A 141,912-nucleotide genomic window follows, 5' to 3' on the forward strand; every position below is an offset into this window, starting at 1 on the left:
AAAGGAAGATACCACTCTCTTCAAACTGCTATGGCAAACAAGTCAGACTGCTAAGAGGTCTCATCTACTGCTTTACATCCAACATGCCATAGCCAGAGTTTCAGTGCCCAAGTCCTTCAAAATCTAACAGCTATTGCATCACACTTTCCCACAGTTAGTCTGGAATCACCAAGGTATTTTCTTGATTATGACTTGATATGGAAGAGTACCTCCACTTCTTTGTTTAGACAATCCCTCTGAAATGTGTGTACCTGATCCTTAAGCAGCTTCTTGTGTCACTTACGAACTACGTTCATGGTCATTTAAATAAACCCAAGGCAATGCTCTCAGTTGAAACTTGAAAAAAAAATCAAGTTAAAAGTTACAATGGATTTTATTTCTACTCTGAGATGTCTTTCTTCCTTCTTTCCACCTCCAATCTATAACTTTTTTTTTACTGTCATTCTCTGTCCATAATTGCACTGAGAAACTCCCACTGCACCAAGGGAACCTTACTACACAAAGGGAAATAAACAGACTGCCAACAAAAACCAGAAGCAGCTCTAGAGTAATGAGATGGAAAAACAAGCCTCACCTTGCCACTCTTCCTCTTCCCAGCTTTCCCTAAAAGCCATGGTCAAGTAAACTCCCCTTGATGGAGCTCAGGATGATTTTTAAATTGGTGGACTCCCTGTGCCAAAATCAAATTAATCACTGGGGATACTGTGGAAGCATGAAACACGAATAAATACAAACATGTACTTCAGGGCAGATGGGAATAAAGAGTGGTGCCACTAATTTGTTAGCAGCTCTTTTTCTGGACAGAGGAAGTACTGTTCTGGCTTGGGTTTTCAGGGGCAGTGGAAAAGGAGCTGATAGGTACAGGGATAGCTTTAGTTAACTGTCTAGCTTAGTTTTCACAGGTGTTCGGTGAAATGTAACAACAAGATACAAAGCACAGAAAGAAGACACAAATACAAAAGCTGAAGTTACTTTTCTGCAAGAATTCAGAGAGATCTGAAACAACCAGCAAAATACACCTCAGAAGAGCAGAGAGAGCTGGGAACAGTGTGTCCAATCTCAGACAAGATAGAACACAGTGCAGGTTCTTCTCTCTGAGGAGTAACCTCTGCCCTTGCTGATAGTTATGATCACCCTTTTCTTCCCTACTTCTCTCCACTCAGTTCAAAAAAAAAAATCTCTCCTTGGATTTCCCCTTTGAACTCCCCTTGAACTTCCTCTGTCTCTTTTCCTTACTCACATGTATGTCAGTCCCTGAGCAAAGAAACACTGGCAGATCCCAAACCAGAGACAAGAAATGAAGGTGTAGGACAAGGCACATTCAGACAAAATGTCCAGCCTCATTGCCCTTGATGCCCTCCATTCAGCCAACTACTTGACATTTCTCCCTGCTCCCAACCATGACAAATGATCAGCTTTGTGGTAACACCTTTCTCTCCTCCAGTGTCACAGAAATGACATCATACGAATTTAGAGGAGCTACAGGGTTTTGGTTGTTTTTTGGGAGGAATTTTCCAGTCAGAGATGTGGGACTGGCATGGACAGTAACTATGATGAAGTAACAGGTGGCATTGTCCAAGCACAGGGAAGACATGGATATCCAGGGGGATGGAAGTGGGAGCAACCTCAGCACAACCCCATCACCATGTGTTCAGTATACCTGGGAGAAGATAGGGCCTAGTATCCAACAGATGGTTCTGGTGCTCTGAGGCTGCTCAGTTAAGGATTAGATGCTCCAGCTGTGAGTTCCCCAGAAAGAAAGGCCTCAGGCTGACAAAGCTTCAGTTCTCTACCTCTTGAAGAAGGTAGAGTTGCCTCCTTTGCACACTTCCAGTGTCTTTTGCCATCCCATGATATTCCTGCTGGCCACTTTGCAACAAACGTATCTGACCCAAGGGTTCAGTCCATGCAGCATTGCTTACTGGGCAAGTGAAGTAATCTCCATGCTCTCTGTGACGAAAGGGGACCATGCCTTCAAGGCAAGAAAGTTCCAACAAAGAGATAAGAGAGTGCCTCCTCAGCAAGTCTGCTGATGCTACCAAGCTGGGAGGAGTGGCTGATACACCAGAGAGCCATCCTGCTACTTAGAGGCTGGAGAGCTGGGCGGAGAGTAACCTCATGAGATTCAGCACGGACAAGTGCAGGATCCTGAATCTACGGAGGAATAACTCCATGCACCAATACAGGCTGCAGGCTGACCTGCTGGAAAGCAGCTCTGCAGAAAAGGACCTGCCAGTGCTGGTGGACAACAAGTTGACTATGAGCCAGTAATGTGCCCTTGGAAGGCCAGTGGTATCCTGGGGTGCATTAGGAAGAGCTTTGTTGGCAGGCTGAGTGAGGTGATCCTGCCCCTCTACTCAGCCCTGGGGAGGCCTCATCTGGAGTAGTCTCCAGTTCTGGGCTCCCCAGGACTAGAGAGACCTGGAGCTACTGGAGAGAGTCCAATGTAGGGCTACAAAGACGATCAGAGGGCTGGAGCATCTGCCCTGTGAGCAGGAAACAGCCCTGACCTTTCAAATTCTCAACACTGCATGGAGCAAATGGAGTCCCCAAAACACCCAGGACAAAACTAAAACCTGACCGCTCCTTGTGCCTCCCCGCAGTGGCTGCCCTGACACTGCCATGCAGACACCGGCTTTGCGCATGGCCCTCTCTCTCAGGCTATCCTCTAGACCGATTTTTTTGCAAATCTCCTTGCAATTCCCCACTCAACAGTGAAAGAAATCTCGAAAAGCCCTTCTTCACATGGCAGCTATTTTGTTCAGTGTTCTCACTACTTCTGGAGAAACAGAGGAAAGAGGGAGTGTATGAGGGAAGGGGGAGAGGGCTGATAGTCATATTCGGCCTGAATCCATGTCACTTACAGGAGTTAATTGAGGACGACGCGCATGTCACTTCTCCACTTGGCTCACCAGAGTAGAGGTGGGACTTAACTAGAGACAAGGCAGCTGGAGCACATTGCCGCGGGGTGCCGGTGTGGGCTGGTGCGGTGCGGCAGCGGGCGGCGCCAGGAGCCTGCCCCACCACCCTGCACTGTACCACCTGCTTTGCTGGAGTGCACCAGCAGGAGGGAGACCAGCATCAGATGTTGCTGCTGGCCAGCCGCCCACCTGCTCCCCCAGTGTGGATTCAACGTCGCATTACAGCTCCATGCAAGTATGGAGCAGTGGCTCCAGGGCACGGAAAGGGCCTAGCTCCAGCACGGCTCCAGGCCCCCTCAGCCACTGTCTGGCACATAACACTGGCTGCATAAGTTTTAAAAACAACAACAAAAACCCAGTGGCAAAATCAGCTCTAATGTTGGTGTGCAGAGCTCCACCCATTGCCTGCTGGGCCCAGGCTGTCTGAGCTGAAGAGAGCTTTGCTATGGGTTAGCAGATACCAGTATCTGTGCACTCCAGGACCAAGCATCCATGCTGAACGGCTCCTGCTGTTGCAGACACACCCTACGTACGTGGAGATGAGCAGCACAAAAGCAGGGTTCAGCAGTTCCTCCTCCCACCACGATCCAGCCCATGTACATCCTGGTCCACCTGAGAATTAGGACTCAGAACAGCATGGAAGGGAAGAGGCACTGAATGCTGGAGGACATTCATTCAGTCACCTTTACAAACAGCTGCAAAGACAGTGTGAACGTTGAGACACACACAGTCGGGGCAGAGAAGCTGTGTTTCCTTACACCTAAATATTCACCAAAAGGAAACATACAATCACAATTTAAATGAACAGGTTAACTCACTCCTGCTACAAGGGCTGAATGCTTGTGCTACACAACTCCACAATAAACTTGCCTAAACTACATGTACGAACACGCCCAGACTTTGGCTGGGAGGGACCTCAAGAGGTCTTCAGTCTAATCCCCTGCTCCAGGCAGGGCTCAGCCCAACGCTACCTCAGATTGCTGAAAGCCTTTTTCAGGTAAAAGTTGAATACATCCAAGGATGGAGATTTCCCTACCGCTCTAGACCTGGTCCCAGGGCTGGACCACTCTCATGTGGAAGCTTGTTTACTGCGAACTGAACAGTTATTTGTTCAAGTGACAGATAACTGCAGTAAGATCCCTTCACCTTCTCTCTTCCAGATTGATCAGATTCGGTGCTCTCAGCCTGTCCTTACATGCAGCTCCAGGATCCTGTCCATCTTAGTAACCTTGTAAAGAACTCCCTCCAAACTGGAGAGGTTTGTCAACCTCTCTCCTCCACTGGGAGAGCCAGAACCTTTTCAAACTCTCTGGTTAAGAAAGGATTTCGACAGTCTGGGACTCTCTCTTTTTCTGGATGACTTGTTTTTTTCTAAACCTCACTCCAGAAGGGGTTCTTGGCTCTTCCTAATTTCTAGTCTACTGAAGTGAGTGCTATTTACCAGGCAGCTTTTTATCTTAGCAGCTTTTACCCAAGATTATCTGCCCCTGTAAAGATGTAAGCTGTAAGCCAAAGAGCTGGCTGTAGTGAGGATACCCAAGAGGCGAGAAGAATGGAAATTTCCAGCAAAGATGGATACATGCCTGGCTGAACCAGAGATTTACTGTGTTAGATGTCAGTACAGGCCTCTAAGACTGGCTCAGAGAGGTTCAAGGCATCATTACAATCCAAATGGGAAAAACAAGCAAAGAAATGAAAGTGCTTTTGAACCGTGTTATGCAGGTGATTGTCCCAACTCTGGAGACACAAGTTCAGCATCACCTCTCCAAAAAGAACAGAGAGAGCTTCATCAATTTGAAGGTCTTGGCACTGGCTCTTCTGCAGATGATTCTCACAGTATCTGAGCAGGGACAGTAGCGGAACCCTTGCCTTCTAGCCATTACAAACTTCCTGAAAAATCCTTAGGACAGGGACACAAAACTTCAAGCTGGATATAGAACTGGAGCTGTTTTTCATCTGAGAGGCAGAGAGAAAACCATAGCCTAGGGTCAGTGAAGTCAGTTCCTAGGCAAGCCGGAAATTCTCCATCATCATCATCATGAGCTGAATCGTGACACTTCCAGCATCTTTGTTCCCTAGTTTGCCAGAATCCGAGGAAGGCAGCTGTGTGGGACCATGAGCTGAACAGCTGTGGAAAGGAGCGTGGCACAGGAACAGGGCCGAGCATCAGGCTCTGAAACACCCAGATGTGATGAGTCATGGAGGCAGTTCAGCAGCTTAGCGCTTTTACACTGATCTGTGACCTGATCTTTCACTTTTAGTTCCGAAATTTTGGTTTTCCCTCCATCAGCGTCTCTCTGAAACAGCTCTCCCCCGTTTCTCTGCTGGTCGTGGCAGACAAGCACGGAGTTGCTTCGCTTCCTTAGTTAAGCGCTGCCAAGCTAGATTTGCAGGCAGGGGGCAACAGCCTGGAGCGCCACAGAGCAGGAAGCAGATTCCCAGCCCTGCCAGCGGGCCGCAGGACGCAACGGCCCCGCAGGACGCAACGGCCCCGCAGCGCGCAACCGCCTCCCTCGCGAGACGGTTTCAAACCTCCCAGTGAGGGACAACGCGCCACTCTTCAGCTGAGGCCCCGCCCCGCCCGCCGTTGATTGGCCGAGCGCGAGGACGCTCCGCCAACCGCGCCGCCGCCTTTCCCGCGCGTCACGCGAAGCGACGGCCCGCGGCCGTCTCCGCGGCCCTCTCCCCCCCTCCCGCGACGTCACGCTGTGCGCGAGCCGGCGGGGTGCGTCATACGTCGGCGCGCGGGGCGGGCGGTGGCGGCGGCAGCCCCCGCCCCGGCAGGCGCCATGGCGGCCGCAGCAGGTGCGTCACGGAGGGGGGCGGGCGGCGGCGGCGGCCGGAAGCGACGGCAGGCGGGGCGGGGCGGGGCGGGTAGAGCTGGGAGCGCTTCCGGCGCGGGGCCGGGCCGGGCCGGGCCGAGGCGGGCCGCGCCGCGCCGGGCCGCGGCCGCTCTGTGCCGGCCCGTCTCCTCGGGAGGGCCCGCCCGGGGGCGGCTGCGGGGCGCGCAGGCCGCGCGGACGGCTGCTCGCGGGGCGGGGCCCTTCGGCAGCCGTCGCCGCGGGCTCCGTTAGGAACAGGAGCCGTCCGCCAGGTCAGCTGCGCTTCGCTGCGTCGTGCCTCGCCGTTCGCGGCTCCCTTCTGCTCGTACGCGCTGCTGCGCCGCCTCGTTTCTTACGTCAAAGCTGTTGTTACCTGTTCCGCGATGTCTTGCCTGTGTCTGCGGAGCATCGGTGTCTCTAACGGGCTTTGTGCAGCGGGTCTTCGGGAGCACGGAGAGCGCCTCCATTACGGTAAACTGGAAACATCGCCTGTGTGATTTTAAAACCTTGAGGAATGCTAGAGTTGTGGGAAGAATGCAGTAAGTAATGTGCGCATTAGGAACCAGGTTGTCTGTTACAACTTCGAAAAAAATGTGCAGTCTTTTCCTGTGTTTCGGGTAGGTTCACACTGGTGAGATATTGCTCATGAGTCTGGTGACTCCTGAGCTGCTGATCTGACACCTTTATAGTGGCAAGTAATCAAATTTGAAAAACGGTTAAACAAAACAGTAAACTTTCAACTAGGAGTTCCATTTGGCTTTAGAAAAAGTGTAAAGCGTAAATATTTAGGGCTGATATTTCCCATACTTGATGGTGAAAGAGTGCAAGCTTGCCACACTGCTCTTCTTGAGTGTTCCCAGGATAAGCTCTAGCTGGACCGTGAGGACTTCTTAGGTAGCATGTTAACCCCACAGTGCTATGTAGTTGCAGGCAGGATTGCAAACATCGTCATCTCTTGCCAGTATTCTAGATAAAAAGGAATACTGGGTACCAAACAACTCCCTTTATTCTCCCCCTTATGTTTCTGATCTAGTGGGTCATGCATGGTTATTTAGGCAGGTAAATTGGCTCACATCCTTCTTAGGTTTTTAAATCCTTCTCAGAAGATGGTGTAGATACTATATACCATAAGATGGTAAAAGTGGCAGGTGCATGAAAGTTTGGACCTTGGGTTAGGGAACATGCTATGAATAAGTTGTATGTATCCCCTTTTGGGATGCTCTGAAATTTACCTGTGGGGTGAGGGGGAATTCCTGTTAAAAAAAAAAAAAAAAAAAAAAAAAAAAAAATTATAACAGCTCCAGAGATTGTACTTATTGCTGTTAACCCAGAGCTTTTATTTTTTTTTTAAAGCACAGTTTTCTTGTAATAAATTTTAACTAGGAAGTGGCTTGTGTGCTCTAGTACTTGTAGGTAACATAGGCCTTACAAATTATGGCTGAAAGCAAAGGTTCTGTCATAAACACCTCTGGAAGAACTTGCTGTGCCTGTCACTTGCATGTTCCCAGATTGTAAGCATGAGAGCTAAGTTAAATTTCTCAAAGATTAATAGGGTATCTGCAGTTTTAAATACTCCTTACTTGACAAATCTAGCTGTTCCACCAAAGGGAACATGCAGCTTGTGAAATTAAACTAGGTGTCTCTCTGTTTTATTATGAGTGTATCCTGAGGAAAAAAAAAGGCTGGGCCTAGGTAGTAGTCACCAGTGTAACTGTGACTAGTCAAAAGCCTCTGTTTTGTTTCTGGTGATACTCTTTCCAACTACAGTAGCAAAACTAGCATATCCCACTCCCCTCCTCCTAGCACAGAAGTGGGTAAGACCAGCTTATCTTTAGATATGGCTATTCTAGTATATCCAGATAGACCTAAGTGGATATGAAGAATATTGTAAACTGGTGTGTGTGTGTGTATGTATATATATCTCCAAGGATTTTCAATGCCTCCCAGTAATATATGCCTATATATGCCTAGATGTGTACATATATATATATATATATATATATATATATATATACACACATATACACACACACGCAAATGATACAAGTCCTCTAATAGTCTTCTCAGTGGCATTATTCTTTGTATCAAGCTAAACACTTTGTTTTTATTAATCACTTATGTGAGGCTTTTCCTTGACAGAACTTAAGTAATTTAAGGAATTACTGAGACTAGAAGAGAAGTCTGGAGCAATGATGACTTGCCCTTGGTGGAATAGGATCAGGGTAAGGAATGCTTAAACAAATTGGACAGACACTGGGCCTCGTGGGATGCAGACATAAGGGCTCAGGAAGCTGGCTGGTGTCATTGCAAAGCTGCCCTTTGCCTTTAAAGGGTCTTGGCAATTGGGGAGTGTTTCTGAAGACTATCTCAAGGCATCGCTCCTGTCTTGAAAAGCAAAAAAGAGAACCTGGGGAATTACAGGCTACTGAGCCTCACTTCCCTGGAAAGGTGATGGAGTAACTAAACCCTGGATGCCATTTCCAGAAGGACAGGAAGGACAGTATGGCTTCATAAATAGGAAATCATGCTTAACCAACCTGAAAGCCTTCTATGATGAGATGACTGGCTTGGCAGATGAGGAGGAGAGCAATAGATGTTTACCTTAACTTTAGTGTTCCATAACATCCTCATAAGCAAGCTGATGAAGTGTGGGCTAGTTGAATGGACAGTTAATCGGACTGAAACTGAACTGCTGGGCTGAGAGCATTGTGATCATCAGCAGCATGAAGTCCAGCTGGAGGCCAGTTACCAGTCTTGTGCCCTAGGGTTCAATATGGGGCCAATACTGTTCGGTATCTTCATTAATGACTTGGATGCTGGGAACAAATGCATCTTCAACAAGTTTGCTAATAACACAAAAACTGGGTAGTGTGGCTGATGCACCAGATGATTGTCTTCCTGTTCAGAGGTATCTCAACAGGTTGGATACGTGGGCTGAGAGAAACCTCATAAAGTTCAGCACGGTGAAGTGTAAAGTCCTGCACTTGGGGAGGAATAAGCCCATGCACCTGTACAGGCTGGGGGTCAACTAACTGGAAAACAGCTTGACAGGAAAAGGTTGAACATGAGCCAGCAATGGGCCCTCATGGCAAAGGAGATATCAAGTATCCTGGGCTGTATTAGGCAGTCTTACGAGCATGTTGAGGGAGGTGATCCTTCTTCTCCTCTACTCAGCCGTGGTGAGGCCTCACCTGGAGTGCAGTGTCCCTGCTGGGCTCCCCAGTAAAAGACAAACATGGACCTGCTGGAGCGAGTCTGGTGAAGAGCCGTGAAGAGGATTAAGGGACTGTCATACAAGGAGAGGCTGAGAGAGCTGGGACTCTTCCTCCTGAAGAGGAGAAGGTGTGGGCAGGGAGGGGATTTCACATGTGTTTGTACATATCTCATGAGAAGGTGTATAGAGAACTGGAACAGACTCCTCCTGGTGGTGCCCAGTCACAGGATGACAGGCACTGAAACACAGGCAACTCCACTTGAATGCAAGAAAACAGTTTACAGTGAGGGTGGCTGAGCACTGGATCATTTTGCCTGAATAGGCTGTGGAGTCACTGTCCTTGGAGATACTCATAAGTTCTCTGGATGCAGTCCTGGGCAACCTTCTGCAGCTGACCCTGCTTTGAGCAAGAGAGTCAGATCAGATGATCTCCAGAGGTCCTGTCCAACCCAGACTGTTCTGTCATTCTGTGAATTAAACAGTGTGTGGTTTCTTTCAAAAATAAGTGTATACTTGGTCATAATAATCCCTCAGATTGCTTCAGGTAATGAAAGTTAAACAATTTTAGCTGTTTAAATGTTAGTGTTTAGCTTTTGCTAAACATGCTTCATAGCACAGCCTGTAGTGACTGCACATTGAGAAAGAGTTCTTCCTGCCAAGGAGGGCAGGTAGCCCAGAACACCTTAAAAAAAATTTTTTTTGAAAAACTGTTTTACTTTGGAGATAGGGACTATTTGAAGTTCACAAGAACTGCACCAGCCTTACCTGATTGCTAGTGACTTTACACCAAGCTGTGCTATAATGGAAGTTAGGATTCTGATCAGCTACAGAACCAGCTTTTAAATTTGTTGAATAAGTAATCCAGTTTTAAATGGAGATCATATATTGCCTGTTAATGGTTACTTCAGGATGTTTTTCTGCCTTACTGAATAGAACTGTTCCCCATGTCCTTCATAGTCTTAGACCTAGCCAAGCTGAATGTCTTCTCAGATGTTGCTACAGACAATTCAAATCAAGAGTGGGTTCAAGGTGCTGTCTCCCCTTGTAGATGAGGCTATAGGTCATTTAACTGGACCCAGAGGTCAAGGTGCTAAAATAGTGACTCAGTCTTCTTAGAAATTTCCTTAGAAATTTTCTTGTCACTTAAACATTTTAATCAAAGGATTATCTATTGTTTCCTCCTACAAGGCAGGTAGGAATAACCAAAATTTGTAATGCTACTGAGTGCTTTTTTGTGTTTAAATCTCTACCTTAAGGACTTCTCCCAGCCCCTCTGTGATTTATATTTTATTAGTGTGAAAGTAGGCCTTTCAGCATTTGAATTCCTGAATGGGAAATCTAATGTGTAAAATTCCTATTTATCTTGAGATTTTCAGCTGAAATGTGGTACTGGAAGAGGTTTGCATCTCAGTTTGCATCTCCATTTAATTTAGTTTTGCTTAACAAAACATACAGAGAGAAAAGATGCTGGTTATTCAGGTCCATGAGACTTGTGCAGAAAATAGTGTCTCTGACTGTCAGGTGTGGCATTTGTCACCTTCCTTCTTCAAATTTTATGGGCCTTGCTCATGTGTAAAGTACTGTATGAGTGATCTACTAGTGAGGGGGGGAAAGTTATAATTTTTTTCCATATTCTTTCTTTCTTTTATGTAGGAAAGGAGAACTGAGATACAATCCAAAGAAAAACAGTATGATGGATTCAGAAGGTTGTGCCCCAATGAATTCAAAGCAAGATCTAAGTCATCACATAAAGGCTACATCTGGTAAACATTATCTTTGTGGCTATTGTGCTGCCTTCACAAATATAGCAGTCACTTTTCCTATCCAGAAGGTCCTTTTTCGACAGCAATTGTATGGCTTGAAAACAAAGGATGCAGTACATCAGTTACAGAAGGATGGAATTCGAAATCTCTATCGTGGCATTCTTCCTCCGTTAATGCAGAAAACGACGACTCTGGCTCTGATGTTTGGGTTGTATGAAGATTTCTCCTCATTGCTTCATAGCCACACAAGTGCCCCTGAGCTCTTCACCCGTAGCATAGCAGCAGTGCTTGCAGGGACCACCGAAGCTGTTCTTACACCTTTTGAGCGAGTTCAGACTTTGCTTCAGGACTACAAATATCATGACAAATTTACAAACACTTACCAGGCTTTCAAGGTACTTAAAGACTATGGGATTAGAGAATACTATCGGGGTTTGGTACCTATTCTGCTTCGAAATGGACCCAGTAATGCACTCTTCTTTGGCCTGCGTGGACCCATCAAACAATGTCTGCCTGAAGCAACTTCTTACAGCACTCATTTGGTCAATGACTTCATTTGTGGAGGGCTGTTGGGTGCCATGCTGGGATTCTTATTTTTCCCAATGAATGTTGTAAAAGCCCGCATGCAGTCTCAAATTGGCGGTGAATTTCAGTCTTTCTCAACAGTTTTTGTGAAGATCTGGCTAGAACGTGATAGAAAATTGATTCATCTTTTCAGAGGAGCCCATCTAAATTACCATCGTTCTATCCTGTCCTGGGGCATAATCAATGCAACTTATGAATTCCTGCTAAAGCTGTTGTGAAAAATACTGTCTACCTTTGCAGTCCTTCTGTTCACTTGGGTATTGGCACTCTTGAGGTCCCTTAACCCTGGAGAACAGATTAGTTTATGGAACTTTTTATGAATGACATGGAGTATCATGGAACATGAGAGAATTCAAGGCAGCAGTTATTTCAGTAGGTAGATGAGTGCCTGCTTAGTTTGAAAAGTAATCTTGGCCTTCAGTATTTATGGGGTGAATGATGGTGCATCTAAACCTTGATGCAGTTAACTCTAAATATTTATGCACTGGCAGTTCAATTTGCCCATAATGGAATTATTAGACAAATGCAAGGTTTAAACAACAATAAAAAAACTTATTCCAGATCACTCCCACAATTTTTAACACTCCAGGAACTGAAAATGGTTCACAGTGTGCATTGTAGAATGTTAAAGTCAAGGAGGGCTTGATGAAAGTTATTTCTCTTGCTTGATAGACTTCAAAACCTTGATGTAAGAACTACATTCTGAAATGTTTGGGAATTCTAAGTTATCGTTATAGTTTAAAACTATATGGATGAATCCAAATGAGGATGACTGACTTATTGAACCTCAAACTTGAATTAAACCTACACAATCTATTCTGCAACTATCTTACATTGCTGAATGAACAGTTCATGTTAAAGCCAAGCAGTAAAAGCAGTTACCGAATGTTTAACTTCGGTGTGAGCTGACAGCAGTTCAGAGTGGGATTGTGTATGTGTGTGCCTTGATGTGAAAAGGGAGATGTGGAAAGAATGAAACAGCAATTTTACTTAAAGCTTTAAAGTGTCCTTCCTTGTTAAAAACCTACTTGTGAATACGGAGTACTTGATTTTTTTTTTTTTGTTTGTTTTTTTGCATTGCTTTGTTTCTATTGTAAACAGCTGTGGTGCCAGAAAGATGGCTGCTCTTTCTATAATGTTAATATAATAAATAGTTTAGCTTCTCCTTGTTGTGAAAGTAGTTTACGAACAGTTCTTTTGTACTGTGGTATCCTGTGTTTTGCATTTTGCAAATTATTTTGTTTCATTTGGGCTGTGGTATAATTGTAGCAGTTCTACCCACTTTATGCACGCTCTGTACAATTCTATCTTACAGATTGTTTATCAGCACTTATAAGGTGACATTTCTGGGTATAAACACTTATACAGAGATCTACAAGTACAGTGGAGATAATACTAGGAGACAGCTGATGAGGACCTTAGATGCAGCTAGATAGGAGAAATGCAGCATTTGGAGAAACCCTTAAGGAGTTTTGTAGGCTTGAGTGCCAGGAAACACTTGTGGAAATGTGAAGTTTTGTCTGCATTGAAGACTTGGGAGACAAGAGAGGTAAGATTTAAAGCATTAGAGAAGGGTACAGGACAGCAAGCGTGACCAACAACCAGATGTGATTGTCTTAAAAACAATTTGATTCTTTGTGGGAGATAGGAAGAATTCCCCAAATGTCACAAAATATTCTGTTTTGGGGGTGAACAGGGAAACTTTCAGAATCCGTTCCAAATTGGTCTTTTCCTAAGCTTTAGAGTGGCTATTACATTTATTATTTATTTGCTGTACTTGTCCCCAGAGATTGATTCTAAACAGTACATTATGGATATAATCATATAATAGTACCTAGCTTCACAGTAAAAATGACCAGGCACCAGTCAGCATTATTTCTATCTCAATGTTGTGATTATACACATTTAAATAAAATGTCTGTTGAATGTTTGTTACTCGCAGAATCTGAATACTAGTGTATTTTTTTTAATCACTCCTCGATGGAATAAAAAAAAAGTAAATCCTGTTTCTCTTGTGGAAAATGCTGTATGATTCTCTAATCAGGGGAGATCTGAGGAGTTAAACATCAGTTTAACATGAGTCTGCCACTAATTTGTAATGTGCATTATTGTAGCAAAAAGTAAGTACACGGCTTATCTGCACTTTCATGCTTAATATATCTCACACATTTAGAGTACAGTGAAGGTATTTCTTGATAGAACTATGTTTAAGTATAATCTTTGCTGTAAAATTCAGTTACGCAGTGAAGAAACTGCATGCTTAAATTATGCTTTATGTGTAAGAGGACAGATAATGATTATCGGTGAAGAAAAGGATGTTGTCACACAATAAGGCTAAACATAAATTGAAGGGATACAGCATATATAGTTTACTTAAGAGTGCATGTTGTCAGTCCTGGAAGATAACACAAAAGGAACTGCAGTGCTTTGGCCAGACAGAAGACAGCTTGGTTCAGGTGGGTTTCAAGATTGTTATAACCAAGCTCACTCTATTCAAAAAGTTGGAATATTAAGAGTACAGCTGGTATTCAGCATAAATTTAGATGGCTATTGTATGATTTCCAACCTAATCACCAGCCAGCACCATTTCTGTGTATTGTATAGTACATACAGCAGTTACTGCAGGTTAGTCTGAGGGAGTAATAGTTTTACATAGAAGCCTATGCGACCTCAGTTACCTTCTCTGGCAGGTTAACGCTTTCTTCCATAGCTCAGGCATGAGATCTTAAATCTTTCACTGGCTGTCTCATCACTGCATACGTTCAATGTATCAGATGCAAGCAAAATGAGCTTTGTTACCCGTATCAAAACAAAATCAGGACATTGTGAAACATCTGACGAGTTCAGGCACCAGTGCTGCCTTCTGTAAAAATATGCGGCCAGCAGGTATAGCCAAAGTTTACTGTAATCACTGGTGTCTCTTCTGCTGTTCCTGGGAGGGGCTACAACAATCATTTCCTGCTAAGGGAGAGAGGGGGAATTCCACCAATAAGACAAATACTGCAGTGATGAAGAAGAAGGGCTAGAATGTGTGTAATAACTACTTTAAGCAAAGGTCAGTAATACTAGAAAATACTGCTCTATCCATTTGAGGACTATTTCTGTTCTAAAGGTCTACCTCTTGAGCCAGTTGCGTCTGCAACTACTTTTTACGTTCAGTCAGTTCACAGTTGTTTAAACAGTTGTTTAAACAACTATTTATTTTCTCAATGTAATCTTTTACATTTTTGAATGCAAACTAATCTAAAGGAGATGCTGGTAGCTTTCAGCAGCTGTTAAATGACGGCATGCCTGGAAAAGATAAAGAGCTTCAGTACGCACTGTGGAAAATAAACATCATGTGCCAGTTATATGTTGTGATATGCTGGGAGGGTTTTCTCATAGAAACTAATGGTATTTATCTAATGATGAGGCAGACAGCTTTCCCCTTGTTTATTATGAAATGTTTAATGAAGGGACAGGAAAGCCCACGTATGCTTTCAAGATTGAAAAGTATTTTTCCAGAGTTAAGATAAAATAAACTGGATAGAGTATAGACAGGGTACAGCCTGTTTACCACTGCCTGCTTTTGATGTTTGTTTCAAGCACAACACTGTTCTACAGACAAAAGTCAAGTTTGACTCTTACCTCATTACATTTAAAGGGAACTCAGTGGAAAAATGCAACAGGGACTGCGCTGCATGACCTTGCGCCTTGTATCCATAGTTCAAAGATACTACTGCCTCTACAGAAACATCAGGGCAAGGACTGTGTGTGTTTCTCAGCTGCTTCTGCTTAGCTAGAGTTCCTTGGTTTCACCCTGCCCCAACCCTCTGATTTAAACTCGAAGTGTCATGTTGAGCAGAAGCAGCTCAGGAACACAATTGCTTCTGCTGGCACTGTGGCCTCATTTACTGTAAACACAACAGCAAACAGTTGTGACATGCAGAGTATGTCCTAAGTGTGCACTAATGCAAGTACATTATTGGCCCTTCCTGACACCCTGACTTTAGTCTGCTGTTCGGGTGATGTTGGGGAGGTAGCATTAACTTTTCCAGCTGCTGTTTTCACTATAGCTAGCGGTAAATAGCTTTACTAGAGCTCCAGCCTTTACAAGTGGAAGTATGATACTGCACAGAGCAAGTGGGAATGCTACATTTGCAGGAAAAGGAATTCTACTCAGATTTCAGAAAGAACAAGGTAGTTACAAGGCACTTGCAGTGCCTTCCTTCCATTCAGAGTCAGGGTAGCATTGCCTTTGAAACAAAGCAAAAATTGACATTGTTCCTAATGGGTTGTGTTCTTGCTGCCTGTTTTGGCAAGCAGAAGATCTGCAATTTAGTTAGTAACCCATTTAACAGTTCTGGGGTCTGCCAAAGCACAACCTGGAGAGAGAGCAGTGTCAGGCATACAGGCAGCTTTACTACAAAGATTCTTACGTTACACAGTTACACCTTCAGAAAAAGACAACTGTTTGAGGCTGTCTTTGTACACCGGACGAGTAAGTCACTGCCTCACACACACCTATCTCTGGTCTGTCACAGAATTTTCGTCTCCAGTTTTACACTGTTCCATTTGAGCCAACATGTGCCTGCTCACAGAAACTCGCTCAGCAAAATTTTAAGACCAGCAATGCCTTTCGTGTGCAGCTGTCAAGAGTTTTATGTTGGAATAAAAGGAGCTCTGTAAATCACAGCTAAGTTACCAGTCAATAGAATGATCAACTGCAGTCTTACTTTGTCATGCCTTCCAGGCTTCATGAGGCAGCTGTTTCTTCTCCCAGGTAAGGGTAAAGCCTGACGGTAAGGACTGCAGTAGACTGATGGAGGAATCAGACGTATTAGATGCTCCGGTTGTTTGTTCTAAGCGCTCTTTTAGCAGTAGGGAGTGGGCAAGAACCAGTTAGCTCTACAGAGGAGAGCTCAGTGTAAGATAACTGCAAGATATTTTAAAATCACTGAATTATTAAATGTTTAATTTACTGCGAGCAAGAGAAACTGTCTACAAACAGTAAATTAGTATATAGCTGTAAACACAATACATTCAGAACAATTCTGATACTTTCAGAATTGCATTAAAAGGTTAAAGACCTGACTATGAAATCTCAGGTATTTCAAAGCAGTCTACATGCACAATTTATTTTTGTGATTAAAAAAACAACTTACACTTGGTTGAGGATACTTAAAAAAAAAAAAAAAAAAAAAAAAAAAAAAAAAAAAAAAAAAGCACCATCAGCTGGTATCAGGAAATGAAGGGGTTTATTTTCCCTCCAGGACAGAAATATTACTGACACTGTCAACTTTTTCCTTCTATTCCAACTTGTTAATCTTGTTAAATAGATTTCTTTTTCTTAACTTTGATTTGGCAAGTGTATTTTTTGTGTCAACAGTCAAAATTTCAGAGCAACAGACTTTTTTCTGAGGACCCTTTTTTCACATCAGTATTACCTAAAATCCCTTTACAAGTGATGTCTACATTCTAACCCTGGTATTAGGCAATAAAAAAGTGCCCTTACCAAGACTCAAGACTACAAACAAACCCTGGAATGAGGGAGTTGTCTAAGTCACTGTGCTTTTTCCCTACCACCAACTGCTTTTTGGAGGCATACTAGCTACATTTTCCCCTGAACTAATGATATTTGACAAGCATACTGATTCTTCAAGGCTGTATATATGTATCGTGACATACACAAACATACCTAATACAGAGAAAGTACCTATACAGAAATGTCATTTTGTTATCCCATTAAGTTTTTTCTTTCCCACCCCCAAAACCTAGTAATGCTGTAATTATTTAAAGACTGACCTCTAATGGATTATTCAGAAAATGCATTTAATTCCAGCATTGAATGGTCCCTAGAATACTGTAAAAGGATAACTGCCTTCAAACATACTAGTATTGTTACAGAGATCTTACTGTGCTGCTTATCTGCTTCTGCTGATCAGACATGCTGAGAATGGAAGAACTAGTTTACCACAATACTTCATGAATGTGAAACCATGCATTTATAAAGCATTTTACATGCTTTACAGTCAAACTAAGAGTTCTATCTTCAATAGAAATACTGTGAATACAGTAGAAATAGAATGCAATTTAGCAAGTGGTGTAACACTTGAGTAATCTAAAACAGACCAGTGTAAAGAGAAACCGGTATAAACCACTACTGCATTTTGCTATTAATGCAAAGTTTGTAATTCAAGCTATCATTTGAAACATTTTCTTGTATACGACAGGTTTTGTTTTTTGTTTTTAAATAACGCCCCTTTGAAGTTTAAGGGTTGATGGTTAAGAATTTGCTTTCTGATATGTAGCAATAAGATATACATTTTTTTTTCCATCTAGAAACAATCCAAAGCTCAATCCAAATTACTTCATTAACTCAATAAGGCAAGATAATACGATTTATAAAGACAAAATACAAAAAAAATCATTCACTCCCTCAAGATGTAACTGCAAGGCATATCAGTTATAAATTACTAAATACAATTTCAAGATAACAGTTAGGTGAACTTCATAGGTAAAATGTACTAGCTTTCATTGAAGACTTCCACATATTGGTGCAGAGGAGTAATCACAATTTAACGTTATCTGCTCATTCTAATTCAAACTTACTGCAAATTTAATCAGAAGAGTTAGGCAACAGTCTTATAGTTTACATGAATAGAATCTGCCTCCTTTTCATACTGTACACACTACAAAAGCATCAATACATCATCAAAACCCTCAACCAGATCAGCTTCTACCACAAGTCTTGCACTTCTCAGTGATCTTTGTTTCCAAAGCTATGACTGAAGCTGGCAAAACTATCACTCTTGGTGCTCTGCATGGTGTGTAGTATTTAGATGCATTATGACATGTGCCACTTTATACTGTATAAAGAAATGTTATTATAGAAAAGTAAGTGCCCAGTATTTCACAACAATAACCTTATAAAAAACAGTGTGTCATGAGGTAGAATTAAAAAAGTAAAACTCAGTACATATTAACAAGCATAGTTTAAAGTCACAAAGAATTTACTAATTCAGGGAATTTTGGTAGTCTTACTAGGCAGAAAACAAAACCAAAACAAAATGAAAACCCCTACAGCCTCGAAAGAACTAAAAGCTGTTTTGACTTCACAGGTGCTTCTTAGCCTCCAAAATGAGCATGTTTCAGGTCTGTGAAAATAGTATTTAGGAGTTATTCAAAAGGTTTTCTATAGTTCCTTAAATGACACTTAGTAAAACATTGCTTAAGCTGAGAAAGCAGCAGCCTATAAGGAGAAGTAGTCTATGGAAAAAGTCCTCATGGTCCACAAAATGAGAGGGTGGAGGAAAACTTTTATTTTCTTTTTCTTTTTTTTAAAACTAGTAAGCCACCAATTTAATGGAGGAGAGTAGAGGAAAAAAAAAAAAAATCTATGTGTTTGTACAGCCACCTTCCATTCCAATTTCAACTTAGTTGACAATTTATTTACTTCTCCTGGGTTGATCACAGTAAATTTAACACTTCCATTGGATAAATTTCAAGAACGTACTATCCAGCATTTTTCCCCTCACATTTTTTTTTTTTTTTTTTTTTTTTTTTTGTAAACAGCCTGGCAGTTAAAAATACCTTGTAGTTAGGCTCATTCTTTGCATAAGAAAATTGCTTTCCAGCATTGTCATCGTTGTTTGCATATTTCACTTTCAATACTTTATGTCAAAGACCAGAAGTCTCTCTCTCAAATAACAAACCAACAAATCTAAGCTGCCTGCAATTTAATTTGGATTTGCAGGCTATTATACATACATTAAAGGAGGTGAATGCCAATGGAAGCAGTATGTAACTAACTGGTCTGGGTAGGCTGGCATATTTCTACGCTACTGTACAAATTTTCTTACGCAGTCAGTAGGCCTTATCTTTCATGACAAGGCCACTTTGCTTGGAGATGGGAAAGCACCTTTTTATGAACGGCTTCTTACATTCTTTTGAAAGCACTTACCTATTTATGTGTTTGAACTAAAGAGTCATGGTGCCCATTTTAAAAAACAGGGGCTATCCCTTACTTTACGACTTCCCATCAGTGTAATTTTGAGTTCAAGGCAATAGTTTCAGCAACAAAAGGCAACAGTTTCAGCAAAAAGAGAATTGCTCGAAAGATACATGCTATAGGACATTTTTTGATTTGAGCTGCTGAGAAGATCATGAGCATATCTCTGCATTTTAAGTTAACTCAGGACATTTACTTAAAGAAAAAATTTGCCTCCTCCAGCTGGGAAGACATTCTACTGAATTCTACAGAGAGTAATTCTGTTAAAAAACATCATAAGGCTATAAAATTTTTGACATTCATCTAAGAATAGGTTGTGTCTCAGGTGGAAATATTCACCTATTTCCATTTAGTCCTTTATTACTCAGTTGCTGGAGATGATGAAAACCTAAGGGAAAATAATTAACTAGCACAGTCCTCAGGTTACCAAATACCCAATATTAAAGGCTTATTACTAAAGAAGTTCCCCAGCAGAAATAGAAGTTTGAGTTTTTCTTAAACTGCAGAGAAGCCTTAAGTTTCAATGACACTTCCACCAGCACCACAGAGAACATTACCTACAGAAATCCAGAATCACATCAGAGGATTGTCCATTTTATGTATTTCCAGCTACTTCATCTTTACAAATGTCTTTCTCCCAAACAAAAACCAAAATTTTTGCAAAAAGACGTAACAGTCAGCCTTCAACAAGCATGTTCTGTCAAGCTGTAGATATTCAATCTACATACCAAAATATGATGGTCCTTTTTAGGCAAAGCTTCCTGTAGAGTTCAGTGTGTGTTTTGTCAGTAAAATCTTAGTGAAATACTCAAAAAAATTACCTTAGAACCTGTAAGTGGTGAGAATATTATAAACTGATATGGACATAAGAGACTGAAATTACATTTACAAGGTTAGCTGTATTAACTTAATGAGTAAAACTTAGCATTCATACTTAATATGTGAATTAATGCTAAACATTAACATTTTTCACATCTTGTAAAAAGTCCAGTTAAATCCAGGTAGACCTTACTTTATACAAAGTATGCTTTTAAACGGTTCCAAATTGACAATACATTTGAAGAAATGCTGAAGGAGTTACAGACAATTCCTAGGCTAATTCCTTTCATAACAATGGTTTATGCAAAGTACAGAAGAACATTATGTACTTCAGTTGGGATATGGCTTCAGCATCAGCTGAAAATTCTGTAGAGTGTCAAGTGTCAAATGTGTTATCAAGGTTTATATTATAAATACAGAAAGCTTCCCACAATAAAAGTGACAGAACCTCAATAGCTAGGGAATACAATTTGCTCAGTGTCAGCTAACCTTTCATTTTACAAGAAACATTCTGAAGAGTTAGTTTGCAGTGATGACATGGCAAGATTTTTACCAGTTCAGCTCTTGTCTCCCTGCCCCAGTCTTCTCCTACTAACTTCTCTTGAGGAAAACACAGCTACATCTCCAGCCAGAATCTTTTCTTTCTGGCAATAAACACTATATACACAATCAAGGAAAAACAGCCTAAAAATATTTTAACTACAGCAAAACGTTACAGTAAGTTTACTATTTTTTCTAGCCAATCACAAATAACCAAATTTGTATATAAATGAAAATTGTTTTTCTTTTTGTGGCAGTAATGGCAGTAACTAATCTAGTATGCGCAAAACCAGCTCCATTATCTAATAATCATTGTATAGTAGTTTCAGCAAGAGAAAAGGCCAAGCAAGCGTATGGCAGGAAGTCCAGTTCCTCTGGAACAAAGAAGTGTCGTACCAGTGGGACTTGAGGAAGTTTTGGCTGAACTATTATTACCCATGCTCCATCTACATTTCTTTCAGGCAGCCCACTTTAAGTCATGTAGAAATGAAAGATCAACAAGTATTACTGTGCAAACCAACCGGAAAGACAATGCAATGGCACAGAATCAGCAGGAGCAGAGGTCTGCATGGAAGGCTGAAAACGAAATGCACAGAGCCTTGCTTTTGTATGCAGTATCAGAATGCATACAGTGATGGACTGGGAATTTGTTCCATTGTTATGTTCAGACCATAGTAACTATGATCTTATCTGAATGTACACAATTTCAAGAACACACTTCAACTAAACTGAAGTAATAATTAACACAAACATCTGAAGTTCCTGTTGATGTAAAAATGTGCCTAGAACTTTGGCTGATACAAAGAAACACGTCCACTAAGGCACCCCGAGGCAATCTGACAGTGTGTTGGAGAAAACTTTGTTGTCAGTACCACATCATTGTGAGAGTAGAGGGAACGGATTTCCTGTAAGGGACTAGCTTCTTTGGGCAAACAGTCAACAAGTTCGCTGCACTGTGTGTCAAATCCCAACAAGCGGATCCCATAGCCATGCGGGGATGAAATCATCCGACCATCAGGACTGAAGCAAAGTTCTTTTATGTACCCTCGGCCTACATTGGCTTCTTCAATGCAATGAGTCAATCGCAGAGAACAGCGAGGTGAGACAGGACGCACAGGGGCTCCTTCCTGGAATTCATAGACACAGGTCCACTGAAGAGAGAGGTAGAGAAAAGAATATTGGAATAATGTTCAAATACTCATTTACTCTTATTAGAGATAAAGTAATATATGGCACGAAGTCCAGTTCCTCTGGAACAAAGAGGTGTTGTACCAGTGGGACTTGAGAAAGTTTTGGCTGAACTATTATTACCCATGCTCCATCTACATTTCTTTCAGGCAGCCCACTTTAAGTCATGTAGAAATGAAAGATCAACAAGTATTACTGTGCAAACCTACCAGAAAAATGACGCAATGGCACAGAATCAGCAGGAGCAGAGGTCTGCATGGAAGGCTGAAAACAAAACACACGGAGCCTTGCTTTTGGATGCAGTATCAGAATGCATACAGAAATGGACTGGGAATAAGGCCACAGGAATGGCCAGAGCTGCCATCTTTGATACCAATCTTCGATAAACATTTACTGTGAACCACTGAATATAAGCTTGTCCTTTGGCATCTTCTTCTCTTTGAACTGTCTACACGAAACAGTTACTTAGTGTCAAAGCTACTTTTTTTTTAAGTCAGGTATGTCTGTTAGATATAATCTTAACGGGAAACAGTAAAGCCTAATCCTTTTAAACAGGAGTTTACTCTAATTAGATAAACACTTAAAAGAAATGTAGAAGCTGTCTAACATGCTCTAAGTGCCCCTGCTTGAGCAGGGTGTTTGGACTAGACATCTCCAGAGGTCCCTCCCAACCTTACTGATTCTGTGAAAAAAGCAGAACTCCGTCTACAATAATTTACAGTTGTTTGCTAGTATTTTGTACCCTTAATTTAAAATGAGAAAAAAAAAAACATCTTGCAAAGGACAGATACAGATTTTGAACGAATGTTATGAACAGCTTTATAACCAATTTGTAACATGGGAGACAACTTGGAATTTTAATGCAGAATGTAATAATTTAATTTCAAACCAAATGCAAATCCGTTATTACAAACTAAATTTTCATCATTATGGAAGATTCAGACAGTGAAGATTTCCAGCTGTAAGACAGAAGAAATGTTCTCAGTTCCTTTGAATGTATTCTATTATAGTAAACACAAGGAAAACACACACTTTGTATAAATGCTCACAGAAAAGATTAAGGTAGACACTAGGACTGCAGGAAATTAGGTTATTTGTCAGTATTAACCCAATCTACTATTTGCGTTTTCAAAAAATTGTATAATGGTTTGATAATAAGTTGACAGAGTAAATGATGAAATTGACAGTAAATCTGCTAAGTTTCCACTCAGTTGTCTGTATCAGATTTTTTTTTTTAATAAAATCTCAATGTCTTTGCAGACTAAACAGAGATGTCTGAACAACTGTCAAAACAATGATTCTGAAATAACCTTAAGAGAACAAGATGGTCAGAGGAGGATCACGTGGTAAAATTCATGTCTTCTGAAGGCTCTGGCTTGGATTTAAGCTATAAATGAATTTGAGTTAACCTGGAAGCTACTTCTTCAAAAGCAGGTGTTTCCAAACCACAACCTTCAAGCTCTTGCTTTTCCTATATAGTCTATGGATTTTTTTTTTCATTATTTCTGAGTGTGACTGGTGTACTATATTCAAATCCGTAAAGGCAGCAGGTTTAATAAAATGCAAAAATATGCCGTTTTACTTTTCAAAGCAGTATAAAAACAGTCTCTAAAAATCATTCATCAGCATAGCAGGAATACTTTATCCTTGGAACACTGATGGACAAAAAAAATATTCTGAAGGCATTTGAGGAAAAACATTTCTGAAGGAACTTCAGAGGAGATGGTCTGCTCAACTTAAACCACATTCACCAATGCTCAGCTCTGTATTTTTGTGTCTCTTCCAAGTACCCTCCTTCCATTTTTTGATAGGTACATTTTTTAAAGTCACATAGCTGTCACAAGCACAAGTACTGTCTGAAACTTTCTAACAGAGCTTTATACGTTAAGAAGTATTCCTTGAAAGACGGTAGGCATCAAAAATGTAAATGCAAGATACAAAGTCCTACAAGGAAGCCATTAAAAAAAAAAAAAGCTTCATAACTTTAACCCTAGGATAAAATTGTTTCATTTAAAAGTGCATTAACTAATTTATTCAGATTCAGTGTTTAACTGAGAAGAAGGAATTTTCAACATAGTTGTATGATCGATACATCTTATTCCAAGTACCTTTTAAAAAATATTTTTGTTTTACCTCCTGGTCATCTGTATTACTTGAGCACCGCAGAAGTGTAGCCCACCCTTTTGGATGGAGCTGTAGTGATGTAATGCAGTTCCCACGGTCTCTTTCTCCGGGAACTTCTGGTGTTAAGACCTCCAGACTATTTCTAGGTGATCCACCTAGGAAGGGAAGCAGTCTTTAAGTGTAACATATTCTATAGATTTCTTTTTACCTCTTTGTTCAGTTTACTCTGAGACCAGTCAAGCATGTGAAGCTTGCATCCAACTTCTAGAAAGGACTGTTATTAGTTTTATGGAAATACAAACCAAAAATGAGGTTATACTAACAACTGAAGTAAATACTGAGGCCTCAGTTTTGATTACAAATAGCTTTTTAAAAAATCATCTTCAAAGACCAAATTTAAAATCATTTCATATTGTGAACTAAGTCAGGGATAAACATCCACAAAAACTTCACGTTACCATTAAAAAAAAAAAAAATTAAAGAATGGTATTCTTGTAAGGAACTGCTGGTTATCAAACCTGCATGATGTCCTTTCCAAAATCTAAGTCTACTCAGCTCTTTCCAGTTTGCCTCCTTTCTACAGTAACCCGTAAAGAGATTTGTGCAGATAAATCATGCCCTGGGGTCCAGATGGCCTTCCTCCTTTGGCAACTATGATTACCTTACAATTGAAGATAATTAAAGCTTAACACTACCTTTATTTTAAAGCAGCAAGTGAGTTATACAAACATTTGCCACTTCGTCCAAGTTCATATTAACTTTCTGAAGGGATATCCAAGACCAGACTCAGCCTGCTAAGCAGTTTCATCACTTCTACTAATTTTTATTTAGCTAGGATTTGCTTTGTAAATCAGAACTTCACAAATAATTCTGCCAATTGTTAAGAACCTAAGCAATTTATCTGCTCTTTTGTCATGCTATTGACTCTGCATGGAGAAACCACAGAAACCTACTTCCACTAGTAAGTCCAACAAATAGCAGAACACAGCTATGAGGGTTTAGTTCTGATGAGGTTTTTTTGTTTTTTAAATGCACATGGAATTTGTTAAAGGAAAGGAAAAAAAAGAAAGTACCTCTGCAAAACAAACATAATGTCCTAATACAAAGTAAGTATCTTTTTGCCTTTTTTCAGACTTCTTGGCAAAAAAAAAAAAAAAAAAAAAAAAAAAAAAAAAAAAAATTAGATCTCCAGACTTTGCTGTGCAGTGCTATTTACTGGTTTTACAAAAGCCATAGCCACACTTTTCTTTTAAAATTTCAAGAAACAAAAACACAGTTTTTCACTATTGCACTCTGGCCTCTTTTTGCTACAACTAATCAAAAGTCCATGATTTCTTTATCTTGACCCACCTTCTCGCTGTGAGGACCGTGACATATGTTTCTCAGACAATGGACCTGAATCATTTTGGTGACATGGTGAACCAACAGCCCGAGGACCAGATGAACTTGTAGACGTTGTATCTGCAAAGAGCATCAGCCACATGGATATTACATTAAGAATAGCCTTTTTAGCTGTATATGTCCCTCACTTAACCTTCCTTAGGAATGGTAAGTAAAGCCTTGGGAGGGGGAAAGGAGATGGGTAGATCTTCTCAAGAAAACATTTTTCAAAAAATTGCAGACAGCTCAATTTACAGCCTAAAAGTAGCGTTATGTTTGTGTCTCATACAAACGAACTACCAGCAGAACAAACTACTGCAAATAAGAGACAAATTCCATTTACTCTTATGTTACAGCTTTGGTAGTGACGACATAAGCTTCTCCCCAGGTCCCTCGTTTTATATTTAGACACCCCTAAATGGCAAAGATTCTAGTGACCACCCCTATTCTGCTTTGGCATTGCTACCCAGAAGGATGAAATAAGCAGTAAAATTTCAGAGTATGTGATTCTACCAGGTCTGCTATTAAGAATAATTATAGCACTATACAATGGTCTTTAGTAATTGCTGGAGAGTATACACATGCAGCTCACTTACATCCTTGGTCCTATAACAAAAGAAATGTAAAACAAATGAAACTAGAGATGACCAGCCTGAAGTGAAAGACTTGCACAGGCTCTGCCCTCTGTATTTCTGAAGCCGTGGTATCAAGGATCACTCTGGACACTTTCTACTCACTGACTCTGAATGTGCCATACAACAATACAGATGCGTGCAATCCTTGAACAGAACAGCTACCATTATCAGTGTTTCTCTTCAGAATCTGACTCCACCTCTATCTTCTTCTATTTTTCTAGGAGTATCACATAAACCGCTTCTATCACAAAAGACTTCTACAGATTCACAAGAGTATTCACCTGAGCTTGATGTAGTTCTCCTAGCTCTTAAAATTGGGTAGCTGCCAACCTCTAAAGACTTGTTCAAATCAAGATCATGCAAAATCAGAAGATATCCGGAGGAAGTAGAGATCAACATCTTGGAACAATCTGGTGTCAACCTCATTCTCATAAGAAAACGAGTGTGAAAAAACTTCTTGTGAGGACATCCATCTTCTGTGCACCTGGATAAAAGAGAGAAAAAAAAGTCTGCAATGAACTCCAACTCTAATCCCTAATGATGTTCAGAATCACTCACAATGTGCTAAGCATCTTTGTTCACCTCAAAACTCCTTTTGCGCATTACTTCCTATGTTACTTAAATCAGTTTTTAGTGACATGTAAGAAGTCACATTTTCATACTGCCATGACAATGAAGAAGCAACATTTTTAGAATGAAGAACTGAATTCTGGAGTCTCAGCAAATAAAGTCCCCTTCTCTTTCTACCTGCTGAACAACTGCTGTATCAAGGCAACACAAACTCTTTATATGGCCTATAAACTAATCAGTATTTCAAAATGCATTACGGCATTCTTCAATCAATAGCATTTCCATCTTCCGTAAAAGAATGCTATCTCTGAGTGTTCTAGAAATGTAACAGCACACATACACACATATATACACATACCTATTTGTGTCCCAGATGATCACATTTCCATCAAACCCTGATGTTACTAGTAGTCTTGTATTGGTATCATACTCAATGTTCTTAACCCAGCTGGTGTGACCATGTAAAGTACACACTTTTGTGTTCAGCTTTCTTAGATCCCAAAGTGCTATTGTAGTGTCATCAGAACAAGTTGCAAACAGTCGATTATCTAGAAACCTGCAAATTAAACAGAAATATAACTATGGCTGCTTAGAACCTTCTCTAATTTAAATGTTTATAAACTTGGATTTAAGTTAACTTGGAGAAAAAATAAGCACACAGATAACCAAAGAGATTAATTTATTTGAGAATGTTTGACAATAAAACTTAGAGTTCTGCTAAAACACAAAACTATACCACCACTTCATAGCCCAGCATTTCTAGGAATGAACAAGCAGAGCTACAGAAGTATAGCAGGGGACTTCTTTTTAAATAAATAATTTTAAAATTGGATATATTCTATTGCAGCCTAATAGCTCTTGATAAGTTAAAAATCATACTTTACTCCTCATTTTTATCCACGTATAATTTTTAACTTATCAAGAGCCATTAGGATCTTGTGTAGTCTAAAATGAAAGTACAGAATTACTGCATCTTTTGATGCTGCCTATCCAGAGTACCAAAGGGAACTGGCAAGTGTGAAACACTAAAGGTATAACTTAAGTATAGCCTAGCATATCAGACCTCTCTATTGCAGGGACTGCCAGACCAGTCAGTGGGAATATCTTGCCAGTCAGTGATCTAAAAAACTGACCAGTCTTAGGTTGGTTGTGCTTCATTCAGACATAGCAAATTTAACTAAAATCAAATACTCTTCAGCTCTGTAACTGGAAGCTGCTCCACACAGCACACATCCCACCAGCCCAACCAATACACTTTGTGTCCAAGCAGCCTTTAGTTAACTCTGGAAACCCTTAGCTTGAAAGTGTCTGCCTCTGTTTTGCACCACATTTATTACTTGGCATTTCATTTTGTCAGTTAGAAAAGCAAGCAGAGAAAGGTCTTACTGAATTTGGATCTCCCTTCAATAGGCAGAACATAGTGTTTGTCCCAAAGCTTGTGATGGTAATTGATTAACAAGAGTCCTACTTCAGCTTATGGCACAGAGAATTGGTGAAATCTTGCTGGAAGTACTCTAGACCTCACTTGACAGGGACCTGGATAAGGTAATCTAAGGCCCTGCTTTTAACAGGAGGTTGGAACAGATGATCTCCAAGGTCCCTCTGAATTTACACTTTCACTTACTCTGATTCCATAATCTGACCACAACTTTCCACACATACCCAAGATAAACTGCATTCCTGTATCCCGAAAACACCCCCAAAAGCCAGCCCCGTGCTTCTACTGCATCCAACACTGAATTAGGGATGTATAAAAATCCATCCTCCTCAAAAAAGTCCTGCTTGCCTTTAACTTCAAGGTATCTTGACAACATGGCTTTATTTGTTAACTTGTTTTATCTGTAAGCTAAGCACATTTAAATGAGAACCACTGACAAAACATTCAAAAAGTTTTCACAATAAAAAAGCAGTTCTCACTATCTTTTCCTCTGTGTCAGCTAGTTCCAAGTCTCCTCTTCTGAAAAGGACAGGCAGTTTGTGAAAAGCATCAGTTCATCTCAAGAATTCAGGAGGATGCTAATATACCACATTTTTATTCAGCTACTTTTTGGGGAAATGCTCAGAAAGCTTCTGTATAGCTCTTTTTGCTGAAGTGTGAAACTGGCAGCTGTCAGCAATTTCACTGCACATTACAGTGATTTAAAGAGAAATAGTCTAGAGTTGACTGATTGGATGCTTTCACCCAAATGTAGCTCAGAGAACCTAGGTGAAGAGAGGTTGCAACACTGTCCCTGAGGTTAAAAAAAAGTTTCAAGTTTTGACTATCTGTAGTCAGACCCAGAACAGGTAGGAAAAGCACAAATAAAAAGGAAAAAGATGACATGATAAAAACACTGATGATTTAGGCTCCTGGGTCTACCAGTTACCCTCTTCATTCTGGGAAGAGGCAAAAGGATTTAAACCATACAGGTTTGAGCTGAAATGCAAAAGCCATTTCACTTTCCTAGCTCTTCAGTTTAATACTTGCATTTCAGCTACTCAGTCTTTGGAAATTTCTATGCATCTATGACAATTACTCTCACAATCCAGCAATTTGACTGCTGCTGGCCAAACATCAACAGCCTTGAATAATCTTCCCCTCCTAAAAACTGCAACTCCTCCATCAAAAACAACACATGCGTTATATACTACCACTGGTATTATATTGGCTCCATTATATATTACCACTGTCAGATTCCTTCTTATTTTCCTTCCAGCCCTCTCCAACTGCAAGTGCACAGGAGAAGGAAATGGCACAAAGCAAACTGCAGCCTGATGGCTACACAAACCCACTCCCCAGCAAAAAAGTGCAGATAAAGTTTATCATCCTATCACAAAAAACCCTGCATCTAAAGTAAGGAAAAACAAGGCCTTCTATTCCCTCATGACTTACCTGATATTATTTACACAGTCTTCATGAGCTTCAGAGAGAGTTTTAATGTGCTTTGAAGATATTGGGTCAAAAAGCAGGACTTCAGTTTGTTCACAAGCAACAGTCAGCACTGATCTGCAGAAGAATAAAACAAAACGGAAGCATTTGCATTTAGTAAAACATGACATCTACAACTACCTAGATAAAACCTATTCCCTAACCTCATGGAAACACCACTTAGATTGTTAGTTACTTAGATTGTGAATGAAAAAAAAAAAAAGAAAAAGAAAAAAAAAACAGTGCACCAAGCCTACAACAGCATTTGTATTTTTTTTATTTGCCTTTTTCTAGATGACTTACTTCAAGCACCCCCTAATTCACAAAGAACATATGAGAAACTAGCTTGTTGTTTCATTCTTTTGGTTCAGTTAACTTCTCAGTCTCCTTTTCAAGAGAGATAATGACTCTTCTCCAGCCTTGTTGTTGCAATAAATTAATGTACAGCTATGCATTCACTGGACAGCTCATATGATCTTTTAGTTCACCGTTTTATATATAAGATGACTGTTTTATAACTGTTGTGTGCTGCATAAGATCCAATGACAACATTAGTCAATTAACACAGCTCAGTTTATTTCCTTCACTTTTTAAAAAATGTTATTGGGGGTAATCATCCTAACAACACAGCGTTTTGTGTTTTAACTCAGTTGCTCTTGTTGAGGAAAGGAAAAGACTCAAGTTCTGGCATAAAACCTGCCGCTTTGTTTATGAGTACACATTTCTTGACTGGTGAAGGAAGGAAAACAACAGATGAAGGTACTCGAGAATAAGAGGAAAGGAATTCTGTTCTACTGCGGATTTCCAATATGGACTGTGTTCACTGTGTATCTCCCTCTATCCATTCACTGGTAACAGTTTTTTGGGGGGACCTGTTATTACAGTAATTTGTTATTACTGTAATTCAGAGAGACAGTCAACCTATGAGACAGTCAACTGGCTCAATCTGCCTCCATGATCACCTATGACACTGTTCCCCTAAGGTCTTTACTTTTTTTTTTTTTTTTTTCCCCCCCCACCTAAGCTACCTGACTACTTCATATCAGGCACCTGCTGCTGAAAGTACAATGGTTTGGTTCTTCAGGCTAAACAGGAATGATTGCTCCTCTCTTTCCATAATATTGATTTGCATGGCTATTCACCTTGGCATCAACTCATAGTACAATGATACTCAGTCTGCACAATTTGAAGAAACTGAATTTTCAGACAAAATTGAAAAGGATTTATCAATAATCTGACTATTCAAGGTGCTTTGCTGATTGCATTTTTCTGAATCAGAATAGCATGAAGTCAGCACCTGCTCAAGTCAGAAATGCAATTCAAAGGTTTATTTAAAATATCCAGGCACTTGGCAACTTAGTCATTTCTTACTAAAACCACATGGAGTTTAGATGTAAAAGTTAATTTTTAAAATAACAAGAAGTCAGGAGGAGATTGCTATCAGATATTATTTGTTATTAACTACACAGAGAACTGAGTTCTTTCACAAAAGTTACTTTGTTTTCTAAATGTAGCAGTTGTTGCAGAACTAATGCTCAGAGGCAACAATAGCAAGGCATTGGCACCAGTCTAAATTTGGCATTAACAGAATCAGGCTGGCAGAGTGGCTAATTGTTGCCCATGCTTTTTAAGATTAATCTGGCAACAGCCACCAAAACAAGCCATCATTACTATTCTGAGGTCACAGAAGAAGGAAAGTCTGGAGCAAGACCTAACATTTTACTGCATCACCAGTTCATCTGCGAACAAACCAGCTTTTAGGAACTACAATTTGAAGGACATTAGCCACTGAAAATAGTGCCTTTTCTTCCCCGTATGAAGACAAGACCCTTTAGGTATCTATTCAAGTATCAACAACTATTGAAGACTTCTCACAGGAGAGGAAAAGAAAATACCTTTTCCAGAATATGCATTACTTGTGAATGAGAACAAAGGTAAGTTAGTAGAGTTCAGAGAGGTCCCTGTTAGGCACAGCAAACATCAACTGAAGACTGAAGGCAGTGCTTTAGGAAGCTTGTGTTGCAATCTTAGTACACACTGCTGGAGAGCTATAAAATAAATTACTTTTCTACAACGTAGTAATTGTCCAGGACTGTCTTTGATAGTTGCTGGAGCTTAACTTTACCCTTTGAAAAATGGAGGAACAGATTAGGATTTCAATACTGGCATTATGCTGCAACCAAGGCAAAACCTGCTGAGCTCTGGTGTACAGGGAAAGCGAAATCCTGTTCTGAAGAAAATTCACTGAAAGCACAAAAGCTGACTAGCTGTCATAGATAACATATATTTCAACTTTTCAACTTTCTGAAAATGCTGTTGGAGGCCACTCCAGGATGCACTGTTCTTCGGCCAAGAAAACTAGCAAGAAAGCATACGATACACAATTATCGTACAAGCATCTATGAGTTTAGTCTGCTCTGTTCCGAGCCGCTGTGCCAAGACATCTCACTATTTTAAATGTGTCCAATTCTCACTTGACAGTATGTTTAACTGCCATGTCCATGCACCTAACGCGCATGCTTCATTGCCAGTCTCGAGAAGTGCGCTTCTAATCTCACTTGCGGGGGCAAGCCCACAAATCTCACGTAATCCTAAAAAAAATAAAATAAAATATGATATATAGAGAGCCTCCTGTCAAAACCACCTCACAAAGCGGTAGCTGCTGAGCGCTCTGAGGACACCCACCGCGAACACTGTGGCCAGCCGGCTTACGGCGAGACTCCACCAAGCCGTCCTCGCCCTCACGCCCCTCGCGTCGCGGCTCGCTGCCTCCCCCGACCCCGCGGGGAGAAAGCCGAGGGGCCGGCGGGTAACAGCAGACCCTGCAGCTGCCCCAGCCTGTGCCCGCTCTCCTGCCTCAGCGCCGCCGCTCACAACCCCGGACGGGGGAGCGGCCTGGCGAGGCGACAGCCGCGCCGGCAGGCCCCGGCAGCGGCCGCGCCGGCCGGCAGCGCTCTGTCCCCAGCCCCGGGAGGTTTCGCGAGGAAGGAAAACCTTCCGCCTGCCTCGACCCCCGCCCCGGGGGACGCTCGCCCGGCCGCGGACCCCGAGCCCCGCGGGCGCGCACCGCCCTACCCGTCGGGCGAGTACTCGAGGTTGAAGACGGCGCCGTGCGTGCGGGTGCTGAGGTACACGGAGTCGGCGGGCTGGATGGAGCCGTACAGCGCGGTCATGGCGCGGAAGGTGTCGCGGGCCGGGTCCACCGCGGCGCTCCGGCCCGCGCAGCGCCCGCGCAGCCACCTGAACAGGCCGCCGTCGCCGCCGCCTGGCCCCGCCGCCGGGGCCGCCGCCTTCGGGGAGGCTGCGGGCGGCAGCGCCTCCATGCCGGCAGCCGGGGCGGCCTCCGCCTTCCCGCGCGGCGCGCTCATCCCGCGCCGGGCCTGCGCCCCGGCCTGCGCCTCAGCATGGCCGCGCCGGCGCCTGCGCGCCCGCCCGCCCGCCCGCGCCGGGCCTCAGCGCCGCCCCGCCCACAGGCCGCGCCACCGCCCCCCGCGGGACCGCCCCCCACCCCCCGCGTGACCGCCCCGCCCACGGGCCGCCCCCCGCGTGACCGCCGCCGCCCCGCGCACGGGCCGCGCCAGGCCGTGCTAGGCCGCACTAGGCCGCGCTAGGCCAGGCCAGGCCAGGCCGCACTAGGCCGCGCTAGGCCGCGCCGGACCCTCGCCCCACTAGTCCAGGCCGCGCTAGGCCAGGCCAGGCTGCACTAGGCCGCGCTAGGCCGCGCCGGACCCTCGCCCCGGTAGTCCAGGCCGCGCTAGGCCGCGCTAGGCCAGGCCGCGCCGGGCCCTCGCCCCGCTCGAGCAGAGCGGAGCTGCGAGCCCCCGGCGGGCCCTCGGCCCCCGGAGGAAGAGCGGGGCCCCGCGCGGAGCCCGGCGGGCAGGCGCTCCTGCTGCGCTGCGGGGGTGGGTGGGGGAGGGTTGTCACACTCCTTCTCCTGAGAGCCTTCCCCGGCGGGTTTGCCACCGAGCGCTGGCCCGGGAGCTCGCCGATCAGCCATCACGCGCTGAGCCCGGCCGTAATTGTACTCGGACAAGGGGGAGTGTAGGCACGGGCTTCTTGGCCGGCCTCGTGCAAGGGCGCTTCTCCAGGAGCTGGCAGAAAGCGTACGTTACCGGTGGGAATACATGCAGCAGTGAAGCATGTTAGCTCTAAAATTAGAGAGATGACAAAGTTGTTGAACACCTTGTTTATAACCCACATTGTTACCCAGGCAGTTTGTTACTCACTTAAAGGCTGCTGAGGCTAAGGTTACAATCTTGCAGGTAGCACTGGAATCACCAGCTGACTGAAAACCTCTCCAGACTTCTGCGTACTGGAAAAAAGCGAGACTCATCCCTCATCACTACAACCTGGCACTAGCTTCTTAGACTTTTAACACATTCAGACATTAGCTGCATGAATTTAAGAAATGAGATCTTGATCAACCTCTTGCAGATCTGTAGGCACCAAAATGTGAGGTTACGCGTGTTCAGCTTTCTCTTTCTCCTTCTCTTCCCGGGGCATCCTGCCCATGGTGTAGAACTCCTTGTTTGGGCGCAGGTCGATATAATGAGCTATGCGATTAGACATAGCAAAAAACGCAGAAATCATGCCTATGTCCCAGGCGTCTTCACGGTCAAAACCATGTGCCTCCAGCTTCTGGAAATGCTCTTCAGTGATGTTATCAGCTCGGCAGACTGCAAGGGCAAACTCCAGCATTGCCAGTTCCCGATCACTCAGGTCGGCCAGTTTCCAGTTCACAATGACCTGTGAAAAGGCAGAAACCGGAGAGCTGAAACAAGCACAGATGGAACCAACAGTCTGGGTGACTTACCACAGTCGTATCTCCATGAGGCAGAAAGGTGGCAGCATGCAGGCTCTTTAACTCACCAGCTGAACCAGACACCGTGAGACAAAAGATACATCTGTTTTACTCCCAGTCTCATACAAGGACAGGTGGAGGAGTTCTGGGAATGGGACCCAACACCATTAGGATGCTGCAGCTCCTCCTCCAGGAGCAGATTCCTCCACAAATGCAGGGTTGAAGCAGCAAAGGATGTGGGCTTTAGATTGAATATCCTGCAAAGTGACTGACCGTCCCTGCATATTTCTTGCAGAGCGGATGAGGATGCACAGACACCACCCAACCCCTTTTCCAGAGCTAACCCCTCATGCATGGCTGGCTTATGATCATACCTTCATTATCAAGCTGTGCATTTTGTGCCATTATGGTAACATAGCACCACAGTGAAGTACTTCTTCGTGGTGCAGGTGGTCTAGCTGCTCACCAATAAATAATCGTAAGCCAAGTATTGTATTAGGGCATCAGCCATGTTTAATAGCTCTCCTCTGCCTGTGCTGGGAGACTGAAACATGGGAACTTTAGATAAAGAAACAGACACATAAGAGAAAGTCATTCTTGCCTCACAGAAGTACATCGAACCAGCACTGACCTGATCAGCCAATGCTGGCTGCTTTGAATATATCCGATGAAGTGCTCCATGTGCGACCACGCAGTAGGGGCATCTATTCACAACACTTGTGGCCACAATTATGAGCTCTTTGTCTGCCTTGCTGAGCCGACCTACAGGGAAAGCAAAAGATTTGGCACACTTTGTTATTACGAAAAAAAAAATCACTGACACAATCATTGGGGAAACAATAAGGGCTCTCGCTACCAGCTGCTCGTAGAACAGCCCAGGGGACAGAAGTCCAAGGAATGTGCAGGGACCCCCTAGAAAACCATCTGAGGGACTAACTTAACTGGATATTCATGAGGCCTTAGGATAAAGGACACATGACTTGGTCAACAGGAAACAACAGTTCTACCAAAGAAAAGAGAGAGCTACAGCCAGGTTCAGCAACAGCACGCCGCTTCCCTTACCAGCTGCTTTTTTGCCGAGCCCTTGGCCTTTGTCCCTGCCTTGGCTACAGTGCAGCTGCACTGTAGCGAGGCTGTGTAGCCCTGTTGATCTGTAACCTGAGCCTGACCTACAAACTGACTTTCTGGCTTATCTTGGTCCTACTTTGTTACTATGAACTTGCCTGACTCTTGCCAATCCTTGATCACCAGCACCGTACCTACTAAGCTCACCTTACTTGCATAATGTGGGACTACACCACTGCCAGTGGAGCCACTGGCCATGCCTGCACTTTTACCACCCTCAGCTCCTGGCTGATCATCCTATAGGCAGCATCCTATAGGAAGTTCTTTCTTCCTGACACAGAGAATGGTGCAGCAGCTCAGCTCCGCCTGGCCTTTTTAACCCCAGGTTAAAAAGTTTGAAGATTTGTGCAATACAAACAAGATGGAAGCTGCAAAGCAGTTCCGTTCTTTGCTAGCTGTTACTATGAGCTGAGAAAGGGCAAAGTGAGGGAATATACAATGTCAGGAATGTTTCTTAAAGCAGGTTTTCACATCTAGAAGCAAAGGGCAGTTTCAAGGTTTATGGTTTACCTGTGTCTTTGTTCATAATGGCATTGTAATAGGCAAAGAAAGCTCTGAATTCAGCAGGTCGATGAGACATGGCTTTGAACACATTAGGCAAAAATCCAGTCTGTTCAAGGAAAAAAGATTAAAAAAAAGTCAAGAAATCTAATGCTAATGCACAGTGCAGCAGACAACACTGATGTATTACATTTAGGAAAAAAATCGTTAGCACAGCAGTCCTGGAGAATCTCCACAGTCCCATATTCTCCTTGCACTTTGAGCCCATTAATAAATATGACTGACAATGAAATGATGGAGTTCTTAGTTAGATTTCATAGAATGAAATCTGCCCTGCTGATCTTCTCCCATACAAGTAATAACCACAATCGTATTCCCCTCAGCAACTCTCTTCCAAAGTGAGAAATTATCATGTTTTGTCTCTGTCTACACAGAAGCAGCTGCATCTGACTATCCTAGAACTCCTCTAGTTCATATGTGACCCTACAAGATAACAGGACACAAGACAGGGTCATCCTAAATTGAATGTCACACAGTTTGTGGTACAGGCATACCATGGATTTATGTGCTGCTCCAAAGATTTGGCTCTGTTTCATTTTCTGTTCTCTCCCTAATGCTCAGTTCATTTCTCTGATGGTGCACTGGGCTGCCACTCCCCCAAATTACTTGCAATCTCTCCTGTAGGATATCAGCTAATACTGAACATGTGTGCCTATATCCTATTACTCCATGTTTATCAGTATGAGATTTCAGTTGCTGTTTATTGTCTGGCTGCCAAGCATTCGGCGATCCCATGGCAGTTCTACTCAATTAGTTTTTGTTGAGGTTGTGGTACTGTGTCTGCAGACCCTACTGGCTTGCTGGCTGGTATTCCTCAGGATGTTTATGAAAAAGTATAATAGTTCAGATGTGACAGAATCCATTGGCAACCTCCCTCCACTGTCACACAGCTGACTGTGTATTCCTCCTATCCCACACAGCTGTTTGTTGTTCGTTAACCAAGGGGAGGGTCTTCCCTCTTAAATCATGACTGATTAATTTGCTTAGGAATTTTTGGCAACAGAAGTTGTTAGCAGTTTCTGGAAATCTATGTCTGCTAGGTGATTGGATCCTACATCTAGGTCTTTGCTGAGCCCTTCAATGCACTGACAGAAGAGTTTGCATCACAGCATATGGAAGCTGTGCTAGATCTTCCTCACTATATTATATTCACCTGTGAATCTGCTGACTCATTATTACACAAATTTCAGTGAGATTACTGCAACTGTAACTGTAACAAAGCAAAGATACAGCAGACAAGCAGGAGCTATAGGGATAGAAGGCTGAGCACTTCCCTTTGAGGAAACTCTTGGAAGAGAGAGTCTCAAGGGAGCTGTAGCTAGTGGAGTGTTTTAGCAATCAGGAAGATGTGTGTGGAATGGGGAAGGAAACTCATGTCCAATTCTCTGTTGTTTCTCTTATATCAACACAGTGGGGGAATTTGGCACACTGTTCTGTTGTGCAACCCTGCAGCTTTGGGGAAAAAAGTCAAAGTACAAAAGAAGAAATACCTGTTAGGCTTTGTAATGCTGTTATCTAAACAGCCTCCCAGAAGGTTTTTAAAAAATGTGAAACTTATTAATAAGTAGTTATATTAATTATATATATTAATAATTTTCATAATAATGTTACAAGTGAACACAGATGCTCTCCAAGCCAAAAACAAAAAACAAACTGTTGGGGTTCCAGCTACCCCTGTGAGTAGTCAGAAAAAATCTGAAACAACCCACTAGCCTCATGGAAGCAGAGACGCTTATAATCCCTATCCTTTCAGCAAGATCCCTATCCTTTAGACTGGAAAGAACTTTGTAAGAAGTACTGCTCACCTCAGTATTGTATCAGGTTTCTATTAGACCAAACCAGACCATAATGTTTCTCTTAAGATGTGTGACCTGTTCACATTTTGGACCCTTTCTTCTGAGAGGATTTTGAAGCAGAACACTTTTACCTTCATTTCTACTTCCTCCATGAGCTCCACAATATCATATGGCATGTCCTTCTTATTGGGTACTGGGTACCGCCCAATTGCTCTTGCAGAGCTTTCTTCCTTGGTGCTGTAGGCATGGCTCAGGGCCACCATGTGGGGCTTTCTCTGGAGTCTCCCTGATGCTAGATGAGGCAGATACTGGTGAGAAAGCAGGGAGAAAAATGTGTCATTGGGAAGTACAGTTATCATCTTGGTAGTCTGGGAAGGGAGGACCATTTCTCAGCTATCTTTGCTGTTACCACAGATCTCATGGGCATCTCTGTCACTGAAAGCCATTCTGTTCACCCTTAATAGTGCAGGCAGTGCACTGGAAGAGGAGATCTAAGCCCAGTTCCTGGCTTTAGCACTGAGCTGCTGTGCAGACATCAGACAAGCATGATCTCCCCGTGTTTCCTTCCTATGTACCTGCCTTGTCTGCTCCTTGGAGTTCTCCATAACCAGGTATCATGCCCATTTGCACCAGCATTGAACCTGATGCAATTCCTAAGCACAGAAGCCTTTTCCAGCTGTTCTTCACACAGCAATGTCACACAAACATCCAACAGTTGCGCTGAGGATCCCCTTCAATAAGGACAGCTCTAAGAATAGATTGAGATAGCCTACTGAAGGGAGGGTAAGCAAATGGCTGACAGATCTCCCCTTTGTTTGCAGTGATTCTTAACTCAGTGAGAATTAAGCTGTACGATCTAAATTACTTATCTGAAGAACTCCATGTTCTTCATGAAGACTTAAAATAACCACAGAATGAGTGTTTATTTCCTTTCTCATCTTATAGAGAGACTAGCTAGAGCACATCAGCTCACCTGGGGCCTCTCTCTTAAATTCTTGTGATTCTTGTGTGTGCAATACTTTTAGCTCCTGCATTCAATGAGACTAATTGCATATAAAAGTACATGCCTAAGGACTGGAAAGAGCAGGGCCATTTCAGACTACTGGAAGACAAGTGGCATTACTACAACACACCACAAGCCACTTTGGCTGTGAAACTATATTTTGCAGCCACAGGAGGTTAAGTTCTATGAGACGTTTGGCTTGTAGTTTAATAACACAAATGCAGCCTGCCAAGCTTTCCCTTCACTTTTTTTTTTCCTTTATCCAGGAATATTAGAAGAGCAAGAGGCAGGTGGCTTTTGGAAGCCACCTGGATTAACCAAGGTACTCCTGCAAGATCCAGGTTGGACGTTTTTTGGAAGCACAGTCATCAGTATTGCAGTAAGAGAGAAACAGGAGAGAAAACCGCTCCGGGGAGAGGTGCACCTGAGCTGCCACAGCGCTGCAGTCCGCAGGCTGCCCGGGAGGGTGGAAGGGCAGCCCCACCGCCGCGAATAAAACACCACCTTTTCCCCCGCGTGCCCAAAGCGCGGCACGGCTTCTCCGGTGGAAACTGCCGCCCTGCCCGGGGCAGCGCGTCCCTTCCCGGCCTGGCCCTGCCTTGCTGCCCCGCTCCCCGGCGGGCGGTGCAAGGAGGGAGGCCGGAGGGGGCCGCCGCTTCGCGCAAGGCCGCGGGCCGGCGCAGCGCCGAGCCGCGGGCAGGACGCTGCCGGGCAGCGAGGCTCCGGCACTGTCGTCCGCGGCGGCCGGCGCCCCGGAGCGGCCCCGGAGCGGCCCCGCGCCGCCGTACTCACGGGCAGGCCGGCTCGGCTCCGCTGCACGGCGCGCAGCACCCAGCCGCTCATGGCCGGTACTCCCCTTCCAGGGCAGACGGGGAGCGGGGAGGCCGGGCCGGCCGAGGCTCCCGGGGCGGAGCAGGCGCTGCTTCCCTCCGCGCCCGCTTCCCTCCGCGCCCGCGGCAGCCGCTTTCCCCGCCCCGTCCGGGAGGGGCGGCGGAGCCCGGAGCCGCGGGGCAGCGCCAGCAGCTCTGCTGACCGTCGTGGTAAGGACGACGGTCTGGCGCCGGGGAGTGCTCTGGAGCAAAGCAGGGTTGCTGGGAAGGGTCCGGGTGACTCTGCGTTTGGCCCTCCTCAAAGGCAGTCTTGGCTGGTAAGGGCAAAGCAAGACAGTGAGGGCTCTGCCCACAACACCTGAACTGTAACTGGCTCTGGGACATCCGGAGTCAGAGCTGAGAAAATACGGTGGGAGCTAATCCCCGAGTGACTCCAGGAATCCTGATTCAAGTAAGAAGGAAAGTCTCTTGCAATTTGTAAGCATTCATCTCAGTCAAATACACTGATAGGAGTAGATGAAGTATTTCATCATGACCACCTGCAAACACATGCCTGCTACTGGCACAAAACATGTGCTCGATCCAGGTGAGCTTTGTGTGGCTTTAGCTGTGTGAATTTGCCCATCTCTTTGCAATACCTTGAAGAATAAAACCTGAGTGATATGTGAGTATCTGTGGTGGGGATCTTGTCACAGAATGGAGGACATCCTTCTGGTCTGAATTTTCTTGGAAGCATCTGTAAGTTCTCCTTTCTGCCTGCAGCCAGTGTTGCTGCAAAGTGGGCTGAGGACTGCTGTCAGTGCTATCTGAAGGAAGAAGATGCCCAGGCCCCAGAGTGAATGCAGGCAGCCCAGCAGTTTGGATGTAACGGGAGTGAAGGAAGGATATTTCAAGCTCATATGGGTATCAAGCTGAAGGGGACTGACTCGTGCTCCGGACTACATGGAGCAAAGGACACTTGTGGATACTGTGAAAGGCTCTGCCCTTTATTCCCAAAAAAGTCAACAGCGGAGGCCAGGCTCCTCAATTTTCCATCTTTGTGTCCCCTGAAGAATGATTTGGGACAGGATGCCCAATAACACACCCCTTTGGGAAGCAGGCAAATCCATACATCTCCTTTGTAACCTAATTAACCCTGTAATAACTCAGTGGGTATGCTGAAGTGGTTGCAGACCCTATTGAGATGGGGAGTAAGGGAATGTGCTAGGTGCATGTCCCACTCCCTCTACAGTCTTGCTGTGTGGTAGAGAAGCTGTCTCTGTGCAGCAGCCTCAATCCACTGGGGAGTAAGTGGAAAAAGGGTGAAGCCAGCTCAGAGCCTCTGCATACAGCAATAACAGAGGTCTCTTGCTGCACTAGCTGCTCCTGTAGCACAACAGGCCTACAGCTAAAAATAGACTGCAGAGAGAAGCAGGTTATGACCTAACTTGTTCCACCATGGGAGAGCTCAGTGAAGCAAGCAGGCCCTCTACCATAGCTGCAGCTGGGGGCAAGACACAAAAGGTGGTTGTCACCTCAAAAGGACAGAAGATCAGCTAGATAAAGGCGAGGCGGGTTTCTGCAGTAACCAGTGCAAGAGACACAGAGTAGGTCTGCCACATTGAGAAAGTAGCAGCAATTCTGCCTTGTGATGCTTGTAAAGGAGAATAACTGTCCATTGCACTTGTCATGTCCCACTCACCCTAGTGTTGTTTATAGTGCCGAGGCTGCAACCTCTACATGAATTGAATCCACTCTGAAAAACAGGTGCCTTGTGTCCATATATATGAGTGGGTATTCCTCTGAAGCAACGAAAACCATTTTCCTAACATACCCTAAGTGTAACACCATTCTCAGCACAATCCCATCTATTCCGATCAGAGGAACAACCAGCCCAAGCAGTGCTTTCCAGGTGTTCCAGAAACCTCTCCAAATGCAGTAACATTATATGGGAATCCGGAGTACAGACTGGCTCTGACAATGGTCTTTGAAAAGGATCAGATACCTGTGCATCTGGATGGCATACATTTGAAGCGGTGTGTCAGGGAAAGTGAGCCAAGAGCCGAGCACTGATAAAAAGGCAGGCAAAGGCAGAAGGCTCTTGTACAAGGGTGCAATCCCACATTACCTGAGCCAGGTTAACACTGCAGGCTCAGTGATGGTGGCCAGGGTCAGTCAAGAGACCAGATTGCCAGAGAAATTCAGAGTGGCATGGTAGGTCCAAGAGCAAGACAGAAAGTCAGTCAGAGGTTTGGGTACATGGCCAGGTACAGCCATGGCTGCAAGACAGCTGCAGTGTAGCTCAGGCAGAACCCGAAGCTGAGAACCACAGTGCAAAAGCAGCTCCCAAGGGAAGGGGTACGCCTCTGCTGAGGCAATACAGGGAGATATATTCAGAGCCCTGAGGTAGCACATTAAGTGCTGGGAGGCCTCTGCTGTTCTGATACGGAGAGATTTTCTTTGAAAATTCAGAGTGCAAAACATAAGTCCACTGGGAAGCTCTACAGATACATTGGCATGTGGTAGCATGGGATAACTGTCAATTACCACAGGTTTCTAAGATTCACCTAAAGGTAGACTGAGTTCTCCGATTGTCTGCATTGCTTCTATAGTGAAACACAGTTGGACAGTTCAGTTCTTTCAGCCATGTCATTCCAGGCTGATTTCTCAGGTTGTAATATAGCACTTTTCACTGAAAGCAGCAGATGACCGTTTTACCCTAAATTTTCCAAGAACAGAGTTCTCCACCAGCCTTGCCTCAGAGCTAGCAAATATTTCAGAGGATTCTTATGGGCACACTAGTCCCTTTCCTGGGGAGCTCACCCTGAAGAACATCTGTGTGACACAGAAGAGCATATTTTCAGAGGTTTCCCCTGTCCTAACTTCCTCCAGGCTCCTCTGTGCAAATATCATGTTAAAACCTGCTCTTCTGTGGTGCAGAAGATGCAGATACTTTCCGCAGTAGCTCGCCCGTTTGTTCACTGCTTAAAGAGAGGGTTTGCAAAGCTGAAGGTATATTTATTTTATCTCACTAAAAAAAAATAACTGTATTGTGGATTCCTCCATCTTGTTGCAGACACGCAGACGAGGCTTAGGCCACGCAGCACTCACTGGTGCGCAGTGTGACCGAGGACCTGCTCTCGCTCCATTTTAATCCTTAGGCTGCTCTGTCTGACGTGCAGAGGGAGGACACCGGGGAGCTCAAACTACAGTGCTTGCTGTTTTCCGCCGTTTAGAGTGATGTAAAAAGCACGTGAGAAAAAGCAGGCGGTTCTCTTCCTGTCTCCGCACGCCGCGTTAGCCGGCTCACTTGCTTCGCGGTGCCCCCTTCAGCTCGGAGCAGTTCCAAGGACACGGAAGGAGCAGGCACACATCTCCCCCGGCGTTTCTCTGCCCGCCACAGCCGTGAGAGCGGAGCCGCAGCTCCGCCGGCGGGAAGGCAGGCTGCTCGGTGCAGGGTCTGCGCGGGCTCCGCGGGGCGCCGCGCCGGCCGCCGCTCCGCTCCCCGCCGCGCTCCGCTCCCCGCCGCTCCGCTCCCCGCCGCTCCGCTCCCCGCTCCGCTCCGCTCCCCGCCGCGCTCCGCTCCCCGCCGCGCTCCGCTCCCAGCCGCTCCGCTCCCCGCTCCGCTCCGCTCCCCGCCGCGCTCCGCTCCCCGCCGCGCTCCGCTCCCCGCCGCTCCGCTCCCCGCTCCGCTCCGCTCCCCGCCGCGCTCCGCTCCCCGCCGCGCTCCGCTCCCAGCCGCTCCGCTCCCCGCTCCGCTCCGCTCCCCGCCGCGCTCCGCTCCCCGCCGCGCTCCGCTCCCCGCCGCTCCGCTCCCCGCTCCGCTCCCCGCCGCTCCGCTCCCCGCTCCGCTCCGCTCCCCGCCGCGCTCCGCTCCCCGCCGCGCTCCGCTCCCCGCCGCTCCGCTCCCCGCTCCGCTCCGCTCCCCGCCGCGCTCCGCTCCCCGCCGCGCTCCGCTCCCAGCCGCTCCGCTCCCCGCTCCGCTCCGCTCCCCGCCGCGCTCCGCTCCCCGCCCGCCGCCGCGCCGCGCTCCGCTCCGCTCCCCGCCCGCCGCCGCTCCGCTCCCCGCCGCGCCGCTCCGCTCCCCGCCGGCCGCCGCTCCGCGCCCCGCCGCGCTCCCCGCCGCGCCGCGGGGCGGGCGGAGCCGACCCGGAGCGGGAAGCGGCGGCGATGGAGGGCGGCGGCGAGGCGGACGGCGCCTGCGAGGCTCTCCGCCTGCTGCGGATCGACCCCGGCGGCCCCGCGGAGCCGCGGGCGGGCTGCGCGGCGCCCTGCTCGGTAAGCGCCGGGGCCGGGGCCGTGCGCGGGAGCGGGAGCGGAGGGGCCGCGCGGGCGAGCGTTGGTCTGGGCCCGTGCGAGGCGAGGCTTGATCCGCGGCAGGGCCACGCCGGTGATTTCTCGGGGCTTTTCAGCGTTGCATTAGCTTTGCGTGTTCAGACCGCTTTGAACGCAGCCTTTAGCTCCTCGTGAGCCCTCGGCATATGCCAGAACGATACTGACAGCAGCCAGGAGACTCCCCTTCTCTGGCAAGCACGCTGGCTGCACTGCAGCACCCGGGTTCTCCAGCCTCTGCAGAAGAATGGCTGGAGGTCCTGTGGCTATGCATGTCTCTTTGCTCCCTCCTGTGCCAACAGAAGAATGTCATGCGTAAACAGAAACACTGGGAGAAAGTCATCATGGCAAAGAAGAGGAAGAGGGCGCAGGAAAGAGAGAGAAGAAAAGCACGGCAGGCTGAAGGCAGAGGTAGGAGGGAGTCATCATGCAAATGCAGAGTATCACTGGATCCAAAGAAATGCAGGAGGAAGCAGGAAGAACCTGCATGGGGACAGCGGCGTGCTTTCTTATGCACACTGGTGGAGGCCTTCAAGGCCTCCAGCCAAAGTGCAGGCTACTACTGTCTTTCTGCTCTGCACTGCAGGCGCTGTAGAACAGCACAGCAAAAGAGTTCAGAAAGCCATCATGAAAGAACGCCTTCTGGAGGCCAAGGAGTCTGGGCCTCGGCTGTGTGTGGACCTCAGCATGGCTGACTGGATGACAAAGAAGGTACAAGGGGTCTACTTACGGCTCTCTTGTCCATAGATGCATCCTGTGAGTTCAAGCCCCCTCTGGGACTGTGACACTCACAGGGACCCTGGTGACATCTCATCATAGGTTTGGGGCCTGACAAAAATATGTAGGCAGAGCAGGTCACTAGTTTGTTTTAACTGTGCTAAGGAAGCTTAAGAAATCCTTCATCTAAGCTGCAGCTGGGACATGTAAGCATGTGTGCTGCCACAGAAACACACAGAGCACACACAGCAGCTTTCCTGGTCTCATATTCTTGGGACACACTGGATCCTTCCAGTGTTTGCCTGTCCCTTGGCCCCCAGGCCTGCTTTCTGCTGTCAGGTCTTCAGTGCACTGGCTTACTGTGAACTCAGCTCTTTGGGTTTCTCTGTTCAGATTGCTCTACTCCCTAGAAGCAGCCTCTCCAGAACCTCACTAGCTGGACTGTATGACAGAAGTGATGGATGTCTGCAGGCCCTGGAATGAGGTCCTGGTGCTCCTTAGCCCTGTATGTGGTATGTGACTGCTTGTTCTTTCTTGGAAGGAAACAAGCCGCCTTGCTGCTCAGATCAGGAGACTCTATGGGGCCAACAGGAGGGCCGAAAAGCCATTCTGGCTCTGTCTGACAGAGTTTGTCGTGGGCTCTTCGATCTATGAGGAGTGCTTCCGCATGAATGATGGCTTCTCCAAATATTTGGTAAGGGTCTCTGACCACAGTGTTGCTGAGGCCTAGGGGGAATGGCTGCCCCTCTTCCAGTGGCTTATGTCCATGCCATGCAGCAACTTCCAGCTGTGGTGCTGGCCCTCGGTGCAGATCCAGAACAGGCTGAAGTGTGATCATACCTGGCTAGCTAGCTGTAAAAACAATGTGATGGGAAGGGAAAAGCTCTGTAGATCTTGTCCTGGATTCCCTTTTGGCTTAGGCCAGATGACAGATGCTAGTTCTAGCAGCAAGCTCAGCCATGAATGTGAGTGCTGTAAATGGTGCAGGAGTGCAGTTTACTGGCAGTAGTTAAGGTCAGAGTTTCTTGCCCTTTGGCAGGAGATGAGCACGGACTGAGAAAAGTGGTCATAAATGTGCTAGATTTTCAAAGTTAGAGCTCACGGTCCCTCCTGCGTGCAGGAGGAGAATTCCTCCCAGATGCTACTTCCGTAAAGAGATATGTGGACCTGGTATAGGCCAACACGCTAGGCTGTACAGTTTTGGGACAGTCATGTATGAACTTAGTGGGATGCCAGTGTGTAACCTGCACATGCAGAGACTATGTCATCAAAGTGTCAGAGACATTAAGCCATGTGTTCGACAGCGTGCATGAGACAGCATGCATGCAAGTGCAGACAGTGAGGGAAGACAATGACATGGAAAGGAGATTCCTGAGTCTCTCAAAAATTAGAATTTCATTTAGAATTAGTTAATTATTAATTAATCTCTCTTACTTAAAACATGTCTAGAGATTTTTATCAGGAGAGGGTATAATGGATCTTGAGAAATTTATTTTTTTTCGGTGCATATACAGAACATTTTTCAGTTTTAAAAAATAATCCTGTCTGCAGCTGTGTAAACACCAAAAGCAGTGCCAACAGTTCCAATACACTTGTGTGTCTGAGAGTTGATTCTGCTCAAGTAGATGGACTTTGGGCTAATGTATTTCTTTCCTCTTGCATTTTTCAGATGGATACAACTCAAGAAAGTTACCTTGATCTGTTTCCTTTAGATGAAATTGTTTATCTCACTCCTGACTCTGAGAATGGTAAATATTTTGCTTGAGACACAGGGGCATTAGGGTAAAAGACTGATTTTTAACCTTTAGAAATTATTCTTACATCTGTATTTTACTTCCAGTGATTCGTTTCTAAGCATACAGTATCTCAAGTTGCATGAAATATACTCTATCCTTAGATCTGATGGTCAGTCTACTCTCATCTTAAACTGCCTTGGCATGGAATGAGATTTTGAATCAAGGCTGTGTGTAATTTGCAGGAAACTTAATTTGGAACTATTTATAGACCCCTGCTGTTTGTAATACTCAGTGGCTAGCAAAGTGGAAATATTGCGGTAGTTTTGTTTGAAATTTAAATGATATTTTTCTTTGAAAAAATGCAGTAGCTTAACATTCCCTCTATTGCTTTATCTATTGTTATGTTTATTTTCTCCTCTTCCTCCATTTCTAACTGGCAACATGTTTCTGCAGACATAGATCCATTTCTCATTTCATGGGAGAAGTCTAGCTCTGCTAAGGAAGCTGATGTGAGCAGGGGAAGGTTTTGGTGGGTGGCATTGGAGACCTCTGCAGAGCAGATTGGGTTTGGACTAACTAGATCATCCACATGTCAGAAAAGACAGCAGTGAAAAAAAATGAACAATATGTTGTCTACAGAACTGCGTCTCCAGCACTCTGTACTTTCAGCCTACATCTGATCTCCCCCTTTCAGGCTGCCTGCAGGTTGAGGCAGACAGTTCTGTCTTAAAGGTCTCAGCCTACTGCATATTCTGAAGCTCCAGAGCAGGGGATGACTCTGGCCACCGCTTTCTAGTGTAAGCATAGCCTTGCCTGGAGAATGGTGCAAAGCAAGGTTTAACAGTTGCATGATGATGAGCATGTGCTTATTTCTTTTCTAGTCCTTGAAGACATTGATCCAAAAAAGGTGTACATCCTTGGAGGACTGGTGGATGAAAGTATTCATAAGGTGGGTAATAGCCTCTCACAACCTGAAGGTGCTGTCTGTCCTATTCTCTACTGAGAGATCAGACGTCCCTTTGGCAGTATCCAGTGCTTTTGCTGCCTTGATTGATCAGCCATGCTTCCCACAAAACGCCAGGGTCTTGCCTGGATTCAGCATAAAGGTGAAAAAGCAATCTGGATGAGATAAACCCCAGGATTCCAGCTTTGCAGCTGCTTGTATATGTGTACGTGTCTGTACATGTTTGTGCACATCAGGTGCTTTATTCTTGTTTCCCTTGTAGAAGCTGACCTTGCAAAGGGCTCGAGATCAGTCCTTACAAACAGCCCGCCTCCCAATTCGTGAGTATATGGTGAAAAACATCAACGCCAAGAACTACCACTCAGAGACGCTTGCAATCAATCAAGGTGAGAGGCTGTGTCATGTTTTGTCACTTGTGTGGGTTTTGTGTGTGGGGTAGCTATTGAGTACCTGCACTGGGAGGAAGGGAGGCCTATTAAGCCCTGGAGCAGTGCTGTTTCCAAAATGGAGGTGTGGTGCTGAAGGATGGGGGGAAAGTGTTATGCAGAGGTATCCCCTGCTATGTCCTGTCCTTGCCTCAATTTTAATGGTCTGCATGTGCTTTACTGCAGCAGCCCATTCTCAGGGGAGCAGAGCTCACATCACTCTTATTTTGCTCACAAAGCAGTGAACAATTAGTGTGGGGAGATGTGGGAATGATGCTGTTGCTAGAATCCCCACACAGTCCTAGGCAAGAGAGACAGGAAGAAGTTTTCAAGCCTATGTCAGGCTGAATCAAGGAAAGGCTTACAGCAGAAAGATGGGACAGCTCTGTGCTGTACAACTATGATGCATTATGACCATGTGCTGGCTGGACACATAAACAGATGTACCCTTGCTTTCCACCTCTGCTGGTAGATTGTGGCTTTGCAACATGAACCTTAGTCTGCCAGGAGCTGGTGAGACACTGAAGTCCTGGGCCAGCTCTAGTGAATACTGACTTCTGGCTGGAGAAGTTTGTCACTATCTCCTTCGCCACAGGGCTGATGGGATGGCTGAGAGCTTTGCAGAGCATCAAGCCTAGCTCCTAGGCAGCTCTGCATTCAGAGGGAGCCTTGATGTGGAGGCACAGCAGCTGAGAAGCCCTCGTGGAATCACTGTAAATAAATGATGTGAAAACTCGCTATGGGGAGAGATTCTGTCATCTGTAGTACAAATACAGCTTGGAAGATACAGTATAGCTGAAAAGGTAACTAGGGATAATTTGGAATAGGAGTTTTGCCTTGATTGACACAGCTCTTGCTTTTCCTGGTCAGAAATTCCCAAAGTAATCTGCCAAGTATGTGTATCATCTATGCTCAGATGAGCTGCCTCAATCATTTGCTCATCAGATTTTAAATGAAACAAAATATGACCACTATGCTAACCTTTGTGGTCATCAGTTACTAAATTTTCCTGATGTTTTTCAGCCAGTGTGACAGCTTGGCAGTGATATCAGTATCACAGTATTGTCCATCTCTCTGTTTTTGACAGTCTTTGATGTCTTATCAACTTACTACGAGACCCGAAGTTGGCCAGCAGCCTTGAAAGCTGGAGTGTCTTCTGGAAAAGGCTATGTGCTCCCAGATGCGGTGAATTAAGTAAAAAATATACAGCAAAGCACAAGAAAACTCTTTATTTTCTGATATTAAGGAACTGTGACAGACAAGGGAAGCAAACTCCAAATTTCAAGCAGAGACACTGCCATGAATGTGTAGACAGAAAACACAACTCAGCTTAAATCTGGGATAAGGAGCTTGTCAAGAGTAATAAATTATACCTCAGCAGGGTATTCCTGGAAATTACTCTTTACCTGAAACTCAAAACCAAAGCTATTTGAGCCCTGGAATCAGGTAAACACTGATGGGAATTCAGTTTTGCTTTTCTTGCAGATAAAATTTGTTAGTGTCTTTTACATTTACACTTGTTCTGGGACAGAGAGAAAAGCTTAAACCATTCCTTTTGTGATTGAAAGGAAGTAGTGTGATACTAGAAGAGTGACAGTACAGCATACACTAGTAAGGGAAATCATCTTTCCCATCAAAAAGAGCAGTGCTGTTCTGATTGGGGAACATAGGATGGGAATTGATTCCCAGACTAATGAGGTAACAGTTTCCAGAAGTACTACGTCCCGTCTTCCTTAAACCAGCTGAATTAAAGACTTTGTGAGCAGCTGAATGCCAAAGCTAATTCTGTGCATTCTGCTAATTATCTACAATAAAGTGTTTACTCTTCAAGAACTCCATCTGTATCCTCATAATTATCAATGTATAGTGCCTTGAGAAATTCACTAGGCCTCATGTTCCTCCTTGAAAGGAAAACATCTGGGATTTGACTATGCTGTGCTTGAAGAGCGGTGACATACTTTAGGACCAAATCAGGAAGCATTTAGATGTTTGTTCTGCATTTAACTAGATACCTTTTCTCAGCTGTTTCTGCCAAAAAAAATTAAGGTCAGTGACTGTATCTAACCACCACTGAGAAATGCTTCAAGGTGTTCTGAGGAAAATTCCTTTCTCATTTGCCTACATGTCTTCCTTCATCTTTGCACTAAAACCCTTTTACAACAGCTTGAATTCAATACTGATGAGACTGAGACACAAAATGACAGCTATTTGGGGATATATTGAGTGTTGTTCCCCCACAAAGGCTGAATTTGTATATGTGGCCATTGGTTGCAGTTGTCTGTTGCTTTACCACATCCCTGTTCTTATTCTGTGTCCTCTGGCTGATCAGCTATTGGTTTGTAGTTAGACGGGTCACAGCAGTTCCACTGACAGAGCAAGGTCTGTAAGTTGGCTTCATTGTAAGAGGCTTTAAATTACTAATTCAGATCCTGAGTTTGCTAGGCAGCAGCATACAATTACCCAAACCAGCTGGCAGTGATGAACTCTGAAATCCTGCTTGGGATGAGCAATTTGCAGAGTGCTAGCCTCCCCAGTAGCTGAAGACACCTTCTTAACCCTGTCCCTATGCAACCAGTAATCAGCAGACTGCCTTTGGTTAGCTACCTTGGTGCCTGCTGAGCACACTGTGTGAGAATGGTGACTGCCATGGGTTTTGGGTAATGCTGCTACCCCCTGCTACTTCTGAATCACTGTGGATATTTGCTTGCCTGCCTGTTAGCTTCTTTCAGGTTAGGTAGGTCCTTTAGAGCTGCCACAGCACTCCAACCTTCCATCAGAGCAGCCCCTTCCCTCCCAGCTGCCTCTCTTGTCCCTGCTAGGGCTCAATTGAAAGGACTCAAGCTTTCTTCCCCACAGGCATTAAAAGACAAGGTAAAAGTCTTTATCTTTTCTAGTCTTTCAGATATTATGGAACCATGCACACATACTGTCTATGTGTTATCCTGGTGCTTGGGAAGGAGCAGTGTGTGTTGGCAGAGCTAGCCACCTCTCTTAGAGAGGCCTGTCTCCTTGATCCTTATCTGGAAGTCCTCCAATTGCCTCTCTGCTGCCTCATGCAGACTCCTTTATCCTGAACACATACATTCAGCTGCATGGACTAACAGATAGCTGTGCCAAATTTTGAGATATGCCTACATACCTCAAAAAACTGCAGCAGCTCCCAAACAAGGCTGTAAGGTAAACTCCAAAAGTCAAGTACCCTTCCTAGCACTAGAAAGCTGAGGTAAGTGCCTCCCAGCACTGGAAGACATGCTGATTCACTAAAGACGCACAGCTATAAGACATTTAAGGGCAAACAGTTCACATCTAACTGGAGATACACAACATTAGGGAAGAAGAGCTATTAATAAGAAGGTTGGGAAAAGGCTTGCTTTCTGCTAGGCTTGTAGGCATAAAGGATCATCTGTTCTTTAACAGATGGCAGCACTTCAGTGTTATGGATCACTTCCTCCTTTTTTGGAAGACAGGGATCCCTAGATAGCCAGAAAGTGGGGGTTTAATTTGGGACTTTTTAAAGCATCAGCAGAAGGCATCTATAGCCTGAGATGACCCTCTTTTTCTTGCCTTGCAAGGAGAAGCTGTTAAATACAGAATAAATTCTTTCCAGAGTTGTTTTTGCTACAATTTCTGACATTTCCTTGACCACAGATGGTGGATAAGGGTGGATAAAGGTCTGGGTCCTTTTGTGTCAGATCTGGGTTGGTGGAGAGTGACCTCACTTACATGAAGAGTCTGCTTGGTCTCCTATGTACCTGGATAGTCAGTAAGAAGTCAGAGGAAGGACAGGCCAGCTGCTAAGCGCTCCTATCTTTCTCCACAGATGTCAGGAGACTAAGACAACATCCTGAGATTAGCTACCTGAAAGGTATTCAGGATGTGAAGGACAAGCCCCCAGACAAGATACATGAGCCCAAGCCATTGAAACACTCTATGAGTTTGCAAATTAGAACTGGGATTGTCTTCGTAGAATTTTAAAAAGCTTGGTTGGAGTAGGGGTAGGCCTTGCCCCAGGACCACATTTGGACTAGGCTGCTCTTAGTGGAGGTGAGCAGTGGAGCATGGACAAATCATTCCATGATCACTCTCTGCAATGCATGACTAAACACCCTGTGTGGGAGAGCCTGGTGACAGGCAAGCAGGAAATACGGCTGGGCTTCTCCCCAACCAGGACATCTGTATGCCACCAATAAGCCTTGTCACAAAGAGGATGGTACCCTGAACTGCTGCATGAGACAAAACACAGCAGCTGTAAGGGCTGTGTGCTGGCGGGCAAGGAGCTTGGCACCCACATCCTGGCACTTCTGCCTATAAAGCAGTTGATGAACAACCTGTACCAACTGGTGGTAGGTGCCCACCACATCTGCAAGCATGGACACAAGTTCACTCTGCCTCTGTATGCAGAGCTGACAGTGTGTTACCTGGAAGCAGGCCACTGTCAACTGAACCAGATCATCAAATGTCAGTCTCAATGCACCCTGCAGCTCATTAAGGGGTCGTTCTGTTTTCAGAAGCTCCTGGCAATTGGACAGCAGGTCCCGGGAGGCTGATCCAAGTGCACCCTTGCTCTCAGAGCTGTGTTCTGCACATCTGTCTTGTAGATGGGTTGTTCGGTTACCAGAGAGCTTCCCCACAACCTCCTGAAGTTCTGCTATGTAGGCTAAGAAGCAGGAGAAATCTGCAGGGCTCATCTGTGCTTGGTCCTTCAATTTGGTCAGGGCTTGGATGTGTGGATCCAGCCATGCCCTATCTCTAGCTGTAGCAACTGGGTGTCTGTCCACAGGCGTGCCAGGAAGACTATGGATAGTGGATGGTGGTGTGGTGAGGGGCTCCAAAGACATGCTGTGCATAGGGATAGTGTTTTCATGTTCCTCCTCTTCTTCAGGCCTGTGGAAGCAACTGACATAGGACAGCTGACAGTTACACTTGTCCATCCCAAATTGTGGTGGAAATGTATTCTTCATGGTGGAAAGACCCAGAGATCTGTCTGTGATGTGGCTGGGAGGTGTTTGCTCATCTTTGTAGTTAAAGCAAAGGAAGGAGTGATTTGAAGCCCTGTGTTCTCCTACTCTTTTCTCCAGAGAGCCCAAAGCAACTGGGCCTGAGGGAAAGGGAAGCCCCAAAGATGGAATTAGGGGACAGTCTTTCTCAAGTGCTGTAGCTTCTTCTCTGGGAATAAGAGCCTGACTAGGCTGAGGCTGTCTGTAATCCACATTTTCTTTATCTTTTCTGGGCTCTCCATCTGATGCCTGGTTGCTCACCAATTCTTTTTCAAAGGCTGATCCAGCTGAGTGTGTTTGCATCTCTTTTCTGACAACATCAGCCCCAAGGCATCCACTGGTCATATGAACTGTCTCTTGAGAGTCTAAAAGCTCCAGTGGGTTGTCCACCTTCTCCCTAGATAGACTGGGTGATGTGAGGTCTGCCCTGACCCCAAATGAGAGCCAGGAGAGGTGAGTTATAACCCCTGAATTACCACTGCAACTTGTTAACAACTGGGTTACATTTGGAAAGCACACATGATTTTTAGAGTGTGCTTTCCAAAACGCTTCCTCACTTACCGCTGGTCTGTTTTTCACCTGAGACAAGCCTATGTCACTCTGTTTTTCAGCACAGTTGTCAAAATCAGCTTTACTTTCTTCACAGGAAGCCAGGACAAGCTCTCCACATGCTGCTTCCTTCCCTGCTGCAGGGAGCGGGAAGTCCAAGGTCTCATCACAGGAAGATGTCATGGTGGTGCCATAGGCTAAAGGAGAAACTGTACATTCATTACAAGGGCAGCTCATTTCTTTGCTCTGAAATTTGGCTTCATTGTTGACCTTGCAATGGGCTTCCATCATCTCAGGTGCCCCCTTCAGCACTACTTGGGCTGACTGGTCCCTACTGGTTTCACAAGTGTCCTCATGTTGCCACCCAGTTTTTAACTCAATGCTGGGATCTTTTTTAGTGCTTCTGCTTTGTTCCCTGGGAAGGTGCCCAGTTTCCTCTCCCAACAGGAAAGGTGTATGGCCTGCAGAACTGAGGCCATTGTCCACACATACAGCAACGTCTGAGCTCTCTTGCCCATTCTGGTCACCCTGCAGGCAAACAGCTGAAATGGAAGAAAAAACCCCGTTAGTCACTGTTTTTGTTTCCATAGTGTCAGGTTCCATTTCCATCAAGTCAGCTGATGAGTTTTTGCCTGTAGTGTCTCTCTGGGCCTTTGTATCAATGTGAACTCCCACTTCTGTGTCCATCTTGATGTTCTCTGAGGAAGGTTGATCTGGAAGCTCAGTGAGGAATGATGGGTAGAGTGACGAACTGCAACAGCTCTGCTGTGAGCCCGGTAAAGTCAATGGGAAAGTGACCTGCGAGGTGTAATCAGTTTTCAGGAACGACCTCCTCTTCCTCAGGCTCTTAGCATAAGTCAGCTCCTTCTCTATTCTGTGTTTCTCCTTTGTTGTCTGCCTTGACACCAGGTTTTCCCCCGAGCTGTAACATCTTGGTTTCTTTAGGATGCAGGAGACATCATCTATACTGTCCCAGGATGCGAGGCTACAGCCTGCTGATAAGGACAGAACATAGGAGTCAGGAAGTGGCTCCAAACAACAAAACTTTCATGCAGCTGTGCATGCATCCAAAAGATGTTAACACATGCAGACATACATGTTTGTTATCAGAGATTGTCTCCAGGAGCCAAAGGAAGATGTCTCTTATGTTATGACAATGCATGTACTTGCAACCAGCTATACCAAAAAAAGGGAGGAGTGTGGACCTGTGACTACACAGACTGAGGTCCAGTATTAGGAAGAGTAATATAGTCTCTCTCCTTGCTTGAATAGTTACTGAGGGGGAGGGGGAATTCATCTGACTGCAGCTAGAGCTATAATTTGAAAATTGAAAAATGTGTTATTAGTGACAAGCTACAGAAAGCACTGGCCAACAGTTGCAGATTTATTAATCTTGAATGGAAACATTAGCAGAAATTCCTAGCCTGGATATTTAAACAATAAAATACCTAGAAATTTCAATGTTGTAGTTGGTTATTGCATTGTTACTGTATGTGAACTCAGAAGCCAAAATTGTCTAAGTATATGAAATAGATTCTTAAGTTTGGTTAAAGTTGAAAGAGCTGATTATTTCAAAAGAAAGAATCCTTTAATTTCTGAGAAAAAAAAAAACTATCAGAGAGCTGTTCAGTCACAGGACTTCTTGGCCCAAATACATAACATGCTCTGATGCCCAAATTATTTTTAGTGTCAGTTGTGTTGTGCATTGAGCTGTAAAACAGCTTCCAGCTCTTGAGTTAAGGTAGTGCCTGAAAGCAGAAATATTTTCTATAAAGCTTTTGCAGTCAGGGTAAGGGTACAGTTCTTTCCTATGCTCTGTTTCTGGGAGTCACCACCCTTTCTATCAACAAAGATTCAGTGCACACAGGAGGCTGCATAGGACTTGCTCACATAGCACAATGGCTTCAAGAGTAGGTGGACCTATACATCAGTATTCTGGAACTTCTGCAGAAACCCAGGGATTTTCCAGAGTGCTAAACTCATTTGAAGACTGATTTTTTTCTGTGGCTAGTGCTTGAATGTTGTAGAAAAACATCCCTGCAAAACTGCAGCCCTGGTCCCTGTTGAACACCCACTACCAGCTTTGCAAAATATAACTGCTGAAGCCTGGCTTGCAGAGAAGCTGTGTTTAAAGGTCCCCCAAAACTAGGGAAATTTAAGAAAATCTGAAAGAGGAGATGGTCCCTCCTGTAAGACTGACATAGTAAATAAGCACTGCTCTAGCACAATGAGTGTAGAGAAGGGGAGGATAGGAGATCACCTGCAGGGGGTCCACGAAGGTTTACCTGCCAGAGCGCCTTGGGGGCTGAGTCTGTCTGCTGCATCATAGAACTCATCTTCAGAACTAGTGTCTCCAAAGCCTGGGGGAGGGTCGAGAATGAGATCGCTCACCTCTGCCATTTGATCTGATCTGCAGGGTACCCCCTGTGGGGCAGACATATCTTTCCAAGAACTTCTTCTAGGGCTATGACTGATGTTCCTCTCCACACTGCCAGCAGGAGATATGCTGTAACAAAGGCTGTAATAGCCCATGGCATTTCTCTCAGACAGCTTGTTCTCCAGTACAGAAGCACCCATGTCCTCTCTTCTCTGCTCAGAGTGACTGTGCTCAGATCCAGGTTCTGCTGCTTGCGGTACTTGCAAGAAATAGAAGTCTCCGGCTTCTGTCCTGCTGAGGTACCTTGCAGCACCAACGGGGAAGAAGCTCTTGTCTGGGTGGTTCATCTCTTGCACTGTTGGTGTGTAGAAATGGAAGAACTCTGGCCTAGAAGAAGAGCAAGCTTCCAACTCGTCTTCCTCCAGTGCATCCATAGAGTCACTTGAACCACTCGTCTTACACCCTTGGCTCTCAGTGTTAGCTGAATCTGAAGCTTCTGATGTGCTGTCCATTGTATTGTCAGACTTGTTGCATTGCTCACGTTCTCCAGCTTGGGGCTTTATGCTGTCCTGCTCCAGGCTGTGGAGGTCTTCCAGCTCCTCCTCCTTACACACAGGGTTGACACTGCCATATGGTGCAGGAGGGTCCAAGCAATGCTCTGAGGAGGAATCTAGCTCCCAGGAGTCTTCAGAGTCACTGCAGGTTCTAGATTCATACCCTGAAATTTAAACATATGCATGAGCCTGCACTTAGCAGAGCAAGGAGAAACAGTCAGCCAAGGGTCTGAACTTGGCTGTAGGGAAGAAACTCAAGGCCCACAGGGCTCTGCTCTCATTGTTGCTCTACAGCAATCAAGGTGAAGATACAGTCTGAAGTGCAGGGCCATAATCTGTGAACTGGGGCTTGGTCCTTTCCTCTTGCTTTGTCTAGTTTTACTGCATAGCATGTGCATGCATTTGGAGAGAGAGTTCCTCTCATGTTCTTCATTATAGCACCTCTTACATGAGTGGAGATAAAGAGGAAAGCCTAAGTCTAAAGCCTCTAAAGAGCTGAACTCTGTATTTGTGGGAGAGAACCGCATTGTTGCCTCACAGGCAGCCCCTAAATCCCTGTGCCCTCCTGCTTTTGTGCCCAGTCTGGGTGTTGGTAAAATCCAACATCTCCAGTTCTCCTGTGCGTATCACCAGCGATCAGCTCAGGGATCTCAACAAGAAGCCCTGCCTCTATAAAATCCCTCTAAGGCCACTGAACAGAGATTGGGTGACAGAGAGTGAAGCACACCTACTTAGCAGAGCAGTTACTCCGAGCAGGACCTCTGAAGGACCTGTCTTTTAACAGAGGGAGCTTAAGCAAAACAGCCAAGTAACCTGTTGTCTAAAGCCTCTGTTATCCCGGCAATGGGCAGGACATCATGCAAAACAAATACCATTGTCTCCTGTCTGGGAGAAACCAGCAGCTGGGAGGCAGTTCATGAAGTTGGAAACAGAGCACCAGGACTCAATTACTGGTTTGCAGTTTGTATGATAGATACAGTTTCCATTTCTCCAGACCATCAGATAAGTATTGCTGGCCTCCCTGTTGCTGCCCAACATGTTTTAATCTGATGGAAATCTGGTAGGGCCCATACCAAAGCTGTCAGTCTCAGTAGGAAGCAGACACCACCACCACCACCACCACCCCGCCCCGCAGGACTACAGTTCTAGCATAAGGCTGTATTCCAACGAGGGAATAGCCTCTCTGCCACTAGAGAAACCACTCCCCTTTTCCCCACCCTTTGGGAAAAAGATGGTTGTTTTTTACCTTCTTCAGCTGACATACGGTGCAGTTGCTGTTTACTCTCCCCCCAAGTAAATATGGAGACATTTGCATCCACGAACAGCCTGTAATAGCCACTGATGAGGCAGACAAGATCTTTTGCGCTGTTTGATTCCAACAGCAGAGTCAGCAGCTTTTTTGGGGTTAGGAGAGGAAGAAAGAAAACCACAGTAACATTAAAGTAGACAAACACTGTTTGTGCTGCAATCTGCAGGAGTGTGCTGCACACTAAAAAGACATTCCCTATACCCCATACTGCCCTCACTGCAGAGCATTATCTTTATGCATGAGGCACAGATAAAGAAAAGATTTTTTTTTGTTGTATTTTGTTTTCTGAAATGCCTCGTTGATGAAGGACAGCAGGAGGAATCACTTTTCTTCCATCATTTTGTGTTCTTCCACTAGCTTTCCCTTCTGAGTCTGTTCTAAGCCTTACTATAAAGGACATTTCTAGCTGAAGTGCTAGATTTTGAAAAAAAATGGTGAGAATGACTCCCCTTTGTTCTCTGCCCCTGGCAGAGCCACACTCTGGCCATCATGAAACCACCATTACCTTCAGATCCTGCAAGTAGATTTTCACCATGCTCACTTTCTCAGACTCTTCTGTAAGCTCCAGCCTGCTGATGTTTGCAAACTCTGCCAGACTTGTTATGATGTTGAGCTTATTATTGATAATTTGGCTCACTCCGTACTTGGCCCCAACCAGCAAGGCAACGTATGATTCTCTGTCTTGTAGCTGTAGGGGGAGAGGTTAAATCAAACTTCAGCTGAAATCTCAGCAGTAAGCTGTTCACCTCAGTTGCGCTGGGACTCCTCAGCCATCTGTTATTGCGTGGTATCTTTTAAGACTCCTGTTACAAGTCAATTGTAAGCAGCTGCAAAGAGGACAAGATGACCTCATTTCTTACAGGTCATCTTGTCCTGGTATGTCCTTCCTCTGGCTAGGAATGGCCAGTTTCCCCATGCTCCTAAGACATGTGGTCCAAGGAGCTGCAGCAGGCATCTAATAGATGCAAATAGGTGGTTAGCAGCAGGCTGCTATAGGAAGTGTCACCTGTCGGGCTGCGCCAGATGTACCTAGCAAGACCTTCTGGAACAGGTCTGAGACTTCAGGGAAGCATACTTAAGCAGCCTACAGAAAACACTGTTGAAGATCAAGAGAAGTCTAATGTATCCCATTCAACCCAAGATCAACCCTGAGGTACACAGCAGGGCTATAATCCCTCTCAGGACTCAAAGAAACTGGCACTTTGTACATGTTGTCAGTCAGACACTGCGTTAGAGATGAGCCTAGATTTATGGAAAATTGCAACTAACCACGCAATTTGTTTCTTTTCAGCAAAAATCAATGACTGACTATTTCAGCTAGCCTCTTTCCTACCAGTACATACTGTTTTCTTCTGGCCCAAGAGACTCTGACAATGGTTTATGATGGTAGATGTAGTGTGACCACTACAGAGCACAACAGACACAGAATGTGGCTAGAAACACCTGTGAGGCACTACAGGGTAAGTCACAGTCAGCCCATTTTGCTCTCTGGCTCTCTGCTTTTTTTTTTTTTTTTCTCCCTTTTTTTTTTTTTTTTTCCTTTTTTTTCTTTCTTTTGGAAAGCAACACCAACATTTTCTGTTAGGACCAGACTTCTAAAAAAATAAACTGATTTAACTCCCAAATAGTTTAGCATAAATATTTCATATAAATATTTCATTTTCCACATAAGTGTAAACATTTTCTAATCATCAATATTACCATAGCACATAAGTACGGCCCTTCTCTGATATAGCCCAGCTGCACTGCTCAGCTCTCTTGTACAAAGCAGCCTGTGAGCCTCAGTTTAGCAGGTGATCCAAGTGGTAACAGGTAGGAAGCCAAGAGGCTCTTGCGTAAAGAGCAGTGTTCTTTTTTTTTAACAGAAAGGTTTAATTTGGGCCAATATCTTTTCTTAATGGATTTTAAAACTCCCTGAGATTTCTGAAGTTCTCTCAAACATACAAAATATGGACAGAGCTCACCTGAGAAATAAGATCCACATATTTTAATTAAAAATAACACATAATTATTGGCCAAACTGGTATGTTACTGACTTTAATGGAGCTATGCAGAATTAACCTAGCAGAAAGCATGATTAATCTTTATTATGAGGTCTCAAGACAAAGTATCAGTAATATTACTCTCTGAAAAAGCATCAATAGAGCTGATGTTATATCTTCTACAAGCATCACAGCAAGGACAGGAGATAAAACACAGTAACAGGTAACTAGTTTTATATCAACAGTCAAGTTAGAAAAATATTTAGACATTTCTGCTTTACATAGAGTTTGCTTTGTTCAAGAGATGATCTTATCCACAAGTGAAGAAAAAGGGTTAAAATTGATTCTAGTGCCCAATTTTTCAGGTCACTGTCCAAGTACAGCACTGTGACAGGTACACAGAGCAGACAGTAAGACAGCGCTCCAAAACCCAGTAAGATAGAAAAACAGCACTCATACCATCAGTGTGGCATTAAAGATCTTCCCGTTGTACATCTTCAGGTCTCCCAGTATCTGTAGGTAGCTCAGGCGCACTTGGACTGCTGCAAGCATATGCTTAGTTTTGCAAAAGAAGAAATATTGTTTAGAAAAATCACAAACAAACAGTGTTTGCCAGGTATTCTATAAGTGAAATGATTCAGGAAAGGTTATTTTCATACAGAACTTGCTATCTGTTTTGGTTCAGATAAGCAATAGATTTTTACTGGATTGTCACACACTTCAGCATTTACTGTCTGGCAACCTCCCAAGCAAACTGCAGCAGCACCCATTACACATGGAGATTAGAGTGTGGGCTGCAGGAAAGCTTAGAAGAGGAAGAGATACAGAAAAACAAATGGTCATATAGAGACTCACACAGTAAAGAAACCCCCTCTATGGACCTGAAACATGCTGCTGGCACCCAGGGAGGAACCACAAAGCTATACCATATACACTACCTTCTGCCGAGGATCCAGCAGGACCTGGTTCCGCTTCATGTGGTAGCTGATAGCTTTCTTTATATCTTTGCCTCTCATGTTTCGGAGCAAAGTGGGTGAGATGAAGTTTTCAATTCCCCAGTCCTTCCTGCCAGAAAGACAGAGAAGAGAGCGAAGAGAGTTCTAGCTGTGCTGCCTCACAAGAATGACAGAACTTGTGGAAGGACGGTCTGTCAGGGACAGGAAAGCACAGAGACACCAGCTCTGGCTCAGGGAGCACTCATAGGTGCTGTGAGATCTTTCTGAAGAACCATGCAACATGATTGCCTTGCTCAAATTCTCTTCTCTCTGTATCTGCATCTGATCAGGAGATGGGTTTGGAGGAACATGCAGTCCCACCCAGAACGTCCATTTTCACATGCTCACACAGAAGACAATCTACAAGCTCAGTCAGCATAATGGTCCTGTCTGTCCTTATCACATAGAGAACAAAAATTCCATCTTTACATCCACTTTACTTTGCTTACCAGATTATTACATTTAAACATATCTGCTTTCCCAGACCCCAAAATATAGACCAACTGTTACACTGAAGAATTTATTCAGCCCAAGCATTAACTACCTTGCAACTAAGGATGCTGCAGAGTTGTCTGTTACTACTTCTCAGTCTGCACTAACTGCATATGGCTGGGCACGTCTGGCTGTAAACAATAAATCAATGATGCTGGATGGGCTGGCTGAGGCTCAGCAGTGCCATTGTATCAGCACTACAGCACAAATGCCCGTTACTTAATGACTGCCCCATCACACGTTCTTAAAGAAGTACTGCTCTTCAGGGCAAACGTGATCTAACAGTACTGACATGGAGCACAGTGCACGTACTGCTGCACATAAAAGCATTTCCTGTATTTTTTTCCAGATTTCACTACTTCACAGGTTCTATCAATTTTACTGAAATTAGATTTCTGGGATAATGCTGCTGGATGAAGAGATATAAAGTGCTAAACATGCAATGGTGATGATTAATCTCTCTCTGTACTATAGCATGCAAGTCTCTATTCTGGCAGGAGTAGCCTAGATAAGCCTAACTATAAAAGACATTGTGACAATTGCTATTTGATGTCTCTGCTGTAGCTACAGACCAGAACTTCTCTCTGCTTATGGAAATGCTTAGATGTTATACTGTCCATGTTATCCAAGCAGCTCAGAAGGAATGTTAAAGACAGGGAGGCTCATGCAGCTGCCTTATCCTAAAAGGACTGACATGACTAGAAGACTGTACTCTCTTTGGGTCAGAGACAATCTCCCACCCTGTGTTAAAGACTGGGAAAATGCAGAGCAGGTGCCATTTTTGATAGACTCTTTTTTTGCCTAGCCTAGTCACAACACAACACAGAAATTTTGACACTTACTCAATGTATTTCAAGGACACTTTCTGTGGCTGAGCACAAGCATAGATCCTTTCCTGTATGTGCAGAGCAGCCAGACGTAACGCCACACTACATTTCATTTCCACAGCAAACCTTTCCTGAAGCACATCACTGCAGCTCTGGAACCGACAGAACTGAATTAACATGACAATGGGAGCTCTAAGAGAAGTCAAGATAAGATCTCTAATACCACTATCAGGAGTCAAATAAAGGGTGCCATTCAGCTCATTTCAATCTCATTGAAATAATAATCATGCCTTTAACAAGCTAAGCATGTCAATTGGTTTGATTAAGAATTTAATGCAAGTTAAATAATCTATTCTTAAATGCTCAGCGTTGTACATTCATTTAATAAAACTGGCCTGAATTATGCCTTGGTTTAAAGCAGACATGAGGACTTGGGAAAGAAGATTTCTTGAATCATGGGATGCCTCAGTGTCACCTGCAGATAAAGATACTCAAAGGCAACTGGGTCTTCCTGCAGGAGGTCTAAGGGATCCTTTGGGATGAAGCAAACTCTGAAGAGGCACCGGTAGTCATGGGATTCTCTTTTTTGTACCACCTGCAATGGACAAACTCAAACAGCATCATACCATAGCAACTGCTGAAATCCCCCCCCCTTCCTTAATGCACACTCTGGCTCTTATGAACTCACACAGACTATTTAAAGCCACTAATATCTGGGATGGTTGCAGATTAGCCATTGTCCTTAGCAAACACAAGGGGACATTGCTAACGCTTTTCTTTCTTTCTTTCATTTTTCTACTTTTTTGTGTTCTCACTGTGATAGAGTGGAAAGTCTTTGGCTGCATAACTTCAATAAATATCCATTGATCTTCTGTACTTGTAGTGTAACCATAACAGAGGGTTCAAGGCCAAACAAAAATGACAGAGGAAAGGCCAAACCTCTTTAACTTCAGCCAGAAGATATAGCAGCCTAAAATACACTTGCACCATCATCATAGTACAACACAATGTTACGGCCACCACATTATACTTTATCATATTTTATTTTAAGCAAAGCCAGAACATGCTTATCAGCAGAAGCTAAGCAGAAATTCTCAGACAGTTGTGCTCAGGGGTTGGATGGAGGCTGTTAACTGCAGAACCCATGTTCATCAGAGCAGAGCACCAACTAACAACAAAATCAAGATCATGGAAAAGAGACCCATAAGCAGACTCACTGTCACAAATTAGGTTAGCCCAGAATTTTTAAGAGAGCGACTATGACACAAACCTAAAGTAAGATTTGAGCAGATTTTTCAAGTGATATACAGTTATTTTAAGACTGTCTCAAATGCTCCTCTGTAGATGAGCCTAACAGCTTGCACAAAGCATGCTGATCTCTGCAGTACTCTGTTCAAGCGGTATCAGCTTGTTTGTGGGTATTGCTCTGTGGGCTCTCTAAACAGAGTGAGGCACTTCTGAAAGCATTACTTCTCAGTGAGCCCTGATTAATGCAGTTTTAATATAAGTGGCAGGTAGAGAGAAGAGGACAGCACCTCCGGAGACAAACTACAGCGTGCCATAGCAGGATTCACTAGTTCTAACATTGTCCTCTGCAGGTAGTCAATAGCTCCCCCTCCTTCCTCAGAGCATATCAAGCCAAGCCCTCTTCTTCTCATACCTCTCATGACATCTGCAGAGGCAGGCTCTCTCTGCAACTTCCCTTGCAACAGCAACTGCATTGAAGGGGCTCTCCTTACCTGCTCGATGAGCTCATCATCGTGCAGCAGGTAGATCTTAGCAATGTTATACTGCTCCTCCAAGGCTAGGGCAAAGTGTGCTATGCTCCGGATGGAGAGCTTCTCCTTCAAAGTGAGAACAATGTCCTGGGAAAGCAAGGACATTTGAATGTAATTCAGTGAGGACATTTGAATGTAATTTAAACACAGTTGCAGAGTATTACTTGGACGCTCTATGAATCTACAAGCTAACAAAACTGTCTTTGATTCCAGCCTACCATTGGCAGCTGTGTGGGACAGCACTGAGCAGGCAATAATTGAACCCAAAAGAATTCTGCAGCAAAACAGTTTTTTAGTGCTCTTTCACAAGGAACCAATGTCTACATGATTGTACTGTGTTTGTCTCTTCACTGGCAGATTTTGAACCCATAGACCTAGACAGACCACAGAGGTCTCATGGTTAGACCACCACGCAAGCTTAACAGAACAAGAGATATGAGGGATGCCCATGTCTTTCTGATGTCAAACACAAGACTGGCAGATAGCTGTTCTGCTAGCCGGTAGGATGTCCAAACAGCAAATGCATATGCCAGCCAGTCAAGCAGCATACAGAAACTGGGACTTGTTGTGATAACTGCAGTAAGATGCAAAGTTTCAAGGTATAGCAGATATCAAATCCATTTCTTAGAGTTGCATGCTCTAGGCTCCTTCATGCGGAAGGCTTTGCTTTATAGGTTTTAATTTTAATTTATAGTTTTTAAACTGAAAAACTATTTCAGTGTTAAGTATTTTCTGTCATTCTCAGCCCTGATGTTTGCTCCTAATCATTCTAGCTTTCTAGAACTCTATTAAAGTGTATTAGGACACTGTTAAAAGAAACTACAAAGAACTGATGAAAAACATTCCCCCTCATATCAAAAATGTAGGAAGAATTTGAGAGCACAGTTGTCAGTAAAAATCTTCCCAAAGTTGACAAGGTGTTCAGCTCTATGCAGAACTCTACTAGAATATTAAATATTATGGGGCTTTTTGTTGTCAAACAGAAAACATTACATAAGGCTTGACTGAATACAAATTAAAATAGAACTCTTCGAGAGTTCTCAAGCCTCATGGATGAGCATAGATGTTTGTGAAAAGAGTCATTTAAATTTTAAGCAGACATCTTTCAAATAGGAGAGAAACTTTCTAAAACACCTATTTTAGAAAATATTTACCCATTTGAATGTATCTATTAGGGAAGTTTCTAGTGAAAGTTTCACTCAACTCCAGTAACAAAAAATTTTTTCCAGGACAGAGGTGGGTAACTCCAGTCAATCATGAAGATCCAATCCATCTTTAGCAATTAATCCTTTGCAAATGGGCATTCAAATCTCATTTTTTAAATTCTCTACCTTCCCCACTGTCTCCTTCCTTTATTTTATTGTTTTCTTTTTCTCTACCCATCAACCAATTCTCAAGAGATTTGCAGGGTCTTATTTGCATGAGAGACCACTATAGCTTTGTGAAATTTGGATTAACTGGACAAGACTTGCTTTTTGAATAAAGTTGTCAACAGATTATGAATAAAATCTGCTTATTTTGCTTCCTTGATGTTATTTCCATCTAATACTCCAGAATATCTGTCCATCACTTGCCTTTTCCATACTTTTCCATACACTGCTGCAGGACATTACATATTTAAAGAAATGATGGCCTCTAATTGCTGCACACAAGCTAATCCCATCAACTCCAACAGAAACTTTGAGTAGCTCTGAAGATCAGGCTAGAAAAACTCACAGCTTGTAGGCCTTTGTCTAAATGCAGCAATTATGAAAATGAATTATTAATTGCTTTGGAAAACATCAATTTATATTTTGAAGAGAATAATAGTAGTTTTTTCTGTGATGCCTCCAAGCTCAACTGATCCTAAAGGGGTGGCACTGCTTTTCATCTGATGGAGTTATACAGTTTTCATATCCCCAAAGGACATGTTTTCACCTATGAGGAACTGAGGCTGGAACACAAAGAAATGCTTTAAAGAACAACTGGTGCTAACGCACTTGCTGAATTCCCTCCAGACCTGTGCTCCACCCTCCACGTCAGCCAGGAAACTTCTCCCTCTAAGTACTGCACATTGTCAGTGCCATGTTAAACAACCTGTTTTTGTATATACTGTCCTGTGGTTTCCTAGGAAAGAAAAGTTTGTGTGTTTAGCTGCTGATTAGTCAGTCTTCCTCCAAACCATTATATTGTCCAGCTTCAGCTACACTTCACAAGGCTGTACTGGTCCACAGTCAAGTTCTATGAAAATTGCTAGGGAGTTGTTAGGAAGAAAAAAGAATCAAAGCAGTGCTGCCATTGCAGGAAGAACAAAGAAAAATCCAGCTCATTGAGCAGTGGCCAGCACTGCGATCAGCACCCACTGGCTAATCTGCAACGAAGGATTTGTAAGTTCTACTGCTTGTACACTTCTGCAACTGGGTTGAACAGACGTGCTAGGAACAAAAACAGATAACCAAGCATAATTACCTTCACAGTAGTGCTCGTCTCAAACCTGAAAGCCTTCGTCTGACCGTTTTCCAAGTACACCTTGAGAACATTCGGCATACAAAGAAGAGAATTCCCCTGTGCAACAAAAGCAATAGCCCTAATTAATCCCCAAACTTCTGGGAACCAAACTGCTCCACTTGACACAGCACATCCTGAAATATTTCTCTGCTGTTATAAACCTCATTTAGGGCACCTATCTTTATTCCCTGATTATGCTCCTGGTATGGAACAAGGCAAACAGACTGTAAAAAATTCCTTTCCAATAAAACACTACAATAGGTGTATGTGGCCCACCGTCCAATTCCCACATGGCATGATACCAAAAGCTGACAACCATGATCCCTGCTTACTGCCAGAAAACCAGCGAGGGCTGCCAGAAAAAGACATTTTCCCATTGTTGGGCACCAGAAAATATTAACCTGCACACAGGCACTTACCAAGTAGCAGCAGCTGTGCCTTCACTCAAGAGATATGCAAGCTCTCTATGCTACCATGAATACACCTTGCACACCAGGGAAAGGTATAGGATCTAGTTGAGTATGAAGTGGTACTTTTCTTGAGCATCCTCTTAAGATTTGTGACTCTTGTGAATAACAGATGGTGTCACCATAGTTTCCTGAGATATGTCACAAAAGTATTAGGCAAGACAATAACCATCATAGTGAAAGCCCCTTCCATTGGTGCCCTCAGGAGGATCTGGAACCTGTCCTCTGTCCTTCTGCAGATGCAGATGAAAACTACACCCTTCAGCTCACCATCTTCTTCCTTCAGTAAAGATTGTTTCTGCCTTCCCTCTAGTTTTCAACCTTGTTCTTATGCTGCTCAATGCTGAGATGCTGTTTATTCCTTCTCCACCCTGAAACTTATTATTCATGTCTCCCTCTACTGTTCCTGAACCAGTACATTATTTTTTCTACTTTCAAGACAGTCTCAAGGCTGAGAATGGCATTTCCAAGATGATTTCATATTTCATCTATGTTTCAACTGCTGTGAAACACCTTATAAATCTCACAAGCTTGGTCTCTATTGATGGAGACTCTACATGCCCTGGAAGTACTACAAAAGAGAACATAAAACACTCATGTGTTGTGCTTTTCCCCACCTTTTTCTTCCCTCCTTCTCTCACTGAGAGAAATTAACAGTTGTCATCACTGTTTCTGAGCCAAAGCTCTACTTCCTTCAGGTTAAATAGCCAGAACAGATCATGCCTTTGACAATCTTTGGGTTCTCCATCAGTTACAGAGAAATGATGCTGTTTGCACTTACTTCACATCTCCTTTGGTATCTCCAGAAGGCTATTATATGTACATGGCCTTGCTATTTTGTTCCGTCAGCACACAGTAGAACTTGAAATATAGAGAGGAATGTTCAAACTACAAAACAAAATTAAGTATCACAATTTTCCTGATCAGATCCTGTTGACAGCCTGGTTTATCCAGATGAGATTTCTGTTATTTGCTGAAGGCTCCGATAGATTATTATGAATTAATTCTGAAAGATGTTTCTTAAGCATCTGTACCCCTCCAGTTTTGTCTGATGCAAGTCTGATTCATCCCAGGTTAGAGCCAGCTCCACAGCTTCTGTTGATACTGATCTGATGATCCTGAGGGATGTGTCTCCTACATATCATTCAGCTATTTGGAAATAAATGAAGTTCACACCAGAAAACAGAGGCTTGATAGCATTTGGGCTCATCAACAATTTATACTCCCAAACTGGAGTTTCAGATTTCATCTGTAAAAGGCAGCTTCTTGGCTCCTTCCAAAGGTCACAGAGCTCATTTAGCAATGCTCCATTAAGATGACAAGAGTTGTACATTTTCTGAAACAGGAGACTCTGCAGTGTTCAGTGGCGTAATATCCACTCTCTCTCCCTTAATGCATCTATCTTCTCCGTGTCTGAAGGGAGGAGAACATGCTTCAGCAGCAGAGTAGTTGCTGTCTGTGGTGAATATTGTTTTTCCAGAAAGAATAAATAAATACAAAACAAACATACTTACTCTTCTTTTTGCGCTAATATCTTACTGTACAAATCAGTGGCTGTATCCAGCTATGGATACATCCCACCTATGGAGGAATCCACCTCACTGGATTTCTTTTACCTCTGTGCTCTCACTATGTAAACATGAAACTATGTTGATCATGCTCCTCATCCGCACTTGCAAGGATAATGACAACTTGGCTCAGTGGAGTATTGATAGAGGCTCAGTAAGGAAGTGCAGAGTACAACTGTCCCTTCTTAGTGATCCAGCTGCTGGAGTTGTTGAGATTTACTCTGTACCCAGTCGAATGGTACAAATTTGAGACCTCCATGCACTAGCAGAGTTTTCCCCTTCACACCTTCCTTGCAACGTTAGTGCCCAACCTATGGCTGAAAGAGTTCCACAGGAACTCTTTCAGAGACCATTGGGAAACCCCAAGCACAAGAAGAATCAGAAACTTCTGGCATTTCAGGTCTCCAGATCTGGCTGTATCCCAAGACCAGGCTTGCCCAAGGCTTCTCACAGTCATCCCAGCCTGTGAACCACTTCCAGGGCTCCCTTTTCTTCCGTCTTCCTTGTCTGTATGAGATGTGTGGCCTGTGTCTCATGTCTTTCAACTATATGAAGAGTCCAGCATGCACCTTCTATGCAAAAAGGTGGTATAGCTACAGTAGTGCTTAGCAAGGATTTCAGACAGACCTTGCATCAAGATTAGTGGGATCTGAACACAGGCCAGAGTGGAGCAAAGCCTTGCAGCAGCCCTAACACATCTGGCACCAGCTGGCAGAGAGGAAAGGATCAAAATGTCTAGAGAGCTTAATGACAGCTGTGTCAGAAGCAACACCTAATCCTCTCCTGCTCGAGAGAGGGTCAGAAAAGGAGGAGGGATCCTGAAACGCCTAAAGTCAGGTACAGATGTCAAAGCATTTGCACTGTGCCTGTCTAACAAGCTGGAGACACATAGGGCATCTCCAGCTGCACCTCTGCTTTGGTGCAGGCTGAGAAGAGGAGGGCAATCAGTGGCATCCCATGGTGGAATGCATTGCCTGAGCTGGGTCAGGAAAGCTCAGTACAGCCAGAGATGGGAGAGGAGAGACAGCCTAGACGAGAAGAATGAAAAGGCCTAGTGACTGGCTCATCACGTTGTTAAATGCAAAGAAGCAGAATTTGGCTAGATCACAAAAAACTACTGAACAACACTCATAAGCAGGAATGAGACAGGAGAAGGACACTGGACATGGAACTTCTTTATTCAGAAGAGGAAAAGGGAAAACTAGTTGAAGACTCCCAGCCCATGCCAATTCATTCCAGCCACATTGAACTTCTTAGAGTTACATAAATAGAAAATGTTTAAGAACTTCTTCCATTTAAGAACAAGTGTCCCCAGTGCTTGTCCCTTTCTGCCACATGACAGACCCACATATACTCAGATCATTTGTTTTCTGTATGGAAACCCTGCATTAAACTTGCAGTGAACCATGCTCTTGTTGTTTCACATTAGTTCAGGCTGACTCAGGCTACAGATGGTCTATCATGGAGGCAGCTGTGAATGCGCTGCACAGTCCTCTGCAAGGATAGGAAACACAATGAGGTGGCAAGTCATCCTATCATCTGGAAAACATCTTGTGTCAGATTTAACAGCAAAGCAACCTGACCAGTACCAAAACTACCTGAACAAAGTGTTACCCAAGGCCAGGAAGAGATGTCTCAGCTACTCTGGCAGTGAAAAAAACTGTCATGGTCAGCAGGATTCCCCTCTTTTATCTTTAGCTTTAGGTCTGTTGTGCACAAACTTCAGTCTAGGCTTTCTATGACAAGATTAGCACCTCCTGAGGTGACTCTTCTGTCCCACAACAGCAGTAGCACAGGTATGTAATGCTAGCGTAACGTTTATATGATGGCAAAAGGACATAAACAGTACCTGGAGGTATTTTTCATTAGTTTAAGGAAATAAATCAAACTCTCAGGGTAAGGAATAATACTGCTGGAGATGACAATGCTTCTCAAATAATCACAAAGGAAACCTAGGGAACAGGTCAGGACAAGATGAGCAGATACATATCCTGGATACACTAATACAGTGACGGTGTTACTATTCTGTAGGTCCCAGCCAATGCTAATCCAGCCTGGCATCTGTCCTAAGGTGTGATCTATTTCTCCCAGAGATGTGGTCCCCAAAGTTCCCAGCAGCAAACGTGCCTCACTGACCTGTGAATGTCCATTCACCAGCACCTCCTCTGCGAACCGAACTTTCACAGGGTTTGTTTTTAGCCTTGCCCTCTTCTCTGCAGTGAGAAACGATGACTTAGGCCCACCCTGAAAAATAACAGCATGGTGTTGGCAGCTCAGTCTGCTGCAGCTATGTGTGAAGCAAAGGCCCATGATATAGGCAGAATGTGATCACAGCCCATGCCAAAGCTGGTCATGCTTACAGAAACAGGTGATGCTAGAGTCTCTTATTTCCCTGGGAAATCCAGGTCTGCTACAGGTTCTTTGACCTTTCTGTTAACAGTTGCTGTTTTCTGAACCCAAACCCAGGTATCCAATAAATGGGCACAGTTATAATACACGTTTTGCACATTCCTCGTTTCACTACAAAGTAACTAGCTGCTGTGTCTGGGCATCTTCCCAGATCCAGCAATGAAACCAGGATCCTGCAGAAAGACTTACCGTTAAACTGCCAATTTCTCGTAGAGGGACTAAACACCAGAAACAAATCATGCATGCAGACTGCCTGGAAGCCATGGACCAGAAAAACTTCATCCAATGTACCATTTGAACATAGCAGTGTCTGCAACCTTTTGCAGCCTAGTAGGTGTTTCTAGAACATACTCTCACCTTATAAATATTTAAGAAAGTTTTTGGAGGGCAAAAATGCCAGCTTGACCTTGCAGTACTGTTGTTCCATAGCCATACCTTTGCCATTATGGGAGACTCTCAAGCTCACAGAGCACCACATGAGCCTAGAAACCATTGAGTTCTTGTGCCAAAACGTCTTTTTGTAAAGCATGATATTCCCTAAGGAGAAGCCACTAGGGAAACAGATATCTGTCAGTATCTCTGAAAAGATTTTCTGGTAAAGTAATTCCTATACTCTTCCAGAGGCTCAGATGCCCCTCAACCTGTCACAGAATTATCTTGCTCCAAAGCTATTTGGAAAGCATGGGAGAAGAGAGACAGGCACAGGTTACCATCCAGGAAGCCATTCTGGAGTCTGCTGGGTTGCACAGATCACTCTATCCCTATGACTGTCCACAAGGAGGGCCAAAGCCTGGGGCAACCTTTCTAGAGTGGTCAGAGCAGTCCTGGCAGAAGGTCTGATATCCATCAATGGGAGGCGTTACCTCTCAGCTCTAAGCACTCCTGCCTTCAGAATGGGGCAAGAGCCAACCCCAAGCTCAAGATCAGCCTTGACTGTATTTGGAGGTGTCCTTAAAGTGACCTGCAAAGGAAAAAACAAAAATGGGTTTGTGCTCCATTTGCCCCTCAAAAATGTATGACGGCCTGTGAAGGGTTTTCCAACTCCCTTTCTCTCTGACAACCTGTTGCATTTTTCACCATTTGACTGGCATTCAGGTCTTATCTACTTCATTTTTTCCTTGATGTCCTGAGCCAGACCAAGCACTGGCAAGGCTGACATTGAATATACTACACCACAGATGTCAGATTAACAGAGAAGGGAAGCCTCTGTTCCCTGGGTTTACTTAAAGCTTAAAGCACCTGGTTACTTTGGCTTTGTGCACATCTATTGAATGACAACACCTGAGAAACTCTGGGCAGAAAAAAGACATTTTAAAGAGTTTTTTTTCCTTAATGCATCTTCAATGAATAACCAAGAAACTTCACGACATTATGACCGGGCTTCATCAATTCTTCTGAAGGAGAACCACCATTCTGTATGTTTCTAGGAATAAATCAAAATGAAAAAAATTTCCAAACAATCAAACAAGACACAGTCCCAAAATGCCTTCCTAGGAAAAAAAAATACCCCTCAGGCCATCTTTATACATTGTAAGAAGCCAAAAAGGATGCAAACCCAATTTTGCCCTTGCTTTGCAGCTCAACTTTAATACACACTGAAATCCATACGGATAAACACATTATGTTGGCAGTATATTCCTTCTAAGGATTCTTGTGCTACAGAGACGGCCAATCAGTTCTGAAGTTTCATACTAAAACTTTGATTCTTTTCCCAAAGTAAAGTCCATGCACAAGTCCCAGCCCTTAATGGAGGTGCAGTAAGAAAAACACAGCCCACACAAGCAGCTGATTCAGGAGAGAGGTAGGAGAGCAAAGAGTACATGGAGGAAGTATTTATAAACCATCCCTCACACATGGGCAATGAGGTAGGGAGTTAGCAGCCTAGCACAGCTATTCATTGAATAAAAAAGGTGGAAATTCAAGAAGTCAGACTTCAGTAACGAATGCCTCCTCCTCAAGCTGCAGTGAGCTATCAGATGGAGCCCTAAGAAAACGATATAAACATTTTCTAGTGCTTCCAAAGGGAAAAGAGGTAGAAAACCTCAAAAGCTTTCAAGCAGCCCCCTAGAGAGAGTGCTGCACCAGCACAGTAGGCATTTGCCTTAGTCATCCTCAGGGTGTGCTGGCCTTCCTCAAGGGCTCCCAGTAGACCTAGACAGCACTACAGCACATGGAAACACACTCAGATCTCCTATCAGAAAACCCATTTCTCCAATGATGTACAAATTCTCAAGACAGCTTGTACTTGAGAGCTAGCCACCATCAATGCAGACTTGAACGTCCTCATTCCCGAGGAGCATCTCTCCCTTAACACATCCCGTCGGGGCCACAAAGCTCCCTACCTCTGAATGGAGAGATGTGGAAACAAAGCTCAGACATGTACCAGCTACCTTTTCCAGGGCTGCGGAAGCACCGTCAAGCTGACAGCTACAATTCAATGGCTGTAATTTGCTGGCTAAGTCAATTTACCAGAGGCAATATCAACTACAAGTCACGTCTTTGCAGGGAGCTCTGGCCCTGGTGTTCAGAAGGGCTGTGAGGAACATCCAATGCAGTAACTCTCTCCCAAGGCTCCTCAAAAGGTAAACATGTGTGCAAAGGCATAGGGCCCCTTGCAGCTACTGGAGAGTTCTTTGATGGCCTTGGTTGGCCCCCTTGTGTCTTTTACTCAGATCTTGCCCCTCCATCTTCCCCACCTTCAGTTGGTGGGCATTGCTCTGTTAACTATAGCCAGATCAAGACTACAGCGCAGCAAGCAGAGCTACTGATAATGCTGAAGAAAATCAATTTACCGACGTGCAGCGCAGAACAGTTAGGAGGAGCTCATCTCCGGCCTCCCTGTAACAGAGACAGATGCAGTCAGCCAAGTTTAGCAGCCACCCAAACCTTCTTTTCCAGTTTTGCTGACAGATGACATTAACAAGGCCTCAAGCAGATCAGCTTTCACTGTGAGGGAAGCAGCATAGCTGGGCAGGATGCAATCCACAGTCTCCAGTCTGGAAAGCATCATCTTGGCAGAGAATGCTTTGCCTTTAGGAAGCAGCATGGACCCATGGGTCCTGCTGTGAGAGCTCTGTGGCCTACAACCTACCAAGTGTGCCTTTTGTACTACACAGTGAACTTGTATCTGTGGGACTTGTTTAAAAGGACATTCAACTACCTAAGCCTAGCCTGCAAGGCTGAGCTTAGGTAGGATCCCAAGGAATGCCACATCATTTGAGAGGGAGAGATATTCCTTCGTGATAATGACTTTCTTCACATAACCATATTTAGACTGCACTCTGTCAAATACTTTCATAATCACTGGTGGAACTTGGCTCCTGTATCTTTTCTCTCACTCCTTTCACTACCTCCTCCCTGTGACAGCCCTCTGGTTTCTTGAAGGACCATACCTGATGATATCAGCTGCACATTCAATAGAAATATCTTCCACAGCTGCATTATTTATCAGAAGGATCTGATCACCTGGCAGCAACTTTCCATCAGCTGTGCTCCCTGTTGGAGATCAGCATATTGTTAGTCATGACAGCCATACTGCAAACAGAACTCTTGCTATTTGAGATGGCTAACGGCTCTACGACCTGAAAGGATCCTGTTCTCACATGGCTTGTGTTTGCCTAAGCAAATTCCTCAAGATGGTGGAGTAGCGCTTTTGGGTCCTGGAACTGGCTAGTACACTTCGGTTGTGTCCATGTGGCTCTCCTCTGGCCTCACATGGTGCTTCTGTACCTCAGGAAATTATTTTTATGTATGTTTTTTTCCCTAGTTGTAGTCCATCAGCACACTACTGTCATAGTCTGAAGCCAATGACACACACTGGGATGCCTTGGGATGCAGCAGGAAAGCTCAGGCTGTTGGAGCAACGTAGAAGGCCTTGGAGGTGGAGGGAACCAGCTGCTTGTTAGGACAGACCCTGGCCCGTGATGCCCCCAGGCCTAGATAGTACTTAGGAGACAGACGTTCTAATGGGTCAAAACTGTACTTGGGCAAGAATTAAGCAGAATGGATTAAGCAGAACAAGAATTAAGCAGAATGGATGACTCAAATGCTTAAAGCATGTACTCAGTCCCTGGCTCTGCTAGCAACACAGATGAATCCATGGATGAGCTGGCTCAACTTCCCCTATCTTCCCTGTGCCCACACTCAGAATGGGCTTGGGGAAGACACAGGAAGATTGCCCCCACCAAAGCTGCAACTTTGCTTGAGTTCACAGTGACCACAGCTGTTGTTCAGGTTCTGAAAACCCAAGGCCTCACAAAGATAGCCGGACTATGCCTCTACAGTGAGGAATGAGTAACATAGGATCAACACAGATTTTGCATTTTCCATACTGTCTGTCCTTGTGGATTCCTTATCTTTCAGAGCCAAGGTCTAAATATTCAGAGCTGACTGCAAATCCTTTGCCCAAGAAGGCCCCCTGAGATCCTGGACAGTTGTCACAACATGGCACTCAATCTTTGCAAGCTCTGCACCATGAAAGATATCCCAGAGTTTCATCATACTATGCAATGTTAGCTACAAAGGCAAGTGCATGATGCTACCAGCAAGTGCTAAGGTTTTAGATCAAGGTGCTACACTAGACCTTAGGATATGTAGGTTGGATTCCTAGTGCAGTAACTTCTCTTTTGTGACTCAGATTATTCCTGCAATCTGGAAAGAAGGGAGAATGTTTCCTTAAACACATGCACTGCTGGGAGAATGCACAACTAGTGAGAAAGAAGGTTTCATAGCTTTGCTACCTGGAAGAGCATCAGCCACAAAATGTATGGGGCTAAGGAGTAGGTGATCCTCTAGTCTGAGAAATAGGTTTCTGTGAATGTGAACCCCAGATCTGTCACTGACCACCTGGTGGGTAAAGCAGAACATTTAATCTCTCTGACAGACAGGTTTGCTCATGTATCAAACTAGCATCTGTTCCTCAGGGAAACCATAGCATTAGGTAACATATGTGAAATGCAGAACAGAGAGAAAATTGTCTGGAACTGAACACAAGGCTTTTAACCTTTAGCTCCCACAGTAAAAATGTAAGACTTAAAAGGAAGAGTTTCACTGCACTTCTGTTTTATTAAAATGTCCAAATTTTCTGATTAAGAAAAAAGGTGTAACAGAAAACCTCCCTCCCCACTATTATCAGACCCCAAATTTCTATGCTAATTTAGCAACATATTTCCCATGCGATGAATGGAAAAAAAGAAGGTAAAATTTCACTATAAAGCACTGTGAAAGGAGAGAGACCATGCTGCAGCAGCTTTGCTAAACATGCAATAAATTAGCACACCTGGACAGGCCACTGCCTCATTCAAATGGGGAAACTGAAACACAGGGCTGCTGAATGACACAGCCCACACGGCCTGGGAGAGCCATAAATGCACAAGTGAAATTCATCACAAGTGCCATCTGGAACACTTCAGGTCTTCCGCATTTACTGTTGTAGGGAGAGAGAAAAGATGCCTACCTGCGGTGACAGATGCAATTTTAAGAGGACGGTTTGGACAAATCTCAAAGCCATAGTGATGGTGGACCAAATCCTTATATATTGTAACTGTGAGTTTGACACGGCTAGCAGGTTGGCCACTGCCATCACTAGAGATATCTGTCACAGATGCTCTTCCCCTGTGAGACAAGAAGCTGGTTATTAATTAAGACACAGGCAGAAAATACGTCTTCAAAGAGGCTACACTCCCCTTTCAACTGGCTGTACCAATACAAGGATAGATTAGGTTTTCATGGTGTGCCAGCATGCAGATCCACATTTAAGAGGCCTGCAGTGCTCCCCAGTGAAAGCCCGGGAGGTCGAGGTAATTGTACCAACGAGTTCCAAGGCGAGCTGGAGCTACAGTTCTTTTAGTCACCTCAGTCCGGTGGTCACATGAAGGGAGAACTCCAGGCCCTCTCAGTAGCAAACCCTGACATGTAAGGATCACAGCAACACTTTTACCCCACAAGGCAGCAAGAGAACTTGCAGCTCATGGCTCCTCACGGAATCCAGTCCAAGGATGAGTGGACTTCCCATCTCTGGGAATCGCTTTTCATCTTTTGTAGACTCTCCACTACTGTCATCTGTGTCCTGAGCATGGTTTAGTTTCAGAAAGGCTGGAGGACAATGCCTTATTGACAGTAACATAAGTATCAAATACTTCAGATGAGTTAAGCATAGATAAGCCTTTATCCAAATTCCATCAAAGCCAAGAACAAAAAGAGAGAAATTTGGAGAATTCTCCAAAGCTCATCCTGAGCTTTACATGTGGTGCTCTGTCACTGCCTTCTCCCACAGGAGCTTTCCAGGTGAAGACTGATGGCCACTACTCTCCACCAGCCTAAGCAATGCCCTTGGTCTCTTCAGTCCCAACTCTGCATGGGGGAGGAGTTAGATGACTCAAGCTGGAGTTCCATAAGAGAGTCAGTTCAGAGCTGGACCATAGCTCTCAAGACAATGTCCCTGAGAAGAAAGATGCATGGGTAAAGAATACAGGAACACTTAGATGTGTTCCTATCAAAGCTCATTTCCTGCCTCACTAATGTGCTTCCATCTTGCCTTTAACTCCTGCATTGGGACACACGGGGGAAAGCTCAATCCTATGCTGCTCTTCCATCCATGACTTGAGATGTAGCAAATGCTGAGATGTCAGATAAAGCTACATCTGTCAATTTCAATGGGGATTCAGACAACAAATTAAGAGCTAAACACATGGGTGCCTTTGTAGATTGCCAGTAAAATTTCCACTATATTTTCTCTGATTTAACTCTGTACTGCTTCAGTCTGATGGAAATTTTAAAATAAAATTGTCTATCCTATGGATCAGCAAATTTAACATTTGACAAACCAAAGAACTAAAGAAATAAAACCAAAGGAAAAGCAATTGCAATGTGCAGCAAAGGATGGTATGAAAAAACCTCTGTGATCAAATTTAAATAGTGTTTCTGGCACAAAATAACCAACACAAGATTCAGGATGTAGATCATGTTCCAAGTTCTTCACACAGTGTGGGATTTCTTAACCTGATAATTCAGGTTAAACTGCTCTGCTTAACCTGATAATTCAGCCTCTTCAGGCTGCTTATGCCAGTCAGTGTTTGAAGGAGCTCAAACTCTTTGCCATTCATAAGAACAGGCAACAGATATCCCACACAGCATGGAAATACCCTACGTTTTAGATGAAATATGTGTTATTAACACAGGTTTTGATTCATGGACCTTAGGAAAGGAAGCAGTCATGGGCCAGGATATTGAGCATGCTGTTACCCCTTTTAAGTGCAACACAGTTTAACCCTAGAAACACTGACCAATGGCAAGCCACAGAGAGAAATAAAACCCCATCTGCAAGAAAAGCATATTTCACATTGAACAGTAGTACTGTTTTTGTGGATGTGGCTTCTGAAATCAGCACTGAGGAAAGCAGGAACATTTGGCCCACTGCAAACTGCAGTGGATTGCTTAAAAACCTTGAATTTCCTACGGAATGCATCAACGCAACAAGCTTATTTCTTAAGAATGACTCAGCACTGCCACTGTAGTTGCTTCTGTTCACCAGAAGCAATCTTGTGCTGTCTCTGATCAAAACTCTGATCAATAGGTGTTTCACTCACAAAAAAATATTTACCTGGATGCACTACTACGAGATCGATGGAGCCATTTTGCTACCATTTGTTCTAGGCCACTCGCTTTGCGTGTTTGGACTAAGTTAGTCTCCAAATCTTCCATTTACCTGAAAGTGACAGAAATCACAGGAGAACAGAAAGACAGAAGATTTATAGAACTTTCAGAAACTGATCATGGTTCCTAAGATCAATTCAAAATTCTTGTTAAAAGTATTAACAACAACAACAAAGGCACCATGGGAAAAATATCTATTTTAACATCCTAGCTGGTATTTTTGCTCTGTCCAGTTACTGGTTGCTAGGTTGAATTAGCATAACAAAGAAGACTTGGAGGTAACCTCTGTAGTCCTTTTTCATGCTATCTCAGCAAAAGAAAACTGCTTTCCCTAGTTATAGGAAAGTCCCTCTCCATTTTGGTCCACAATCTCTCAGTGATAAGTTTGGAAATACCTACCAAGTACATTGATTCAAATTGGACACACATCTTCCATTGACCATCAATTAGTTAGTCTGTTATTTAGTAAACAGAATCACAGAATGGTGAAGTTTTATTTCCACGTGTATACTACCTCAACAGTCCATAGTTGCAGTAATGGGTAACTAAGCAGCTGCCTTATCAGCTACATAATTACAGCAAGGGGGTCATCCAGCCCAACATTTGCAATTCCGTCAGTAAGCGAAAAATACATAACAGTGAGGACTGCCTTGAAAAACAGAGACCTTATCACTCTAAATCATCATGGTCCATATAAAAGTACAGAGACATTGCAGCAAAGCAACTCTTACAACCTCACGTTCCATTTACTTTGTACAATGTTCCTAGAAAGCCAACTTCCATCCATCACATGCATCATTTCATTTCTTCAAGCAGTATTTCCATAAAATGGTCTTTTAGTCTTCTCAGTTCTTCTTTCTAAGTTAAAAGGCCAGTAGCCCACATACTTAAAACACTGTGCTCTGTTTACACTCTTCACATGCTGTGGTTGTACAATGTGGAAATAGTCACTTACCCAACTGGCTCCCAGTACACGTACCCACTGCTGTTGATAGGCACTGATACTGTTCAGATTTCTTTTAGTTCCTTCAGAACTAAAAGAGCCATGTCACTGGAAGAATTTGTTTCAGACCTGGTTAATTCATCATGGATTTAACCATATCCGCAAATTGTATTTCTTATGAAGATGCAAAAGCTACATCTGCTTCCAGATCCCAAACTGAAGGTGCGAGACTACACTCTATCAAACTAGTTAATTTGTAACTTTAACATTACGCCTTCCAAGATACACAAAGCCCATAGTCACACAGTACTTCTTTAAATACTGGCATAAACTGTCAGCTGCAGATGAACCAAATGCAAAACAGAACAGAAAATATGTTTATATTTACAAAAAGTCATGAAGAATATCAACTCTGAGCTTCCCAAATATTGATAAGGAAACAGAATTATTATATTCACCTTTCAAGTTGCCTTCTTTTCAGCCTGTACTTTCTGTAAGTCCCCAGCTTTTCTCTCTTGTCTACCTCTCAGACAGTAAATTCTATGTACCAAGGGAATTCTTTCTTATGCTGGAACTATGTGCAGGACAATGGGCTGCTGCAATGGAAATTCTAATAAATGATCATCACTGTTGCTTAAGATATAAAAGAAATGGTAGGAAGTTGCCAGTAAAGAGACATGAAATATTTCGTCTTAACACAAATCTGACCTCTTTCCCTCAGTACCCTCCCAGCTCACCACACTCATCCTAACTAATCTGCTCTAATAACGTAGAGAGGTCAGGACCAACATTCGTAGGTTGATGTCTTTTTCCATTCCAGCAAGCCCTTCTGGCCAATTTTACTGTCTGCCAGTGTGGCAATAGACAGAAAAGAGGGTCATAAAATTCATCCCTTTGGCAATTCTTTCACTGACTGTGCTTTTGGCTGCTCTTTCTTATGCAAGATAATCCAAACTTGTGCTTTCAGCCACACCGCTGTTGTATACGCAACTGAGCAAAAACTCGGAGCTGTGTGGGGAAAACGAGCACCCTTGCAATCAAACCGTGTTTCCCAAAGCAAAACAGAACTTGCTGGATGGGAAATCTGCTACCTTTCCAGAAGCACAAGTGGGAAGCAATCACAGCACAGATATAAGCCTAGCTGTTCAGTAGCCAGGAAAACATATATACAGCATATGTAAAATCAAGGCCTAAGCGTTTATTGTCAATGCCTTGCTTGTTCCTTTCAGCCTGAATATTTCATGTTTTTGCCTGACATTTGTCTGGACACTGTGACACACATGCAACGTTGCAGCTGCAAAGATCTTAACTGACTAAAGAGATTAAGCTGATTAATCTTAATGATTTTAACTGAATCTTTCCTCTCAGCAGCATGAAGTGCTTTTGGCTTTTCAAATCCCCTGAAGTGCTCAGTCATTATGCTCAGTGCCATGATCAACCCTAACTGCAATTGTTTCTTTCCTCCAAGAAGCTCTCCCCAACATAGACTCCTAGAAATAGGTCACTTCAGTTGCTGATGCACTGAGACCAATTATTTCAGGTGATCCCCAACCGACATTTTATTAGAATCACAGGTAAGGTGGGAAGGGACCTCTGGAGATCATCTAGTCCAATCCCCTGCTCAAGCAGGGTCATGTAGAGCTTGTTAGACCAGGTTGCAGCAACAAGGACACCCCCCCTTGCTGAAGCCCAGGCTTGAACCAGGGACCTTTAGATCTTCAGTCTAACACTCTGTTGTTTGGTAATTTCTAGTTATCTCCACCTGCAGCTCCAGCTTCTATCCCTGTCCCTTGTCTTTTACTTCTTTGCAGAAGTAAAATGTGCTTGTGTGCTTTAGAAAACTGAGCCCTATCAAAAAATGAGTACCCCTAGGTGTTGCTGTCTTTACTGTTCAAGTTCTGCACTTGTGTGTTTGAATCTCATCTGGATTACACTGCAGGCTAGAATAAAACTGAGGAGTAAGGTACTTCTGGAGAAGTGGTTAAATGCCTGTCACGTTCTGACCAAGGCAGAAAAAGGTTGAATGGCTTTGCTGAACTGGTCACGGATACGCAATCTAGTTTCATAGGGTTTAAGAAAGAAGGGACTGTACAAGTTTCTGTTGACAGCTCCTCTAACCTTTCATGCAACCTCTGATATCTAATGGTTTCTCTAAAGCCCCAGCTTCTTCAGTTCTATGATTGCAGCCAAATCCCAGATTTATCTTCTTTAATAAATAAGTTTCTTAATCTATATGAAGATAAAGGCTCAAAAGCTGTGTGCAATATTAAGAGAATACCCTCTAAGTAAATCAGGATTTTTGAGTCAAATAACACGCTTTTTAGGAGAGGCAGCTTTTGGCAGATACTTTCCTATAATAGTGCAAAAGCAAATGTAGCAGTATCTCTTTCTGGGGGTTTCCTCAGGGTACAAAAGCAACTGCATGTGTGCACCATGTCGCACAGAATCACCCAGCCTTTTGGCCAGTAACACTATGCCCGTGCAGTCACCAACTCCTCCTTGCTTGAAAAAGGCCCACAAAAGCTCTGAGCAGAACTCTTCTCCCACCTGCATCTGCCCTTTCGTATCTATTTTTGAGCCAAGCCCTTGAGCACATTACTAAGCAGCTTGACTAGGCTAGGATCCGAATATGCAAAGATACACTCTGTAGAAGAAAGTAAGACTACTCGTTCTGGGCATTTGCACAACTAACTGGCCAGTGTAGAGACTCAGAGTGTTAGATATCTCACGGGAAATCTGAGTGATTCTGGGTCTTTAGCAGCAATGCTGACCCAGAGATCAGGGCTCTGGCAGTTCTCAGAGCACACAGCCCCTGGCAGCATGAAGAGGCTGTGAACACACAGAAGCTTTGAGAAGTCGAGTCCATCTCCTACAGAGAGAAACAAGGGAGGCAGGCAGCCCCACCACAGTCACAAAACTCTCAGTCTTTACTGGTGGTGCTCTATGCATCTCTGTAACAGAAAAAAAAAAAAAAAAAAAAAAAAAAAAAAGAATATTGTTTCCTCATTAGCCTCCAAGACACTGATGGGACTCTCTCTTTTCCGAAGATTCCTTTTTGGTTGCTCCCATGGCAAAGGAGGCTTTAAATTTTCTGCTCCTGCTAAAAATAACTGACAAAATACACCTGATTTTTTGCCTTTCCCTCCTATCCACTTCAATGTTGAGCACAAAATCAGTGTAAGCCAGCCCTGTGAGGAGAGAAGCTGTGAAGAAATGCATGCAGACTGTGGAAGAAGGTGGAAGGCCATGAACTGGTTAGTGTCCAGCCAGCTAGTACAGGTAGGACTAGCAGGAAAAAAAAATACATGGAAGATGAATACTTCCATTTTTCTTGTCTCGTTAAACGGAAGGTATCAATTCATTACAGAAGTTTTCTAATAGACAAAAGTTCTACCAGTATTTTGGAATTATGTCTTTGTTTTAAATTGCTAACTGCCACCAAAATGTAAGTAAGAATAAGATTTAAATAAATGAATACATAAAACAGAAAACATGGATTTTTTTAAAAACACACATACTTAGAGCATGAAACATTTGCAGATAGAGATTTCTAATATAGATAGAGAAGAAACTCATTTTTAGAGAAAAATCTGGCAGACAAACATTCCTTTCAGTGTAGCTAACACAGCCCTAAATTCAGAACCAATAGTAAATCTAGCCTCTAACACAACAGTATTGTTACCTCTAAAACTTTCATTCGAAATAATTCTTAGTTACATAGAGAACATTGAAAGTCAGAAAATTACAGAATAGTTGAGGTTGGAAAGGGCATCTGGAGATCTTTCGGTCTGACCCCTTTGCTCAAAGCAGGGTCAGCTACAGCAGGTTGCTCACAATATTGCCCAGTGGAGTTCTGAATAACTCCAAGCATGAAGACTCCACAGCCTCTCTGGGAAACCTGCTCCAGTGTTCATCTGCCCTTACAGGGAAAAAGTATTTTCCTATATTCATGTGGAATTTCCACTGTTTCAGTTTGGCCTGTTGCCTTACATCCTGTGTTTGGGCAATACTGAGAAGAGTCTGACCCCTTCCTCTACACACCCTCCAGTCAGATATTTATGATGACTGATAACATCACCCCTGAGCCTTCTTTTCTCCAGGCTGAACAGTCCCAACTATTCCAGTCTCCCCTCCTATGACAGATGCTCCAGTCCCTTAATCATCTTTGCAGCCCTTCACTGGACTGGCTCCACTAAGACCATGTCCATCTTGTACTGGCAAGCCTAGCCCAACACTCCAGGTGTGGCTGCACCAGGGCTGAATACAAGGGGAAGGATCACCTCCCTTGGCTTTCAGGCGACATTGTTGGCTCTATTTTGCTCTGAGAGTCCGTTGCTGGCTCACATTCAACTAGCTCTGCACCAGGTCCTTTTCTGCCAAGCTGCTTTCCATCTAGCTGACCTCCAGTCTGTACTGAGGCACGGGCTTATGCCTGACTAAGTGCAGGACTTACACTTGCTGAATTCTATTAAGTTTCTCATAGCACACATCTCCAGTCCATTGAGGTACCTCTAAACAGGAGGACAACCAGCTGATTCATCAGCCACATCACCCAGTTCTGTGTCATTAGCAAATCTGCTGACATTTGGTCCCATTATCCAGGTCATTAATGAAGATGCTAAACAGTATTGGGCCCATATCGAACCCTGGGGCACAAGACTGGTGACTGGCCTCTAGCTGATTTTCACGCTACTGATCACAACTCTCTGAGCCCAGCAGTTCAGCCAATTTTCTGGCTACCTCACTGTCCATTCAATTAGCCTGTACTTTATCAGCTCGCCTATGAGGATGTTATGGGAGACAGTGCCAAAAGCTTTTCTAAAGCCAAGATAAACAACATTTACTGCTTTCCTCCTAATCCCCAAGCCACACTAGGTGGCTATCAGCTGGTCAAACATAATTTCCCTTTCATAATTCCATGCTGACTGTTCCTAATCACTTTCTTGTCCTTAATACTTTTGGATTTTTTTTCCAGGATTATTCATCACCTTCCCAAGAATTGATGTGAGGATGACCAGTCTGTAGTTTCTCAGACCCTCTTTCTTGCCTGTCTTAAAAATAGGAGCAACATGTACTGTCTTCCAGTCCTCATAAGCCTTCCCCATTATGACCTTCAAAACATAATCAAGAATGACCTTGCAATGACACCGGCCCGCTTCCTCAGCTTTCCTGGGTGCATCCCATCACATCACATGGACTTGTGTATGTCCAGTCCTTTAAAATATCCCCTAATCTAATGCCCCTCCACTGAGTGCTAAGTCTACCTTGCCCTGGATTTTCCACAGGTCTCAGGATCTTGGAACTCCTGAAGGTCAGTCTTACCAGGAAAGACTGAGTCAAAGGAAGCATTCAGTGCTTTGCCCTTCTGCATATTCTTTATGACTAGGTTCCATTCACACTCAGCAGTAGATCCACATTTTCTACAGTCTTCCTCTTGCTCCTAATGTGATTGTAGAAATCTTTCTTTTTGCTCTTTATTTCCCTTGCCAGATTCAGATTCAGGTGAGCTTTAGCTTTCTTAACCCCATCCCTGCTTGTTTGCAGAGATGATTATTGGTCATCCTCTTCCTCCACTATAGATAGCTCCTAGTTTAAAGCTCTTCTTACTAGGTTGGCCAGGCAGCTGGTAAAGATGCTTTTTCCTCTGCTTAGTTAGATCCCCATCTTTTCCAGGCAATCATCAGTACTCAAGGAGGATCTCATGATCATAAAAAACAAAACCTTGATGCCGACACCAGCTGCACAAGCAATTGTTGACCCATAGGATCTGCCCACTGTTCTCAAGCCCTTCCCCCTCACTGGAACAATCAAGGAGAAAATGATCTGGGTGCTCACACCCTTAACCATCGCCCCAGAGCCATGTAGTCATGCTTAATAACTTTCCAGTATCAGTGGTAATATCACTGGTGCCCACATGGAATAGCAGCAGAGGAAATAGTCTGACGGCTGGATCAACCTCTGCAGCCTTTCCACAACAACCTGAATCTGAGCTCACAGCAAGCAGGAAATCTCCCTAAATGATAGGTCTGGTTGGCAAATAGGGCCCTCTGTTCCCTGCAGCATGGTCATCCACTGCTGCCCCTTGCTAGTAATTCTTGGTGCTCCTGTGAGGCTGAGGTTTAGTGGGCTCAGGTGCTTCGCTGGAGGGAGCTCCCAGTCCCTCATCAGCTATCAGGGCACTAAATCTGTTCTGTAATTGCAAATCTTGAGGTGAAGAATAAGCCTTCCTCCTGGTGCCAAAAGCCACAAGAAAGGGAAATGCAGGGCTACTGGCATTTTCAACATTACTCTAATCTTCTTTTGCTGTCTGTCTACAAAGAGTAACTATTTTGTATGAGTTGCCTTCAACTTTCCCTAACAAATTTCCAGGATTCTTTCTGTCCCCATGCTGGGCCTCAGGGTGGATATGGCAGAAAAACAGTAATTCTTCCAGAAAGTTTCTGTTTCTTTTTATTCTGTCATCATATCTCTCTTCACAGTTCCAACATCACTGCAGCTAGCCAGCCAATTAACTGGCCACAGCTGCTATCAACACTTAATCCATGCTACACATGATACGTTTTTACTTTTTGTATGACACGATTACATGCACTTGCAACTAAAGCAAAGCTATGGAGAGACAAGCAGTGAAAATACAGCAATATACTACTGGGGAAATGACACTCCTTTCCACCTCACAACTCTGTAATTTTCAAGACCACCACAAGGTCTATTGATCTCCCCATGGAATTATTGCACCTGCACATGAGATAAGGTTCCCTCAGCAAACCACCTAGGCCCTCTGTGCAGAGCTCCTTCTCTGCCCAATAGGAAAACAGCACAAGTAGCAGAACACAGCAAAGGCTGCAAGAAAAAGAGTAAGCTGGACCCAGAGGACATATACTAAGGGCAAGAGTGACAGCAAAATCAGTAGATTTCCTCCATTCACTGATGGTAGAGAACTGCATGAACAGCAGTAGTTGCAATAAGCTATTGTAGAACAGCTGTGGACGTGGTCCACTTGTACCTTCATGATCAGGGCTTCTGGAAGGATCGTCTTAAATATCTCTTGTGTGTGATGTTGGTCAGCAGTATGCAATCCTAAGGGAAGAAATAATAAAATCCAAATAATGCATAATGTGTCTTGTCCTCCTTTAATTCCCAGACCACAGTACAAGAATGGGTACTGAGCACAATCTGTAATACCTCAATTCTCCTCTGAGTGAACAGAGACTCACTGCTCTTGATTCATGTGCTCATTGCCTATGCAGCAAGCTTACATAAAACTGTGCACACAACAAGCCCTTTTGTAGTGTTAAAAAGATTTTAATGATTTGTGGGAACATACTCCTTTCTTCACTGCAATTTTTCCCCTTTGAAACATCTGCCATTGCTGATAAAACATCAGAGCAAAACCCCAACGCCCTTAAAATAACGAGAAGAAAGAATGAGGATGACCTAGATGGTCTCCAGGTTTCCCTAGGACATTCAGCACTATGGCTTCTTCTATACAGCTTTTGAACTGTACCACAACTGTAAGACAGGCCATCTGAGAACTAACAGATCAACAGCACAGAGGGCAGACCACAGAGAAGTAGATGGGAGCAGATTACCAACAGATAAGACTCCAGTTACTCATGCTGAGCTTTGAGAGCAGTCACTCAAAAGAGGCCCCCAGATGCAAAAATGGCCTACTGTCCCCTTCCAAATGCTCCTTTTCTTGAGATGTTGAGAGTGTTTAAAAACCAGCAAGGCTGCTGGAATAATGGCATTAACACCCTCCACTGCTGTTAATGCAGCCCAACCGTTATATCTCCCTTAAAAAAAAAAAAAAAAAAAAAAAAAAAAACAACTTTGAAAGACAGCAAGTTCCATACTAAACTCTTGGGTTTTAAAGTAATTGTGGTGATTTTATGCTTCAGTAATGCCTCTGGAAAAAGGCTTCTGTGATTCTATGATCCTGTACCTCTCATGTAGTATTATGAGGATGCTGCATACAACAGCTGTGAAAACTAAAACCTTTAACAAGCAGAGAAAAATTCCATGATTTTGTTACACCTTGAACCTTTATCTTGATGTGACAGAGGTAGAGCAGTGTAAACAAATCCACTGCCCTGCTGATGTTCAAACTATAGCCATTCCTGCTAAAAAGATTCTCCAGAAGCACATTGTGATTCCAATTACCCAATTAATATGAACATGATCTTTACATCCTGTATAGCAGGTGGAACATCCTCACACAATGTAGTTGGAAACAAACCCAGGCTGGTCCCTGCCTGAGCTGCATCACTTATCAGGCATACTATTCCCTGGACAACAATCATCTGCTGCACACTGTCTTCAGAGAGGCGGCGGTGGGGGGCAGGGGAAACTACAGCAGTATGTTTTTCCCTTTCACTGTAAGATTGATCTCTTTGGTTTTGAGAACAGGACATGGAAACCTGTTAGTTCACACTCAGCCTTTCTCCTATCAGAAGATGCCAGAAAGAACTGGGAGTCTCTGGTGGTTTCCACATCTCCTCATCTGCAGGTGGAGAGCCCCATCCTTTCCACCTGCTTCCAGAGATCTCAGGAACAGTGAAAGAAAGGTTCTGCCTAGGGACTTGTTAAGATCCTCCCCATCAGTGAACACCCTGACTTGAAGAATGCCTGGATGCCTATGCGATCAGACAGTCAGCTTGGGGTCCCTTTGTTAAGGTGGCATTCTCCATCCTGGGCAGCAGGATCTGGTGCAGAGCTGCTAATGTTGGGCAATGAGGTTTATGTGCATGGGCAGATTCTTACACAGCAGACCATACATCTTGCTCAAGAGACAGGGGATCCAGGAGTCTGGTAATATAATGGGTCAGTCAGAGGGTAGAGAGGGATCAGTATAATTGGCAACATCCATCTCTGCTCCTTCATTTCCAGCTGCTGCTCTTATCCGTGTATTGTTAGTGTAGCATGTTCTTTGCTTACCAGGCAGGTAGTGGAAAAGTAACCTCATTTCTGATGAACATAGCCAGTTGTGAGCCTGGGATGCATCAAAGGACAGTTTTGGAACAACTGGGATTCTTTGCAGCATAGCTTTTGAAGGTCAGCCAGCCTTGACAAGGCGTTCGGACAAAACAGTAATTTATACACTTTCCATTAAACTTCTAAAGATGTTCTCTAAGATGTGGTCAGAGGAGATGACTTTATTTTTGGTTCTCTGGCCAAGCTCCTATTACAACCTTCAGTCCCACCAGAATGTTAGCAACCTCTGTCTGGAAAGAGGATACCAGAAACCCTTCCAAGTATTTTTCTGCCTGTGTAGCACCAGACATACAGCAACTCTCCCCTTTGTAGGACACATCTTACCTAACACACCATCCATATCATGCTGCTGACCTACACTAGTATGTTCAAGATTAAGGCCTGCCCTGGAACATGAACAGCCAGAAGGTAAATGAACATACAGGCAGTGCACACAATCAAGAGTTTGGCAGGAACACAGCCCAGCAACTGGTCATGCACCCATTACTTCACCATATCTTTTTTTTCAGACTCCACACAAACATAATAAATGCTGACTGTGCAGATCTCCTTTCTGTTCCCAAAGTCCAGCCCTCTCATGGAAATTAAGAATAGCCACAGTTTCACACTCAGATACAGTCAGAGCAGTAGCCAGGCAGCAGAGTCCTCGGTTAGCAAGCCAGTCTCCAGCCCAGGCTAAGGCTGGTGGACATAACATTTAAGGAAAATGAAACTTCAATACGCTGTCTGAGATGAGCCATGCTACTGTCAGTATTTGGACGCATTTGAGCTGCAACTGTTATACTTTCCACAAAAAACTAAACATGACCCATAATCATACAATTTAATAACATAAACCTCAATCACATACATGTGTGCATATGCATGCGTGTGCACGCGTGCACACACATGAGAAATCACTGTGGTCATCCTCTCATAAATCAACCCAATATAAGCAAGAGAAAGTTTCCCTGAATGAATCTATAATGCTTTACCAAATCTATAATGCTTCATCCATGAGCCAGCAACGTGCGTTTGTGGCCAAGAAGGCCAATGGTATCCTGACGAGCATTAAGAAGAGTGTTGCCAGCAGGTCGAGGGAGGTGATCCTCCCTCTCTACTCAGCCCTGGAGGCCATATCATCTGTAGTACTGTGTCCAACTCTGGGCTCCTCAGTACAGGAAAGCCATGGAACTACTGGAGAGAGTTCAGTTAGGGCTACAGAGATGATGAGAGGACTGCAGCATCTCTCTTATGAGGAAAGGCTGCACGAGTTGGGCCTGTTTAATCTGGAGAAGAGAAGATTGAGAGAGGATCTTATTAATGTCTACAAATATCTGAAGGGAGGGTGTCAAGAGGATGGGTCCAGACTTTCCAGTGGTGCCCAGAGACAGGAGAAGATGTAATGGGCACAAACTGAAACACAGGAAGTTCTGCCTGAATATGAGGAAAAACTTATTTCCTGTGACAGTAACAGAGCATTGGAACAGGTTGTCCGGGGAGGTTGTGGAGTCTCCCTCTCTGGAGATATTCAAAACCTGTCTGGACACAATCCTGTGCTACACGTTCCAGGTGACCCTGCTTGAGCAGGGGGGTTGGACTAGATGGTCTCCAGAGGTCCCTTCCAACCTCAACCATTCTGTGATTCTGTGTGATTCTGTGGGCTTCTGTGGAGACAGTCCCCTGGACTTGTTCAGGTCAAAGATCAGACCAAGGAGTTTGTACAGAAATTGTCTCCACGTGAAGGGTCTTAGCCTGTCTGGGGCTCATCTGTCCTGCCCAAGGGGATGGTTCAGGGCATGATCCTCTCTCCATGCTCAGAGGCCAGATAGCCAGAAACATCATCCTCTACCATAATGACAGTCCTCTCGCCATTGCTTTTTGTCCACAAGGAATACCTCCCCATGATACCACTTAATAGTCCCTGTCTTATTAATAGGATTCAGGTCTGTTCAGCACAGTTTAACCTACACACTCTTACATTAGCTGCTTATCTGATCACCTCTGAGGCCCTGATTATAATCACTTTGGTTCCATGGGACACCTACTCTCTGAATAAGGACTTCACAGCTGCCCTGTTGTCCATCTGACTGCTTGAGAGTCCTGAGGTCTTCAGCCCAGCTCCTTCATGTTAGGGAAGGTAAACTTTGACCAGGAAAATAAGTTTCAATTCAGTTGCTAAAGTAGGAAAGAAATACCCTCTAGAGCCCAATCAACAGGTGGACTAGCAAGTTAGTGACCTGTATCTGAGGAACAGGTAACAGTCTCTTGCTTACTTTCCAGTAAAGAACTAACAATCCATGTCACTGGAACTGTTTATTAGTGTAATGTCCTTCCAGTTATGGAACATCCATGCTGATTCTCTCCCTTTCCCTGACACTCTCTTTTACTAAGCTGTTCCTGCATGACCTTAAAAAACACCTAGCATCTGATGTGTGCAGGGCAATTACAACGACTACATCAATTGCTTGTGCTGTAGAACTTCCTCAGAGATCACAGAGACGTGCATTTGCAAAGATGATTGGAACCTCACTGCTTTCATTCTGCTGGAGACAAAGGGCAGAAGAACAAATAGCGCCAGAAGCATCACTGCACAGTAGCCCATTACAGAGGGGCCCTCAAAAGGTGACAAGTTCCGGAACAAAATGCAGGAGAAAGGACAGCTTCCCATTCCAGTGCTAACAATGTAACTGGGCAGACTGCAGGCTTCATCCCTGCGAAACTTGTATATAAACCTTTTGCCTTACTACCTAATACTCGTCAGTGTTTTCTCTGCCAAAAGCACACCTGGACAGCGTCAGGCCTTGCCTCTTCATCTCCATCAGTGGCCAAAATGTTCAAATACTGGTCCAAACCAGCATCTGAAAGGAACTTGGCCCAGAGTTTGTGACTGTGGAGGCTGATTGGTTACCCAGAAGGGTAGGTCTGATGCATCACAGGACTCTTCCTCTGCATCTGGATTCTCAAGCCATTGCAGAAGCATGGGCCACATCAATCAAGGCTGTAGGAGACAGTACACCAGCCCATCTGGTATTTTTTAAATTCTCTAGTTCATCTATTGCCATTAGCAACCAGAAAGAGAACCTGCGTTGTGCCAAAAACATATTATATTGTCTGCTAAGCAACACCAGGCAAGTCCAGCATCATCTGATTCCTGCTGCAGTGCACACACGCCTTTTTCAGTTGGTCAAATCAGCAGTCAGCATATCTGATTAGCATGCATTCATTGTGTTGCTAAGTTCTGGCTTGTCAACTTTTGTCACTGAGCACTACAGTCAAAAATATGAATCTGATACAATTAATTTTTTCATTGAACCATCAGTCAGCCTTGGAATTGAGCAATGATCTGACAGCTACCACAACCTCCACCCGACAGCCTATTTTCACAGCAACAGCAGCATTTGACACCAAGAAACAGGCCCCACACTGGCTGGTTGAAATCAACAGCCTGAGGCAGTATCACTTCTGATGCTTTCTAAGTCAAGCTCCTTGGCTAGGCTCCTCCTTCCAAGATGCACCACATCTTCCACTCTTAGCAGAGGAAAGTAACACATCACATGGTAACAGAGCAATGAAGCACTACAGGAGATGTAATTTTTGTCAGAAACCTGATGTGCCCAAGCTGCAGTCCTCACAAGTGCTGCAAAATTATAGTATTGTTTCCTTCTCATCCAAAATGGAAAAACCTTCAATGTACAGAACTTCTTTTTAATATCAGAGAGAGAACTAGGGAAAAAAAGAAAAGCCTGATGCCTCTTAGTTTTACTGAAAACTTGGGTTTTCATTGAAAAACATTTGTTGCCGAGGTGGTGGGGGAAGCTTTCCATCAGCCATAAATCAAAGAGCTTCAGTGCAGAAGAATTTTCAACATTCAGAGCAAACAAAGAAACACAGAAGACATTACACTTTGGGCTTTGATGATGGTAGAACCCTGCCTAATGCTACAGCTGCACATAGAGCAGATTTTCCAAGAACAGCAGAGAGATCTTGGGACATACTTGTGCTTTTATTTGCCCGTTCCAAATCCCTGAGTTCCTGGACCTTCCTCTTTCCCCAGAGAAAGTGAAATTTTACAGTGACATCACCCCAAGATAACTTACCCAGGCTTTGAAAAACCAGAATATCTCCAAAAATGCATGCAACTGGAGCTTCTCAAAGCTTCTCAAAGCCCTAACATCCTCCTTCAGGTGCACATCATACAAAGGAGCCTGCCTTACTTTCAGCAGATGTGCCCAGCAGACTGATACGAACTGGAGACAGCGTGATCTGGAGGAGAGGAATGGCACAAGACCCTGCTCAGCCTGAAGACACCCTGTATATTGTCAGTGTGCAGAGATTCAGCACTGCAACTGAACCTCATGTAGTATGAGTCTTGCAGCTGGTGCTAAGTAGGTATGATGGCTCCAAGCCTAGCACTGAAGAAGAAGCCTTGCTGCAGCAAAATAACAGAGGCAGGGACACAGCAGCCACTGGCAGTTGAAAGATGAAGCTGAAAGTCCAGCTGAGCCGCCACTCACAGCAGTTATCCGGTGCAGTCATCTCCCAAGAGGCTCAGAAGAGTCATTGTCTTTTGGTATCTTTACGGAAAAGCCAAGTTTTTATAAGACCCTCCCTCAGTTAAGCCAGAGTGTGTGGTTAGGAGCATTCTCAGTGAAGTTCCCTGGCCTGAACAAAGAACACAGGAGATCAGACTGAACTGCTGAGCCAGAAGATGACTGTAGGAGGGGAGAAAGCAATGGCTGAGAAAACTTGAGGAAGCAGTCATATATTTGCTTTGAAAGAAAGCAAGAGAGGTGTGTATTGTCAGCTCTGGTGCCCCAAGCACTAAGGACTTTCTCAGCCAAGAAAGGAGCAGCAAGTCCAACACTACCAATGTGCCCTCAGGCCAGCCCAAGGCTGTTCTACCTGGCCCAAACTCTTCCCATCCCAGCTGGGTTGAGGCCCTGCTTGTTCTCCCCGGTATACAGTCCTGACACAGGGCCTCTCACTCCTCCCATCAGCTTTTTTTTTTTTTTTTTTTTTTTTTCCTGCATCTTTTTAGCTGCAATAGCCTCTCTTCTGCTCCTGACAAATTCTGACCCACATCTATCCAGGATGCTGACATAAACACATCTCTCCCAGTATGCCACCTCCTCTGAGAATCCTCCTCTCCTCTGTCACACACATGCCAAGTTTTAAACAAGCAGGGCCTTTATATTTTCTCCTTTGCGACAATCTTCACCACTGATATCTACAGAGGTGCTGTTTCCTTTCAAATTCCCCTTTGGTGCAACATCCATAGAAATCCCACCTGGACACCTGGTGCAGTGGTACTACTCCTTATTATACTAGCAGAAGTAATGACCATTTCCCTGCCTTTGGGGTCTATTTTTATTTGGTTGTTGCCTACTGTCCTTAACAAAGATCTCAAAGGCTTCATTGATAAGTGTCTGGGGCCAGCAACCCTGGCTCATGGCTAGGGCTTTCATTGCACTGTCAAGGTGGGTTCACCCTAACCCCATAGCTGCTTATGTGGGGGACACTGGCTGCCAGGGCAACTGGAGTGTAAGAAGCAAATGATGGCTGCACAGCAATTGCCCTCCCTTGAACACCAGAAGAGGTAACAGGGCTGGCTGTTGCTACTCTTTCCCCCCCTCATCTGTAGGTAAACAAGCCCCTTGGCAGCATGTGAAACACTTGTCCAGACCCAGGGAACCAGAAGCGTGGCTTGTAGTCTGCCTGAGAATAGACACAAACATCAGAAGGACACGGCAGCCTGCCCTGCCAGATCACATCTGCTTCTGCCAGATACCCACGAAGGCTGTCCCTTTGTCCTTGATTAGCTTGCTCAGACATACTAATGGCAGCTAAGACATATTACTGAACACGAGTGTAAAGCAGGCTTTGACAGCAGCCCACTCCAGCTAATCTGTAGGACACTGTCTGCTGTTAACTTTCTTTCTGAAGTCATTTGGAATAGCCTGTCCTGTACCATTACCTTCTCATACTGCTCTGCTTTAACAACTTCTTCTAGACATAAAAGACTTCACATATGAATTAGTTTTAAAATATTATGATCTAGACAGAGTATGCAAAGTGTTCACATGCCAAATAACTATTATTTTTGCAAAAGCCCTACCTCCTTGCCTGGTTCATACATCTGGAGCAGAAGGAGAGAATCAAAAATAGCTTCACACATGGTCCATTACACACAAACTGAAGAAAGTGATAAACAGAATATTCAAGGAGAAAAGGAGAAATCAATACCTTTCCTCCTGAATAGCTTCACTTCTAAAAATAGATTTGTGGAGAAATGAGAGGAGATTTACGTTTCTTCAGTAATATCCCTCTGGACAAGAATTGTGTATACAGAAATGTTTCCTTCTGATTTCTTGACTTAACTTTTCGAGAGAAACTTCCTGCAGAGGTGATAAAAAGAAATGCCTGAGTGCTGTTGGCTCATCTTCCCCAGCCTCTTATTGTACAATACAGCCAAATTAAGCAGCAGACCCTATTAGCAACACTTTTACGCCACTTGTAGTTTGCGTAACAGGAAAAAATAAATTCTCTGCAGAGCTCCATATATTGGCAGTGACCTCCAAGTTTTGGTGCAGGCCTGGAACAAGCAAACATGCCTGTGCAGTTCAGCACTCTGGAATATTTCCAGTGTCTTTCTGAAATTGCTCACACAGAAAATTCACTTCATCATACACAAGTTCAGGGCAGACAGGTTAACAGGTTCCTCCATACCTGAAGGTGATCTTTATTTCTGGGATTGAGCATGAAGACTATGTGCTGGGAAACAATTTCTGTGCATGTCCTTTTGGCAAGTATCAAGTAAAGAAGAACAAAGAAAGGTAGAATACATGTACCTGTGAAACAGCTCTGCATGCAGCATGAAACTGCAATGTCAGTATTTCTCAAAAAGCCTAAGAGCTCCTCTTAAGCTTTAAAAATGACAAGCTCTTTGCAGGCATTACAGCCCAGATAGCTTGAGTGAAATTTAGGATAAATGAGACAGCACTACACTAGGAAACACACACTAGGCTAAACTAGTCTCCTGGCTAAACTAGAGGAACAAGGGAATCCCTAACAGCAGTCTCCACAATTGTCTGCGACCCTAGCTTCACCTGAATGTTGGCTTTCCAGCTGTCTAACATTTCCCACCCATAACAGCCATGGTTAGCAAAGGACAAGACTGAGAATCTCTGATGGAAAGGAACTTCATCTACTGTTTCCTGGAGGGCTTCCCTGTCTCTTTTCAAGTCCAAGTCTCTTTTCCCTCTGCAGCCCTCCTGCTCCTCTACTCAGTCTGAGAAATACCGTGTCCACATTTCAGTCGCCACAGTCTCCTCAGTAGCATGGAGCTGGATGGAGGATCAGTCTCTTCCTCCGAATTGTGCTACGTCCTTGTAGTTTGCTCCACTACCCCCTTGCTTTTGGCTTTCCCATCCAGTTCAATCACAGTTACCCATGAGGAGCTGGCCTTGTCAGAGATGCATGGGCTGCACAGTTTTGCTAGCTGGTTTAGAAATAGAGCAAGAGCATTTAGAAAAAGAGGAAGAGCATTTAGAAATGGAGCAAGGGTTAGGTGCCTCTCTATTTGAATCCATGGGAAATTTATGAAGTGAGGAGGAAATTCTGTGTTGCAGGCTTCCAGAAGTTTTTCTTTTACAGCTTTCACTTTTATCAAGTTGTGCAATAGCCCTCTGAACCTTTCTCCCTTTCCTTTGCTGCAGAAATGCTACTTTATATGGGAGTGGAAACAACACCGAAGAAGGAAAAGTGAGTAAAATGGTCTGTTAAAGTCTTCCAGCCTAAAATGACTATCACTTCATTTCCAGTTCTGCAGATCTTTTCTGTGTCAGCAGCTCATACAGTACACTCACCTTGAAGAAGGGAGTTACAGACAAGCAATTGCAGGGAGTTAGCAAAAAAGCATGACTTTCAAAAAGTGGGGATCATGAGGAACTCTGGGAAGTGTGCTTTAATGGTTAGATATCTATCATTAATACATCCAGACTGAGCAGGTACAATCAGGTCAGTCAGAAAGACTAACTTATATTATCTACCAGACAAATTTGCACTGTTACCTTGATTTTATCCAGAATTCTTCAGAGTTGTATTCCACCTGTCTTGGCTTAACACTGTCCTGCAAAGATCTTGCCTGTATCCAGCGAGAGCACAACCCTTGCTCATGAAGAGGTTCTCTGTAGCACAGTGCACCTTTCACCTACCAGTTAAAACTGCTCTGACTTCTGTTCCTTCAACTCAGGTAAAATTTCTCTCCTCTTATTTTCCCCTAAAATTCAGCCTTAAAATTCCCTTAAATTTTCCTCTTTTTGTTAAATAAGCTAAATGCTAACAGCACTAAAACGACTCTTGAAACAATCAGTTTTGAAAAAAAAAAATCTTAATATACACTGCCATGTACCTGCTATATATATGTGCTTTAGCTGTGACACCAAATCACCTTCTGCCTCGTAGAGTGCCTGTTTGCTACATCTCCACCCTCTTCCACTGCCTCTCTGCATGTCAGGGACAGTTCCTTTCCAAAGAGTCCGAGGCAAACCAGGTCAAGAAATAAGGACAGCACCATCAGCTTATGGTAATAAGCAGATGAGATGTGCTCCTAACCAAAACATCCCTTCAATGGGAAATGGCAAGAAACAAAGTTTCACAGAGATGATGTGTAAGTAGGACAAAAGTAATTGGAGCTAGTCAGTTTTGCTGCCGGCATGGGCAGTTTGCAAGTTTCCTACGTTTTCCCTGAAATCTTCCACAGCGTTGTGCTGTGTGTATTCAGAGATGACATGCAGGCAACAATTTACAGAGCAACTTTTTTGTGAGAGAAGACAGTAACTCCTTTAACACAGATCTATCCTGACAGCCCGGTATGGGGACAAGGTCTGCAAATCTGGAGACAAATCCATTCAGAAACAAGTCTCTCTTCATCACTGCCAAGCCTCTGACCAACAGAAACCGGGGTGGATGTCACTTCACGGCATCGCTGCCAAGGGAGCCCTGTCCCGGAGCTAGGGAGTTTTAAAACTACAAGAGGCAAGCTGAGAGCTCCAGGCCGGAGCTCACCTGTTTGAAAGCACGACGCCAAGTCCCGCAGCCATCAAAGCTAACTCTTCCCAATGCTAAACACCGTCCCGGAACCCGGAGCCGACCCAGCGGCAGCCGCGGCGTGGCACAGAGCAGCCACGCGGATGATCCGCGGCGGCAGGACCGCTGCAGCGCGTCCCCGCAGCGCGCACCGCCCGCCCGCCCAGCCCCGCGCCGCCCTCGGCCCCGCGCCTGCTCCCCCGAGGGGCTCCCCACGGCCACGCCGCCCCGCCGCGCAGCCCCGCGGAGCCCGCGCGGGGGCCGCAGCTCCGCGGCTGCCGCCGCCGCCGCCGGGGACGGGCCACGGCGGGGTGCGCGGCTCCCCGCGGACGGGCACCGCGTTACCTGGTGCGGGGAGCCGACCCCGCGCCGCCGGGAGCGGTGCGCGGAGCCTGCGGCGGCGGCGGGCGCTGCCTCTGCCCCGCAGAGGCGGAGCCCGGGCCGCGGAGCAGCCCAGGCGCCCGCCGCGACACCGCCCCCGGGGCGCGGGCGCGGCGGCGGCGGCCACCGCCCCGCCTCGGGGCGGCGGGCTGCGATGCGAGGCCCCGTGCGGCCCCTCGGCGGGGGGGAAACGCCGCTCCCCGCTGCTTTCCTCTCTGTCCGCACTCCAACCGGCCACAGCTCCAGGAATAAAGTAATCATGATAATCATAAGCAACAATACAGCCTGTCCCCCTGGCCGCACAGCAAAGGTGGCCGCTCCAGTCGTGCGCACGCTGTTACTGGTCCCCACGGCTACAGGCTGCCTGCCCTCTCTGGGCCCACGAACCTCCTGCAGTCCACGCAAGTCTGGCCGATAAGTTGCCTTATTTACCTCCCTTGCCTCCAGAGCCCTTAACAGCCTCTCCCCTTCCTTCCCTGTGTCTTCTCTGCTGCTTGCACTGTTGTGGTTTGGCCCGAGCTAAAGGTCTCTGGGTGGTATCAAGTCTCCCACCCAGCCTGATTCCGAAATGCTTCAATCTGTCCCCTCATGAGTACCTGCTGCTGTTTCTGGGATGCAGTTGCAAGCGCTAACTTGTACTGCAGGATCCCAGCGCTCCATTTTCCCAGGATATGGGTTTCAGGAGAGGTGCAGTTTTGTATTCAGGCTGGCCTAGCATCCCCACTGTGTTTCACTGATATCGAGATACCCCTTAGAATCTGGAGCACAGTGACTTTGACGCTGAGATACTTAAGGGAAGCTAAAACTGCTTACTGCACTGACACTGGCTTCTTAGAGGCTCTGTCCTGGCTCTGCACTGTATCTCCAAGCAAGTCATAATGTTGTTTATTTTTTTCTTTCCTAGCTTATGCAGTGCTCTAATTCCTGACACACTGGGCATTAGGTGGTCGTGCTGAGGACACTGAAACTGAGTACAAGGCTGCGTGGAGAGGACCCAGTCCTGTGTGACTTCCATTAGTGCTGTGCAAGCAATTACACAGGGACACAGCTCCACTGACGCAGTTTTTCCCTTCCTTCTTCTTTGACACTGGCCTTTGCTGTAAAAATGCCCTGCTCCAGGTTTAAGCTTCTCTACGATTGTCTGCAGGCCTTTATTTAGCACAGAGAGGGTCAGGAAAAGATGACAGTCACCAACTGAAAGGTATTGATTTTTTTTCTATATTGTGCCTTTCCGGTTTTGCTATTTCAACTCCCTAATTAGCCCAGAGTATTTCTGCACTGCGTATCCCTCTGCCTTTACCTTGGCTGCTCTTTCTGCTTCTAATCCAGAGACTGCTTTTCTCTCCCAGAAACTCTGATTATTGTTCTCTTCTACTGATGTAAAAGCTGAGTTTGTCTGGCACCTTTCAAGATCAGCGCTCGTTTTTGATCACTGAATTTGTCCAAAAAATAGCTTTGAACCAACATCTGTAGTTAATATGATGTTAAACCATGCCTAGGGAAAGGTCTTGCATTAGCTCCTAATTCATGCAGCTTTTCTGGACAAGCTACTCCACACCTATCTACCAGTCTGCTAATTCAGGAGCAGCCAGTCCTGTATCCTCACCTCTATGGAGGCCTTTAAAAGAGCTTGGCAAAAGATTTCATGGCAGAGGTGCTTAAAGACTTGACATTTACAAAATGATACTCTATTTTCTGAGCTTCTGAAGACAGCCTTTATCCAGAATACCTAATTCCTTTAGATTCACTGGTTGGAAGTGGAATTTTGCTTTTCACCACAAAATATCAACTATTCAAAATTCTAAGGGAATTTTGAGTATCAGAAGCTTGAAAAAACAAGAAGGAACTTCGCTGGCAGTACTGAAGTGGAAGAGGTAAAAAAGCAAGAACTTCCTGCTCCCATAGGGACAAAGATCATCATCAGCAGCTGTATGAGTGAAGAGAAATGCCCAGGCCAGCCTCAGACACAGCCCTAAAAAAGCAATGGAATGTACGATCACCATCCTTGTCATAGTCAACAGTCACTTGGAGAGGGCCTCAGTCAACCCAGTCTAGCTTTTGGCTTAGCTCAGACTCAAAGCATGAGGTTGGACTACAGACCTCCAGAAGTCTCTTCTGAACTGAATCATTTTGTGATTCTAGATCATGGGTCAGATAGACTAAAACAAAACTGAAGAGGTGCTTGAAAAAAAAAAAAAAAAAGCTATGTACAAATCTTCCACAAAATGCTGTGATGCTAAAAATTTACACCATTTCAAAAAATGACTGCAAACACTTAAGGACTCCCTCAGTGCAAAGAGATCATTTGCACGCCTTAGTCTCTAAGCCACAAATCACTAAGCTCGGGAGCTAAGATCACGGGAAAATATGTGGTTTTATTTGCTCTTACATGATTAAGAATGGGATTGTATTGTGCTAGGTCATCTACAAAAACACAAAGTTAGATATTTTCCTTAATCCTTCTTAAATTCATCTCCCAAAGTATAAAATAAAGCTTGCCATTAAATAGATCTTTTAATGCTATATTTCTGAAGTCATCTGACTGTAGTGCCTTCACAGAACCACAGAATAGTTGAAATTGGAAAGGGCATCTGGAGATCTTCTGGACTGACCCCTTTGCTCAAAGCAGGGTCAGCTACAGCAGGTTGCTCACAATATTGCCCAGTGGAGTTCTGAATAACTCCAAGCACGAAGACTCCACAGCCTCTCTGGGAAACCTGCTTCAGTGTTCATCTGCCCTCACACGGAAAAAGTATTTTCCTATATTCATGTGGAATTTCCACTGTTTCAGTTTGAGCCTGTGTTGAGCTGTTCTGAAGAATGCAAGAACATAACATCTCTAAGAGCTAATTCTGGTCATGACCTGATTTCATGAACTCATCTCCATGTTCTGTGACCCACAGAATAGCTCTAGAGTTGCTGGGTCTAGGGAACTAAAAAACAGAGCTGGTTGAAGAAGAGTAACTGGGATTTTGTGAAGGAGAGAAGACCTTCAGATTTCACACATATGAAAAACTGAGCTTAGTGGCTTCGTCAGCCTCTCTTCCTTGATCTGGATCTGAATGGGCTCCTTAACCATGTCTTCAGTGGTCTGCAGGTTATTGGCTTGAGAAGCTCCATTTGAACTGCCCTGATGTTCTCCCTGCATCTCTCAGTAGACAAGGAGTAGCTCTGTCCTCCAGGTCTCTCTGTGGAGTTGGATATGACATTTTGCTGCTGCCCAAAGGACTGATGAGGTTTGACCTATCAAGAATCATTGAGAGTTATGTGTGTGACCCAAACTACCTTCTTAAAATACTACACACCACCATGTGTTAGCACCAGGATTAAGAGAAGCTCAAAAGCCCCCCCCAAAAAAAAAAGAAAAAAAAAAGGAGATTCATATGTTACAGAGGAGACGGCACTGGAGCCTCTCTCCCTCAGTGTTCATCCCAGGCAATGAATCTGCCCTCTCTTGAAGAGACTGTGTGTCTGTCTAAGCCCTTCCAAGTGTGTCAATTCTCCATCCTTACTGCAAAACCTTTCTGTCAGGCCATACAATATGTTGAGTAAGGACTTTCTGCTGAATCTTTCCTGTACAAACACACACATTTACCTGAGAAAGACATGACCTCCTTGTTTAGAGCTCACCCTGAAACTCCTGCTCTTTGCAATTGCAGAGAGCAAACTGGGCCAAGAGGCAGCGCTAAGGAACTCCAAACCCCTCTGTGTAGGCACATTTCACCAAGCTATTTTTAATGAATATCTTTCAGATCCCTCTGCAAAGAATGAACAAATGAACCTCTGAATCTGAAAAGTGTTATGTGAGAGACAAACTATATGGCTGATAATTTGCCCTTGAAACTTTTGTCTTCTAAAATTTTTGACAGTATGTTACACTAGCTGAGAGCTCAGAAAGCAACCTACAAATTGTGCATCTGCCCTAAAACACCAAAGAGGAGGAGTGTAGCAAGAGAAACATGCATTAATGACTGAAGTGACCAGAAATCTTTTCTCCTGAAAGTTCAAACTCACTTAAACTCTACAGACATATAGCATAATATGCTGGCATACTTAGGATAATAATGTTTTCTCAGAATGATACAGACTTTTCTTTCTGTTTCCCTTCAGCATAAAGGTCAGCACATTAGAATTTTTTTAAGACATCAGAAATCTTGTTCAACTCCCTCGTGCTTGGATAGAACAGAATGTAGCTATGTGTCATGGTCTTTTTGCAATCATATTTCCTGATAGTACTCTCTCACCCTATCTCAGATCACAACTGGATGGCAAGTTTGAAATGTTTACTATGACGCTTCTGCATTGCTTTTTAGCAATGGCTTCTAGCAGAGATCTCTGGTGCCAGCATTTCCGTTTCAAGCTTTTAGGGGTGGTTTCATTGCCTGACCACACAAAGCAGTACAGGACATCAGGTTAGCAGCTTTTGCAACTCCAGAAGTGGCAGTGCCTAATATGCAGGGCTGCATTCTGCTCTTCCTGAACTTAAGGGACATTTTTTATTCAGAGAAACAAAAGGGAGAGGAATTATTCCTTGGAGTCCCAGGAGTCTCAGTGGCTCCCCTCTGTATTGTGGTCTCAGGCTAACTGACTCTGGATCCAGTCAGACAGTGGGACTGGCAGAAAAGTGATAAAGCACACCTGGAGAGTTGGCCGTATCTCTGGAATGCTTAGATCCAGAACTGAAGACCAATTTCAAACTAATCTCACATGGACTAACTGAAGTAAATTCTAACCTGAGTAGTCAAATAATACTTCTCTCAGCATTGTCTCTCTGTCTCTCTGAGAGAAGAAAGCTTGGGAAGAGCCAAATATGTCTTCTTTACTGATGAGCTCCAGTTCCAGCAGTTTGGCAGCAGACAGAGTAGCCTGAAACAGTGCCACTAATCCTCTCCACATTGCAACTTAAGTTCGGTGTGTTCATCTCTTCTCAGTTCTGTGGAGCCATCACCACAGAAAGAACTTCAAGCTGTCAAACATAAGCCACAGGGACCCGAGGTTTTGCATATGGAGGTGGCAGGATAGACACTAGGACCGCTCTTCAGAGGTGTGCTCCCTCTGGGAGAAGCAAACTCAGCTCTTTTACCCGAGCACTTAAGCCTATGTCTGCCTTCTGAGGGTGGTGAGGAAATCAGCAAAGCCAGCATCTGCCTGGGGTAGACAAAATGAAGTGATGGCTTTGTTTAGCTAAAATCACAGCAAAAATCAGTCTGTTTGGCTGGAATCTAAGATCCACCCTACATGATCTGCAGTTACTCAAATCATGGACAGCCATCCTTTGCTGAGAGGCTGTTCTCAACATGGATTCAATTCCCTGCTGAACAGTGACGTCTTTCCAAGCAAAGAGGCATGTAGTATGGCAGATATCTACTTCTCGTAAGTGCCTCTGTAGACCTGCTGGCCACCTCACAGTGTCCCTGTAAGGCAGGCAGTAAATGTATGTGTAATCAGAATAATGGGCCCTGCCTGGTTGGTTCTGGCCAGGTTGGGATGAGACTAAAAACATTTTGTTCATATCCCAGCTGTTACCACCAGAAGACTGGCAGGCTGATAGCCTAGAAACGACCTGGGTAGTAAGGAGCTCTGACCAAAACAGAATACCTGTCTTTGAAAAACAGTCTGTCTATTGGGCCGTAGAGCTTTAACAGCACGTGGTCAGGAGCCTACCTTGCAGACTTTCTCTCTTCAATGAGATGGAGATGATGTTACTTGTCTCAAAACTGAGAAGTACAGAAAGGAAGGAAAATTATGCCACTACTGGCTGTCTGACTATGGAGTGGGTGTTTGACACTGATGTTGCTACACAGGTCCCCAGACATCATGTACAATAGCTGGATTATGTCACAAACCATTCAAGCAAAGAAACGGGACAGAAAATTGCAATATCCCTATATGACAGCCCTTGTCATCTTCATCACCCTCACAGCAAGAGGCTTCTGAATCAAGCTGGCAAACACATGAAATCAAGAGCAAAGCTGTTCTCTAGCAACTATCTCAAAAGCAAAGAGCCTGTGGACTGAAATAACAGACCAAGCTTTAGAAGCAGTATTGCCAGTGCAATATTGGGAGGGTCTGCCAGAAAACTCATCTTTGCAAGGGAGACCTGGTTTGTGTTAAAGGAAACAGCCTAGGCCAGCCTAACTCAGATGCTGTTTGCCCTTTTTAAGCCTGGTTTCAGCACCTGTAACTTCTCATATGCTTGTACAGCACTGCCAGCTCCACATGTATCTGTTACATTTGGTTTTAGGCCACCTGAACTGAAGCTTAAGGGAAGCTTGAAATGACAGTCACATTCATTTGCTTTGGAGAAACACCCTGGAAATGTGTTTGTTGGGCCACTTCACAAACACATCCAACAAGGATGACTTGGTGAGTTACCAACAAGCTGTCTGGGTGAGTTTTGTGCCCCCACAAATCTGCCTAGGGTTTCAAGAAAGGCAGTCAGGACACTTTTAATTCCTCAGCACTATTCCTTACCTTACCTGTTGTCTACACTAGCTATGTCTCACCCCAGCAGCAGTGCTGGCACATGGGGAGGGTAGAAGCCACGTGGCAGAAAGTCCCAGTTTTCACTAGAGTTTTCTGTGTAAGACCTCTGGGCAGTCCTGTCGTGCCAGCCCATGCTCTCTGAATTCCCACCTAACATGCAGCAACCCTGGCATGTTCATCTAGAATCTCTTTCCCTTGGCCTGTAGAACTTGTTTGCAGCTAAACCCTGCAGTTTTACAGGTGGCTTCTCTACACAGCAATGGCAGAGTCCAGAGAAGCCTGTTCCTGTAGAAGGAGGGGTGACAGAATCACAGAAGTGCAGAATCACAGAATCGATAAGGTTGGAAGGGACCTCTGGAGATCATCTAGTCCAAACTCCCTGCTCAAGCAGGTCACCTACAGCCTAGTAGACAGCATTGCATCCAGGTGGGTTTTCAATATCTCCAGAGGAGACTCTACAACCTCGCTGGGCTGCCTGTTCCAGTGCTCTGTCACTCTCACAGGAAAGAAATTCCTCCTTGTATTCAGGTGGAACTTCCTGTGGTTCAGTTTGTGCCTGTTGCCTCTTGTCCCATCTCACGGCACTACTGAAAATAGTTCAGCCCCATCCCCTTGACACCCTCCCTTCAGATACTTACAGGCATTGATAAGATCCCCCCTCAGCCTTCTCTTCTCCAGGCTAAATAGTCCCAGCTCTCGCAGCCGTTCCTCATAGGGCAGATGCTCCAGTCCTTTCCTGAGAAGCAAGCACATCTTTGTCCCCTCTTCTGAGTCACATCAGAAAGCAAAACGAGGAAAGAGGGAAAGCCTTCACCCCACTCAGTAAGCCGACTTGTGCACTGATCTAACAGCAGCAATGTTTTGCATAACAGTCACTGTCTTTCTCAGAGCATATGGTCACCTGCAGTTATGCATGCATATACACATCCTCCAGTGGTTGCCAGGCTTTGGTCAGCTGTAGCACTCCAGACATATGCTCCTAACTCATCCTTCCAAAGTCAGTGCCATAGGCTTAGGGTTTATCTTGTGTAGTTTAGCTGGTTTTGAACCAGTAAGTAGTCAATTGTTTCCCTGAAACATAAAAATCTGCTGTGGTGAGTCTGGTTGGCACCCATTTATGTTGCCCACCTGACAGTATCCACAGACTTAAGCATCTCTGCCAGCATTTCAGTTGTTTCTTTTCCTGGTAACACCCTTTTTGTCAGCCTTACCCATACTCCCAACTGAAAGGACAAGAGGACCAAGCTGCGTCTGGCTTCCAGGCTGCCTACAGACTACACCAAGGTTTTCTGGGTCACAGAGATGTTTAGGCTTTTCAGCTACATCTGCATGCTGTACTGAGGAGCACAGAGGTCATGGGTAACATGTGGCATCTACAGGAGTGCCAAAGGTGCTAGGGTGTCTGCCAGCAAAGCCAACAGAAAATAGTCAATGGCATCACTGTGGGGTTGGGAAGAAAGGATGGGATGGCCACTACGGAGGACTGAAGCAAGTGTTACATCTCAGCAGAAGAGAACACATTTACCCTGATGCTGTGAGAGGATGACACTCCCATAAATGGGAGCCTTCTTTTTGGTTAGAGAACTTTGGCCAGGCTCAGTGCAAGATTGTTCATCCTGAAGCTAGTTTTAGGCAATCTGTTTTGCAGTATAACCATTTCCAAGACATTTCCAGGGCTGGTCCAGCCAGGACAGAGGAAAGGGCAAGGAAAATCACCTTATTAACTGTGCATGCAGAGGGATTCTGGGCCTCCCTCTTGGTGACTTTGCCAGAGGGATAGAGATAGCAAGACCAGCCTGTGCTTGGCATATGAAACGTTCCTTGGCTTATGCAGAGCTGAACTGGTTGCAATGTAGCATGTGTTCTCCTGTCTGCCAGAGAAAGCAACCTCTTGTCCTGCTGACCAGGAAAGCAGGATTCACATGTATGCTATGACGAGAACAACAGGTTTGACTTACTGTTTTGCTCCAGCTATGGTTATCAAGTGCAGAGCTGCTTGGTCTCCATTCAGCACTCTTCAAATAACAGTGTAACTTGTTACCTTCTTCTTCTGTTTCTTGACCCTCCTTTTCACAACTCTTATACTTCTCTTTTTCTGTCCCAATCACCTTCCAAATGAACAATTGCCTCTAGTTATTTTTTCCCTGTTGGTATCAGTTTTTCTAAACTTTTACCCAATTTGGTATTTCTGTCTTCTCCAACTCCAGTCCCTCTGCTATTCTGTGTTGTTTTGATAAAGATTTGTACAGATTTCCCCTGAGTTCCTTCATCTTGTTCAGAGCAAGGCTTGGGAAAAAAAAGCTTCATTTTTACTTTTAAAATATAAACCAAACCTAGACGGATCAGTCATCTTGGAATATGGAGTGGGACTCCTTGCTTCTCAGGTAAGATAGGTCCCTTCATTTGCACAGGACCCTGGAAGTGAACGTCCTGCAAAAAGTCTGTGAAAATCCCAGGATGAAGTAGGGTGGTTTGAGAAAGCTTTCTCTGGCTACTCTTCTTAAAACCAGGGAGAGTCCCTGAGGTAGTACAGAAAGGCAGGAGAGCTTCCCTCCCTCCCATAAATGTTACAATTAGCCCCATTAATCATTGGTACAATGAAGCCAGCTGCTCTGTAATTGGTTTTGCCTCAGGTCATAGGCAGCTTAATGGGGTGAAATCAGTTTTCATGAACTATCTGCCTGTTTCTGTGCATTGCCTGATCCCAAGGAGTGCAGGCACAACAAGGCAGGCTGTAGAACCCAGATGTCTTGTGGGGGTGGTGGAGAGAGCCATGAGGCACCGCCTGATTGCTTGTCCCTTTCTGGGCATCACCAGCACCAGCTCCTCCTGGGTAAGTAATTACCATCTCTGACAGTATTCCTGGCATTCGTGGAGTGATTCTGAAAGCACTGCCGGCTGCCTGCCATGGGCAGGAAATGCAGGACTTGGCTGGCTCAAGCCTTTATGGTGCAGACAGAGCTCAAAAATGAGGGCTGTGGGCTGTGTACACAGTGCTCTGAGTTGTCTGATCTCTAATCTGAGCTGGTTCCCGCACAGTTCAAGTGCAGAATTCACCAACATTCATTATCCTCCCTCAAACTCATCCACACCCAAGCTTCCCATAACCTCAGATTCCCCAAGGTGACAACCTGGTCAGAATTAAGATCCCGACATAGCTGGCTCTCTGAGTCTTCTTCTACCTGCTGAACACCACTGGCCTCCTGCAGTCTCTGTGAACTTATTTGGGATGGAGGTTGCCTTTGTATAAGACCTTTCACAATGAGATTTTGTGTTGGGCTGAAAGCTCCAGTGTTTCAAATGAAACAGCACATACAAATCAGTTATAAGATGAAGCTGTAGCAAAGTCTGCAGATCAGCAGTGGAGCCAGAGACAACTGCATGATTCAGAAAGGATAACAGAGCCAGATGCATGCTGACACATAATCACATGAATTCATTACCGCAATTACAGAACAGGAGATATCTATTAAGTTCCACTGTAATTGGATTATGTGAAATGAAGGAACTGAAGGTGAGCTCACAGAGGCCTGTGAAGCAACTTCTCCTCACTGTTTGGGCCTAGTGTGGCAGAAAAAATTCTCTATCCAATGACCAAGCACACTGAGGTAAGTTTGCTCTTCAGGATTGTGTTTTCATATACATCCCACACATTGGTACCATACAGACTGGAAACACTACGGTGTTTGCAGCAGAGGATGTGATTACAAGGTCAGAACTGCAGAGTTTGAGGTTGCTGGGCACTAACATGCTTTGAATTTGATAAATTTGTGCTTTATCAGTAAATCTGCCTACATCAAGCTGTGCACCTCAACTATTGCACACCTTTCTGTGCCACGTGCCTTGATTCCTTACTTTCAGCTCTCTCCCAGGCTTCCTCCACATGCCTCTACCAAGCCCACGAACAGCATCAAAGCCTGCTACAGCTCTACCCACCCTTGTCCAGTGTAACTGGACATTTGAGCTGTATGTGCTTAAATGATAGGAAATTCACCGTATCTGCTGACATTACGCTCAGGAAATGAATCTCAAAGAAAACGGGGCATTTTAGACATGAAATGCGCCTTATATTTTATAGTAAGAACACTACTAAAGAGAAAACAGTTAGTTGGTATCACATCATGGTCCCATTACGGTTGTTTGGCATTTTCTTTCTAAACCAGTCCTACAAAGATGGTTAGCAGTTTTCTTTCCACAATCCCCTCCAACAAAAGATTTTTTTTGGCTTAAACAATGTCCAATTTTAATGCAAGAAACCTGCTTCAACTTTCCTTGTTCTGAGAAACGTGCAATTTCCCTCAAATTCTCCTCTGCAGACAGAAGATGCAGAAATGGCTTTTTCCAGACCACTGTGGACATCTGCAGGACTTTCACACATCGGCTGCCGTCTGAATTGTCCTCTGTCAGGGTGGAGCTTAATACCCAGTTGTTTTCTATGAAGTTTTGATTGCTGCCCAGAGGCTCCTAGACAAAGACAAGCTGAGCTCATGTTTTCTGATGAGCAAGTACAGCCATTGCAATAGATTTTACTGCTCAGCCAAGGGGAGAGAGCTGTAGACTGAGTCTCCTGAAAAGCTGAGTTGGCATGAGTATAGATAAAAGTTGTGCTTTGTTGTGTTTCAGTGCACTAGAGCTCATCCTTGGCCAGCTTCTCCCTGACATCTTGTATGGCTTCAAACAAAAGGACACTTGAAGGCACAGTTGGGGTCAGGTGGAGGAGCAGGGCTGGCATTAAGGGGTGCCCATACCCAGTGCACTGCTGACAGCTCTGCAGTATTGATACTGAGGGCCAGTGTAAAGGGGTAATAAAACCAGACCATCAGCAAAGGATGGCCAGGAAAAGATAGTATTTTTTTGGAACAGACGCTGGAAAAGGATAATTGAGCACAAAATCTGCATATTTGCAGGATGCATTACAAGCGGGAGAGCTTGGGAAAGGAAAATGCGTTTCCATATTGGACCGTTTACACACACAAGAAACCTCTAAGATGCAGGGGAAGGCAGCTAGGTTAAACCCATTAGCCATTTTGGTTTTGGATTCAGGCAACACTCCAGGGGGAAGGCTGCTATAGTCTGTGTGGCTCTGGAAGAAAAAGATGGTAATTCTTACCGTGCCACAGCTCTCCTAAGAGCATCACCTCACACCACAGGACAGCAAGCAGTTGCCCTCAAGGAAGAGTCCCAACAGGACATATAGTTCACCCCAGCTCCTGTTTTCATCAGCCTTGCCCACTTCCTCCCTGGCATCTATAAGGCTGGCACACACAAAAGCATTCAGGGTTTGAGCGGACGACCTGAGAGACTGCAGTGCTGCTCCCTCAGGAATACACGTGCGTGCGAGAGCTGGAATAACGATGAAGCAGAGGTGGATAGTAAGCAACGATGCGCTCGCACTCCCAGCATAACTCTCTGCTACCCACTGCCCCAGTGCTGCTCCTCCTCCTCCTCAGAATCATCGTTACTCACAGACTTCACTGAGCAGAGGTTCTACAAACACGACTGTTTGCAGCGCAGCGACAGGCATTGCGTGGTTGTTTTGGACCAGATACGAGGGGCTATTTGCACTCTACTCTCTCCTTTCTACCTTCCATTGGAAGGCTGAGGACCTTAGAGGTTTCTGTAAGTCCAGTAATGACTCCCATCTATGACAGCTACACAACTGGAAGAGCTCTGGTTTCTTGTGGTCTTGCCAGTGTGATACCTCCACACGGCGTCATGTGCAACCACGCAAAAAGCTCCTCCGGGCTGGAGCTGGCGGCTGCCCGGCCTGCGCTGCTGCGCTCCGAGGGGGCAGGCTGCGGCCTTCCCTCGCAAGGTGATGTGACTCAGAACAGCACAGCTCACCGTCACGGAGCCATCTCGTGACTTTCTACCGAACCAGGCACCGAAACGGTTTTCGAGAAGCTTCCGGAGCGCGCCGCCCGCCCGCCACGTCGCGGGGGCGCCAAGGCTGTCCCTCCTCGGCAGCCGTACAGGGGGAGAGGCGGAAGTGGGGCGGTGCGGGCGGAAGTAGGGCGGCGGCGCGGGCGGAAGTAGGGCGGCGGCGGCGACGGAAGTGGGGCGGCGGAAGCGGAAGTGGGGCGGCGGCGGCGGCGGCGGCGGCGCGGCGCGGCGGTTGTGGCCGGCGGCATGTTCCGCATCGAGGGGCTGGGGCCCAAGGTGGACCCGGAGGAGCTGAAGCGGAAGATGCGCCGCGATGTGCTCACCTCCGTCCGCAACTTCCTCATCTACGTCGCGCTGCTGCGGATCAGTGAGTGCGGGCCGGGCCGCGGCGGGCTCTGGCGGGGGTCGCTGGCGGGAGAGCGGCCTTGCGGCAGCGCGACCCGCCGTTGCGGCCTGCAGTCGCCAGCACTTCGGAGCCGGCAGGGCTCGCGGAGTCCGAGGAGCCGCGCTGGAGCTAACAGCCGCGCTCTACACCCTAGCGTGCCACGCAGAAAGGGGGCTGTTTGCTCCAGGGGTCGTGCAGGTGCAGCGCGCTGCATCAGAGGCTTGCAACTTCCCCTTCGGGATGCAAACAAAGTCGTGATTTTTGGTCATTGTATGCCAACCTGGAAGCATACCTGAACTTCCTTTGAATCTTGGTTGCCTCACGTGTTAAAACAATGATGGCAGAGGGGAAAGGGGCAAGTGGTAGGAGCTTATCTGGAGTCTGAATATTTTACATTTCATGTAGATGTGTTGCCGTTTTGTTGGTCACTCACTGAAAACTCTTATGTTCAGCTGAACTAAAATCTGCTGTTTTGCTTTCTCTTTTCAGCTCCATTCATCTTGAAGAAGCTGGACAGTATATGATCACTCAAGAGCTGCAAGGAAGATTCAGCGTATGCAAACATGGACTCTGGCTGCTTTTCCCTGTTCATTAATTAATCATGGTGCCAAAGGCAGGCGTCCCGTGCTAAATGGATCTAAAAACTTTCATTTAAACATATCTGACTTGAGAACGGTAGGCTAGCTGGGAGAATGAAGAAGGTGCCTGTCTTCCCTGCAGGTGTCTTCTGTCACACAATACTCCTAATATCTGCAAACAGTGATTTATGGTAGTATGTTTCTCATACTGTTAAGAAAAAAGTTCATCTCTGTTTTGTGTTAAGTGCAAGCAAGTTATTCTGTTATGCAGCTATCTCTAAATTGCTGCATGCTATTGCTGTAAACCTTTTTCAACCTCTCTGAGCGGGGAAAAAAAAGTTGTTGTTAATCAATCCAATTCACAAGCATTTTGATTTGAAATAAATGGAAGAGTACTTCTGTCATTCAAAGAACAGCTCTGGTAGTGACTTATTTTTAATAATCATCAGTTAAAGTAGAGGTCCTTTGGGATATTATTTCTCTGGCTCCTTTCTTAAGCGCTGTTGCTCTCCCACCTTTAAAACCAACCTGTGTATAGCAAAAGTGAAGGGGCGTGAGAAGAACTGTGCTTACCAGGTTGTGAAGTTTGTAATAACTCACAGCTGTGAGACTTATAGTCAAGTATAAGAGAAATGAAAGGGGGAAGGGTGGCCCAGCTTCATCTGGCAGGCCTGTGCCAGTTTCCCACTCATTGAGAAACTTGTCGATACTGAATTCATGCAAAGTAAAGCATGAATGAGATGCTATTACTTGAGTAAACTGAGCTATTAACTGAGGTTAAGTCACAGTAGACTTTTTTTTAGTGGCCAGAGGCAACAACAGGTAGTATGTGCAGTGTTGTGCCATATCGTGAATCCAGTTCTGTTTATCAGGCCAAATTGTTGTATTCTAGAATGTTGTGCGGGAGGAATTGCTGCTTTAATAACTCATAGGTTGCCTGTAATAGTCTTAGCTTGTTCTGTTATTTTTATTTTTGAAATGGCAGCTATTTTTCTAGAGAAACAACACCTTACTTTTTGAAGAGGATTGTGATTGTTGAGTGTAGTGCTCTAGCGCTTATGCTTGCTATAGCGTGCCTGGGTTTGAGAAGAACCCAGACTGAGCTGCCACGGCAGGAGCTGCTTTGTCAGCCATTTTGAGGATGTTACTCAGTTTGCCTAAGTTTGAGAAGATTCATATAGGATTTGAGCCAATGTCCGTGCATCAACAGCACATCAGATTCACATAGAGCTTTTAGACAGTTTTGAAACATGTACTTAATTCCTTTAAATCACTCTCATGGTCTTAGGGGAGTGGCATCTCTAGCAAAGGCACTGCTTGCTGTCATGTTTTAGACTTTTGCTGATATGAAAGAAGAGCTTGAATCTATTTCTTTCCTTGTTTCCTTGGTTGAGCAGTGCACCTTAGTGAAATATTTGTTCTGCTTGCCCAAATCCTGCTGACTCAGTCTTCTGTGAAAAGGGAAGGGGAAGGATTGTTAAGTTAGTTAAGGCAGAAAGGACAGACTTCTGGTTGGAATCAGGAGAGGTTAAGCATAATGGAGATCTGACCGTTGGAGCCTTCGCTTGGTCCCATTTTGGCCTATGCTTGAGGCATCCAGTAGCAAACAGTTCTTCAATCATGTATGAGTCTGTGGCTGGGAGAGGGGCAGATTCAGGAAAAGCAGTGATACTGGGGCCTGTATGTTGCCTCTTAGCTTCAGGCCTAAGGTTTTTTAAAAAGGGGCTTTGGTCCCCATCCCCAAGGCAAGTAGCAGTTCGTGAATGTTCACGAGCAGTTTATGAATGGCAGGCTTGGTAACTGGGTATTAGTTTGGTAGCAGAACCAAGCAATTTGGCAACTTCTTACCATAGCTGACACATGGGCCCAGAGCTCTGGCTGTCCACTGCAGTCAGAGGAAGCAACTCAACCTTGTTTAGTTCTCTGGGTTTTGTTGAGAAATGAAAGCAAGGATATCACCGAATTCTATTACTTGAATAGCTTTGTAAAATGGAACAATCTAGAGGCACAATTCAATGAGCTATTGGATAATTTTATCCAGTTCACAAGTGAATGTAGCAGGTAACTGCACTGGAATGACAACGTTGACTGTGGAAGTACCTGTGAGACTTCAAAGAGCTTGGTTCTGCCAGTGCCAACCAGAATCCTCAGACATGCTGTATTCTGCCCAGCTGTACAGAATGGTACACAGCTATCCCTTTTGGTCTTCCACCTTTGGGCAGGGTAAGAGGTGGGGCAGCAGAGTCCTCAGGAAGTAGAGTGTTATAAGGGTTTCTAGTAAGTCAGTTCTGCTTTACTAGTTCCTCCTTACATCCATGTATGTGGCACCCATTTTTATTCACTTGCAAGAATCTTTTCAGGCTTAACACAGCTGACTAATGAGCAGTTCTGTGTACTTCTGATTCTGGTGAAAACCTGCTTTCTTGGGAGTGGGTTGGAACTGGCTGTTAGGGAACCATTAAAGGCTGTGTTCTTGGAAAATCGCTCTTAGGGAGATGAGAGATAAAGCCATCTCCTCATTAAAATGGGAAAATAATTTGGTATTTTTCCTGTAACTTTGTGGCTTTCTGGAATCACTGATATGCCAGGCAATTGCCTTATTCAACCCTATGCTGTGAGGAGTGAGATGTGGGGTCAGACAGTGTCTCAGCAGACTGCAGTTTGCTGAGGACTTCAGTTTTTGTCTCTTCTTTTCTCTGGCCTGTCCTAGTGAAGGATAGGATGTGCTGCTTTGGTGTGATTTCAGTCCCTGGAGAAACAGCTGCTTACCTTCTAAGCAGAAGCAGAGTACCTGTTTCAAGCGTAGTGTCTGGATGGTAAGACTTAAACAAGTAGCAGCAAGAGAGTGTTATGGTAAATTTCTGGTGAAGCTCAGAGCCCAGGTTGTCCTATAGGAAGTTCTTTTCAATGACTTTATGACTGTGTGCAGCAGGAGGAAAACACCTTTCCTTCACAGTGTAGGGTATTGCTAACTTCATTTTTTTGGTGCTCTGCCTTAGTGACCTCCATCATCCACCTGTGATGCAATTCCTAGTGCTGCAGATATTTACATTCAACTTAACTGTTAGGTATCTCTGGAAGATCGGTACCGAGTCCTCATCTATTTGACTGCAGTTATGATGATGCTGTCCATACAGGCAAATTGCAGCTTGTATCTTTAGTTAAATGACATAAGATTGAAAGCAAAAACCAGGTTCTCAAGTTTAAAGCATATCAGCATGTCATGTCTTTGCACTCATGCTCCTCAGAGTAGCTATTTCAGTGTCAACATTTTCTAAAGTAATGTGTGCTTCATCTCATCTTAATACTTTTGGGCTTAAAAATACAGAAGTTGCTTGTGGTTTGTCAGCACTATCCAAACTTCAGTTGTAAGGTCTTAGGTTTGGATCTCCTACTCATCTTACATGGGATCTGTTTTACTAAGGTGGCAGATCCTTTTCCCAGTGTGAGATTGTTCCCTAATTCCTTCCACAAACCCTCTTTCATATTGTCCTGCTGGGCAGCTCAGTGACTTCTCCACCATGCTAAGATGCTCAGAGGTATTATAACTCTAACAAAGGGGAAAAGCATGAGCCTTGCTAAAACTTCAGAGGAAAGAGCATGCAGTATCTTGAGAAAGAGGTTGTTAAATCATGAAAGCACTGAAGATGGCAGCCACCTGAGCTGAGGTAAATTCCCAGAGCTACCAGGAGAAGCAGAGCAGCCTACGGTAGTGCTGTTACTGCTGTTTAAAACCAGTGGCTTCTGAAGCACTGGGGTGAACGTTTGCATCTTCCACCTTCCAAGATGTTTTTGGATGGGAAGTGGTATTACTCTCTTGCCCCAACCTGCTCACCATGTGACCATGCTCTTCTTACCTACAGTGTTACTCAAGGGGCATAGTTTCTGTGGGGCCTGCTCTGGTTAACACTTCTGGAAGTCTAGCATGTATGGTCACATCACTGTGTTCAAAAAGCTGCTTTGTCACGGCTATCTATTGCCTGTCCATACAGTGCTCCCCAGTGTACAGTATACTCAGGACCCTGCAATCCTGAGGCAGGTTCTAACCTCAAAGCAACTTACCAGAGGACAGGGGAAGGAGGCAGGATATCCACAGCTTCCTGACAGAGCAGGGAATTCATTAGCTACTGAAGGATGAGGTTGAGCACCCCTGAACTCTCTCCCTGTTTCATCCATAAGACTGAAGAGTCTCATCTGCAAAACTGCTGTGATGTATAAGAACTGAAAAGCAGTACAGCTTTTCTTTGGATCTATGTTAAATACAGCATAACCTTCAAGTTCATAGCCTTGTCATTATGCTAATGAAGGCAGACATGAATGTGCTAGTATGTGATATGAATTGCTTTTGGTGAAAAATACTGTTGAAAAGCAGAAGTAAATCACTGTAAGGTGCATGCAGTACAATATGCAGTGATAATGTACAGTTACTTCCTAATGTGAAACAGATAACTTCATCTTCCAGCCAGTTAAAGTTCTCATACCTTTCCTCTCTTGCATTAAAGGCATTTTAGTAACTACTTTTTTTCTCCTATAGAGATAACCACATCGTCAGTCATTCAGCTAGACTAAAATAGACTAAGCCCTATGTCTTACTGTATAGCATTTGCTCCCTTTATATATTTGAAATTATCAACAAGGATGTCCACTCTCACCCCTATGTCCTTCTGGTGTCACCACAGAGACTCCAACTGTTATCTATGACACTGTAATAAAATGAAGGTTGAAGAAGTTCAAGCATGGTGTGAATCCCTCAAGCTGAAAAGACAGGTCCTAAAACCCTTTCCAAAGCAATACAGGTATTCATTGCTGAAAGCAGTTGGTAAGCCTACCATTCTGAGAAGGTTTTGCTGTTGCTTACAGTATACGATGTTTCTTTTGCTGTTTCGGTAAGCTATCAATAGTGCTAACCATTCGTATGTGGCTGTAATTCATGAATACACATATGTATATTTGAATTAACTATCTGTGGATTAACAATACACTTGGATTGGGATTTCCTTTCTTCCTCATCCCTCTTCCCCTTGCTTGGTTGTCCAGTGTTTTGGCAACTTATTCTGTAATTTGGATGCAACAAACTTGTACTTCATCAGTGTGCTTCTGGCTTTTTTGCACTTCTGCAGAATCCACATATTTTATAATCAACACAAGCAAACCAGCAACTTTATCAGATAACCCTCAGTACTGTAGGACGAATGCTGCCCAGAACTGCCAATATACACAGCGAGCAACCAATTTCAGGGGTTGTTTCATATTCCTGATTTACTGGATTTGGTCCTGTTCCCTTTGCAGCAGAGCAGATGTCATGAAGGACTTGTGCTTTTCTTGCTTTACTGTATCACCTTTACCTACCAGTATATTTATTAGCACCACTGTTTGTTTTTAGATCACATCTGCTCATTTTTAATTCTGCCAGTCTTGGATTTTTTCCCACTTTGAACGGAAGCATGCTGTGGACCAGATGTACCACCAGAGGGCGTTAAGTCTTTCCCAGAAGACAATTTTTAGTTCTCTTTTGTATTATTATTATTATTTTTTAACCTCAGAACAACGCTACTTCGCATTTCTGCCCTTTGGAAGACGTAACCCAGAAGACATAACCCAACAAGTACTGCAGCTGGGCTGCACAGCATTTGCCAATCCTGGGTACAACAGGAGCAGCATCTCTATAAACTGAATTTCCACAGGGAGCTGCCTGTGATTCCATGTTTGGGTGTGATACCCATCTACAGCAAAACGTCCTTGGAGCATATGTTTTGGTGCATGCTCAGCAGCCAGGCTGATGACAGAGGGGGCTGATGGTGCTGCTTTTTGTGCTACTCAGCTCCGGCATACTAGAAGAGAAGAGCAGAGTTATAGAGGTGTGGCCCAGCTGTCTTTGAAGAGTGGAGAATTCCAACTCCTCCAAAATGTGGGGTATCAACAGGGATGCAAATTTAGTGAAAATTGCATAGGCAAATGAAATCCGTTAGTAAAGCTTTTCTTACATGTTCAGGTTTTTCAAAAATGATTTGCTCTAAAAATGCTTTCTCTTCTGCAGGGTTTTCTCCTGGGGGCTAATATGGCTTGTCAGAAGTGCCAATAAGCGGTCTTCTCCTCAGGGTGGTAGACTGCCACACTGAGTGTGCCACTGGAAACACGAAAAAAACAAGCCAGAGACAATATGTCACTTAAAAATGCTAAAAAAAATCCTTGCTTTTATTGCTCTGTGTTTTCTCCCTATGTATTTTCTACCTATTTTCGTATTAATACAGATTTTCACCTAAGTATTCTCAGTATTAATCACATATCTTCTAAATAGGAAAATGTATAAAAGTCACATTAAGCCTAAAACAAGGGTATTAAAGCAATATTTTCTAACTCGTACTACAGAAGGAAGCAAAGGTGACCATTAACTGACTGTTTTTAATTCGTACTTCGCAGGTCAGCTCTTCTTGAATGAACAAATTCTTTCTCTCTGGAATAGGAGAGAAGACAGGTTTAACAGAAAGTTACCAAGTAATTGTTAAATAATAATAATTACAAAATTACTTAACTGTTCCCCAATTTCTACACAAATTACTGCATTTCCAGAGCGTTTAAAACGATATACTCACACCTCCTGGTCTCCTACTTTCTGGTCTTTCTTTACATACAGCATACAATTCACCAGCGTGTTACTTGCTGGCCTAGCATAACCTGTGCTGTCTCACCAGCACACATTACAACAGGACCAATGTCAAACTAGAATTACTGGAAATAACAGGCCCTTCAGATAAGCAAAGGAAATTCCTTCCCGAGAAGAGAACGCACTAGCGTTGTCAGTATTACCTACTAGAAAGGGTTGTCCCATGTCGGAAGGGATGCCTTGCTTTTGTTCTGCTCTGTCACTGTGATACTCCCATCTGCATGTGCCTCTCCAGCCATGTTAGTTGCATGACACTGGTAGACCCCCTCATCTTCCTTCATTAGTGGGTTAATCTGGCAAAATAAGCACAGAAAATACTCTTATTAGCACACAGATACATTCTGGAGAGCAGCTTGGGACCTACTCTCACAACTAAGAAGGTCTAAGGTTTTCTAATTTGCCATCTGTTCAAAACGAGCATAAAATACTGTTTCTCCCGTACAGTCATCAGGACAATCTGCTCTATGTAATGTTTGCCTGGACATTCCTACGAGTTCCTTCTCTCACCACTTTCACCAGGGTGAACTACATGGAGCTGATTGGCACTTCGTCATTTTTCACTTCACATTTTCTTGCCACTGCCCATCCAAGCTTGTTCTTGAGCAGTTTGTTCTGCTGGACTTACCAAAACCCACCCTGTGCTCTCATGTTTGGAAGGTCCTCCCCGAACTTGCACAGCCATGTTCACTCTGTCTCCAGGCAGCTCCTCTAGAAGTTTGACTCCTTTTGGTAACTCTGAGACCTGCAGATTTTCACAGAAGTGGGAAGATGTTAGAGGAGATCTTTGAAATCTGTTACTTCCAAGTTTCGTTTACTCCTGATGATACAATTCTCTCTGGCCATGCTATGACTGGCACATCTAAACAGGCAGACAGAAGAGCAGCATGCAGCACCGACAGCAGGAAAAAGCGAGGATGTGCTCACTGAAAAGGTGCTCTCTGCAGCTCCAGAAATACACTGGTCAAATGCACCTATTTCTGTATGCACCTAGTCAGTGTCAAGACTCTGACTCCCTTGTTTCTTAGCATCCCTGAATCTGAGATCTATTGACCCTTAGGAACATCTGAGCTCGACTATTCTCCCAGGATAGCTCCAATATTAATGATGAAGAGCAGACCCTTCTTATTCATAGGTGCAGGGCTTTTGACAGTGCATCTGAACACTCTTCAGCACCTCTGAACACTCTATGCCTTTTGGTCAGCTTATCCTCTCCAACCTTGAGGTTCAGCACAGATGCCCTCCAGACCCAGTTCTCTAGGTATCTGGTGGGCTGAAGAAATTTCACTTGCTCTCAAGTCTTGAAGCTGCTAGGTCAATTTTGTTGCGCGATGCCCCCTGAAATGCCTCAGGCTGTTCTCATCAGAAAGCAGCCCACTTTCAGACATAGAGATAAAACTGCACAGCAAACCACTAGCATGACATAGGCTTTGTTTTACCAGACATATGGGCAGATGTCTGCTTGCTGTACGTCAGACTAGGTCTGCCGACTGCCGGGGCCCTTCCCTACTTCACAGTGTTTGGCAAGGTACTCTGACATTGTTAATTTTCCGAAAGTACTGTGAGAAAGACACTTGAATTCACCAGCCCCCCTCAGGGAGATGAGGACTAGACCTCACATGGGCACAGATGGCTGCTGGCTATAGAAGTGCTGGAAGAAGCTGGCCCCATACAGTTCTCAGCCAGTACACAGAACTATGGATGCAGTTATCTGGAATGTAGTACAGTAACAGAGAAAGCACACATACACTTTGTAGAATATATATATAGATGTAGAGCAACATCTATAATTAGATACTGAAAGCAATCCTCTTGCATCAGCTCCCCAGCATACCTTTCTCCATGTGATGACAGGAGTGGGCATAGCCTTCACTTCACAGGATAGGTACACTTGGGCTCCAGTAACATTGTGAATTTTCTTTGGCGACACAATAATCACAGGAGCTGGAAGAAAAGAAATACCTTCCTGGGGGCAATGTGGGCCCCTGTCATTCCCCGTGAGCTGTGCCTGATGCACCAGGCACAGGTACCCTTGTTCAGTCAGGAAAGGTTTGGAATGCACTCCCAGGCACAAACAGTTTGGGCTTTCAGCCCTTTTGCCTGGAAACCTCACTTTCACTACATAACTGAGTTACTGAGTTGTACTTTGCCTACCACCAGGCAGCCCAGAGCAAAAGTGTTTCTCCCACTCTGCTCAGCTCCTAGCAATAGGCAGCTTTTTGTGGTGCAATGCAAGCAAGGAGGATAGGACAGGGCACTGCCTAGATATGGCAAGAGGAGACCTGTGAGCACATGGCCACAGCCACAAAGTGCTACTCTAATCATATCAAGCAAATATAAGAGACACCAGACACTTTTAGAACAAAATATGTATTATTGCAAGGTGATTAGAAATGTGAACTCTCCACACACTTTCTTGTCTCTCCTGTAACCCGAACTAGCTGGTTTGAAATTTGGGATGCTTAAACATGCAAAGGAGATACTTTCAAAATGAATGCAGTTTTAACTGTCACTGAATCAAAATTCTCACGAATTCCTTATCCAGTCTTGTTAAAGACAATACTAAATTAATATTATACTAACTAATGTAAAGACAATGTTAAAGATAATATTAAAGACATTTACTTTTGTAAGATGCAGTGCACAGTACTCTGAAGCTCTCACATTTCACATCTGAGTCACCTCTGCAATGAGGATATCAGAAATAACTTTGGGGGTAGCTATCTCTAAAAAGAGAGATGTGCCTCCAGCTGTGTCGATACACCTCCCAGCCAACCATCATCAAAATCAGTTCCTTCTTCTGTATCTCAGCATGAGCTGAGATGTCACATGATGGGAAGCTCTGATTCAGCACAGAGAGGTCTCAGCAAGGCACACACGAGTCAGTACAGAATCAGGATTACATGGAGTGGTTTTTTTTTAATAGACGTTCCTTTTTTTTTTTTTTTTTAATTTCACTAGAGGTGGGCTCCTTTTGCACATAGCGTCATCTGAAACCCAGGGAAGTCCACAGCAATGTGTCATAAGGCTAACAAAGGCAGTAGGTAACAACAGCATGTTGGAAACATGTTTCTCATTTAAACTGTGTCAATAGTCTCCAGAATGCTCCGGGACAAAGTAGCTCATTTGCAGCAACTGAGAATGAAGAAATTGCAGTGAGGTTCAGATGCCTTTGCCTCCTGTATTACCATTTCTTTTCTTACAGGAAGATAACTTTGTTAGATGTGTCTATAGCAACATTTACTAATTATGGTGGATTTCCTCACACAGCATTGGCCAAATGAGGCCAATTTTCTAGAAGTGTATCTACCTCAGCAAAGAAAGGTCACTTACAGGCAGGCATTCTAAACACTACTCCCTCTGCTCCTCTTCACACAAATCCTCCTCCTCTAACAGCACCCAACACAGGAGGGAACCCCTGCACACCAACAATACCCAGCAAATTGCTAGCACTGAAGTGAGGATTTCTCAGCTTGCCTGCCAAATTCATTTTCCTTCTCCCTTTTACACAAGGCACGTCTCATTGTGACAGCCTGGCACCTGATCCCACTTGTGGGCTGTATGCAATACATGGATGTATACAAAACATCCACTGTTGGGCAGTACTAGAAGAAGGAAGGTTCACCCCCCCCACACCATGCTCTTTGTCAGCTGATGCAAGGCACATCACTTCTTGAAAAACCAAAAGGAAAAAGCCCATCTGTTACAAGATTCTCTGTCTGTATAATAACCATTGACTAACGAATATTTGCCATAATGCCACTTAATTGAGTCTGTAAGCAGATAAAGTGTCCTAAACAGAATGCACACTTAAGTCCCCATGGATTCAAATATTACTACCTGCTGAGTCTATTCTACTTTCAAGGACTTTGATGATCTCATAACTTAATGGCCCCCATCTGCTTTAAGAGTCTTTTATACTTAGATGTAAATTTAAGCCTTTTGTGGGAAGAAAATACACTTTATGACAGATTGTGAAACTGAAGTGGCGCATTATGGTCCATATTTTCTGATACTGAATGACTTTCAAAATTAATTGCCAGTTTCCTGACTAGTTGCTCTGCTACTATAGATACTAGCTTTTAGCATGCTGATGTTTAGGAAAAATTATCTACTAATAGATGTTTAGGTGAGAAATTCCATATTTTTCTTCTGAGTGTCATGCTGAGTGTCATGTGATGTGTGCTCAGTATAAACAAAAGTTATTTCTACTTTGGGGTTTAGACCCCAAGCAATGGGCTAAATAATTCACCTAAAAACTGATCTTTACAAATGCTTCTAGGGTATATAGAAACCTCTGGATATACTTTAGGGTATGAAAACCTTATCCCACCACCTGCACCCCGATCCACTTCTCTCTAGAGCCTTTTGATTCTCTGCACCGGATTTGTCTCACAGGCATTTATAAAAAGTAGCATTTGGGTTGTTACAGGGAATTCAGAACCAATCATATCTAATATCCTCCACTATTTACAATATTTTCTTCATATCTGGCAATAACACTTCTGGACTTGGTTTATTTTTCACTTGTCAAGCTCATTTCCATGCTCACTCCTGCAGCACAGGCTCTATCACAGCCTCAAATTAACGTGCTCTTTTCTTCCTCTGTCTTATCAGAACATTTCATACTGCAGCGGTCAGTACAATCATCTCCCAGCAAAATTCATACTTGCTCCACAAAAAAACCTTAATAAACAAGCTTTGTGTGGATGGCTGAGTCTGTACAGCCAAGGCTGGATTCCTTCTTTCATCCCAAGTGGAACTTGGGCTCAGCTGTACACAGGACCCGTGACACTATTTTTCCTGTGCTGGAGTAGCAGTCCCCAGTGCAAGGGTGACTCCAGCAATGTCTTCTCTGCTGGCTTTCCCCTCAAGATCGGCTATTTTAAGCCTACTGTTAGCACATGTGATAAAAATCTTGTCCCCACACAAACAAAGGACTGCAAAGAAGCAACGGCACTTGGGGGAACCTGAATATACCTGGCTTTGGCTCCTGCCAGGCATGTCGCAGGAGACTGACCAGCTCACAGAAGGCTCACTTCACCCACATGCACAGCACCAAGTAACTCACTGAGAGGAAGGAGCCCCTGTCCTAGCTCCAGAGGCGGACAGGACACCCACTGCTACGAGTCACAGCAGCGGCTCTGCAGGTCACCTCACACATGGAGGGAGATTACTGTCTAAGTCATACAAGACATACGATGGGATGCAGGGGAGCAACGTTTGGAGATTGCACGAGACTTTTATGGGATGCTGAGGGGCAGAATCAGGGATGGAAAAAGGGAGGGATCAAGGTGGTTTGGGTACAAACAAACATGGGAAAACAGAACATTCATGATTCATCAGTGGAGAAAAACTTGTAGAGTTCAGACAGTGTCTGGGACTTTTCTAGCTTTCAGTGATGCCTTTCTGGTGTTCTTGCTCAGCCAGAGAAGCTTGTTGAGGTTGTAGGAAGGAAATGTGAAGGGACAGTTCTCTGAGTCAAACCTTCTCTCTTTGAGATTTCCAGAAAGAAGTACTCAGAACTGAAGAATCTCCATTACACCACAGGACAGAAGAACACTAAAGCAATTACAAAGCAATAGACAATGTTAGTGCTACTAACTGATAACTTCTGCTCAAGATGTAGATTGCCATGTTCATGCTAATTGTTTTAGTTCATTGACTGCACTTGAAACCACTGATCAGATCTGCTTTCCGCAGCAGGGTAATAATGGCAAACAGTCAAGAAAAGGGCTGCTCTCTTCTAACACTGAACAAAGCAGTGGATTAACAGTAAGGCAAGTAGGTTCATTTTTAAACTCTTTTCTCTGGGATTTCCAAGTTCCCTGCAGCCCTTGGCTATCTGGCTTCTACTACAGGTTTGAAATCACAGTATGAATTACATCTGAAGTTGTTCTCTTTCCTTCTGTGTGCGAACATCTTGGTGGAAATGAGGGGTTCATCTGCTCCAAGAGTTCCTCTGTACACAACTGCACTAGATTCCATCTAGAAGTTGTTCCTAGTCACTGTGTGTAAGCTAACAAGAAAAGGTGCAAGGATAGCTATGTTACCATGTCCTCTGAAAGATGCAGCAGGACAGACGACTTGTATATCATGGCTGGAAAGAGTACATTATGAATGCCAACCTTAGAAATGCTGACGTTGTGCTAAGTTCATAGAATACGCACTTGTAAAATAAACACATGCTGTGAAAGAGCCACATGCTGCTGAAAGAGCCACAATGCTGCTCTAAGAGCCACCATGGATTACTGAAATAATATTGTAAAAAGCTGATGAACTAATTAAATAAACATTCTCTCTTAGCTTTGGAAGAAACACCAATTTCAGACCAGTTGTGCCAGAGAAAATAAAACACATCATTGCTCACTTAAAGATCAGTAGCAGATACAGTTTTGGGCAACAATCTTCAAGGAAAGCCAGTGGAGTAGATTTGTAGAATAACTGCAGCTCACCAAGAGCACAGATGTTGGTTGGAGAACAGTCAGCACTGAGGACACCCAGTTGAATCTCAGCATGAGGATCAACTTCATTCTCTGAAGCACAAGCAGGAGGTAACCTGATTCATGCTGTTTCCACTGTTTTATGGCTGCTTATTTGCAGCTTATATTTTCAGCTACCGTTTCCAAGCTCCTAATTTTTAGTCTATGGTTCTCTGAAACTTTATTTTCCATGCATGCACAAAAAAGGTCAGATGGGACCTCTCTGCCCAATCAGTTGCCCTCTGTCTTCAGCCATGGAGACAACAGTCTCTTGTGTCGGCTGTCCATTAGAATAACCAGACTTTCCTTTGTCCATCTTGGATTATACTGCACTTCCCGTCCTCAAAGCTAACAAAGCAACCTCTATTTTTTTTTTCACCCTAAGTGAAAAAAACACTTTCTCTCTGAGCAGAGAAAGACAGAAAGAAATGAACAAGGAGGAAAATTCAATTTAATACTCTTTAAAAAAAAAGAGCAAGGTAAGTAGGCAAGACATACTGGACTGTATCCATGAACAGGTTGCACCTGGAGGGGGAAGCTTTGCTGTGACAGAGCCTGGAAAACAGCTCAGGCTCTTGCCAAATGGATGATGATCTGGGGCACCTGCTTGTTCTTTCACTGTCTGGCTCATATAAACACCCACACTTTCTTGCTTGGGGAAAAAAGAAGTGCATGGTTCTGACCATATTGCACTGGGTGTAGAATCACTCCTGATGCCTCTCACTTCTTTTGCCTTCATTTTCCCAGGGTCAAGGAAGCTATCAACATATAAGAGGAATGGATCATGAAAGCATCTAAGACACAGAAATTAGCATATCAAATGCTGTGCAGACTGCTTTGGGTTCTCCCTGAAATAGTGACCACACTGGAAAATTCCTCTGCTTTTGGGGTTGTGACCGAGAGAAAGTATAAAGTGGCTTCAGAAGTATTCTGCCCAGTGAAGAAGACCCCATTTCTGATTATCTGAACTCGGAGCACCAAAGCTGAAAGTTACCAGAAATCAGTGCTGCTCAATCATCCTCACTAAGGACTTGCATCTTTTATTCAGAAGCCCACACTTTGTACTGAAGCCAGAAGAGCCAGACCTAAGCAGGAGAATCAGCCCTGACAAACTCTGTTGTTCTTGCTTCTCTGAATGGCAGGCTCCTTGTCTCAAAAAAAAAGTGCAGCTTCTTATTGACAGACAGCCTGAGCTCCTCATTTTGTTAAGAATTAATCATCCATAGATGTGTGAAGATTCTTGGATAGTGAGTTTTCAGCTTGCAAAGCTTTGTTGCAGCAAAAAGACCATAGGTGTTTTCACTGGTCAGGAATGGAAACTTTTTATTTCAGCATGCTGAAACAAATGTGGAACTGGTAGTTATTCTGGTAAGAAAAAAATATTATATTTATGCTTCTTTTCATCACCATCTCAAATATCCCTCAAAATCAGTGTTATCTCAGTTAGTCTACAGTGAATTCTTTTGCAGGTATTACTTTAAAGACCATGCAGTTGTGATGAAGGTTTCATACTGACTTCATTATGCACTTGGAGCAATACAAGAGGCTACTCGAGGCCTTGTGTGTGTGTATTTTCAGGTAACTGTCAGAAACACCCTAGTTGTCTCTGGAAAGATGTTCCACTGATGCAGAGGGGGAAAAGGTAGTGAGAAGTGGGCTTCCAGGCTACTGACTGCTCCTGCAGTATTTCTTTCCAAGGTCTTCCCTACGAAATGCTCTGTAATTTTCTAATATGATAAAAGCTAGCAGATCTATGTTATTAAAAGCTTGCAAAGAACACAATGATTATCTCTATTTTGCTCAGGAGTGGCAAAAATGCAGGAGGGCATGAGTAATTTTACTAGGATTCTGTCACGCTGTATAGCTGTGTGCTAGGTAGCTAGCAGAACAGCATGTAAATTTAATACAGTAGTTCATTTCTTTATTTAGGCAGGAAAAACAGAATCAAAATCCAAATAAAGAGGGCAACAATATCAAGAAATAGTGGCTTTGTTATATAGAGAATTAAAAACACTAGTTGAGATCTTGCCACCTGAGGAACTAATTTTGAAGTGAGTACTCTTGTGCCTGAAATCACCACGAATAAGCCTTGGTAAAAACTACAGTAGAACATTTTGCTCTTCTATTGATTATCTGTGCGCAAAGCAGTCAGACAGGTGGACTAGAGCATCCTATTTTTAAATACAAAATCTCAGTCAATCTTCAGTCTCTGAAGGATGTTTTTTCATCCACCAGGTCCTTCTGTACCTTCTGTCTTCAAATCACTTCTCCTTCATTTTATTAGGAATGGACTTCACTACTCCAGATCTTTTATGCAACAAGCTTGAGAACTGCAGTTAGTACTGGTTTCTTTTCTCTGCATTTCCTAGAGAAACTCTGAGTTTAAGGACTGTCCTCAGGCCAAGCTACATATACTACGGTGTGACTGAATCAGTCTCTGAAAGGCTGACCTTGCCTGTTCATCTGGGATAGCAGGGCACTGAACTTGACTGCTCCCCTCTCCCCACACTTTTTCCTGAAAAAAGCCTTAATCCACACATGCTAACAGTGACTGCAGGCGTGCTGGATTCTGGTGACATTCACACAGGCCTGCAGCTAACACACTATGAAATACTCTCATGACAGACCTCTAAGGCTGGATATCTCACTGGATATCACCTCTAGAAGATGTGGCTCAGACCTGGGAGATACGGCTCTAGGTCAGGTCTGACATGTCCTCTTCCCTTCCAGGGTGGAGGATGAGCCTTGAGATGAGCCACTAGGCAGGGTCCCATCAGCGACATTTTTATCCTTAAGCCTTCACCATTCGTCTGTTGCCAATGGAGGTACCAGAAGCTACTCTGAGTACAGTCAGTACATAAGTAGTCTAGGCATTACTTTGTCTACCAGTGACAGAGGGAGCATTTAGCAGGAGAAATCTATGCAGATTCTGGCTTATATTATATCTTTAAAAGGGAAGCTCCACCAGACGTCCTTTCAGGTGGATATAGGCAACCTGTCCCAACTGCTTTGGCTTCACAGGTGAGCAGCTCCCAGGAAAAGCATTTTCATGGGTAATATGTGTTCATAAACGATGGCTGTTGCAGTAACACACACTTGATGGTAGAACTCTGCTAAAAGTGTTAGAAAGGATTTCTATAGCTGGGGTTGCAGTAAGAATTTCTGAAACATAACAAGTGAATTATTAAAAATAGTGAGGTCTCTGAGACAAGAAAGGTCTTTAGCAGATTATGACTTTTTTAATAAAAACATTTGTGGTCCTGACAGCAGCTGTTCACAAAGTAGCTGCAATTTTAGATGATTTTATCACGAAAATTTTTAAAATAAAGAAGAAATTAAAGGAGAAGCTAAAAGCATCAGACTTTCTTTGTGTTTCATAACAAGAGGGAAACATAACTAGACTTGTATGTCACCACGAACGGTGCATGAAAGGATAATGCTAATGATCTATGCTAATCAGTATTGAAATCACAGTTCTAACACTAAGCACTAAATAGCTTAATTCAGCTAACTGCAGCTTTGCTTCTGAAACAGAATGGCATTTGAGCGGCTCTCATGCGTGAAGACCCTTTGTATTTTTTCACAAAGTAGTATTCTAGGCCTCCCTTAGTTACTAAATACGCCACAAACAAGAAGCAACTCATGACTAGAGAAGTCCTTTCCCCAAGCCTTTTCCCATTTCCATCCAGCGTTTTCAGTGACAAGTTTGGTAATGGGCTTAATTCTTTCTAGGGCTGCCTTTAGGATCCAAAGGAATTGTTATTTTTGTTTGTCTGAACACAGCTGATACATTTACTAAACAAAAACCTATTAGGCATGTGCAGCCTTTCATTCAAGACGCAGTACTTCCCCCGGCTCGGGATTACCTCACACCGCAGAAGAGCACAGAGGCTTCCCAAGAGGAGGACTGACTTCAGCAATGGACAAGTTACAAGAAAACACATCCCAAAAGTACAGGACCTGTCTTTACTCTGGCCCCTCCCGGAGAAAGGGGAAAGGTATTTAACAGCGATAAAAGAGCTTGGGATGTCTTAACTGCCCCTCTTCTCCAAGCCTGTGAGGACAGGTTGCGTGCAGTTCGAACGCCTTCCTCACTCCTTTCATGTCACTAAGGAACAGAGCGTTTTCTGCAAGGCAAAAGCTGCTCTGTGCCCATTCCTGTAGCATTCTCCTTCCCACCAACGGCACGGATGCCTGCTCTTTGATGTACCTGAAGCTGAAATGAAGTAGAACTACCACAAAATACAGTTTTGCACTTTGCTGAAATTGCCCTAAGTCCCTTCAGGAGTTACAAGAAAGTTTCCACCACTAGCGGTTTTGGTTTAAACAGCCACATTCGTGTGTGTGTGTCCTTTTATGAGCTGCCAAAACACTACTCTCGCCATTTGTGTTTCCACAGTACACGCCTCTGCTTGTGAGCTGTGGAGATAAAACGTTCTTCAATGAGAATATCCAGTCATGGCACAAGCTGCCAGAGAAGCCTGGAATGACCCAGATTAAGCCTGGGTTAAGCATGTGTGGAAAGTACTGTCCAGCCTCCCCTTTAAGGGTGATAATCTGGTTATAGTAGAACGCTTTCACAGCGAGAGGTACATTGGTACCCTGATGATGAGTGTCAACATGAACTATATGGTAGTGAGTGACGGCAGTCAGAGAATAAAAGGAGGGAAATGGGATTAACAGAGCAGGAAAGCAGTTCAGCTGATGGTGGCAGCCCATTTCCATAACTTACTCTCAGTGTGTGCAGAGATAGCAGGGAATGCAGTCAAATCAGCTCGTTTTTTTTTTTTTTTTTTTTTTTTTTTTTTTTTTTTTTTTTTCCCTCTTTTTTTTTTTCTCCCCAGGAAGACTCAAGTAGGAGATAGCAGTATTAAATTAAAAATTTGCAACTGTGGAATTTTAAATACCGCCCTTCCCAACTTGCCCTCTGGTTCACAAGTGGCTTTTGTAAATTGCAGTGTAACATGAAGGGCTTGATCCAGCTGCTCACTGGTGTTTGTCAGCCGTTTTTCTGCAGCTGCTCTGTAAGTCCTTTGTCCTACCTGCAGCCATTATTTCAGGCTCAACACCAAACCACACGGAAGTGCAGAAAGATACTGCAACACTGAACTCCACTGACTGCAACAAAAAACCTCCATTTCTGAAAAGTTTTTTATACTGTCTTTTGAAGGATTGATGTCCTGGAAAATCATCCTGCCGAAAACACTGGCACGCTAGATGCTGAATCTCAATGCAATGTAGCCAAAGTAGCATGTTTACAGCACTGTAAGACTAAGTTGCTCTTGAAAGAGACAGAGTCAGATGCAACTGACAACACATTTATAGAGTCAACAAGTCCCATAGAAGATGATATATTTCAAGATATATATCTGGAAAACAGAAGCTAATTGTCTCTTTGCTCAGATTCTGGCTTCAGTTAAAAACCACAACAAAATCCACAGTTTTGAAAGAAAAAACAAGCCTGGATTTAAGTAGCACGCCGTTTTCCCTGATGCAGCTTGTGAAATGTGTAGAAATGATGGTCATCTTGAACTCCTCCAGCTAAATGCACCAGAGTGACTGCAGGACTATGGGCCAGCAGGTCTAGTCAGTTAGCAAAGACTGTGCTTCCCAAATACAGCCTCATATACCTGGAAAAACATCAGGGAAACCACATACTCCTAAATTCATGTGAAGACTGTCTTTCTAAACTATGCACAGCCATTAACTAACTGCAGATGTTGATACTGAGGGTTAAAACACAAAAAACCCCCACTATTTCTCTTTCTGTTTAAGTAGAAAAGGACTTAACAGAGAGTGAGGTTAGAATGAGATATCCAAAGCAATGAAAAGCTTATGACACTGAAATGCACACAGTGTTGCAGTATCATCCCCTCACTTCCTAACTAACAAACGATGTCTGGTTAAAAAACGTCTTGGCACAGCAAACTGTTTTCACTTCTGCTGCTGTCAGACTTCTATTCTTAGTGAGATATTTTAACATGCATTCAGTGCAGCTGCTCCAGACTACTACAGTCACACAAAGGACAGCAGGACGTCGTGGGAAGACTGAAAACATGTATATCATTTTGGATTGTGTTCTCCTTTTAAAATGTAAATGTACATGCAAGGCCATCCATGGCTATGAATACTGTATTAAAAGATGATAATGGAAAACTTGTAACAGGCAAGGATTAAAACTGCTTCAAGATGGAAGGCAGCTCCTGCTCACATACACGCTCCTTAATTTCCATGGCCTTTTTTTGCACTTCAGAAGCTCACTGCTCTTCCTGCTTCATACAACAAGCTCAAGATGCTTTATAATACTGAAGCATTAAAGGATTTCTGTAGATCTGCACAGGCTGAACTGCCACAAAGCCCTTAGCATAACAAAAGCCATGTCTCAAACTGAGCTGCCATCATGTTGATCTAATGAAGACTTCAAAAGTAAAATCCTAAAGAAACACATGCACAAAGCAGCTGAGAAATCATTAGTCCTGAAAAGGGCTGTGGATGCATCCAGAATGTAGAACTGGATTAATGCATAACATAATCAGCATAACATTTCAAACGTTTTTAAAAGGGGCTGGATGCATATTTCCACTGACCTCACCAGGGATGGGAGCACTTGTATCTCTTGAAGTGTCTAAAAATGGATAGTGAGCATTGTTATTGAATGATCCTGAGCATCTGGCTATGTTTCTTAGCATAGAATTAATTACTGAAGCCTCTGGGCTGTCTGACTGGAGGACTGGAAGTGACAGGGGGCTGGATTTTGACACATGTTCAGAAGCAGTAAGCCCAGACAGTTCCCAGTGAAACCGTAGGCCCTAGTCCTGCTTTTGCACAGGGAATATTTGTGCTGAGAAACATGTGTCCTGTTACAGAGCTTGGAACAAACCCTGCACACAGATTCATGAGTCCTGCTGTTGGGAAGGAGGCTGAGTCAGCATACTGAGCTTGGCCCCCAAAAGTAGTCCTCTCTGCAGACTGTGTCACTTATGTGGGATGCCACAGAGGAGGACAGGACCCACTCTATTGCTCTTCTCCATCAGAATACTCTCCAAATAACAAATTAAGGAAGCCTACTTTGTCTGTAACTCAGGATTTTGCCTAGGGCAAAGCTCCCTCATATTTGAATTTCTGCTGTACAAATGAAGCTCCTCTTGCTTTCTTGCTCTCAAGAAGGATGGAGATTTGGTTCTGGAGCAGATTTTCTAACCTAGAAGTAAGAAAGTCATGGTGGGAGCTAGCAGCACATTCTGCATCCATTACAAGGCTTAGGATTTAGCCTTACTCCACCAGATCAGCCCCTTTGGGTTGTACCTTGACAATAACTGAGTAGGCAAGCAGCAACCGCATTACTTGAACATCAGTGCTTGTGTGTGTCTGCTCTGTTCTGTATCTCTTGGTGTAGCTTGGTTACTCTAGCTGCTGTAGTTAGTGTGCATCTTGGTGTCTGCTAGCTGTGTGCTACTGGCAGATAGCACAGAAGCGTCCAGCCCTGCAGACACATCTACTTTGCTAGTATGTTCTGAATGCAATGCTCACAGCTATTATGACCTGCTCTTTAAGAATAACCTTCTCTGCTGCTACAGAGAGAGAAGAAAATATTCCAGTTAATCTACTCTTAAGCCCCACTGCACTGTAACCAATTTACTCTGCATCTAACATCATTCCACAGGAGGCAATAGTCAGGAGAGGAAAGAACATGCACTTGCTAGTAGACAGTCATGCAGCTGGAGACCTGGCTCACTGATCAATCACCTCTCACAACTTCCGTTGCCCATTAATGCTGCCCAGTGCAGGACAGGACAGAAGGGGTAAAAGTTGTAAGGTGACTTACACTGGTGACTATGTTTGCAGATGCTGTGGAGGCATGAAGAAGAAATTCTGCATGTTCTGCCAGGATAGCTGGCCCTTCCCCAGGTGGGGAGCACCCCCCTCTGGCTGCTAACTAACATTTACATCTAGAGAAGCAAGGCACAGGACTGATGCACAACATGAGTATGATGAGAACGCAGGATAGAGAAAGCCTAGGAAAGAGTAGTAAGAATGACTTGTGTTCAGAAAAGGAGAGAAAGACAAAAAGGACCAGGGCTGCTTAACTGGGTCAGGGTGAGGAAGACATGGGAATGCTCTTTAGATGCATCAGTTTCTACAGACTAGGAGGAGGTGATCAGATGTCTTGCCACCACGGGCAAGACAAGACAGCTTCAGCAGAAATTTAGATTAAATACTGAATAAAGTTTTGTAGCAACAAGATTAGCTGAATGAGGGAGATGTTTGGAGAATTTTAAGAACAGATTAGCTCTACCTCTGGCAAGAACGACCTAAGCAGTAACTGATAGCATTATAAAAGGCACACTACTTCCTGTGTGTTTGCAGAATATGGACTTTCATTTTTCAGCTGCCTGGGTTTGTGAAATTCTGACAAAACATCTTCCTAGTCATGATTTTTCAGGAATAAAATGCTAACAACTTAGTTCATTATGCACATTCCCAGAGCTTTTACCTAAGAGTACAGATTTGGATATTACAAGCTTCCACTTCCTTTAGGTCAATTCCATAATAAATTAACCTTAAAGTGAAATCACATAACTGTATACATCTGAAAGTTGAAAAATAACGTTTATGTTCATCATTTCTGTTGTGCTTGCGTGAAGAAAATAATCACACTTTGTGTGGTTTGCAACGTGGTTTCCCTGCACTACTCTGTAATTCAGACATGACATAGTTCTGGACAAAATCTGCAGGTAATATTCCCTTCTAGTTTAGCATCCAAAACATTCACTTATAAAAGAGCTTCAATTTTTTAAAGTACACAGTATCTGGAACAGAGTGACTGGGCGGAAAATGAGACATCCCTTTCTGCAGAGTAAAATAAACACTTGAGACAGCACATAGGAGTAATAAAACAGATTATAGACAACTTCAGGGAGAAAGCAGTAACTCATGGGGACCTACCAAAAGAATTCTAATTTATAAATATTGAATCATAGTTCCACTGGCACAGAATTTACTAAAGCATCTGCCTAATCTCTTGCTGCTTGAGTCAGTGAGAGGATTAGGGAGAGGGTGAAAAGCACTGGTGGAGTTGAAAGGAGATTATATATCGATTTTCTGATATATTCACTGTGTTGTAAAGAACACTCTTGATGTTAGCTCCTCAGAGCAGCCTGAGAGTTATTCAAATGCCCCATTGCATGAAAGAGTCTCACTTCAGCAACTCAGATATGCAGAAACACAGAGGAAACTGGGCTTACTGGGAAAATATCATGAAGCCTTTTATACCTAAGTTTGTAGTTGTTGGAAAGGCTGGTACCAGAGCTAAATAAGCACTGTTTGTACATGCCTAGGGTTTCAAATGCCACTTAACATCTTTTCTTAGTAAGATCCAGAACGCCGGAAATTTATTGCAAAGTGTGACTTTTTCCAACATTTCAAACAACCTTAGAGTATAGAATCTCAGGGCTAGAGCAGAACTGTGACAAGGCTAGACAATTAGAATTTGAGCATTCAGTAATCTCCCCCGACTTTTTCCCTCCTCCCTCCCCTTAGGGGCTTCAGGGAAGCTCATTAAAAATAAACAAACCAGAAAGGGTGTTTTGATCACAAACAGCAAAGGAAGCAGCTGTTATCGAGGCTTCCACCAGCGTCCCAGGAGGACTGCTAAAAATCACCCCCCTGATTAGAGCTGAATAAATTAGTGCCCCTTGGTTATGATATAATGAGGTATTTGCTTATACATAAATGCCTCTATCTGCAGCAAAACATGAGCTGGCCCTAGCACCCAAGATGTGCAGGCATAGTGTAAGTGATAAGCCTGCAAAAGGTGCAGAAAAACAGAGACCAACCAGGTTGAGTCCTACTAGGTTAGACCAGCAGAGCTAGTGGACAGCACAGGATGCTGAGAAAAGACTACTTTTATCTTGTGACAGGGGCCATGTGTACAATCTACAGTGCCCAGTCAGGGCTCTTACACCGCGTCAGTGTAGTTCAGACTCCGTGAATGCACCTGCATGCACCACAACCCTATCTCTCTCTAGCGTCTGGGATGCAAAATTGTCTGTAGCTGACAGCTAGATACACAGAAGGTAGTAGAAGACGTCCTCTCAACACCAGGCTTTGAACGAATGTAGGATTTGCCTGAGTAGGTATGCAGCTAAATTTAATAGGAGAAAGGAGTACAGAATTATCTCAGAGCGTTAAGTTCATGGGATATTGCTGAGTAGTATGTAATGTATGTTAAGAATCTGCTAAGGGATGCTATATGCGAGGGTTTAAGGACTGAACTTCCTGACAGCACAAACTACCTTTTGAAACACCGCATGTGTTTAAGCTTTTATCAGATGAGCTCCTAAATGCACTTATTTGCAGAATTAAAGCTTCCAGATATTCAGATACATTAAAAAGTGTCCACATTGCAGGATACGGTTAAACAAAGCATCCTGAGAATGGAAAAACTGCTGTCTTTTTTCTTTCTCTCAATTCATTGCTGATTATTTTGTTTCAGAGCTCAGAAGAATGTAGGTAGCTGGTTCTATTTCCCACTTTAATTTATTGGGAAAGTACCATCTCTGGCACAGACAAATGTATTTGAAATACTAACTGCATTAATTTGTACAGACTATCCAACTGGCAGTGTTGCATGTTTCTAATACTGGACATGAGCATGCCTAACCTGGAAATGCAGTGCTTTCAGGTCTGGAGGAGATGCTTGCCCTCTGGAGGACTCACGTGTGCTGAAGAAGTGGCTTCCTTGGAGGGGATGATACTATGCAACTGGGACAGCATTCAGAAATACATTTTTTTTTCCCCCCAGGTGTTCTCCTCTGCACTCGGAGAAGACAGGAAGAGCCCGGGAAGGGCTCCATAAAAAACGAAAGGCGAAATGCTGCCTACAGTGGAAGGAGAGCTCCTTGGGAAAACTCCCCCGGCCCATCCCAGCACCTCAGCTGCTGCTTTGCGCCGCGAAGTCAGCCGCATCAGGCAGTGCCGGCGCCTCTCCGCGATCCTGCCAGCCAAGGGGACGCGTCCCCCGGTCCCGGCGCCGCCTCGACCGGGCCCGCGCTTCCTCAGCGGGGCGGCTGCGCTTCCCCCGCAGCCCGGCCGCTCTCGCAGCCCGGCTGCAGCCCCTTCCCCACGGCGGGGCCCCTCACCCTGCAGCCTGCCCAGTGCTGGCACCCGAGGAGGCGTCCGCGGGAAACCCGCCGTGCAAAACACGCGGGTGCGCGCCAGGCTCTCCAGAGCGGCGCGCACGGCCGCGGAGGTTGCGCGGCGGCGGGGAAGCGGCACTCACCGAGCTTGCACTCGCCGTCGTGCGCTTTGCGGATGCGCTCGCCGCCGCCGCGCAGGGCCGCCCAGCTGCGGAGGTGCAGGGCGCACAGGCTGCGGTAGGAGCGCCCGTCGGAGCCGCACACCGCGCCGTCCTCCTTGCACACGCACAGCCCCGCGCCCTCCAGGGCCTCGCCGCCGGGGCGCCAGCGGCTCACGCACACCAGCCCCGGCCCGCAGCGCGGCCCCCGCGCCCCGCCGGCCCCGCGCCCGCCGCACGCCTCGCCCTCGGCGCCCAGGCACCGCTCGCAGCAGCCGCACTCGTCCGGCGCCGTCAGCTCGGGCGCGGCGCAGCGCGGCGGCGGCGGGCAGCGCCCCGGCTCGCAGGGCCCGCACCCCTCCGCCGCCGCCGGCAGCAGCGGCGGGAGCAGCGGCGGGAGCAGCAGCGGGAGCAGCAGCGGGAGCGGCAGCGCGGCGCGGCGCGGCCCCGGGAGCGCGGGCATGGTGCGGGCGCGCCGCCGCCGCTCGGCCTCCGCCGGCAACGCGGGGCGGCCGGCTGCGCGGCTGCTTTTTTGGCAGCGCCGTCGGGTGGGGGGGTGGGGGGGAGGAGGAGGGGAGGAGGGTCGCAGCCTCCCTCCCCCCCCCCCCCCCCCCCACCACCCCGGGCACACCCTGCCGGCGCCGCGCCCGCCCTCCTCTCCCGCACTCGGCCGTCCGCGCCCCCGCCTTGCACACGCACGCACACGCTCCGGGAGCCCCGGCACCCTTAGAGACCGCCGCACCGTGTGTATGCGCACAAAGGCCCGAGCACCCCTTACGGACACGGGCACGCACACGCTTGGGGAGCCCTGCCTCCCTTACGCGCCTCAGAGACCCCTGCACCTCTTACACACGCACTGAGAGGGCTGTGCGTGCCTTACACACACACACAGAGACATCTGGAGGCCCTTGCGGCAGTTGTACACACACAGAAACCCAGGCACCCCTTACACACGTGCATGCACATTCAGAGAGCTGTGCAGCCGTTTTACACACTCAAACACACACTGGGAGAGAGAGCTGCGCACTCCTTACACACATTTGTATATCTGCCATGGGCATGTTGTTTTCTTGAAACACAGCATTCTCCCTCCTGCTCTTACACTTTCACAGTCATTCCTTGCCTCCCACACACAAATCCACTCCTCCTCTTTACCTGTATAATGTACCTTTGTTTCTGTACTTTCTCTTCTCCCCACTGTATACACTAAACATGCTGTGTACTTCCAGGTGGCACACACAAACTCCACATCCTCTGCTTCCCAACACATCGTCCATTGCCACACACATCCTTCCCCTCAGGCTTCTCAATATCTCTTTTCTTTCATACATTTCTTGGATATGTTCACATATGCTTTTCACCAGTGTTTGTTCTCCTGTACTGAACTTTTCTTGAGATATGCCTACGATTTCTTTTACGTTAAATTTGCACAAATCTGTTCAGCTACCCTGCACAACCACACACACATACTTCTGTCTTCTTGCAGAAAAATAAAGCCCTTTTAAGCCAATTCTAAATGCATCAGAACAAAGCTTGTCCAGAAATGACATAATAATACAACACTAACCCATGTTACATCATCATCACCATCTGCTCCTACAGGTCTGCCTGATGCTTTCTGGCACCGTGCAGATATCATTAACCCATTAGAGCAAAATGAGAGTTCCTGGGAAGCAAGAAACATGGCAAAGCCTAGCATTTAGCAGCTTTTGTAATAACAGGCAGATGAGTGCCTAGTGCTCACTAAGAAGTCGAATTTGCAGTCTTTTGTTGTTCGTATTTGTATTTTATATGGTGAAGAAATAATTATATTAATTACTTTTTCATAGAGTGGATTTGTAAGAGTGTTTCACAATTAAGCACTTTGATTATTTTGAATTTTATTTTTGGAGTCAACATCTTTGACATGTAATTAAACTTTCTTACAATAGGTACTGTGTGCTGGTTAGCCAAAAAGGAAGGGTTTCTCCACAGTTATTATGTAAGAAATAATAATTTTTATTATTACTATTTAATATTTATTTATTTTCATTTAGTAATGCATAATGGCACTTCTCTATATAATACTGGTATTTGAATCAAGGTAGATGACTCCTATGATCATTCCTAAGCATTGCTTCAGTTATGCACTGAATACTTCATTATATAAACATATTTGCATACAAATCTTCATATAATTCCTCAAGGTGCAATCGCAGTGTACAATGAACATGCATTATGACTTCCAGATTGACTTAAATCCACATACAGATTTTTCAAGATCTTTTTTCAGGTATTTAGTTAGTACCCTACATTCTGTCTCAAAGATAATCTGAAAGTATATATATATGTATATATACACATGTAAAATATCACTGGAATTTTTTCTTAGATTGTAGATTATTGTGTATATCTTGAACATGTAAATTATCTACAGAATAAAATCAGGAATGTATGGGTTGTGTAGGACTATAAACCTGCTTTGACAAGATATTGAAGTGTCAGAACTGTATGCTGCAAATTTCCAAGTGCTTTCAGTAATATTTTTATAGGAGACAAAAAATGGCTCAATTTCTTGCCTACAGCTGTGGCTAGTAGAAAAAATACAAGAAAGACTAGAAGAGCAAAGCAATTGTTTTTACTACCTCTCTTATATTCTTTCAGCGTGATCTTTTAGCCCTTGAAGAACTTTTTTTTTTTTGAGTTCATGAATTTGCATAGTCATTTTTAAAATCGTAGAGATTTTCATCATCAGTAGCAATCCTGCAAAAAGGAGTTCCATAGTCTATTTTGTAAGTATTTTATAAAAGAATATTCTGTGAAAGAACTGTTTTCTTTGCTTGTCTGGAGCCTGCCACCTGCTACTTTCATTTGATGCTCCAGGGATTTTGCATTGGAAGAGACCGTGAACAAATGTTCCTTGTTTGCTTTTTTGAAGTCACTCTAGATTTTATATGCCACTATTCCATCTCCCCCATGCTGTGTCTCTTGAAGGCTGATGAGCTGTGTAGCCTTTTTCCTTTGATGCTTTCACGTTTCTCTATTATTTCCAATGGTAATTATATATGCATACTGAACAGAAGTTCACCCTGGTGTGATAGGTGCACTAGACAAAGAAGTGGGAGGCTTTATGTCATATCCATATTTTAATTGCTCATTGGGAATGTGCTGTGTAAAACCATCCCCTTACATGGCATATGGAGGTCAGACTGGACTGTAGGAAATGTCTAACTATTCCTTGGACTTCAAATCTCTCTATTTCCCTCCTTATTTCAGGTGGTTTTGTAAAACATTCTGTATTTTTTATCCTTCTTCCTTGCCTCAGAATGAGAGATGACTGAATTAAAAAGACATTGTGGATGTGATGATTCGCATATTTCTATGGAAGCTATCCTTTCTCCAGTAGTTCCTTCATCTGCATATAGCTGCTGGGCTGTCACTCAGATCGAGAGAAAGAAGCCACAGTAGAGAGAATCCTTTGTTGATATGCCAGACTAGAAAAAGGTGCTTGCAAAGGAGAGGGATGAGAAAATACTCCTCACCCTTTTTATGAGATAGTCAGCATTTGAAACAGCTAACTTTTAGATCGACAATTAGTATTTTTACAGTAACAATTGACATAATGATATGAGTAATGAGCTGCGGTCTTTGGGCTTTCTTTCTCAAGATAAGCCTGACTGCAGATCCACCTCTCTGTTTACAAGGTTTTCAGAGGAGGGGATGTGTTATAAAGGATTAAGAAGTTACTCATTTGTGTTTTAAAGACTGGCTTAGCAATTGCTTGACATTTGTGAGAGTCCACCCTACCTTTGAACCAGTTCTGTGGCATGGTCTGCCAGCGTTGTTCCAGCTGGCCACACACTAGTCTGTGGTGCAATTCTGTGGCACGGCTCTCAGCTGGGCCCCTATACATATAAACTTTTTCCCTTGCGTGTAGAGTTTGATGAAAAGCCAGAATGATTTATAAGACAAAGACGGAGTCCTTAAATTTTCCAGGAGCTTCAGCCCAGAAGGCTCTTTGAAAACCTGAAGACTGGGTCAAGAAACAGCTTACGCAACACAACACAAAAAAATGCTGACGTCTGTGATGGGATGGGGCAGCACCAAAGAGTGATACAGGGTGGGCTGCAGCCTGTGTGTTCCACTTGTCTGAGCAGCAGCCCTACTGAGAGGACCTGAGGTTGCAGTTGTCACCATAAGGCTGTCTATGTACTGGGCTACACAAGGAGCATGGCCAGCCAATCAAGGGAATTTATCACCCTCTCTGTTCCTCGTTGGTGAGGCTGCCTCTGTAATAGTATGTTCAGTCTGGCACCCCAGATAAGGGCAAGGTGCAGAGGGACCAGCACAGGGTTACCAAGCTGGACAGCAGTTTGGGCACACATGCAACAAAAACAGGCCGTGGGAGCTCTCTTTGGATGGTCTGGTGTGGAGAAGGCCAACAGCAAGCCAGCTAACAAAAGCTCACAGTTACCTGAAGGGCAGTTGCCAAGACAGCCAAATCCATCTCTTCTCAGCAGTGCCATATGGTACAGCATGGACCAATGGCTGTGAGACACAGCTTGAGAGGTCCAGGTGGGACACGAGGGAAACGTTGCCTTCTGTGGTGGTGCAGCCCTGGATTTGGTCACCAGGGAGGTGTGTGTGGGTCTCTGTCCTTTGAGGTCTACAAGCTTTGACTATACAAAGTCAGGGCTATTTATACAGTCCTATGGGCACTCAGCTCCTCTGAGTGGGAGGCTGGGCTGAACACCGGCAGAGAGCTCTTCTGACAAACACTCTTGGGATTCTGTGAATTCAGGTATTCAAGATTTGACTGGACAAAGCCAAGGCTTCTCTGACCTAATGCTGGGGACAGCCTCACTCTGAACAGGAGGCTGGTGTTGCAGAATATTGGACTGAAGCTGCCTAGAGCTAATCACTTAACATAACTTGCTTAGCATTAGTAGCTGAATTTGCTGAAACTTTGGGCCACAAATCGTGCACTTTCACTTAGTTATGTAAAAGAAGGCCACAGAGCCCTTCAAGCTGGGAAGAGAAGGGAGTTAAATAGACAGCAGAAGCTGCAGCTGCAGAGGTAGGAAAGGAAATGGCCTGCCTGGAGATCGGTTCTGAGCTATCATGTGAAAGGAGAGCGGAGAGGGATTTAGATTGTAAGGATATAATTACCCAGGGATTTCCTTTTTCAGGGTCCCTCTTCAGAGGCACCCAGCTTGAGCTTTAATTACTGCATGTGTCATTAAAACATATTTTTCTCTGATTTGCGTCGATTCTCTGTCTCAGTGGTAACCTAGGCCACCTGTTTTGGTGGCTGTTGAGCCTAATTTTCCATAACAGTTGGATTATAGACTTCCAGACCTCCCTTTCACCAGCACTTCTGGGAATCTGCAACTGCTATCACAGTTCTGTGCTCAGAGTTGCATGAATGCTTACATAACTTCTTCCAAAAATACACCAAGTCCCCTTCATCAAGGCTGCAAAAAGTCGAGTGCCTAAGTGAGATAATTGTCTGTGTAATGTTAGCTCTACCCACCCATGTGGCAGCACTTGTGGGTTAGACTGTAGCTGCTTGGATAAAGAGGGACCTGCTCAAATTTTATGACTGCCTTCACCATGTAACTCCCGTTTGACTGCACCCCTTCCAAAGCTCCAGATTTATCAGTCAGCTTGGACACAGGATCAGAATTCGAGTGGTTATAGGTGTTAGTGATAGATAGGCATGTGATATGTGTCTAGCCAAGCAAACCTAACTACACAGAGAGTTTTTTGTTAATGAGCTCACAAGCAAGCCAGGAATGAATAATTTTCTTCTGAACAGTGCATTTTTTTTTTTTTTTTGGAAAGGGGAATAGGATGTTTGTGATCCTATATGAAGCTACTCTGCAGTACATTAGATCCATTTCTACATAAAAGTCATAGATAAGGGTCATGCTGATGGGCAGCTTAGCTTTACAGATGAATAAAGCCTGTTATTTTATAAAAGCCAAGTATTTTCCATTTTAAAGCATGCAGATGGAGAAAAAGAGGAAGAATGGTGGAATTGTGATGTAGTGGAGGACTGCTAATCTCATGAAACATTCCTTCTCAAAGTAAGGACTTTGCATAAATTAGATCAGGATCAGGTAGAAATAAGGTGCTCCCTCCAAGGGACCCAACCAGTTATTGTCATTCTGAGCTGCTCAATTCACATTGCACCACTTATCCCTTGTGAGGCGTTCAGACTGGTATCTGTCATGTCCCAGAATGAGTTCCAGATGTACATCTATGTATAAGTAGAGTGAAGAGAGCAGATAGTAGGGAAAGTATCAGTGAGTGCAAATGAAAATTCTGCCACTAACCCCTTACCTGGAAGAAAATTCCACATTCTTTTCTTTAATAGTTTTTGGAGTTATATCTAGCTGGTATGACTAGCATTCTGATAATCTGAAAGGCAAAAATCTAACTAAGAAGCCCTAGTTCTATATTACCACTGATGATAAGACAGCTTTCTGATTTGCTTTTGTTCAAGAAATAGCTGTATCCTTGAAATAGTATAAAGGCTGTCATACCGTATTTGGTAATATTGGGCTAATAAATGTTTAAATATATGGGAGTCTTCTCTCT

The 141,912-nt window shown here is 44.4% G+C and overlaps 7 protein-coding genes and 1 long non-coding RNA gene across 20 annotated transcripts; 3 read left to right on the top strand and 5 right to left on the bottom strand.

The window, feature by feature from the left end:
• The first annotated feature begins 5,651 nt into the window (after positions 1–5,651).
• SLC25A51 (solute carrier family 25 member 51) lies at positions 5,652–13,249 on the top strand. Of its 7 annotated transcripts, none has more exons than XM_062600044.1 (3): positions 5,712–5,726; positions 7,883–7,965; positions 10,611–13,249. In XM_062600044.1, exon 3 carries the CDS (start codon positions 10,648–10,650, stop codon positions 11,521–11,523), a length of 876 nt encoding a protein of 291 aa, XP_062456028.1. In that variant the 5' UTR covers positions 5,712–5,726; positions 7,883–7,965; positions 10,611–10,647; the 3' UTR covers positions 11,524–13,249. The 7 variants fall into 7 exon arrangements, with proteins under 7 accessions (XP_062456029.1, XP_062456028.1, XP_062456024.1 ...); XM_062600040.1 differs by lacking the exon at positions 5,712–5,726 and adding an exon at positions 5,916–6,214; XM_062600042.1 differs by lacking the exon at positions 5,712–5,726 and adding an exon at positions 6,266–6,282.
• A 3,276-nt stretch (positions 13,250–16,525) lies between these two features.
• On the bottom strand, positions 16,526–32,756 carry DCAF10 (DDB1 and CUL4 associated factor 10). Its single transcript, XM_062599914.1, has 7 exons — positions 32,535–32,756; positions 29,424–29,537; positions 26,910–27,107; positions 26,263–26,465; positions 25,317–25,427; positions 23,976–24,121; positions 16,526–21,805 (listed from the first exon to the last, which is right to left on the bottom strand). The coding sequence occupies exons 1-7, from the start codon at positions 32,630–32,632 to the stop codon at positions 21,437–21,439; spliced, it is 1,239 nt and encodes a 412-aa protein (XP_062455898.1). The 5' UTR covers positions 32,633–32,756; the 3' UTR covers positions 16,526–21,436.
• Positions 32,757–33,630: 874 nt separating this feature from the next.
• Positions 33,631–39,744, bottom strand: LOC134153429 (uncharacterized). Its single transcript, XM_062599609.1, has 5 exons — positions 39,538–39,744; positions 37,874–38,050; positions 35,896–35,995; positions 34,892–35,022; positions 33,631–34,205 (listed from the first exon to the last, which is right to left on the bottom strand). Exons 1-5 carry the CDS (start codon positions 39,586–39,588, stop codon positions 33,918–33,920), a joined length of 747 nt encoding a protein of 248 aa, XP_062455593.1. The 5' UTR covers positions 39,589–39,744; the 3' UTR covers positions 33,631–33,917.
• A 3,093-nt stretch (positions 39,745–42,837) lies between these two features.
• On the top strand, positions 42,838–49,561 carry TRMT10B (tRNA methyltransferase 10B). 4 transcript variants are annotated; one of them, XM_062598948.1, is made up of 8 exons: positions 42,838–43,005; positions 44,189–44,297; positions 44,473–44,597; positions 45,145–45,297; positions 46,273–46,351; positions 47,221–47,288; positions 47,566–47,689; positions 48,816–49,561. In XM_062598948.1, the coding sequence occupies exons 2-8, from the start codon at positions 44,198–44,200 to the stop codon at positions 48,920–48,922; spliced, it is 756 nt and encodes a 251-aa protein (XP_062454932.1). In that variant the 5' UTR covers positions 42,838–43,005; positions 44,189–44,197; the 3' UTR covers positions 48,923–49,561. The 4 variants fall into 4 exon arrangements, with proteins under 4 accessions (XP_062454932.1, XP_062454931.1, XP_062454928.1 ...); XM_062598947.1 differs by having other exon boundaries at positions 42,838–42,993; XM_062598944.1 differs by lacking the exon at positions 42,838–43,005 and adding an exon at positions 43,697–43,832.
• On the bottom strand, positions 48,943–97,596 carry FRMPD1 (FERM and PDZ domain containing 1). Of its 4 annotated transcripts, XM_062598940.1 has the most exons (17): positions 97,524–97,595; positions 86,122–86,195; positions 78,120–78,224; positions 75,975–76,132; positions 73,912–74,014; positions 73,312–73,357; positions 70,247–70,354; positions 66,037–66,132; positions 63,550–63,675; positions 62,286–62,405; positions 61,826–61,962; positions 60,435–60,561; positions 59,956–60,051; positions 58,020–58,202; positions 57,452–57,599; positions 55,560–56,369; positions 48,943–54,269 (listed from the first exon to the last, which is right to left on the bottom strand). In XM_062598940.1, exons 3-17 carry the CDS (start codon positions 78,218–78,220, stop codon positions 51,925–51,927), a joined length of 4,704 nt encoding a protein of 1,567 aa, XP_062454924.1. In that variant the 5' UTR covers positions 78,221–78,224; positions 86,122–86,195; positions 97,524–97,595; the 3' UTR covers positions 48,943–51,924. The 4 variants fall into 4 exon arrangements, with proteins under 4 accessions (XP_062454924.1, XP_062454923.1, XP_062454926.1 ...); XM_062598939.1 differs by lacking the exon at positions 86,122–86,195 and having other exon boundaries at positions 97,524–97,596; XM_062598942.1 differs by lacking the exons at positions 86,122–86,195; positions 97,524–97,595 and adding an exon at positions 90,137–90,148.
• Positions 97,597–108,090: 10,494 nt separating this feature from the next.
• On the bottom strand, positions 108,091–109,874 carry LOC134153649 (uncharacterized). Its single transcript, XR_009961192.1, has 2 exons — positions 109,512–109,874; positions 108,091–109,388 (listed from the first exon to the last, which is right to left on the bottom strand). It is a non-coding gene; the product is annotated as an uncharacterized LOC134153649 (long non-coding RNA).
• A 246-nt stretch (positions 109,875–110,120) lies between these two features.
• TOMM5 (translocase of outer mitochondrial membrane 5) lies at positions 110,121–111,304 on the top strand. The gene is made up of 2 exons (XM_062599988.1): positions 110,121–110,295; positions 110,803–111,304. The coding sequence occupies exons 1-2, from the start codon at positions 110,175–110,177 to the stop codon at positions 110,835–110,837; spliced, it is 156 nt and encodes a 51-aa protein (XP_062455972.1). The 5' UTR covers positions 110,121–110,174; the 3' UTR covers positions 110,838–111,304.
• A 5,750-nt stretch (positions 111,305–117,054) lies between these two features.
• On the bottom strand, positions 117,055–135,757 carry IGFBPL1 (insulin like growth factor binding protein like 1; the record flags this gene model as incomplete). Its single annotated transcript, XM_062600173.1, has 5 exons — positions 117,055–117,345; positions 117,699–117,848; positions 118,181–118,297; positions 119,387–119,496; positions 135,316–135,757. Coding segments are annotated over 4 exons (816 nt in total), but the record flags the coding sequence as incomplete, so codon positions are not given.
• Positions 135,758–141,912: the final 6,155 nt, after the last annotated feature.

This window comes from Rhea pennata, chromosome Z (assembly GCF_028389875.1).
Source record: "Rhea pennata isolate bPtePen1 chromosome Z, bPtePen1.pri, whole genome shotgun sequence".
Classification (NCBI taxonomy): domain Eukaryota; kingdom Metazoa; phylum Chordata; class Aves; order Rheiformes; family Rheidae; genus Rhea; species Rhea pennata.

Coding starts and splice junctions, on each gene's coding strand:
- DCAF10 (XM_062599914.1), bottom strand. CDS start 32,632: ATGACCGCGCTGTACGGCTCCATCCAGCCCGCCGACTCCGTGTACCTC. Junction 29,538..32,534: donor CTCGAGTACTCGCCCGACGG/GTAGGGCGGTGC, acceptor ATTCTTCTGCAG/ATCAGTGCTGACTGTTGCTT. Junction 21,806..23,975: donor GTAATACAGATGACCAGGAG/GTAAAACAAAAA, acceptor CTCTCTCTTCAG/TGGACCTGTGTCTATGAATT.
- LOC134153429 (XM_062599609.1), bottom strand. CDS start 39,588: ATGAGCGGCTGGGTGCTGCGCGCCGTGCAGCGGAGCCGAGCCGGCCTG. Junction 38,051..39,537: donor GGAGCCGAGCCGGCCTGCCC/GTGAGTACGGCG, acceptor CTTTCTCACCAG/TATCTGCCTCATCTAGCATC. Junction 35,996..37,873: donor TGGAGGAAGTAGAAATGAAG/GTAAAAGTGTTC, acceptor TTCCTTGAACAG/ACTGGATTTTTGCCTAATGT.
- TRMT10B (XM_062598944.1), top strand. CDS start 43,725: ATGGAGGGCGGCGGCGAGGCGGACGGCGCCTGCGAGGCTCTCCGCCTG. Junction 43,833..44,188: donor GCTGCGCGGCGCCCTGCTCG/GTAAGCGCCGGG, acceptor CTGTGCCAACAG/AAGAATGTCATGCGTAAACA. Junction 46,352..47,220: donor CACTCCTGACTCTGAGAATG/GTAAATATTTTG, acceptor TTTCTTTTCTAG/TCCTTGAAGACATTGATCCA.
- FRMPD1 (XM_062598939.1), bottom strand. CDS start 78,220: ATGGAAGATTTGGAGACTAACTTAGTCCAAACACGCAAAGCGAGTGGC. Junction 74,015..75,974: donor AATTGCATCTGTCACCGCAG/GTAGGCATCTTT, acceptor GATCTCCAACAG/GGAGCACAGCTGATGGAAAG. Junction 56,370..57,451: donor CCGTATGTCAGCTGAAGAAG/GTAAAAAACAAC, acceptor TTTAAATTTCAG/GGTATGAATCTAGAACCTGC.
- TOMM5 (XM_062599988.1), top strand. CDS start 110,175: ATGTTCCGCATCGAGGGGCTGGGGCCCAAGGTGGACCCGGAGGAGCTG. Junction 110,296..110,802: donor CGTCGCGCTGCTGCGGATCA/GTGAGTGCGGGC, acceptor TTCTCTTTTCAG/CTCCATTCATCTTGAAGAAG.